At 52.1% G+C, this 140612-nt stretch overlaps 4 protein-coding genes across 10 annotated transcripts; 2 read left to right on the top strand and 2 right to left on the bottom strand.

Moving 5' to 3' along the window:
• The first annotated feature begins 9934 nt into the window (after positions 1 to 9934).
• LOC101944933 (serine/threonine-protein kinase 10-like) lies at positions 9935 to 53600 on the top strand. The gene is made up of 18 exons (XM_005279265.3): positions 9935 to 10230; positions 20667 to 20831; positions 22133 to 22181; positions 23501 to 23650; positions 24975 to 25047; positions 25936 to 26130; positions 26784 to 26865; positions 27142 to 27258; positions 28136 to 30697; positions 36534 to 36664; positions 37562 to 37685; positions 39257 to 39436; positions 40792 to 40921; positions 47894 to 48018; positions 48643 to 48828; positions 50505 to 50630; positions 50999 to 51112; positions 51701 to 53600. The coding sequence occupies exons 1-18, from the start codon at positions 10084 to 10086 to the stop codon at positions 51806 to 51808; spliced, it is 4764 nt and encodes a 1587-aa protein (XP_005279322.2). The 5' UTR covers positions 9935 to 10083; the 3' UTR covers positions 51809 to 53600.
• A 2215-nt stretch (positions 53601 to 55815) lies between these two features.
• On the bottom strand, positions 55816 to 79068 carry NCAPH (non-SMC condensin I complex subunit H). 7 transcript variants are annotated; one of them, XR_010598587.1, is made up of 18 exons: positions 78621 to 79068; positions 77522 to 77762; positions 77182 to 77275; positions 72680 to 72772; positions 68672 to 68810; positions 66838 to 66959; positions 66260 to 66449; positions 65582 to 65673; positions 64502 to 64707; positions 62748 to 62896; positions 62046 to 62292; positions 61123 to 61245; positions 60660 to 60767; positions 59636 to 59800; positions 58848 to 58964; positions 58233 to 58318; positions 57400 to 57475; positions 55816 to 56441 (listed from the first exon to the last, which is right to left on the bottom strand). XR_010598587.1 is itself a non-coding variant. In XM_024110477.3 (18 exons), exons 2-18 carry the CDS (start codon positions 77755 to 77757, stop codon positions 56382 to 56384), a joined length of 2166 nt encoding a protein of 721 aa, XP_023966245.2. In that variant the 5' UTR covers positions 77758 to 77762; positions 78621 to 78908; the 3' UTR covers positions 55816 to 56381. The 7 variants fall into 7 exon arrangements, 6 of the variants coding, with proteins under 6 accessions (XP_023966245.2, XP_005279287.2, XP_065440399.1 ...); XM_024110477.3 differs by having other exon boundaries at positions 58233 to 58321; positions 62046 to 62152; positions 78621 to 78908; XM_005279230.4 differs by having other exon boundaries at positions 62046 to 62152; positions 78621 to 78906.
• Positions 79069 to 82546: 3478 nt separating this feature from the next.
• On the bottom strand, positions 82547 to 86326 carry ITPRIPL1 (ITPRIP like 1). The gene has a single exon (XM_005279264.4). It carries the CDS (start codon positions 85645 to 85647, stop codon positions 83980 to 83982), a length of 1668 nt encoding a protein of 555 aa, XP_005279321.2. The 5' UTR covers positions 85648 to 86326; the 3' UTR covers positions 82547 to 83979.
• Positions 86327 to 113958: 27632 nt separating this feature from the next.
• LOC101944397 (pituitary homeobox 2-like) lies at positions 113959 to 127606 on the top strand. The gene is made up of 3 exons (XM_005279263.4): positions 113959 to 114375; positions 125002 to 125216; positions 126364 to 127606. Exons 1-3 carry the CDS (start codon positions 114327 to 114329, stop codon positions 126862 to 126864), a joined length of 765 nt encoding a protein of 254 aa, XP_005279320.2. The 5' UTR covers positions 113959 to 114326; the 3' UTR covers positions 126865 to 127606.
• The last annotated feature ends 13006 nt before the right edge of the window (positions 127607 to 140612 follow it).

The following is a 140612-nucleotide window of genomic DNA, read 5'->3' on the forward strand; positions in this document are numbered from 1 at the left end:
TCTCGATTTCATCGCTTTCACAAGCCGAGTTCATCAGATCGTCTATGATAATCATATTTACTTTATTAGTAGGAAACAAACTGTCATCGTCAAAAGCATCAGGCAGACCCTCCACAAAATTGATAAAGGGATATTTACAAAGCAGTTCTTTATACAGAGGTTGCCAACAACTGTAACACCACACGATATTCTCAGGCATAACAGACAGTGTGTGTTTGGCATTATCCAACACGTTTTTTATAAAGTAACTTTTCCTGCAGTTGCTAGGCCCCGCGAGAATTGCAGAAAAGGGGTGTTTCCACCTCGTATCCATTTTTTCAAAAACCGTAGGGCAGGGTTTTAAAACCTTCTCCTAGGACCCTCTTGTTGTAAACCACTTTGTGTCTTTTTAAGGGTTTTTGTCTCTATTTGCCACTGGTTTTTGTTTCTTATGATAGAGGGCTGCTGCACCTCTATCTTTTTTGAGGTTTTTCTTGCAGACCCGCGCAATAGTCCAAGACTAGATCTTTCAAACTGTCGAAGTTGATCTTTTCGCAGTTTGCTACATTTAGGGTAATACCTTTGACTTTCATACAGGCCTTTCCACCCGACAGCTTACACCCATAGGTTTTCGGGCCTGCCGACACAAACTCTGATGTGTTGATCTGGCGGGATCTCGCTCGTAAGGTCCCCTAAATAATCCCCCAGAGGGGGATTCCAGTCACCCTCCCTTTTCACAAATATCACCGAGTCAGTGTCGTGGTACAGGCACTGCTCTTGCAAACCATCTAGGAGGCTGTATAATTCTAAGCGGGCATAAGCGGTGGTGAAACAGGCTATGAAAACATTGGTATTGCCAGAGACTGAGTACCGTTCTTTTGCATGCTTCCACGACACACATGCTGTTTCATCATCGATAAACTCGCAGGATGAAGCCTCATAATTGGGGGAGAACAGGTACTGCAAGAGTTCGTCAGGGTCTCTCACGATGCTGGTGTTGGGTAGATTGGATCTTTGGCCGAATTTACCCCACAGAGAATTTAAAAACAGTTTAGCGATTTGGCGTTTAGCAGGGTTTGATCTGATCTCGTGTTGGCATAAATGCACACCTTCTTTCTGGTAGAAATCGCTAACGTACTTATTTTGTTTTTCCTCGTCTGTGCACCAACTGGGATACCCTGAAGCCTCTTGTTTCTGACGGAGGTGTAATTTTATGTACTCTGAAAAGAGCTTATCAGATTTTTCATTAAAATACCAGATTTCATAGATCTTAGCCACCGCGTACCCCTTCGCTATGGCCGCGTTCAATTCCACCGTGCACCAAGTCCCCAGGATGGCCCGCTCCTCGCCAGTATGGGTGCATGTCTCCCGCTGCTCAGTTCCCGCACAGGTTTGGCATAGCGGGAACATAAGCTTGCCACCCACTCTGACAGGTAACAATGGGAAAAAGAGGCCTCGTGGGGGTACACTTTAACTTTTGCAATTCCAAAATAATTTGCAAGGGGTCCAAATTTGTCATAGACTATATCGGGGTGTCAGATAGGGTATTCTTTGGTTTTGTTTACGAAGGGGTACAGGCTGGTAAAATCATAATAGTGGATTTCTTCCCCGGGGTTAGGCTTGTAATATAGGCGGATAGCGTTTGTCCTCCCCCGAAAAAGAGCATCCCTAGGCACGAGTGGCTGGGGTAACTGGGCTCGGTTTAAAAAGTCTGCAAGCTCCCTGTCTGTTTCTTTCATCACCTCCCACTCGTGCTCCCAAAGAGTCCTCACTACAAAACCAAGTCGTTTCAAATAGTCGGTCTTGAGCTGCGTCTTGTAATAAAGAAACCCAAAAGATGTCCCCGTCATAGGATTTTGTGCTTTTTCACAACAACAGGTGACACAACCGTGGAAAAAACACCCGTTAAACTCAAAGGCTGTGCGTACCCCATCAACATCGGCATAACCGTCTAAAAAGTAGGGGCCTACCTGTAGTTCCCCACCCTGTAAAGCGTGCTGTATTTGTATATTTTCTTTGTGAGAGATATACAACAGCCACTGAATAGATGGGGTCGAATATCTCTTTTTCTGCCTGTGATAGCTGTCTGGAGGGAAAAGAGCTACCGTGTTAGGCTCCAAAAACATAAACCTGTACATAGCCATGCAGACAGATGCCAGTGTTATGTACTGGAATGGATCTATACACAGTTTTATCTCAGTGAATTTACCAGGTTCTTTCTCTACTACATCTCCCTTCTCCGTCATTTTCATAATCTCTTTTCTGTATAGGATACAGGCCTGTCTCAAAATTTACACATCCTGCTGACAGTAATACGCGAGCTCTTTCTGCAAGTCAAACGCCTCAGAGCTGTGATCCCAATTCCAGTCGAGAAACTCTGCTTTTTCTCTGGGCATCATGCTTTCTTCACCATAGTGCTCCAACACCGGACATAGGCCCCACGTAATTTTGATTTTCTAACGTGTTAAAAAAGTGTGGAAAATACCCTTTGCACCCTTCAAACCTCATCGCCTGCGGTAGCTTGCTAAGCTTCATGGGCAAGAAGTTTAAAGAGTTCCTGGTTTAAAGTTACTGGTTCCATGCTAAACAGATCACACTGCAATAAACATAGGCACCATTATTTACTAAGACAGCATGGGCAAAGAGTGGCCTTATATAATATATAGTTTCAGAGTTAAAGACAGCAAGTCTTACCTCTTTTTGCAGTCCAGCAGCTATCCAAGAAAGTTTTCTGTTGAAAAGGACAAACTGCAGCATACCTGAGGTTTTTATACCCTCTTAGCCCATTGTTTCAAACATAGTTGCTAACAGGTTAATTTAATCACCCCTCCCATAGCATTCCCTTTTGTGATCTGGGTAGTGAAACCATTTTGTCTGTGTGTGTGTGGTTAAAACCCCATTCGGTTCAACAGACTAAGGATAACTCAGTGGTTTAAGCATTGGTCTGTTAAGTCCAGGTTTGTGAGCTCAAGCCTTGAGAGGGCCACTTAGGGCTCTGGGGCAAAATCAATATTTGGCCCTGCTAGTAAAGGCAGTTCTATGAGATAAGTATATCTCTATTGTACTCAGACACATGTCTGAACTAGCCTTGTTTGTTTTATTGTAAGCACATTTTTAGGATTCCCCCCCACAATAGACATTTCAGCTTTTTGCTATACACACACGAAAAAAAAAACCACAAGAGCTAATTCTCACAAACAATTAATTTTTTTATTTTAAAAAACATACAGCTCCTTGAAAACAAACCAAGATGCTTCATTAAAACTTTTTAGCTCACTTAAGGGCCAAAGGCCTTCTAACAAAACATAGATAGTCACAAACCCCACCTTTTAAAAAAAATGTACAGCTACCAAGTTTTATATCGCATGTTTGTCCCCTCACCATTCTCTAACTTAATCCTTTTAGATTTCTTACAAATAGTTTTTTTCTTAAGCTGGGTTCTGTAACTCTTTGTGCGGACTAGACGGTCAATATAACGCTCTAAGCAGGCATCTTCCGGTTTGGTCATTTTCTTTAGAACACGGTCAGGGTCTGCACTGAATTGCACAGCATTTATCAAGGTCACCCCTTGCGCTAAATGTTCTTGGGTTAGGCACAGACATTGCATACCATAACCTATGGCAACAACAGTGTTTAATAAGCTTTCCAAACACAGCTCAGCACACAGGCCCCGGAGCTTGCAGTTTATATCCACTGAAGTCCAAGTCACACAGTCATGGTGCCTTTGACCTGGCGCATCTATGACACAGCCCTCACAATCTTCAAAAAGCTTTTCCCTAAGGCAGTGTTTAAGGATAGCATAAACAGCAACGCATACAATAGTCCGCATGACTTTTTTACGCTCACGACGTGGCACTGGCTCAGTTAGTTCTATGCCAAGCCGCCTCCTAAACTCCTCATAGCCATCATCCTCAGAGTCCTCTTCAACAACTTGTATTGGCGTTGAGCAAAAACATGGTGGGGCAGTTCATCTTCGCTGCTTGATGCAACGCTGTCCGGGTCCTCTAGAAAGGCATCGTCGAGCTGTTGAGAAATTTTCAGAAAAGAAAACGTGTAAGCACCCCTCACTGCTTGTTTTTTTCTAATTTACGCAACCCCCCAGTTCCTAACCCATTACCCACCCCTCCTCGACCGCCGCTTCTTACCTGAGCACCGTCTTTTCCATTCGCGTTGTCCGCCGGTGCCTCCCCCGAGCCGCAATCGCCTTCCACCTCTGAGGGGGTGGACAAAGAGAGGCCGTCACATTCATCGGGCTGTCTCATGAGAGTTTCGGGGTCGGGTTCCGACGTATCCAGCAACGGCTGGGCCAAAGGGCTCCCCTCGGTCGCTCCTTCCTCCTCCTCGGAACTGTCGCTGATGTAGCGCTTTCTCCGCGGATGGTCAAAGACCCTCGGGCCTAAAACAAAGTCCGAAGTTCTCACGGGGGTGGTGAAGGAGTCCATGTTTCCTCTCAGCAGCCTTTCCGCGCTTTCGAAAACACGTGTCCTTGGTAAGAGATGGCCGCCTCCTCTGTCTGGCGCTGGGACTTATGGGGTAATGGTGCTGCACTCTGATTGGCGGAAGGCCTTGGGAGGAGTTCTTAGTGGGGTCACACGACCCACTTCCAGACGGGTCACCCCCACCCCGGAAGTCACCCTGATTGGTCAAAATCTCCTCTCGGAGCGGTCCTTTTGGCACAAAACCCGTCCTGATTGGTAGAGGGTAGTGGGGGGAGTTCTTAGAGGGGTCACACGACCCACTTCCGGGCGGTTCACATCCCCCCCCCGGAAGTCACCCTGATTGGTCAAAATCTCCTCTTGGGGCGGTCCTTTTGGCACGAAACCCCTCCTGATTGGTAGAGGGTGGTGGGGGGAGTTCTTAGAGGGGTCACATGACACACCTTGCTTCCGGTCAGGTGGCACCTTGACCCTGGAAGTAATACCCCCATGGGGCGGGACTTCCGGTGACAGGTGGGAGGGACCATTGGGTCAATGGGCGGGGCTTAAGGGGTCAATGGGCGGGGTTAGGGTTTGATTGACGGTAGGGCCCTTATACTACTTGCAGCAAAGCTGCTTGAGGCCATCCCACTTTCTAACGACACAGGAAGTAGGAAAATTGAAGAGCTTTCAAATGATGTAAAATGCCAACTAACTGAAAGGCTCCGTACATGTGAACAGTTTGCAATTCAGCTTCATGAGACAACTGATGATGGTAATGCAGCACAATTATACGTTTTTAGTTGTTATGTTCCACTGGGGGAAATTTTGGAAGAGTTTCTTTTTTTTTTTTTGTCAGGAGTTATCAGAATGAACAACAGGTCAGGAAATGTTCAAATGATCATGAAAGCTGAATTGCTGAATCGGGAGAAGTGTGTTGCTGTTTGCACGGATGGTGCTGCCGCTGTGACAGGCAATAGGAGTGGTGTTGTAGGGAGAATACAAGCCATAAACCCACAGGTAATTGTAACACACGCATCGCCACGTTCTTACATCAAAGAGAATGGAACCCGAATTACATGATGTGCTACATGTGGCTGTGACAGTTGTGAATTTTGTAAAGTCCTGGCCTTCGAATTCCTGCTTTTTCTGCAAAGCTGGGTTTAGAACCAGGTGCAGGACATGACAAGTTGTTTCATACAGAGGTGAATTGGCTATCTCACTGCAGAGTGTGGGAAAGAGTTTTTGAGTTTTGCAAAGAGCGGCTGGGTTTTCTTTCTGTGCACAACCTGTGTGATCCCCGCACACTTTTCTGACCCGAGATGGATCATACAGCTTGAACCTCTCCATACAAGGGGGCGACACAACCATACCTGTGGTGACTGACAAGAGCGCATCATTTCAGAAGAAAGTGGAGATTTGGAAAACTAGCCCGAGCAGTGGAATGGCAGATCTGTTTCCGTGACTGATAGACTTTGTGGATCCTAACAGCAGGAAAATGGACTGTGTGAGAGACAGCATCGCGGCTCACCTTTCAACATTGCCAGAGCGCTTCAGTGCTTACTTTACAAATATAAACATGGAGGAATATGACTGGGTCTGGGATCCAGTCTCAACTCCTGCTATGTCATCTTGCTTGAGTGGAAAAGCAGAACAGGACGATCACACAGACAGTGAAAATGAAGTTTCAGAAACAGACACCTTGCCAGTTTTGGCCAACTGTTGCTGCCGAGTACCCGGCTTTAGTTCCAGAAGCAATGGAAGTGTTTCTACCTTACCCAATCATATATATATGTGAAGCATCATTCTCTGCCATGCCATCTAGGAAGACAAAGTTCAGGTCCCGACTGGAAGTGGAGAATAATTTACGCTTGTCAACCCTCACACCAAGAACAGACAGATTCTGCAGTAAGAAGCAGGCACACCAATCTCACTGATATCTGGAAGTACTCAGATACCCTTGGTCTTAAAGCATTATTAGCAGGATACACGGGCCGATTTTCATTTTTCCAGGTGGGTACTCCACCCCCACTCTGTCCCGAGGCCCTGCCCCTACTCTGCCCCTTCCCCCAGGCCCCGCCCTTGCTCCGCCTCTTCCCGCCCCCTCCCCTAGTGCCTCCTGCCCGCTACCAAACAGCTGATCGGTGGGGGCCCCTGAACAGCTAATCGGTGGGTGGCTGGTGGGTGCTGAGCACCCACTATTTTTTTCCCAGGGGTGCTCCAGCCCCAGAGCATCCCCAGAGTTGGTGCCTGTGGCAGTCCATGTTTGTATGCAGTACACACATGCTTTTGTCAATCAGTGTCTCAGTCGGGGGCCTGGGTTTAATATTGCATTTGAAAAGCAGTCTGTCAACAAAAAAATGTGAGAACCTCTGCTCTAGACAATGGGACCAGCCCAGAGACACGGTGAAAAAGCGTGTGTGCAGGGATGTTAACAAATTAGCTTCGACCCTCGGGTGGGAGGAAGCTTTGGTTTGCATTGTGGGTGAAGATTCAGGGTGGGCGCATGAGTCAATTATCTGCTCAGCTCACCCAATTACTGCTGTGAAAACCTTGTGTGAAGGCTGATCCCCCACTCTGGCACTTCAAGTGCAGAAGATGGGGGCCTGCAAGGATTTTAAAAATTAATACTGGCCACTCCAGGCTGGTATTAAACTCCCAAGGTCACAGCTTCTCTCTGACCTGGGATGGATAGATGCTGCCACCACCCAAGTGCAAAAAACTCCCCCTTTTGAGAACCCAGGAAGGAGCACTTGGGAATTCCTTCCTGTGGGGTACCCTCAAGCCCTTTCACCCCCCCATCCCGGGAACAGCTGGGGCCGGCTCCAGGCACCAAACGAGAAAGCACGTGCCTGGGGCGACACATTGTAAGGGGCGGCATTCTGGCCAATCTTTGGGCGGCACATTCTGGCTGCCCTGCCTTGGTTCTTGGTTCTTTTTTTTTGCTTTGGCAGCCCATCCCTGCAGGGGCATGGACCCCAGCCCGGGGGGGCAGGAACTAGTGATCCCCGCTGCTCACCGTGCTGCCAGGCTCCCCAGGACGCGCCACTCCTCGCCGCCTGCACTGGCCTCCGCCTCCCGCGCCGCTCTGAGCCCGGCCCAGCCAAGCCGCCTTTAAAGGAGCGGCTGAGCCAGCACCTCCTGCAGCCCCCAGAGGCTCCGCCTGCCTGGCCGGGAGAGACACTCCAAGACCGGAGGGGGGAGCCCCTCTCGCCTGGTTGCGAGATGCCACCCTTCACCCCCCTGCGAGCCACCTTGATCGTCCTCCACGCGCTCCCTGCGGCTGCTGTTTTTTTTTTTTTGTTGCTTGTGGCGGCAAAAAAGTTAGAGCTCGCCCTGATTAAACAACACATGCACAAACCTCTTAGGGACACAAAAATCCAATCCTGATCTTAAAAAAGGTAAATTTTATTAAACCCCAAAAGAAAGTAAATACATTTGGAACTTAGGTTTTTGCTAGATCTTAAAAGAAACAATTACAAAAATTAAGCATCAAGATAGCTCTCTTGAGGTTCAGCTTAAAGTTTGCAAGCAAAACAAAAGCATCTGGGGTTAGCACAGAGGGGCCACAATCCAATAACAAATAAAAGAATTCACCCTAATCGCGTCTTCCTAGACATTCCCTGATTACTTACATATATGGGGTTTCAGATGAGTAGGGTTGAGGTATGATTTGATGCTTTTTCATATCTGGTTTTAAAGCTTTTCACAGCATAGCTGCAGCCCTGTCCTGCTCTGTCCCCTCTCTCTGGAGAACAACAACAGACAAAGAGAAGTTTTTTTCCCAATTTTAAAAAGTTCTAGCCCTCCCATTGGCTCTTTTGGTCAAGTGCCCACTCCCTTACTTTTACCTAGCCAGGGAGACTTTTTAACCTTTTACAGGTAAAGCAAGCAGAGATCAGCCACCAAGAGGGACTTTATAGCTAACTGGCTGGCTGGGTGTCCATAAAAGGGAGCTACTCCCCACCCCCTTCATTTATCACACCTTGTCATAGACCAGAGATGGGCAAACTTTTTGGCCCGAAGGCCACATCTGAATATGGAAATTTTATGGCGGACAATGAATGCTCATGAAATTGGGGTTGGGGTTCAGGAGGGGATGAGGGCTCCGGGGTGGGGCCAAAAAAGCGGGAAGGTGCTCTGGGCTGGGGCAGAGGGTTGGGGTGCAGGTTCTGGGGTTGGGCTGGGGATGAGGGGTTGGGGTTGCAGGAGGGGGCTCCGGGCTGGGACGGAGGGGTTTGGAGGGCAGGAGGGGGATCAGGGCTAGGGCAGGGGGTTGGGGCATGGGAAGGGGTCGGGGTGCAGGCTCTTGGCGGCGCTTAGCTCAAGCAGCTCCTGGAAGCAGCGGCATGTCCCTCCTCTGACTCCGGCGCGGCCAGGTGGCTCTGCGCACTCCCCCATCTGCAGGTGCCGCCCCTGCAGCTCCCATTGGCTGCAGTTCCCAGCCAATGGCAGCTGCGGGGGTGGTGCCTGCACATGGGGCAGCGCACGGAGCCCCCTGGCTGTCCCTAAATGTACGAGCTGGAGTGGGGACATGCCGCTGCTTCCGGGAGCTGTAGTGCAGCCCCCAACCCCACTCCCCGGCTGGAGCGCCAGAGCGGGGCAAACCCCAGACCCCACTCCCCAGCGTGAGATCGAGGGCTGGATTAAATCGGCTGGCGGGCTGGATGTGGCCTGCGGCCCGTAGTTTGCCCACCCCTGTCATAGCCACTGGCAGGGAAGGGTGTGTGCACTCACATGAGCACAGCATGAGGTTTTGTCTTGTGCACATAAGAGGATAAAAACTTACCACAGTTTTCAGCGAAGGGAGCTTCCTTTGACGTGGGTACTAGAGACTCATGCGTTTAATAATGCTTTCAACCTCCCCGAATGACCGTGCTGGTCTGTGGGGACCTAAGGCAGGGATTCTCCAGAGCCACATCCAGCCAGTCGGAGGGAATCACGAAGGAGGCTTGTGAGCTGGGAGCAGTTTCCGTGCTGGGGTGGGGGAGAGGAGATCCCAAGACGTGGTTCATAGACACCAGGGCCAGAAGGGATGGGTAGAGGCATCCAGTCTCAGCTGGTCCCTACCTGCCATTTTGTAGCCACCTCCCTGGTGACACAGCCGTCCCTTAGGCCAATCCACAGCACACTCTCACGCCGCAGGATATATTTACCCACAGGCTCTGCACATCCTGTGAGAACCGTTAGGCTCTGCGCAGCATGCTCTCTCGCTCTCGGTTCAACCTGTTTCCTGCACTAGCATTTCTGTGAGCAAACGCAGGGAGGAAGCGTGAGGGAGCTCCAGACGTCTCCTGCCTGGCCCTGGCCCTTGGCGTCAATTCCTGAGAGAGAGAGGTCGCTGGAGCCACAGGTGTCTAGTTTGGTATCTTGGTGGCCCCACGGCTGGAAGGGATTCTCGGCACTACAGAGGAGCAGGAATTTGAGAGGAAAAACGACGTCAGTATTTCTGCCTTCAGCCTCCTGCTCCCTCCCACATCTGCTGTCATCCTCCCCAGCGCTCTGGCACTCCTTTGCCCCAGAGATTTCTGTCTAGGGATCCCTCAAACAAACACACAGGTTATGTAGTGACGACGTCTCTGCTGGTTACTCCTGTCTCCCCAAGGGCTCTGAATGGGGGTCTCCTCTGGTCCTCACCGTTCCTCCCCAGGCTGAGCCAAGGGGGACCTGTCCCGCCAGGCCCAGGGCCATGGCCTTCCTCCTCAAGTTCTTCCGTTTCGGCGCGGAGAAGAAGAAGGCGAAACACTACGAGAATGTGAAGCGCGACGTCAACCCAGAGGACATCTGGACAGTGCTGGGGGAGCTGGGGGATGGCGCCTTTGGAAAAGTCTTCAAGGTAAGTGGGGGGGAAGGGCTGGGGTAGGCCCAATTGCTCGGCCGATCTGCTCGGAAGGAAGCCGAGCTCAGTGCTGCTCCCAAGCGAGCTATCAGCCCAGCCGGGCACAGAGCTGGTCCCGTAGCTCGGGGCCATGTGTTTAGAACTGTCTCAGGCGCATCATCCATCGCTGAGGCCATAGATGCGGTGAAGGGGTTTATCCCATTGTCTCTGGTTAGGGTGGCCCAGGAAGGAAGAGACACATGAGGAGAAATGTCCTATATCACTTCCCGGACTCCTGTGGCCTTTGGTGGGTGGGCTATAGACTGTCACCCCCACGTTTGGAGGAGGGGGATACAAATGGATGACAGGATGGATCCCTGAGCGTAACACTGTACCTCTGGGCATGGTGTTAAGAAGGGACTCCTGATTGTGGGTGCCCAGCTGAGCCACCATAAAGGGCCCTGATTTTCAGCAAGTGCTGCAACCCCCCATCATAGCCCTCCCCCCAAAAAATCAGGCCCCTTGAAGGAAGCTCAGGGGCAGCACCCACAATCACTAGTCACTTTTGGAAATCTGGGCTCGGATATTTCCTTCTTACTGTGCTCATACCCTGTACTCTTCCCTTAATAATGTGCAATGAGCCACTTCCCGAATTCTCTTTAGTGAGCTGATATTCATAACAAAGTCTCATAACTGAGCTCTTCCACTGCTCTCCATAATCCTTCACTAATCCGCACGAAGCCCTGTTAAGTAGCGGCATATTAACGCCTTTATACAGATAGGGAAACTGAGGCACGGAGGTGCAAACTCCCTGGTGCTGTCAGTTGTAGTGCTGGGAACTCGGTGCTTCTGGAGACCAGGGCCAACCTTTCCAAACTTGGGAGCGTAAAGCTGGGAGCTGGATGTAGTTAGTTGTCAGGATTGCTCGCAGGCCAGAGGGAGCTGTGGGGTTCAGAGCACTTGTTTACGAGCCTCGATATGGCTTCCGCCCTCCCGGTTTGAACATGTTGGTCCACATAGGGTCAGGCCGCGAGCGCCGGTGCCTGCCTCCCCTTGTCCACGCTGAGGGGAGAAAGTATTTCCACTGGAGACATGGCAGTGGGCCAAGCGTGGAGGTGGAGGCTGGCGGGCAGGTGAATCTGACCCACAAACGTACATCGGTGGGTAGTGACTATCATGTAGTGGGAAGGGAGCAGCTTGTCTGGCTCCTCAGGACAGGACTGGGCCTTGCTGTGTTTTGGAAGGAGCTAAGTGAGGGCCTGACCTTGGCCCCTTTATAAGCTCTTGGTTGTGCTAGTGAACTTGGGGGGAGGAGGGGTCTATGTGCAGTGAAACCGCAGTGCAGAGCATGAGCGCTGAACAGGAAACTGCCGGTAGTGCTGCTGCTCCGCTCCGTGCCCTCGCTGCATTCAGGCCTGGCATATGCGCCAGCAAAGGGCTCAGCAAGGCTACCGGGCCGGTGGCTACGAGAGCTCGGCACGAAACTGGGCTTCCCCAGGGGCAGGATGCCCAGGACAGCGCATGGGAGGACCGGGGAGCTAGAGGCAAGAGCCCCAGGGCAGGATGCTGGAGCTGGAGTCAGGGTGGTGTTTGGAGCCCTCAAGTGTGTGTCTGGAAAAGGAAATGGCTCTGCTGGGGGAGGTTTGCACCGATGCTGTCAGAAGCGGCTTCTGATTTTGGGAGACTCGCCCCCACTCCCTCCGTCCAGGGCCCAGTGCCCTGGCCTGTCCCCTACCCTGACGACTGGTGCAAATGCGTCTTCCCCTCCCCAGGGCCGGGTTTCTTGGCTGGCACCCACAATGGCTGGAAGGCGGGACCAGGCTGGTCGGGGGAGTCCTACCTGCTCCCTGGTAGCCAGTCTGATCTGCGCTGTGATGGCCACTCCAGCCCCTCTGCAAGGTCCTGCTCCTGCCTACGTGAGAGTGGTGGGGGTGGAAAACATGGTGGGGACAAAGATTCCCCCCCCCAATATTTCCATTGCAAGGGCTCCATCCCCTCCCGCTGCCCCTGCTCCGCCCCTCTGAAATGCAGCCCCAGGGTGTCTCTAGGCTTGGGCACCCACCCCCAGAAGCTGGCCTAAGGCACTAGGCAGAGTGCGGCTGCGGGTGGTTCCCAACTAGCAGCACAGAGGCCTTCGGAAGGTTTTAATTGACAAGTTGCTGTCCCAGGGACTCCCCTGGCTTTAGCCTTGCTGGCATGCCCCATGCCTGACTTCTGCCTCCCTCCCCCTGCCCCATGCAACACGATAGAGAAGGCAGAACACCCCCATCTCTAGGTTCGAATGCAAGAGAGCCAGGCATAGCAGGAACAGCAGCTGGCATAGAGGCCATCAGTGTGGGCACACGCCCTTGGATGTGTCCTCTTGCCCCTGGGGAGGTTGCTAGATAGTAGGGAGTGCGCCGAGGGTAATGGGGCCTGATTCCGCACTGGACTGTGGCAGGTTCCTGGCAGTAGCGCGCCATTGGGTTGGAGTGAACTGGCCTGGCCTAGGACCAGAACGCTGCACTGGGGAACCAGGGCCAAGAGAGGTACAAACGGAAGCATTAAGAACCATATGGGAAATTCCACGTTGCCTGGAAGCTAACACGCTGCAGGCAGGACATTACACAGTGTGGGAACAGTAGGACCTCAAGGTCTTGAGGCAAAGAGGACTAAGAGCCATGCTCTGTCGGGGTAAAGCAGCCACGCCTCTCCTGCCAGGCTTGCTGAGTGCCTTCTTGAAAACACCTTGCAGAGCCAAGGGGCTGCATCCCCAGCTGGTGCTGCTTCACTGACTTCATGCCTTCTCCGGCAGTCTGCACCACCTGAGGATGTGGCTCCTGGGACCATGCTGATTGTCTCTGGGCTTGGTGGGCACTGTGGTTTCTCAGCCAGTTGCTTACCATTGCTCTACCATAAGCATGGCTCTGCTAGCAAGGGTGGCAGCACTGGGGTGGTCAGGCCACTGGCATCGTAAGCACCAGTTAGAGCTAATGGAAGGCACAAAGATGTTCTCTAGGAATGAGGCCCATGAACAAGTGAAATCCATCCATCCTCTCTCAGTTGCACAGAGGAGGGTGGAGATGTTTGGCTGGTGAGTCTTGCCCACATGCTCAGGGTTTAGCTGATCGCCATATTTGGGGTCGGGAAGGAATTTTCCTCCAGGGCAGATTGGCAGAGACCCTGGGGGTTTTTCACCTTCCTCTGCAGCGTGGGGCACGGGTCACTTGCACCTTGAAGTCTTTAAACCACTAGGTGAGGACTTCAATAGCTCAGACATAGGTCAGGGGTTTGTTACAGGAGTGGGTGGATGAGATTCTGTGGCCTGCGTTGTGCAGGTCAGACTAGAAGATCATAATGGTCCCTTCTGACCTTAAAGTCTATGAGTCTATGTTGCTGGACTCTGAGACTCCTTCCTAAATGTGTTCTGCACTTAGACACCAAGTTGCAGGCACCTTGGTGGACATTCCAGGGAGAGGTGTATTATCCCTGTCTAATTTGTCTGGCGGGACACCCGCCGCCCCTCGAACGCCGGCTGCAGTTCTGGGCACCTCACTCCCAGAAGGATGTTGCCAAATCGGAGGAACTTCTGAGCAGAGCAACAAAACCAGGGTGTAGCTACAAAGGTGTGATCCGTGCCAGGGCCCACGAGGTAATGAGGATCTAGCCAGAGCAGCCCCTGGGGAAAGCAGGGCCCACTAGTCCCCCAGGGCCAGGGGGCGGCTGGGATGGTGGCACCTTTGGCTAGGCCAATCCTGGGTGTAAGCAGCCAGAGAGGCTGTGTGGAAAAGGTGTGGGGGTTCGCAGCACCCGGGGATGTATGGGGGGGCAGAGACACGGCCCTGGTAAAGATGGAGCGCAAGGTCAACGCATTAGCTGCTTTGCATGGGAAGGGGAGGGGGAGGATGTAAAGGGGGGAAGAGAAGGGGAAAGTTGAGGGCTAGATCAGAGCTGGAGGGGACCAAGGCAGGGAGCTGGCGGAAGGCCCGAGGTGGGGTTGGGGAGATGGATCAGAGAGCTAAAAGGACCTGGAGGAGTGATTGGATCGGGGCTGGGGGAGCTGAGGTCTCGACTGAAGGAAGCTGGAGCAGGGTTGAGGGAGAGCTGGGGGCTGGATCAGAACTATAGGGGAAGGAGGGTCGTCGGGGAGCTGGGGATGGGATAGCAGTTGGGGCTGTGGGGTAGCTGGAGAGGAGCTAGGTGTGGGTTGGGGGGCTGGAGAGGAGCTAGGTGGGGCTGGGGGGCTGGAGAGGGGCTAGGTGGGGCTGGGGGGCTGGAGTGGGGCTGGGGGGGGTGGAGAGGAGCTAGGTGGGGCTGGGGGGCTGGAGAGGGGCTAGGTGGGGCTGGGGGGCTGGAGTGGGGCTGGGGGGGGGGCTGGAGAGGAGCTAGGTGGGGCTGGGGGACTGGAGTGGGGCGGGGGGGGCTGAACAGAGTGGATTTCAGACTCAGAAAGGGAGCCCCTAACTGATTCTTGCCCCAGGGCCCGCTGGTGTCTCGTTTGGCCACTGAACAAAACTGAGCCGGGGCTGGAGGGCGGTGGCTGTGTGGGAAGACGACAAGGCCGGCCCGGCCCCCGGGGAGAGGTGTATCACACCCGTGTGGCAGGGGAGAGGAAATGGTCACGGGTGTCCACGCTAGGAGGTACGAGCTGTTTGCGAGCAAAGGAGGTTCAGATCCCGGGCAATGGTTCCTTGGCCCGTGGTACACCAGGGCTGGTTCAGTGACAGGCCTTTGCTGGCTGCGAGGCGCTGGCTGAGGTGCTGGCCTGTGTGACCCAGGAGGTCAGCCTGGATGATCAAAACGGACCCTTTTGGCCTTAAATCGAGGGGGGCAGCTCCTCAGTGGGTGTGACCTGCAGCTAGGCCGCTTCCACCAGCTGGGGCTCTGGCCCGATGGCTCTAGATTGTAGGACAGCCCCCGCGGATCTGGTCAGGTCACACAGAGACAGTGTGTTCTAGCGGGTTGGTAACAGCGCGGGAGTAGGACCCCTGGGTTCTGGGCCTTGCCGGCTAAGCTTTGGTAGGTCACTCCCCCTGTGGCAAACAGGGATACAGCTTTCCTGTGGGACATGCTGTTAGGCTGGACAAAGCGCTGGGGGGACCGACCCTGGGCCAGCCCCGCTCGGCAGCATATTGATGGGAGCTGAGACCCGGGGACCTGCCACCTCCGATGGTGCAAACCAGGCGCGGTGCAGTCACTTCCCTGCAGGAAGCTGCTCAGGAGGCACCAGTGATGGGCCGGTGGAAGCAGGGACTCTCTGGAATCACTACCTAGTGTGGGGGGTTTTTGTCAGCCCCAGTGTGTGGAGAGAGCCGTTACCATAGCAGCGCCCCTGCCAGCAGCTAGCCGGGCGTCTAGCAGAGCAAGAATTGCTGGTAATTAAGAAACCACAATGACTTCCGCTGGGCTGTGAACATGCACCAGAGTGCACATGTCTCGGCTCCTCCGCCGCGCTCTGTGCTGAGGGAAGGGAGGGGAAGGAACAGGGCTGCCCCAAAACAGGCGTCCACAGGCAGTCCCACGCTGCCCTGTTCAGCCCGGCTGTGAGGTTTAACTCTGGCGCCTCTGCCCGCTACACCCAGCCTTCCCAGAGCACTGATCTCGCAGAGGCATGAGCTCCAGCGAGGAGAACGCCAGCCGGCAAATCCAGCAAACTGCAGCTGCACAGCAGGGAGCTGCTGGCAAGAGCTCAGGTGCCCAGAATAGTTTGAGAGTGTGTCTGACGTTCCAGTCAGCAGCTCTCCACCCTCTGCGTGTGTCAGTCACAGCTGCTGACTCTTGGGCCTAATAATTCTTTGCTGCTTTCACTCCTCCTAGCCCTGCCGGGCCAGCCCTGCTCTGGGAGAGGGAGCCAAAGCTAGGCAAAATCCAGGCTTGATTCCTTCCTCTACACCTCCGGGCCTCTCCCCTCAAGCACGTCCTGAAAGGCGAGTTCTCCTCATTCCCAGATACTAGAGTTAAGGTTAAGACCAACTCACTGTGTAAAACTTGACTCTTCTGCGTGCTCTCAGGTTGCTTTGAAATTCGGGGTGCCTCATGGAGCCCCAAGTTTTGGTCAGTGATCTTAATTTGGGGCCACTTGCCCATGTGATTTCTGAGATACAGCGTCCCCAAAAAACAGCTGTTCTTAAAGTTGACATGTTTTGGCAACTTTTTTTGCACAGATAGAGATCAAACCAGGGCTGAGCCTGAGATGGTTGTACCAGTGTCCCAGATGCTTGAGGGCTACCCCAACAGAGAACACACCAACAGAGAACACCCCAACAGAGAACAGCTGTTCCCGCCCCCCACTGGCTCTGGGAGGAAACCAAGTTACAGTGTTATTACAAAAAGAGTTTGGGTCTCCACAGGCAGTTCTGGCTCATGTGCCAATTGGAGGACGTGAACGATGTGCAGAGAGAGACATTAAGGGAATGTGAGCTCTGCCTTACAGGCCCTGAATAGCTCAAGGGGGACTGTTCTACCTGCTAAACCTGTGTGTTGCTTGCTCATTGTGAGTTCAAATCCCTTACTAATCTAAAATGCAAAAAACTCACTTACTTACCAGATAGTGGTCAGGGTCACCAGTATGCATAGATGTTTAGCTGCATGTGTGCTGCCCCAGACCTGCACAGACAGCTCACACAGCAGACCCCTCATGTGAACCCCCCAATGACCACAAGATCTGTTAAGGGACAAAGGCACCCAGCCAGGTTTATTGTTGACAAAGCACAGTACTAGTATCCCACAGACTCTGCCCGACCACTAATACATGTATGCCTGTAACAATGGACCAGCTCAGTGAACGGCAGGACTTTCCATTCCTCACTAGGCTAGACAAAGATACTTTCTCTGAAATACATCTTTATATCCCAATACAAACAAGCTAGTACTACCCCTCTGACATAGTTAGTTATTGCCCCCTGACATGGCGAGTTATCACCCATCTCCTTGTACATGTTGGTTTGATTAAAACATCTTTATTACGTACTGTCATCCTGACCTTATCTTTAGGAGGGGTCAGCGTGTTCCTGTTATCCTCAGGGACCATTCTTGATCTCAGGATGGTCTAGTTCCACTTGATATTGGGATGTGTTTGCGTGAGAGCTCTGTGCCTAGCACTTCTTAGGAATGTGTGTTTCTGCAATATCAGCCCTGTCCTTGCCAGATTCTGTGAGCAGGTCCAGCCTCATACCAGGCCTCTATAGGGTGACCAGATGTCCCGATTTTATAGGGACAGTCCCGATTTTGGGGTCTTTTTCTTATATAGGCTCCTATTACCCCCCCATCCCCGTCCCGATTTTTCACACTTGCTGTCTGGTCACCCTAGGCCTCTAATACAAGGGCTTGAGTCTCAGGCTCTCTTCCTACTACAGGATCTAAATTAGCTGTTACCCAGCAAAAAAGAGATCTTGGAGTCATTGTGGAGAGTTCTCTAAAAACATCTGCTCAATGTGCAGCGGCAGACAAAAAAGCTACCAATCTGTCGCACCGTATATGTAATGTAACACAACTTACTACCAACTTTTTATATATATATATACCAACTTGCTTGGCAACTCAGGTATTTTCCGTCTGGGTTTAGGAGGGCTGGTCTTTCATGCCTTTGTGTCGCACCAAGTCTTGTGTATAACTTGCAGGCAGTTTGATGTTGGAGCTAGTGCAAATCCTTCTTGTGATGACAGGAGAAGCCTTGCACGTGGCTGTTGTTGGGTGTAGTCTTTTGAGGGTCTATTTTGATCTCCACAGTCAGGTCATTGGCTTGTGTTCCTTCCCTGTCCTGCTGATCAAATCTCAGCAACGAGCGTGTTGCACCATCTGTCACATCTGTTGATCTCTTGTGTTCATTGTGGGTGTACAGATTTGTGGTTTCAGTGCAATATCTCCTCAGCCAGTGCTGAATTATATGAACAAGGAGCCATCTGTTCAACACATGGAGCTTGCTTCCAAGTGCATGTTTGTCCTGAGGAAATGGTCTGATCCTGACAGGATCTCCCACTTGTAGTACTGGGAGGTCTTCAGCTTGTTAGTCATAGTCAGCTTTAGCCTTTGCATGTCTCTCTCCTTTTGTCTGTTACTCCTTCTAACCCTGCCAGCTATAGTAATGCTGGGGCTGTGGGCGCCAAGGTGCACGTGCCTCTTGACATCAAGCCTTGTGCCAGGCTGCTGCTGATTCCTTCTTCCGCCAAGGAACGGCTTGCCGTACCCTTCCTTTGTTTGGTGAGTTTTAGCAAGTTTCACTGTCAATTCAGCTTTTCCATGTGCCTATCTGTGGGTGATGCTGTGATGGGACTGAATTCCCATTGCTGGGAAAATTGCACAAACTCACTGCAAGTAAACTGGGTCCGTGGTCTGAAACGACACAGTTTGGGGTCCCATGCTCACTGAAGTGCTTCATTGTTGTGTCTGTGATGGTCCCTGTGATAGTTTCTGACAGTTCATCTCATTCCCAGGAGTCTGAACAGCAGTCTACAACAATGAGGTCGTCTGTGTGATTTGCCGTGAAAAGATCCATCCCTACTTTGCTCCAAGCTCTATGGGGAAGTTGTACATTTTCACTGTGTATTTTTGTTGCTTGACCTGCATTTCTCTACCTGTCACAACTGCTCACCAGGTCTCTGATATCCTTGGTCATATTTGGCCAGGATACAGCATCTCTGGCTTTCCCAAGACAGGCTTTGATTATAAAATGGCTCTGATGTATTCTTCAGACACCTTCTTGTCAACTGTTGCAAATGGACCATCCTGATTATCACTACAAACGTTTTTTTTCTTCTGCTGATAATAGCCCACCTTAACTGATTAGTCTCGTTATAGTTGGTATGGCAACACCCATTTTTTCATGTTCTCTGTGTATATATATCTCGTTATTGTATTTTCCACTGCAATCATCCGATGAAGTGGGTTTTAGCCCAAGAAATCTTATGCCCAAATAAATTTGTTAGTTTCTAAGGTGCCACAAGTACTCCTGTTCTTTTATGTTCTCAGTGTTATGATTCGACTCCCTTTATATATGATGCTGTCTTGTACACTCATATCACCTCAGTAGTTTGAATATTCTTGAGAGGCAGGTGCAGCTTCTCGCCTGGCGTCTGGCCATCCTGACAGAATGACGGACATGAGCCCTGGTAAATCTGTATAGTTTGTTCTCAGATTCTTTCCAGCTTCTGCCTTGAAACTGGCAGATAAGTGTGTCTCTCTGTCTCACATTCTGGTTCAGTGGCTGTCGTTTCCTGTTGCAGGGCTGTTCTGGATAAACAGCCAGCTGCGTCCATCTCAGTCCGTTCCTTGTAGTGTACAGCTAAGCTATACTTGCAGTTTCAGTAGCATGTGCTGAAGGCGTTCTGGGGCCGCTAGAAGTGGCTTTTAAAAAATGCTCTCTGGTGGTGTAGGGTCACTGTTTACTCAAAAGGTTTTCCATCCTTGAACACACATGGGAACGGTATTGCAAGACATGTCTTTTCAGTGTGGAAGTGTCTTTGGTCCATTGATGATAGTCACCTAAAAACTACGAGCAGTCCCTTTGGTAGGAGTGATGCCCCAAACCTGTCTCACTGGCCTTACGTTGCATGGCTGCCTCTTCACATTTCAGGATGCTCCTTGAGATGTGTGATTAAGCACTTCCTGAACGTCCCTAGATGTTACTCTAGATGTGAGCATGTCCTCACGCTGTAACGGCCCCTGCTGGGGAGCTATCTATCCCAGCACTGAGCCGCAGCAAGAGAATTGTTCGCTAAGCTGCAGTGGCATGAGGGGGTGGCACCAATGGGGCTGAGCGTAGGATGTGACCTGCAGGAGCTTTCTTATTGGTGAGGATGCGCAAGAAGGAAGAGCCCAGCTTGACTCTCAGATCCTGGACAGCATTTGCAGGGGCAGCTGTTAGGGAAAATGGCTTTTTACTTGTAAGCTGAGCAGATTTGATCTGGAGACATCGTATATATGGAGCCTTCTGTGGTTCCTCTTCGAGCCTTCAACAATTGCCTCCTCCTCCACTGACAAGTTGTGTGGCTGCTTACAGAGCCTTAGCTGTCACTCAGCTCCCTGGAGGAGAGAGCCAGATTCGCTTACAGGAGCTGGGAATCGAGGGTTCACAGCTCAGTGGGGAAGAAATTGACCCTTTCGTTTTTACAGCTTGATCGATACTTTGCACGCCGTGCGTGCACCTTTGAGAGAGTTACCTTAGCAATCAAATTGCTCTGTGTGAGAGTTTGGGTTTGCCTGTTTGCTAGATTTCCCCTCTCCCTACAGTTGTGCTGTGCACTAGTTGGCTGCCAGTTTCCACTCCAGAAGTGGCTGTATTTCAGTGACACTGCGAGTATAACATTTGGGAAGTGCTTTGAGATCCTCATGTGGAAAGTGCTAAGTAATGTGAACTGAGGGTGCTGGGAGACTCCAGTGCTGACCCTCAGCTTCTGGCTGTTCCCAAGGTGGCTGGGCAGGGCTTTTGGTTGATTCATAACTGCGTTGCTTTGTACGTGTTAAATCTGTCTCAACAGGCACAGAACAAAGTGACAGGGGTTCTGGCTGCTGCAAAGGTGATTGACACTCAGAGTGAGGAGGAGCTGGAAGATTACGTGGTGGAGATAGACATCCTTGCCTGCTGCAATCACCCAAACATTGTCAAGCTGCTGGATGCACTGTACTGGGACAGCAGGCTGTGGGTGAGCTGTGGGGGCAGGCGGGCTGGCCTTACCTCCCAGTGTGGGTGATCTCAGAGCCAGGCGTGCCCCAGGCCACGTTCCCTGGTGAGCCTTAGGATGAAAGCTAGAGGGGGAGGCAAAGCCCTGGACAGAGCTAACTGACCCCGCCCACAGTCAGCTGCATGAGCGTTTGAGCAGGAGAGCGTTCCCACAGTTCCTTCGCAGGTAACGAAGGAACAGCTACTCCCAGCAACGAGTGGTGTCAGCCTCACTCTTGTTGCTGGCCAAGCACACTTCCTACCTCCATAACTTTTCTCTCGTGTGCTGCTCTGGGCACGCCCTTTCCCAGGCCTCGGCAGGGAGCGTTCCCAGCAATGCAGCAGCAAAGCTGAAACTGCCACTAAAGAGGTAGCAGGGTAGGTGTGGACAGAGAAGGGGAGGAGGGGTGGGCCAGAGCATGTGTGGTGCTCTGCTCAAAAGACCCTTGAAACATCCACAGGGGAGCAGAGAGACCCCACAAAGGTAACCCCAGGGCACGAGATTTAACAGGAGCTTTAACACAGAATAGATTTTTTTTTAAATTGGTCAGTTTAATAAATAATCAGGCTCCTGGAATGAACAGCAGCATGCAGCTCCATGCTCAGGAATCCCCCAGCCTCCCCCTTCCACAGTCTCTGTGCCCAAGAAGCTCCATCGCTCTGCTTCCTCTCAGGGTCACTCACAGAACTCTTCCCTCACACACGCCGGCTGCACCCAGTCTCCTAGCCCCTGCATTTCCAATTGTTCTGGTTGGGCTGGAAATTTCTCGCAGGAACCCAGCATCATCCAACCGAAATGTTTCAGAGAAAGACTTTTCATTCAACATTTCTTATGGGGACAATGGTGGTTTTGCCACCAGCTCTAGTAGCAATCCAGAGGCAGCAATGAATATTTCTACCAGCCAGCCTCTAAGAAGGGTGGGTGCAGGAATAGGTGAGTGTGTGTGTGTCGGGGGAGGGTTGTGGGAATCAGTCTTTTGACATGACTAAAAGCAGAGATGTAGGAGGGAAGTCTAGGGAAGCTTGGCCTTTGCTTGGTCACTGGCACCACAATGCAATCAGAGCTGAGCAGCAAAGGGGAATGGTTGAGGCTGTGATGGCGATGAAGGAGAGACTAGCAGGTAGGTGAAGCTCTCTGGGTGGGAAGAACAGGGACTCCCCCTGGGTGGAGTATACAAGCCAGTGCCCTCTGCTGATGCTGCCCCGCCCCACCCCTGGCATGCTGAGACTGGAAGCTGTGCTGTTAATGTGGCTCTCTGCTCTGACACACTGCTCTCTCCTCAGATCCTGATTGAGTTTTGCCCAGGAGGAGCAGTGGATGCAGCCATCCTGGGTAAGTAGAGGGTGACCATATTTCCCTATGCTGAATACGAGACACCTGGGAAAATTGCTCATATTCAAGCAAGTTCAACGGCAATCAATCAGAATTATGCAGGACAAATTAACGTCGAGTTGACTGAGCCTGCGTTAAAAAGAAATACCACGTAGCTGGATTCTTTTTATTTACCTTCTTATCTTTAAGGTTTTAGGGTTCACACGGGGAGGGATGACAGCCTCCCATCCCCCCTCCACACACACGCGGGGAGAGGTGACACACACACACCTGTACACCTCTCTCACACAAGGGGGGGTGACTGATCGACCCGACCCTCCCTGGCACTCTCCACCCTCCATGCCTGGCTGGATCCCCAGGATTTTGTCAAACCACCTAGGCTTGTACTAGATGGGGCTGTATCTGCACTAGCTGGGCTATATTGACGTAAATCTCTAGGACACTAGCAATAACTGTGCCAAGTTCATGTCCTCAACAGGAAACTTGAGAGCAACTGGTTTGATCCATGGCCTGACTTTGGTTCACAGCCTCTGGTTCCGGCCTCAGCTCTTGTCCCAGGCCCAGTGCTCCAGGCCCTCTCAAGGGGCTGTAGGGAACTTCTAGGGCATGGCAGCAGGGTCCACACAGACACGTAGTACATGGCAGGCCAGCAGAGGGCAGATTTACACCCCAGCTTGCCGCCAATTCAATGCTTGTATAGACAAGCCCCTAAATTCCCTTTCCCCCTCCAGTGTCATATTCATCCCCAGCCACATCCCCCAGCCATTGACTCCTAGGATTTGTGTCACGAAACCCCAGACAGGGCGAAAATGCAAGTGTGCTTGGCACTAATTAGAGCCCTTTTCACCCCCAATCTTCCTGCTCCTTACAACATCTCACAACAGCCCTGGAGCACCCTTCCCATTTGACAGATGGGCAAACTAAGGCACAGAGACAAGAAGGGCTTGTGGTTGAGGCTGGGACAGCCACGTGGGCTCTATGGCTGAAATTCCTGTCTCGCTGCAGCTCATTGTGACCTTGGGCGAGTTGCATTGTGCCTCAGTTCCCCCGCCCCATGTCTGGCTGTCTATTGAGAGCGCAGGTTCTTTGGGGCAGGGCCTGGCTTTGGCTCTGTGGCTGTGCAGTGCCCATAGAATGGGGCCCTGATCCCAGCTGAAGTCCCCATCCCTGGTGAAGTACTACCTTAGTGCCTGTACTAATTGGGCCAACTGTAACCCCAGACCTGAACCTGTCTCTGTGTCTCCTGCCGTGCCCCATGCCCAGAGCACTGTGGGGCTTTAGCTACTACACTAACTCCCCAGGGGTGTCTCTGATTGCAGAGCTGGAGAAGGGTCTGACAGAGGAGCAGATCCAAGTAGCCTGTAAGCAGATCCTGCTGGCCCTGCAATATCTCCACAGCTGCAAGATCATCCACAGGGATCTGAAGGCTGGGAATGTCTTGCTGACCTTGGAAGGAGATGTCAAGCTGGGTGAGACTGTGGGGAAGAGACATGGGCGGGCTGAGCGTGGGGTGTGTCATGTGTTCTGTAGCAGTACAACACCCCAGTATCCTGCTCTAGGAGGGTGACTGGCTGGAGTGCAGGGAGCTGCCTGTGCCATCTTTCCCCAGTGCTTCTGAAATATACAGGCAATAGGTTCAGTTCCTGTTCTCCTCACAGTAAGTGCCTGAGGTTGGTCAGCCTTAACTTGTGTTTGGTGTAAACCCATTGGGGTGTGTGATGCAGCCTGCGCTCTTCCACTCCGGAACTTTTTGGCAGGTTTTCTGGCCCATCGAGAGAAAAGTGGGGCCCTGGACCATTACGTTTGCTGCCCCAGCCTTGCCCATTTCACTTCATTTACACAGACATTACAGATGTTTTGGGGAGCCCCCTGAGCTCAGGACCCCAGTACACTGGTTCCCCCATCCTCCTCCCCCATCAGCCATTGGTGTTTCAGCTATTAACCTGGTCATTATGAGCAGCAGCCCAAGGGGAGTGGGGAAGAGGGGAGTGGATTCTGTGTCCACTGTAAGGAGGTTTGCAAGGCTGGTTTAATAGCACAGCCCAAATATTCAGGAGGGAGGAGATCTTCATAGGCGAGGAGGGGAATCTAGACACAGCTCTGGGCAGGAACCCAATCGCTGCTGACCATCTCTGCCTGTACACGTTGCTTTGTAAGCGCGGTGCGGGGGTGGGGGAGAGGCAGAAAATTAGGCCTGATTGCCCTTAATAGTTTTGCCAAAGGAGCTGTATCGGTTAGGAGTGTGAAAAAATCCACTCCCAACCAACATAGCCGTGCCAGCAAAAGCCCCAAGGTAGACACAGTTATGCTGGCAAAACTGTCCTTTTGCCGTCTGGCATAGCCTATTTCCTTTGGGGACCTGGTATAAGCTATGCCAGCAAAAGGACTCTGGCTGGCACAGAGGGGTTGCCAGTGTAGCTTTCCTGGTAGAGGCTCCTCTCTAGGGTAGACAAGGCCTTAGTGTAACTAGAAGATGTTAAGAGCCTTCGGGTTCTACTGTATGACGCATTCCACTGAAATTTTATCAGCAGGCGATATAGGACACAGCCAGCCAGGTGCACCGTATTCCCAGAGTGGCTGTAGCAGGGGTGTGTGCGAACTCGGGGTCACACTCTTGCTGGGCCGCACGCTCGGCTGACGTAGCTCCACCGGCAGCAGTGAAGTGACTGAAGTCAGCAGAGTCGTGCCATGCCCCTGTGTTATGGAGTTATGCCCACAGAGAGTTCGGCCCTGGAGACAGTAAAACCGCCCACGCATAGTCATTGATCGTCTTCTCTTCTCTTTATGACGTAGCTGATTTTGGAGTCTCTGCCAAAAACGCCCAAACCCTGCAGCGACGGGCATCCTTCCTTGGGACACCATATTGGTATGTGCAGGCACTGCCTGGGAACAGCAGGGCATTGTGGGTAATGGACTTGGGAACAAAGTTGTTTTCTACTGGCCTTTGGAGCCTGTGGACACGGTGGCAGATCGGAAATGTTCTGTTCTGTCCCTCCAGCTGTAGGCTGAGCTCTAGGGAGTTGAAAGAGGGGACACTGGTTTCCACTGACATAATTTCAGCAAAAAGTGGCTTTTTGTTGAAAAGGAAAATGTAGCAGAAAAAAGGGTTCTGGATGAAAAATCAGCAGCTGAAAACATTTTGGTAAAAATTGTTGGCTTTTGGTAAAAACTTGCTTGTTAATTTTGAAAAACGCTTTGTTTAAAAACTGAAAATGGTTTTCAGAAAACAATTTTTGTCTGTTTCTGAGTCTGGCTTTTCCTTGAAAAATGTGAAAAGTTTCATGGGCAATTTTGACAAAACAGAAACAACGATTTTTTCCCCATAATAAATTGACCAGCTCTGGCAGGTGCAGGATGTGGTGAATTCTGGCTGCCCGAAGAGATTGGGATAGCATCTGCAGCCTTGGCGTGAGCTCAGAACGAGCATGGCTTGTGGCCCTGAGCACAGAAATGGGGCACCCTGCAAGGAACCACCTCCCCTTGGCAGATGCCCCTGTCCCCACTTGCCTCACTTTAGGAGACCCCTGGCACCCACTCGTGCACAGGTACTGTCCCCCAGCTGGGCAGGGCTGGATGGGATCCATGCAGAACACATCCTCATTTCTGTGCCACTCTCAAGACAGTCTGACATTCTTGTTGTTTGCTGCTCTAATGGGGCTGGTGACAGCAAATGCTCAGGGAGATGCTGATGGGGAAACCCACATGTGCACCGGGGCAGAGGTCATTGTGAGCTCATCTCTCTCCCTGGGCGCAGGATGGCTCCAGAAGTGGTGCAGTGTGAGACCTCGAAGGAGAACCCCTATAACTACAAGGCTGACATCTGGTCCCTGGGGATCACCCTGATTGAGATGGCCGAGATGGAGCCCCCCTACCACGAGCTGAACCCCATGAGAGTGCTGCTGAAAATCTCCAAGTCCCAGCCACCCACCTTGCGCTGTCCCAAGAGATGGTGAGTCCATTGACCAGGGAACCCCGACACATGTAGTGCTGGGAACCCACCTCCAGGGTCACGACAGTGATTTACAAGTGTGCTCACCTCCAGCGATTCCCAAACTGCATAGACATGCAGCACCTCTGGGTGGGCACCAGCAGGCAAGTGGGAGGAAGGAAAAGGTTGGCCACCAAAACTGGCGTGAACCTGGACTCTTACTAAAAATGCCTGGAGGCTTTTGCTGTCCATTCACAGCAGTCAGGGCTCCGTTCACAAGGCCCTTAAATAGCAGGGGATCCAGCTGTCCACCTGGGAAGGACAAATGGCTGAGCCCCCCCCCCCGTCTGGAGCTTTGAACCCATAGCTCCAGGGAGCAGAAGTATGGCAAACCACAGCCTGGGGCTTGGTACATCATTGCTGGGGCACAGAGCCAAAACAAGTGCAAGGGATGTGGCCAAGGTCATGCAGTGAATCAGTGGCAGAGCTGGGACTAGACCCTAGGAGTTCCAGCTTCCGGGCCACTTCTTAGCCACAAGCTGGGCCTTCTACCCACCACCTGTCAAGGCTTAAAGGGGGGTCCTGGGCCGGGAGCACAGAGCTAGAAGCAGAGCTCAGGGGCTTAGCAGCACGGAGGAGTTTTCGCCTATTCAATCCATCGTTGTGTCCTGCAGGTCTGAGGAGTTTAAAGACTTTCTGAGAAAATCGCTGGAGAGGAATCCAGAGATCCGGTGGTCAGCCAGCCAGCTCCTGCAGGTGGGACATCCCCCCGCGGCCACGTCCTCACTGGGCAGGGACAGGGACAGGGACTTGGGGGAGGCAGGGGAGGGGAGTTTCCCGTGTTACCTTGTGCGCTCTTGTGCCCCAAAACCCCTCACTTCCCTCAGCAGCGAAACTCAGGTTCCCGCCTGCACGTGCGGAGCTCCCACCAAGAGGTGCAGGCAGGACGGCTGGGCGCCGGCCCCCCAGCCTGGCACCCAGAGACTGTCTCTGTGGAGATCTGCACCTTACGGGTCCCTTGCTTCCCCTCAGCACCCCTTCGTGGCAGAGGTGACAGAGAAGCGGCCCCTGCGGGAGCTGATCGCAGAGGCCAGGGCAGAGGTGATGGAAGAGGTAGAAGAGGAGGAGGAGGAAGGACATGTCTCATCAGTAAGCAGCAACCAAAGCTCATTGTCGTTTCCTAGAGGCCAGGCTGGCTCCCCCCAGGGGGGCTGCGCAGGAAGGGGAACATGTGGCCTGGGGCATGAGGCCGCCTGCCCCTCAAACAATCCCTGCTGGGCCTGGTGTGACATGGAAGCAGGGGCGGGGCCAGGCATGCTGGGGGGGTGATGGTGGGTGGGGCCAGGCATGTTGGGGGGGTGATGGTGGGTGGGGCCAGGCATGTTGGGGGGGCGATGGTGGGTGGGGCCAGGCATGCAGCGGGGGCAATAGCGGGGGTGGGGCCAGGCATGCTGGAGGGGCAAAGGTGGGGGCAGGGCCAGGCATGCTGGGGGGGCGATGGTGGGTGGCACCAGGCATGCTGGGGGGGACGACGGTGGGAGGGGGCAGGCATGCTGGGGGGGGAGAGTGGGCGGGCCCGGGCGTGTGGGGGGCGAGAGTGGGTGGGACCGGACATGCTGAGGGGGAGAGTGGGCAGGACCGGGCGTGCTCGGAGTGGGAGTGGGCAGGATTGGGTATGCGGGGCGGGGCGATAGCAGGCGGAGGGTTGGGCCTCAGCTCTCCCTGTGCTTGACTGTTATCTGCCTCAGCAGGGGGAACGTTCCATAGGCTGCGCTGCATGGACAGTGCTCAGGCGTTTCCTGCCTCCCTGCCTGGCCATTCTGGATCAGGTGACGCTCTGAGCCAGGTCCTTGGTGGTGTCAACTGGAACAGCTCCATTGATTTCATTGGCACCAGCTGGGGATCTGCCCCCAGGGCTCCTCCGGGTTAGACAAGGGTGGGTTTCATAAGGTCGCCGTTTAGATTTGGGTGTTCGACAAGAGGCTGCAGCTATCGCTAAACCTTTCTCCTCCTCTTGATCCAACAGCCACACCATGACCACAAAGGCTCCTTCTACAAGGCCTCCACCAGCAGCCACCGCGAGCAGGAAACACCGCCCCAGGCCAGTCAGAGCCTGGTTGGGAGGGAAGTGCAATCAGGAGCAGGCATGGAGATGGACATGATGGCTCAGCCAGCCAGCCAGCCTCTTCTGCCAGCAGAGGAGAGCAAACGGGAAGAGCAAACGGGGTCGCCAAAGAATCAGATGGGGAGCCCGCTCCCTGCTGGCCAGCCTGAGCTCCAAGGACCTGGGGTCAACACCAGTGTCCAGGGGGACTCCGTCCCCTATGGTCCCCAGATGAGGGCAAAAAAACCATCCGACTTCCTGAAACAAATGAGGCGAAAGTCCGCGCCCATGTTTGCAGCTTCCCGGGAGCTGCGCGGCTCCATGAGGCTCCCCTCCCGGAGGCCCTCCGACGTCCTGAAGCTGATGAGACGCAGGTCGTTCTTTGGTGGATTGAAGTCACAAGAAAATGCCAGGGAACAAGGTGGGATCAATGGAGAGCCAGTGGCGCAAACAGCCAGTGGGAAAGATCACGGCGAGGAGCAGTTACCTTCATGTCCTGAGCCTCAGCCGTGTGTGGGGCTGCCAGGCACGCTGGAGGAGACAGCGCCAGATCCCTTCCGAGCAGCAGCACTCGAACCAGAAGCAGAGAACGACTTTAAAGGGAACCATGAAAAGGAGACCAGCCCTCTAGAGAGCCCAGCCCAAGCAAGAGAACTTTGTACTGGGCCAAATCATTTAGCACCATCTAAAGATCCAACGGAAGGGCAAGAGGTGGAAACAGAAGAAGTAGAAACTGCTGATGATCAGGCCAAGCCTGTATTGGAAGAAACTCAGGCAGGTTTTGAACTCCCTGATTCAAACATAACAGACAGAGTTCCCTCCACAGAAGCAGAAAGTCAACAGGCAGCTGTAGGCCTGGAGGACAGAACCCAGACATGCCCCACTTTGCTCTCAGTGAGTAACATGGCAAACCTATCAAATAGCGATTCTACCAGTAATTTATTGGCTCTGCAGGAATGCACAGGAGCAACTAAGTGGGACTTGTCTGAAGGCTCAGCTGGGATGGGAGAAGGGCAGACCGTGGATGAGACTCCTCCCTCCAGTTCCAGGAAATGGAGGATTCAGGGTGAAAGGACAGAGGAAATACGAAGTCTAGCAAAGAAACATTACCTGGATTGTGCATCTGTGAGCAGCCCTCTTGCAAACCTGGACGTGAGCGAGGGTACACGACTATTAGCAGCTCTAGATCTTTGTCAGACTAGTACTAAAGTTCTGAGCATCAAAGAATCCTTGAGACAGCTCCAGCCCAAAGGTGCTGGAGTGTGTCTAGGTAAGGAAGTGAGAGGGGTTAGATTACAGACTGAAAATTACTCAAATGCAGCAGGAGCACAAGAAGGTGGAAGCCCAGAGACTTCTGGGGAGCTAGCAGAGCAGATACACTGTGAAACTGAGAATGAAAGACTCCCCAAGGAATTAGAGCAGAGTGGTGAGAATTGGCAGCAGGCAGAAACCTTCTCAGTAAAGAATGAAGCCGAAGGAGACATGGAGAACGCAGATGAAAACACAAAGGTGGCATCAGCAACCCTAGAAGAGCTGTGTTGTATGGGACAGATTGCAGTGACTGAGAATGGAGAGAACAATACAGCGGTCGCTAGCTCTGCTAAGGAGACAGTGGTTCCAGCCAACGAGGAAACAGGGAAGAATGAGGAAGAAACTATAGACAACAATATAAGGGGTCATTTAAATGAAGATCAACATTCAGGAGTGGACACCTCCCCCAAGGAGATAATGGGGCCAGCGCATGAGGAGTCAGAAGGAGATATTGTAAACAAGGTTGTAGAGGAGCATTTAAAGGGAGACCAAAATTCAGTGGTGGACATATCCAGTCAGGAGATACTGGTACCAGCAAGAGAGGAAGCCCAGGAAGGCAGCATAGAAAATATAACACTTGGTCATTTAAATTTAGAGGATCAAAACCCAGTGGTGGATACCTCCCCCAAGGAGAACCTAGTGCCAGCTAAGGCACACACAGGGGAGAAAGTGGAAGACACTGCAGACAGCCCTAGGGGTGACCCGTTAAATGTTGTTGAGGACAAAGACCATGAAGCTAGGGGAGATGGAAATGGTAGAGAAACAGAGAAGGAAGAGAGACACCCACCCAGAGAAGGTCTGGCAGAGGCGGTTCTGTGTCCAGAAGGGGCCTTGGGGGATGGAGCTGGAAGAGAAGAGAGAAGTGCCCCCCTGGGGAGCGAAGCAGGGCTAGAGCCCCAGGGGGAACCTATTGAGCACCCAAAGTTAAGGAAGAGCGTGAGCTTTGCTGAGGCACCCCTGGGATGCCCCGCCTCCCTGAAACAGGCAGCTAATGGAGGAGCAATGAGAGATGGAAAAGATCCCAGTGGTGAGGGAGATTCGACCTTAAACGATGGTTTAATACACAACCGAGAAGAGACGCTGACTTCACCAGGCAATACAGAGTCTGACACGGACCTCCACCTTCCTTCGGCAAGGCTGCGGACCCCGCACTGCGCGCAAGACATCACACAGGTAGGCTGGCACGACACATGAGACTAGAATGCTTTGAATGGGGGGCGGGATGCCAGGGTCTGGGGCGTGGGGCCTTTCGTCTCTAGGGCTTTCTCTGGGCCTGGCTGGGAGGCTCTTAGTCCTGTAGCCATACCCAAAAAACCCTCCTACCCACCTGGCCCCACACAGACCGGCTCCCTGGAATGGAGAAGAACTGATCTGACTGAATCCTGGAGGGAGGTCCCTTTAGATCAGGGCTGAGGCAGAGCCATGGGGAAAGGGGAAGATACTTTTGCTGCCAGGCCTACAAACAGGACTTCATCTTTCCGGGCTCTCCCCCTGGCAACTCTGAGGAGCGCCAACTCCATTTTGAGCCCCGAGGCTGTATACAATCCATGCTTTATGGATGGGCCGTGCGGCTGGTGCAGGCAGGCAGTGCAGAATGGACCAGGAGCATAGTGCTGTATGGTTTGTCTCACATTCATGGTTAACTGCTACTTTGTCTGGAGGATGTAACAAACCAGAGAAACCACAGACTGTTTCAAGCAGAAACAGATTAAATTACTAGCACCGAATCCTGCAGCCTTTCTCTGTCTGTGCTCCATGGGACAGATCCTCAGCTGCTGTCGTGCGATGAAGGGCCAAGGACAATTTACACCGGCTGAGGATCTGTTCCAGCATCTGTGGCTGGCTTCACTTGGGGCTTTGCCTGAGCAAGGGCTGAGCACAGACTTGGGGAATTAGCCCAGTGACCAGTGACCCAGTTGGAATGAGGCCCTCCAGATCTGGTCCATAAGAAAATGACAATTATGCAAATACATTATCCAGGGAACTGCTGTGTTGGGGTCTCTAGTGCCAGGCTCTGCACTGGTGGTTTGTCATGGTAGCTGTTAATCGACAGCTCTTCCTCACCCCGTGCCAGCTGTGAGGAACAAGGCCTGCTCAGAGCAGGATAGTCTCACTAAGGTTTGGTCCAGGTTCCCTTTTCCTTTGCCAGGAGATGTCAGTTCCACCCTTTCTGGGCAGAGGTCCTGTCCTGATGCCCATTTTCTAGGCCCTTCTGAAAATAGTCAGCAACATCCACACACGTGCCGATTGCTCTGTTTGCCAACCAGACACTTTAACTGATCTCCCCACTACAATTCGTTGCTCCTTGCTTTCATGCTTGGTCCTATTCAGAGTGAATAGGCAAACCTTCCAGAGAGCCAAACCCTGACGTCCTTACAGAGCAGGAGTAGGAGCGGAGGCTATCACAGCTACAGAGGCAGCAGTAGTAGTGACCCAAGAAATGGAAGAGACAATGAAGATGACTGGATGGGGAAGCTGCGGGATGTACATTATCCTGGAGCAGGTACCAGAAAAGAGCTTTGTTTGTGTGAAGTGCTGCTGATAGATGGGATGGAAGAGAAGATCCAAGGTTTGGAGATGCAGGTAGAAACTATGGTTGAATTTTCAAAGGGGATTTGAATGGATGAAGAAGGGAAGGCAAGAGGAAGGAGGCTGAAGGGAAAACTCAAGACTTGGAGATGCAAGCTGGACTGGAGAACTGTGAGGGTAAAAGGGCCAGTGGAAGCATGTGACTATGAGAACAAGCTGAGGAAACAACTGGTGAGTGAAGGAGAAATAGAGCTGAGGAAGAGGTTTGCTGAGTTGGAAAGTGAAGGGGCATAGCAGAGAGGGCGAGAGGGCCAGGAAGAAGAGAAGAGCAGCTAGTCTTACAAGAAGAGGGGAAAAGTCAATGGAGATACCTGGATTTCTGAGCCCCAGGAGGACAGAGGATGATTTGCAGAACATTGCAAGTGAGAACAAAGGACAAAAGGCAGCCTGAAAGAACAGAAGGCTGGAGAATCTCACCAACACCAGGAAGAGGAAGGTCTATTCAATTGGGGACTCCCTACTAAGAAGAACAGACAGGCCTGTCACCAGAGTTGATCCAGAGAACAGAAGGGTGCACTGTCTGATGGAAGCTAAGATACAGGATGTGGACCTGAGGCCAAAGAGGATCCTAATGTGAACAGGAAAGAATCCACTGACTGTCCTTCATGTGGGAACAAATGACACAGACACTTAAGGAAATGGAGGCTTAGATGATCTTCAGTGGGATTGTACCTGTCCCCAGAAGAGGAAAGTGAAGGTGAGACAAGATGATGATCAACAGATGCTCAGGCATCTGGAGGGCTTTGGGATGTTTGACCGTTGGGAGGCATTCACTGACAGAGGACTGTTCTCCTGGGATGGACTCCACCTGAGTAGGGAGGAAAATAGACTTCTGGGATGGAGGTTGACACAACTGATTAAAAGAGCTTTAAACTAGGAATTTGGGGGAGATGGTTGGGAGATGCTCATGTAATCTCAACACCTGATTCTAATATTGAGCGGGAGGAAAATCAAGTAAGAGGATATAGCAATGGAGAAAGGAACAACAGAGGGCAAGAGAGTGGACATCAAGAGGAAAGACAGTGTTGATATCAATGGCACTAAATCTGGTAGGTGATATTGGCGATGATCTGGTGAGGAATTTGGACGAAGCTGAGCAGAAACAACTCAGATAACTGTACACCAATGCAAGGAGCCTGGGTAACAAAATAGAGGAAGTAGAGCTACTGGTGCAGGAAGATTAAACCAGACGTGAGCGGGATAACGGAAACATGGTGGAATAGTAGTCATGAGTGGAGCACAGGTATTGAAGGGTACCTGCTATTCAGGAAAGACAGAAATAAAGGTAGAGGCGGTGGAGTAGCATTGTATATTAATGACAAGGTAGACTGTAAAGAAATTAGAAGTGATGAAATGGATAAAACAGAATCTGTTTAGGTAAAAACACTTTGGGGAAAAGAGGTACCAGAGGCTCCACTGGGATAATGCTTGTGGTATGCTACAGACCCCCAGGATCCAATCTGGATATGGATAGAAATCGCTTTTATTTTGAATGAAATACATACTACTGGGAATTGTGTGATTATGGGAGACTTTAACTTCCCAGATATAGATTGGAGGAGAAGTGCTGCTAATAACAGTAGGGCCTAGGTTTTCCTGGATGTGACAGCTGACAGATTCTTCACCCAATAATCACCGAACCTACGAGAGGCGATGCCATTTTAAATTTGATATTGGTGAGTAGTGAGGACCTCACTGAAGAGTTGGTTATAGGGGACAACCTTGGTTCGAGTGATCATGAGCAAATTCAGTTTAAACTAAATGGAAGGATAAACACAAATCGATCTGCAACTAGGGGCCTTGATTTCCAAAGGGCAAATTTGAAAACATGAAGGGAATTAGTTAGAGAAGCGGGCTGGACTGAAGAACTCAAGGATCTGAATGTGGAGGAGGCTTGGAATTACTTGAAGTCCAAGTTGCAGAAGCTATCTGAAGCCTGCATCCCAAGCAAGGGGAAACAATTCACAGCGAAGGGTTACAGACCAAGCTGGCTGAACAAGCATCTCAAACAGGCGATTGAGAGAAAGCAGAGAGCCTACAAGGAATGGAAGAAAGGATGGATCAGCAAGGAAAGCTACCGCTCAGAGGTCAGAAACTGTAGAGGTAAAGTGAGAACTGCCAAAAGCCAAGCAGAGTTGGACCTAGCAAAGGGAATTAAAACCAACAGTGAAAGGTTCTATAGCCATATAAATAAAAAGAAAACAAGGAAAGAAGTGGGACCGCTGAGCACTGAGGATGGGGTGAAAATTAAAGATAATCTAGGCCAGGACACAAGACCTACACAAATACTTTGTCTCAGTTTTTAATAAGGATAATGAGGATCTTAGGGGTAGTGGCAGGGTAGCTAATGGAAATGAGGATATGGAAGTAGAAATTACCACATGCAAGGTAGAAGTCAAACTCAAACAGCTTAACAGGATCAAATTGGGGGTCCCGGATAATCTCCATCCAAGAATATTAAAGGAACCAGCACATGAAATTACAAGCCCAATAGCAAGGATTTTTAATGAACCTGTAGACTCGGGAGGTCGTACTCTATGACTGGAGAATGGCTAATATAGTGCCTATATTTAAGAAATGGGGGGAAGTATTCCAGAAAACTATAAACCTGTTAGTTTGACCTCAGTTGCCTGCAAGGTCTTAGAACAAATTTTGAAAGAGAAAGAAAGTAGTTAAGGACACAAGGGTAAATGGTAATTGGGATAAAATACAACATGGTTTTACAAAAGGTAGAGAGTTCCAGACCAACCTGATCTCCTTTTTTGAGATGGTAACTGATTTTTTAGCCAAAGGAAATGCAGTAGATCTAATCTGTCTGGATTTCAGTAAGGCATGTGATACAGTTCCACATAGGAAATTATTAGTTAAATTGAAGAAGATGGGGATTAATACAAGAGCTGAAAGGTGGGTAAGGAACTGTTTAAAGGGGAGACTACAGTGGGTCATGCTGAAAGGTGAACTGTCAGGCTTGAGGGAGGTTCCTCAGGGATTGGTCTTGAGGCTAATCTTATTTAACATTTTCATTCATGAATTTAGCACAAAAAGTGGGAGTGTGCTAATAAAATTTGTGGATGACACAAAGGTGGGAGGTATTGCCAATCCAGAAGAGGACCAGAATATCATACAAGAAGATCTGGATGACCAAGAAAACTGACATAATAGAAATGGATGAAATTTAATAGTGCACAGTGAAAGGGCCATGCACTTAGGGACTAACAACAAGAATTTTTGCTATAAACTGGGGACGTATCAGTTGGAAGTGACAGAGGAGAAAGACCTGGGTCTATTGGTCGATCACAGGATGACTGTGAGTTGCCAATGTGATGTGATTATGACAGACTAATTCAATCCTAGGTTGCATCAGGTGAGGTATTTCCTGTAGAGACTGGGAAGTGTTAGTACTGTTATACAAGGCACTGGTGAGACCTCATCTGGAATATTGTGTGCAATTCTGGTCTCCCATGTTTAAGAAAGATGAATTCAAACTGAAACAGGTACAGAGAAGGGCTACTAAGGTTTTTCATTCCTCAGATCATCCATCTTATGAGAGGGAACTCAAAGAGCTTGGTTTGTTCAGCCTAACCAAATGTAGGCTGAGGGGAGATATGATTGCTCTCCATAAATACATCCGAGGGATAAATACCAGTGCAGGAGAGGTGTTATTTAAGTTAAGGGCCAATGTTGGCACAAGAACAAATGGCTATAAACTGGCCATCAACAAGTGTAGGCTTGAAATTAGATGAAGGTTTCTAACCATCAGAGGAGTGAAGTTCTGGAACAGCAGTTCTGGGGAGCAGTGCAGGGCAAAAAACCTAACTGGCTTCAAGACTGCGCTTGATAAGTGTATGGAGGGGATGGAATGGTGTTACTGCCTACAATGGGATGTAGCCAATCTGCAACTTTTAGCAGCAAATATCTCCAAAGGCCGGAGATGGGACACTAAATGAGGAGGCTCTGAGTTACTACAAAAAATTCTTTTCCAGGTATCTGCTGGATTGATCCTGCCCACATGTTCAGGGTCTAACTGGTCACAATATTTGGGGTCAGGAAGGAATTTTCCTTCAAGTCAGATTGGCAGAGACCCTGGAGTTTTTTCACCTTCCTCTGCAGCGTGGAGCACGGGTCACTTGCAGGTTTAAACTAGTGTAAATGGTGAATTCTCTGTACCTTGAAGCCTCTAAAGTGTGATTTGAGGACGTCAGTAACTCAGCCAGAGGTTGCTCAGGCTGTGATTTGGCTTCTCTGGGAGTTCCCCTGAGTAAGAACAGAGCATCTCCCTGGTCTGAGTGATACATAAGCAAGTGGAATTATGTGGTGGAGGTTCAAGCTGCCTCCACATCAGCTGTTTTGTTGGGTTTGTCTCTTTGAATGAGTGGATTCTAGGCTTGTTGTGAACATAACCCCCTGTTTCTGGTCTCAGGAGGCTGTCTCCCTAAGAAGAACAGTGAAGAAAACCAGGAAGTTTGTTGTGGATGGGAAGGAGGTCAGCGTGACAACCTCAAAGACCATCAGCGAGGTGGATACAAAGGGCGAGAAGATGCGCTCAGCTCGGTAAGGGGCACTTGGCCGACTGGGAGGGGATATAGCCGAATGATGACAGCAGGGGCTCTCAGGGTGGGGGCTGAGAGCATCCTGCCCTTCCCATATTGTTAAATAGGAGATGGGAAGGGCAAGTCATGATGCGGAAAAGGGAACATCACCTGGGCAGGGTGAGATGCATGGGGGTTAGAGCATGAGAGGGGAGGGTTAGATTCTGCTCACAGCTCTGCCACTGAGCAAGTCACCTTCTGTTTTAGAGCACCCCAGTGTGTGCTGGTGTGTGGTCTCAGAGGGACGTCTGCAGACAGTGTGTGCTGGCATGTGGGAGGCTGTCTGCAGACAGCGCGCGCTGGGGTCTGGGAGGGACATCTGTACAAATGTTGGACCTTGTTGTGGGCAGTAGCTCATCATAAGTAAAGGAGAGTGTGTGCAGGAACGTTTCTAATCCCCATGCATGTTCGCAGTTATTGCATTCCAGTTACTGAGGACGCTGGTGTTACTCCAGGAATGAATTTGGCCTAAAGGTTTCAAACCTTTTTCTATAGCCACATTTACACTCAGGGTGGCAGCTGCCCTGCCAATCTGCGGCTCCAGTGGGAAGAGGCAGGAAACCGTCCAAACACGGGGGAGTTCTATATCTGCACAGGGCTAGATTCTCTAGTGGCGCCACTCCATTGAAGTCAGTGGAGTTTGCAAACTTGTGGTAAAACTCAAGAGCAGGCTTCCCTGTGAAATTGTCAGTGTGGCTAGAGCCAGAGCTGGGCCAGTCTCACCTCAGGAGACAAATAAAAAACCGTTTGGGGTCGAGTTTGGTTCTGAAAATGGCTGAAGTTTCAGGAGGTTGCTTATTGCTTGCCAATGCATCTCCCCACCATTGCCTTGTCTGTGGGTCTGTCTCCCGGTTGCCAGGCGCCAGGAGCTGCATGAACTCCGCCTTCTCCAGAAGGAAGAGCAGCGAGCCCAGAGCCAGCTGGAGCAGAAGCTCCATCAGCAGCGGGAGCAGATGTTCCGCCACATTGAGCAGGAAATGACGGTAACCACCTTAGCGGCTATCAGCCGGGCCCTGCGAGCGGCGCTGCCAGGCTGGGCAGGCTCACGGCCCCTGAGGCAGGGTGCGACTGCTCTCATCTCCATGGCGTAGTCGTATGCCATTCAGAGCTTGAGGAGCTTGGGGAACTTGGGGGAGGGATAGCTCAGTGGTTTGAGCATTGGCCTGCTAAATCCAGGGTTGTGAGTTCAATCCTTGAGGGGGCCATTTAGGGATCTGGGGCAAAAATCTGTCTGGGGATTGGTCCTGCTTTGAGCAGGGGGTGGGACTAGATGACCTCCTGAGGTACCTTCCAACCCTGATATTCTACAATTCTATGAACTGAAAATCATCACAGGTCTCAATCCCTCCTATTCCCAGCTCCCAATCCAGCACTGCTCCAGATGGGACATGCTTAGGGTGACTGTATTTCCCAAAGGGAAAACAGGACAGTGCATGGGGCTAGCGCAAGGTCCCCTCCCCCTGGTGCAGGGCTAACCTGAGCTGCTCACCCAAGCCTCCCTCCCCATGCAGGGTTGGTGTTGCTGCTCACCTGAGTCCCTCTCCCTCCCTGGCCTGAGCCCTGCCCCCCTTCCCTGCACTGCTCACTTGAGCCCTGCTTGTTCCCCACCTGAGCTCTGCCTCCCCCCTATGCGGGGCTGGCATCACCCTTCCCCCGCCCTGCACATTCCTCCCCACCCCACTTTTTTGATGAAGGTAGGTATTTGCTCTTGTTTGATCCAGTTGGCAAGAGCAAACGGGACAAATGCCCCCTTTTGCCACAAACGTCAGGCTGGCCAGCACAGGGCTTAAAAAAGGGACTGTCCTGGCCAAAACAGGACGTATGATCACCCTCGACATGCTTCGTGACAGCTGCCTGAGGCCTAGGCCCCAGCTTTCAAAGCCGTCCGGGGTTGGAGGGGCCTTCATTTCTCGGTGTCTGGCTTGAGATGCCCTGAATCTGATTTCCAGAAGGGCTGAGGGTCACTGAAATCCTTTGGCGCTGCAGGCACTCAGCCCACCTGCAAATCAGGATCCCAGCAGTGTCCCAAGCTGGGCACACAAATCAGTGGCCACGTCGCAGACTGTGAGCCGTGGCTGGTGCTATCTGGTGTTTGTTCACATGCTGTCACTGAGCGGGGGCTTGTTTCCACATCTCCAGACACGTCCTAGGTCACGTCCCGTGTTCTGTGGCTGTAAGCAGCCAGGACTGGGGCTCCTAGGCACTCTGGTGAGACAAATAAACCATCAGTTTCAGTGGGCTCTGCCCACATCCGCCCTTCCCGAGCTCCCGGCGCAGGGCCTGTGCTCTGCACAGAGCTCAGCATCCCGCTGGAGACGTGCACCGGCTCGTGTCCCCCGCGTTGGGTGGCTGCGCTTCCCAGCGCCTCGAGGGACACCCAGTGCGGCAGGAGCCCAGAGGTGTGGAGCCAGGCGCTTGCCTAGGAACTGCAATCCCTGCAGTTCAGAGAGGCCGACGCTGTCTGGGGCTCGGCCCCTCTTATGTCCCCTGATATTATTTGATTCGGTGAGTGGGAGGAACACGCATGTAAGCTCCCTGCTCTGCACACACACAGAGTAAGAAGCACTATTATGACCATGAGGTGGAGAGCCTGGAGCGGCACCATCGGCAGGCCCGGGAGCGCCAGGAGCACGAGTTCACCACCAGGCTACGCGATGAGGCCAAGCGGCTGAAAGCCCTGCAGGAGAAGGACTATGGCAAGAAGCTGTCGGCCTTCAGGGGCAACAGGCGAGAGGTACCCCACGTGCGGAGACCCAGACCACAGAACCTACTGCCCCCGTGCCAGTGGGACCTTGATCTCCCCCCCACCCCTCGCCAACGGGAACTAGGGATCCTCCCCTCCCCTGAGCCAATGGGAACTAGGGATCCTCCCCCAAGCCAATGGGAACTAGGGATCCTCCTCCAAGCCAATGGGAACTAGCGATCTTCCCCCTCCCGTAAGCCAATGGGAACTAGGGATCCTCCCCCTCCTCCAAGCCAATGGGACCTCAGGATCCTTGTCCCCTGAGCCAAGGGGATCTAGGGGTAAGTGACAGACCCCCCAGAATCTGATTTGGAGACAGATAGAGACCTCTTTAATATTTTTAATTAAATAAATACTAACGAGCCAATGGGGACCTAGAGATCTTTCTCTCCTCCCCTTCCCCTTCCCCTCCCCCCTGAGCCAATGGGAACTACGGGTCTTTTTTCTGAAGCGATTACATTCAAGAATCCTGCTACTTGTATTCTAAGCATCCTTCTTACTTAGCCAATCACATCTATGCATCCCCTTCCGTGTAGCTGGATCTAAGGATCCCTCACTTAGCCAATAGGAGCCAAGGATCCCTTTCCCAGACTATAAAAATCCTGGTCACTGAGCCTATGACATCTCAGCTCAGGCGGCAAGTTTTCCCTGTGCCTACCGCTGGGGTTATTTTCATGCTGTGGGTAGCTCTGGGTCCCATGTTGGTCCTTGTATTGCTGTTTCAGCACAAAGGCAGGATTTATAACGACTGGAGCCCAGAGGGCAGAGATCCCAGCCTCGGTCTGTGCTGGTCCATGCACTGGTCTAGTTTAGCTGCAAAGCTGGGATTTTCCATAGGGCGGAAGGGGGGGGATTGCAGCTCCTTTGGGCCCATGGAAAAGCCCAAGCCTCAGGGAATGAGCTCCATTGCATAGACACTATAACAGCAAACGTGAGCTGGCCTCCTGCCGAATGTTCTAATGTCAGTGTCCACATCCAGATGCCAGCTAGCCAGGAGCGTGTGGAACACCATCCCTCGTTGGGTTTGCTGCAGGAATTGCTGTGTGAAATTCCTTGCCCTGCTGACGCGGGCGGTCAGAGCAGATGAGCAGGAATGGCCCCACTAGCCCTATGGGTACTGACCACAGGCATTCAAGATAAGCAGGCTGACAAACGGGGGCAGGGCAGCCTAGATGCATAGCCACTGACCGTGACAGGTCCCAGCTGATGGAGCTGGCACATGGCAGCAGCTCCCCACAGCAGCTGAACTGGGGAATCTGCACTAGCCAGCTGATGAGCTAATGGGCTACGATAGTTTTGAGAATTTGGCTGCTCTGGGGCCAAACCCATATGTTTCCCTCTGGCAGGAGCAGAGATTTCTGCAGCAGCAGCAGGAGGAGCTCAACCTGGCCTTGCAGAAAGTCGTCCAGGAGCACAAGAAGAAAGTGACCTCTATCGAGTGGGAGTGCGTCAGCAAGATCCACAGCCTCAGGAGAGGTAGAGCTGAGCTCTGGGAGGGATAAGGGCTGAGATGCAGAGATAAGAGAAATGTCTGGCTTGGAAGGGACCTTAGGAAGTCATCAAGTCCAGGCAGGACTTGTGTCGGGGAAGGACCAAGTAAACCTAGACCAGGGGTCGGCAACCTTCGGCACACGGCCCATCAGGGTAATCCACTGGCAGGCCGTGAGACATTTTGTTTACGTTGACCATCCGCGGGCACGGCCACCCACAGCTCCCAGTGGCTGAAGTTCGCTGTTCCCGGCCAATGGGAGCTGCGGGAAGAGGCGGTCAGCACGTCCCTGTGGCCTGCACCTCTTCCCACGTTATTCCTAAAGTGCAGCACCCAAAATTGTACACAGTACTCCAGCTGAGGCCTCACCAATGGCAAGTAGGGCAGGACAATTACCTCCCATGTCTTACATACGATGCTCCTGTTAATACACCCCAGAATGATAGTAGCCTTTTTCACAGCTACATCACGTTGTTGACCTATATTGGATTTGTGATCCACGACAACCCCCTAAGATCCTTTTCAGCACTAGGACGGCCTAGCCAGTTAGTGCCCATTTTGTAGTTGTGCATTTGATTTTTCCTTCCTCTGTGTATTTTGCCCTTGACTGTATTGAATTTCATCTTGTTGATTTCAGACCAATTCTCCAATTTGTCAAAGGTCATTTTGAATTCTAATCCTGTCCTCCAAAGTGCCAGCAACCCCTCTCAGCTTGGTGCCATCTGCAATTTTTATAAGCATACTCTCCTCTCCATTAGCCAAGTCATTAATGAAGATATTGAATAGTGCCGGACCCAGGACTGACTCCTGCAGGACCCCACTAGATACATAAGAACATAAGAGTGGCCAGACTGGGGCAGACCAAAGGTCCATCTAGTCCAGTATTCTGTCTTCTGACAGCAGCCACTGCCAGGTGCCCCAGAGGGAATGAACAGAACAGGCAATAAACAAGTGATCCATCCCCTGTCGCCCATTCCCAGCTTCTGGAAAACAGAGGCTAGGGACACCATCCCTGCCCTGCTAATAGTCATTGATTCATAGATTCATAGACTCTAGGACTGGAAGGGACCTCGAGAGGTCATCGAGTCTAGTCCCCTGCCTTCATGGCAGGACCAAATACTGTCTAGACCTATGGACCTATCCTCCATGAACTTATCTAGTTCTTTTTTGAACCCTGTTATAGTTTTGGCCTTCACAACATCCTCTGGCAAAGAGTTCCACAGGTTGACTGTGTGTTGTGTGGAAAAATATTTCCTTCTGTTTGTTTTAAACCTGCTGCCTATTAATTTCATTTGGTGACCCATAGTTCTTGTGTTATGAGAAGGAGTAAATAATACTTCCTTATTTACTTTCTCACATCAGTTATGATTTTATAGGCCTCAATCATATCCCACCAGTCATCTCTTTTCCAAGCTGAAAAGTCCCTGTATTATTAATCTCTCCTCATACTGAAGCCGTTCCATACCCCTAATAATTGTTGTTGCCCTTTTCTGAAACTTTTCCAATTCCAATATATCTTTTTTGAGATGGGGCAACCACATCTGCACTCAGTATTCCAGATGTGGGCATACCATGGATTTATATAGAGGCAATATAATATTTTCTGTTTTATTATCTATCCCTTTCTTAAAGATTCCCAACATTCTGTTCGCTTTTTTTACTGCCACTGTACATTGAGTGGATGTTTTCAGAGAACTATCCATGACTCCAAGATCTTTCTTGAGTTTAACAGCTAATTTAGACCCCATCATTTTATATGTATAGTTGGGTTTATGTTTTCCAATGTGCATTACTTTACATTTATCTACATTGAATTTCATCTGCCATTTTGTTGCCCAGTCACCCAGTTTTGCGAGATCCTTTTGTAGCTATTCGCAGTCTACCCGGGGTTCAACTATCTTGAGTAGTTTTGTATCATCTGCAAATTTTGGCACCTCACTGTTTACCCCTTATTCCAGATCATTTATGAATATGTTGAATAGGACTGGGCCCAGTTCAGACCCCCGGGGAACACCACTATTTACCTCTCTCCATTCTGAAACCTGACCATTTATTCCTACCCTTTTTTCCCTATCTTGTAACCAGTTACCAATCCATGAGAGGACCTTCTCTCTTATCCATGACTGCTTACTTTACTTAAGAGCCTTTGGTGAGGGACCTTGTCAAAGGCTTCCTGAAAATCTAAGCACACTATATCCACTGGATTCCCCCTTGTCCACATGCTTGTTGACCCCCTCAAAGAATTCTAGTAGATTGGTGAGGCATGATTTCCCTTTACTAAAATCATGTTGACTCTTCCCCAACAAATTATATTCATCTATGTGTCTGACCATTTTGTTCTTCACTATCGTTTCAACCAGTTTGCCCAGTACTAAAGTCAGGCTTACCGGCCCGTAATTGCTGGGATCACCTCTGGAGCCCTTTTTAAAAATTGGCTTCACATTAGCTCTCCTCCAGTCATTTAGTACAGAATCTGATTTAAATGATAGGTTACAGACTACAGTTATTAGTTCTGCAATTTCACATTTGAGTTCCTTCAGAACTCGGGTGATACCATCTGGTCCTGGTGACATATTACTGTTTAGTTTATCAGTTTGTTCCAAAACCTCCTCTAATGACACCTCAGTCTGGGACAGTTCCTCAGATGTCACCTAAAAAGAATGGCTCAGGTTTGGGAATCACTCTTACATCCTCAGCCATGAAGACTGATGCAAAGAATTCATTTAGTTTCTCTGCAACGGCCTTTTTGTCCTTGCGTGATCCTTTAGCATCTTGATCGTCGAGTGGCCCCACTGGTTATTTAGCAGGCCTCCAGCTTCTGATGTACTTTTAAAATGCTTGCTATTATTTTTTGAGTCTTTGGCTAGCTGTTCTTCAAATTCTTTTTTGGTCTTCATAATTGTATTTTTACATTTCATTTGCTAGAGTTTATGCTCCTTTCTATTTTCCTCACTAGGATTTAACTTTCACTTTTTAAAGGATGCCTTTTTGCCTCTCTCTGCTTCTTTTACTTTGTTGTTTAGCCATGGTGGCACTTTTTTGGTTCTCTTACTATGTTTTTTAATTTGGGGTATTCATTTAAGCCTCTATTATGGTGTCTTTAAAAAGTTTCCATGCAGCTTGCAGAGATTTTACTTTTGGTGCTGTACCTTTTAATTTCTGTTTCACTAACTTCCTCATTTTTGTGTAGTTCCCCTTTCTGAAATTAAATGCTACAGTGTGGGGCTGCTGTGGTGTTTTCCCCGCCACAGGGATGTTAAATTTAATTATATTATGGTCACTATTACCAAGCGGTTCAGCTATATTTATCTCTTGGACCAGATCCTGTGACCACTTAGGACTAAATCAAGCATTGCCTCTCCTCTTGTGGATTCCAGGACTAGCCAATCCAAGAAGCAGTTATTTAAGGTGTCAAGAAACTTTATCTCTGCATCCCGTCCTGAGGTGACATGTACCCAGTCAGTATGGGGATAGTTGAAATCCCCCATTATTATTGAATTTTTTATTTTTATAGCCTCTCTAATCTCCCTGAGCATTTCACAGTCATTATCACCATCCTGGTTGGTAATATATCCCTACTGCTATATTCTGCTTATTCAAGCATGGAATTACTATCCACAGAGATTCTATGGTACAGTTTGGTTCATTTAAGATTTTTTACTTCATTTGATTCTACACTTTCTGTCACATATAGTGCCCCTTCCCCACCAGCACGACCTGTTCTGTCCTTCTGATATATTTTGTACCCTGGTATTACTGTGTCCCATTGAGTATCCTCATTCCACCAAGTTTCTGTGATGCCTATTACATCAATATCCTCATTTAATACAAGGCACTCTAGTTCACCCATCTTATTATTTAGACTTCTAGCATTGGTATATAAGTACTTTAAAAACTTGTCACTTTTTAGCTGTCTGCCATTACATGATCTAATTGAATGGGACTTTTTTCATTTGACTGTTTCTCATCGGATCTTACCTGTATTTCATCATCTTCCATCCTCTCCTCCTTACTAGGACATAGAGAATTTCCATTAACAGATCCTCCCCTATGGGGTGTCCCTGTCCGAACCACATGCTCTTCTGCACCTGTCGGCTTTCCCCCAGCCCTTAGTTTAAAAACTGCTCTACGACCTTTTTAATGTTAAGTGCCAGCAATCTGGTTCCATTTTGGTTTAGGTGGAGCCCATCCTTCCTGTATAGGCTCCCCATTTCCCAAAAGTTTCCCCAGTTCCTAATAAATCTAAACCCCTCCTCCCTACACCATCGTCTCGTCCACGCATTGAGACCCTGCAGTTCTGCCTGTCTAACTGGCCCTGCGCATGGAACAGGGAGCATCTCGGAGAATGCAGCCATGGAGGTCCTGACATCAATCTCTTACCTAGCAGCCTAAATTGGGCCTCCAGAACCTCTTTCCTACTTTTCCCTATGTCATTGGTACCTACATGTACCACGACCACCGGCTCCTCCCCAGCTACACATACGTCTGTCTAGATGTCTCGAGAGATCCGCAACCTTTGCACCAGGCAGGCAAGTCACCATGCGATTCTCCCGGTCATCACAAACCCAGCTCTCTATGTTTCTAATGATTGAATTGCCCATTACTAACACCTGCCTTTTCCTAATAACTGGAGTTCCCTCCCCTGGAGGGGTATCCTCAGTGCGAGAGGATATCACGACATTATCTGGGAGGAGGGTCCCAACTATGGGATCATTTCCCTCTGCTCCAGTTAGATGTTCTCCTTCCCTGAGACTTTCATCCTCCTCAACAGCACAGAGGTTGTCAAACCAGGAGTGGGACCATTCTATTGTGTCCCGGAAAGTCTCATCTGTGTACCTCTCTGTCTCCCTTAGCTCCTCCAGTTCAGCCACTCTGGTCTACGAAGCCTATACATGGTCTGTGAGTGCCAGGAGCTCCTTGCACCAAATGCACACATACACCGTCTGCCCATAGGGCAGGTAATCTTACATGCTGCATTGGATGCAATAAACTGGGTAGCCCCCCTCTGTTGCTGGATGTCTGCCTGCATTCTCTTTATACGCCTGCAGCTTGTTCCTTTGTTGATGTCTTGTTTTTGGTTTTAAGTTTAAAGAATGTTAAGTGTAACTAGCCCCTCCACACAATCCCCCTCTAAAGCAAACACACCACAAACACAAACACACACACTACAGACAACAAACTTACCCCAAGGGTCACGTAATTGCTCCTCCTTCACCTGGAGAACTCACAAAACTCCCCTGTGAGCCGCTCCTGGTCACTAGCTCCTCTGGTCACTTAGGAGCGGGTTTTTTTAAGTCCTGGTCTTCCTGAGTAGCCCAGCCCCCTGGTTAAGGGTCGATGGGTGCTAAAGGGCTTAGGGATCAAAGCCTCGTTAAGAAGCTCTCAGCCTTGCCTAGCAGACCGCTAGGCTCAGCCCACCCCAAACAAACAGACCATGTGGTATATTTCAATCAAGCAGCAAGCACACCATGCCCTCCATAGAACCCTGTTATCCTCCAGGTGCTGACAGATTATTTAATAATTTGTTCCAGTATCTTTCCAGGTTTCAAATTTAGGCTGAGTGGTCTATAATTCCTTGGGGCCTTTTTGTTCCCCTTTCTGGTGTTTGCCTCTCTCCAGTCTTCTAGGACCTCACCCCGTCCTCCATGCGTTCTTGAAGAGAGTTACTAGTGGTTCCGAGGTTGCTTCAGCTAGTTCCTTAAGAACCCCAGGATAAATTTCATCAGACCCTGTCCACTTGAGTACATCTAACTTATCGAACTATTCTTTAACCTGTTCTTTCCCTATTTTGGCTTGTATTCCTTCCCCCTGGTTGTTAGTAATTAATATTATTGAGTAGCTGGTCACCCTTCACCTTTTTACTGAAGCCTGAAACAAAACAGGCATTACACACCTCAGCTTCCTTGCTGTCCTCACTGAATAGCTCTCCTTCCCCACTAAGAGGAGGACTTGCACTTTTCTTCATCTTTCCCTTGCTCCTAGTTCAGGGGTGAGCAAAGTTGATGATTTAGTTGGGGATTGGTCCTGCTTTGAGCAGGGGGTTGGACTAGATGACCTCCTGAGGTCCCTTCCAACCCTGATATTCTATGATTCTATGATCCAGCCCGTCAGGACTTTCAATTTAGCCCGCGGGATTGCCAGCCCCATGGCGCAGTGGGGCTAAGGCAGGCTTCCTGCCTGCCCTGACCCTGTGCCACTCCTGGAAGCGGCCGGCACCACGTCCCTGTGGCCCCTGGGGAGCAGGGAGACAGAGGACTCCGTGCGCTGCCCTCGCCTGCAGGCACCGCTCCCCCCCCCTCCCCCCCCCCCGCTGCTCCCATTGGCCAGGAACAGGGAACCGCGGCCAATGGGAGCTTCGGGAGTGGTACCCACAGGCGAGGGCAGCGCATGGTGGAGCCGCCTGCCCCACCCCACCCCCAGGAGCCACTGCCAGACACGCTGGCCACTTCCAGGAGCAGTGTGGGGCCAGGACAGGCAGGGAGCCTGCCTTAGTCCCACTGCCACTCTGGAGCTGCTCGAGGTAAGCAGCGCTGAGCAGAGCCTCCACCTCGAACCGCTCCTGCACACCGCGTCCCAACCCCCTGCCCTGAGCCCCCTCCTGCACACCGCACCCCCTCCCACAGCCTGTACTCCCTCCCGTACCCAACCTCCTGCCCCAGCCCTACATTCATGGCCCTGCATACAATTTCCCCACCCAAATGTTGTGTATTTAAAGACCCTCGTCTTCATGCTGGTGTAGAGGAAGAAGGCACATCAGGGCTGTACGGCTCTGGGGAGTCAGCTACACGTAGGAGTCGTGTGGCTATTCACTGCCCAGGGCAAAACCCACCAGACATGCCGGCCGCTGAGGGAGGGCCAGGGGACTGCTGAGGGCTCGGTAGGGGATGGGGGCTAGGTGGGACTCTGACGAAAGAAGGGATGAGACCAGGGACCTGAGGGCACTTCTCTGCCCTCCCCAGCCCGGGAGGCCGTGGTGTGGAGCGTGGAGCAAGGCCACCTGCAGGAGAAGTATCATCTCTTCAAGCAGCAGGTGAAGGAGCAGTACTCGCTCCAGCGGCAGCAGCTCAGCAAGCGGCACGAGAAGGTGAGTGCGGGGCTGGCTGCTATGTGGTCGGCAGCACAAACGCGGCCCCCTCCACGGGAACGTGAGGCCGGGCGAGGCCTTGGGGCACCCATCAGCATTGCAGCTGAACCATGCTGGGACCATGGAACCAACAGAGGCTGGACCAGTGGGATTCTGGGGTGGTCGGCATCAACAAGGAAGGACTAGAGCCACCTGGGCCAGTGGGACACAGGAGCCCTGGGCAGGCAGCATGCTCAGCCCCAGAGCAGCGCTCTCCCTCCCCACACAGCCTTCTCCCTCGGCTGCCCTGCCCCTGCCCTCTCCCTCCTCCAGGGCTCCGGTCCTAACCCAGGCTGGGCTCCTGTCTGGGGCTCTGGGCTAGGGATGAAAGAGGGTCCTGTGGTGGGGCAGGCGGGAGCCCAGCAGCCAAGCTCTCCTCTCAGCTCAGCTCCAGTCCGCGGCTTCCCGTCCAGGCCTGGCAGAGGGGGAGCCAGCCTGGGAGGGGAGAATTCTGCTACCCCCTGCTTGGAGCCATGCGAAGGCGGCAAGCAGGAGGAAGGGGTAACAGTGGGTCACGTTCTAAGCACCCGGGCCTGTCCCATCCCGGTGGTCGGCCCCTGACGCCTGTGCACGCCTCTCTGCTAGGAAACCGAGCGGATGAGCCGCTTCCACCTCCTCTTGCTGGACGAGCTGAGGAACCAGCAGGCGCAGCAGCACGCTCAGCTGCTGAAAACCCAGCGTGGGGACGCCAAGCTCCGCCTAGCCATGTTCAAGGAGAGTCTGAAGATCCAGGAGGTGACGGGCGCTGAGCAGAAGGACAGGACCAAGCAGGTACTGACCCCCAGCAGTCCCCACGCCTGCCAAGCGCCTTCTCCAGAGGGGGCGGCAGGCCCCAGCATGGCCAAAGGCTGCTGCCAGCGCAGAGCCCACGTCACCAGGGCACTGGGGAGATGCCTGGGAGCCAGGGAGAGGATGACGCCTTCTTGGCTGTGGGCCCAGGGACAGAGCCACTGCACAGCTCCCGGCCCAGAGCCGAGTGACCCCCGTGGCTGGAGTATGTCCCCTCTGCTAGGAGGGAAGGACAAGAGAGTCCATGGGATGGTGTCACCAGCAGCTGGCCTGCTGCTGAACCCCACAGCACATGCGGGACCGGGGCTGTGCAGGCTCCTGGAGCTCCACTTCCCTCCTGGCTCTGCGCTGAATGGCCTCGCTGAGGCTGCCAGCCAGGCCTTGGGCATCCTGCAGGGGATGCAGCATCAGGCCAGCAGCAGTCGTGTCCCAGCTGTGTGTAAGCGGGGGAATGGGCCTGCTATTGGGGAAACTTTCCTGGGTTACACATGACCCCAGTGAAGGGGGCTAGTGAAAGGATCTGAGTCCTCGCTCCCACTCCCTTTACCCAGAGCCCTGCCTGACCTCGAGGGCTCCCCTTCCATCTCTTGGGTGGCAGAGTCCTCGTAACCCTGACGAGGCTGGGCCCAGGGTTCCTGGGGGGCTCAATCCCCAACCTTGTCGTGGTCATTTAGGACAGGGGCTGGGGTGTCCCCACTCCGGGGTGCTCTCTCTGCACAAGGCACCTCCCTGACCCACTGATCATTACATACAGTTCAAAGCAAATACGATTTATTTAACAGCAACCAATTAAAAATTAAAGAAAAATGGGAAAGATGAAAGGAAAACCCGTCACCCTGCTCTGCAGCCTGGGGACGTCACAACCAGCGTCTCGGGGTTGTCAGGGAAGTTCAGTCTGTTCCCCACACGTCCCAGGCCCCTGCCCAGGCCCTGGCTGTGCTGCAGGGATGCTGTGGGTTGGACACTTGCTCTGGTGGTGGCCACACACCCTCAGGTGCTAGGTGGCAGGGCCCTTCTTCCCAGCGTCACCCCTGCCCCGTCGGAGTTACGATCCGTCTCCAAGTCTGGCCTGTAGGGCCTCTGGGCTGGGGGCATCTCCCTGCTCTGGGCCTGCTGCCCAGGGTCCCCCTCGCTCTGCCCAGCTGCTCACCCGGCTCCGGACGGCTCCAGCCCCAGCCCCGCTGCTGCTCTGCCTCCAGCCCCCGGGGCTGCTTTTTCTGGCCCCTTTGGGTGCTGCAGCTCTGCTCCCAGCACAGGTCTGCTCTCTGGGCTGCTTCTGTGGCTCTGCTCCCAGCACTGACCTGCTTCCTGGGCTGCTTCTCTGGCTGGCACAGCTCTGCTCCCCAGCTCAGCTCGGGCCCCTACTCTCTCCTTAGCTGGGGCCCACTCTGCCACCTCCCACGTAGGACGCCCCTCCCGGCCTTCTGACTCCCTCATTAGCCTGCCCGCCCTGCCAATCAGGCTGACCTCTCCCCATTGCTCCTGGGGACCGAGGGCTGTGCTGAGCAGGGCGAGGAGTACAGAAGCTGCCAGGAAGAGCCCCAGGTCTCAGGCAGGCAGAACTCGGAGTGGTTCCCCAAGCCCTGGGGCCCTGGCCGGGACTGTGACCCCTTTGCCGCGGCTGAGTGTAACGCAGGGCGCCGACCTGCTCCCCGCAGTTCCTGCAGCAGGAGGAGGGGCGCCAACGGGCAGAGGTGCAGCTACAGCAGCAGCAGCACAAGGAGCAGATGCAGGACCTGCAGCAGCATCTGGCTGAGAACCTGAGTGAGCTGGAGCAGTTGCAGGTGAGTTCGAGCAGCGTCCGGGCAGCTCGCCGTCCTGCTCCCGTCCCCCTTCACCGGTCGCAGGGGGTGCATGTGTGCCTGGGGCTCTGCCCTCCTTCCCCCCAGCCCAGACGGCTGGTGTTGGGCAGAGCCCTGCAATGCAGCCGCCTCTGAAGCAGGACCATCCAAATGGCCCTTGCAGGTGTTGGCATCACTTGCCTGTCAGCGTTTGCAGGCCTGGCGGCTGTGCCAAGGGCCCCGGGGCCTGGCGTGGATTTGATCTGCGTCCCGATCCCAGGCCCTGGCAGGGCCATTCCTGGTCACGGCCAGTCTCTGCTCATTGCCTGAGTTCATGGTGTGTAATTGCTCTCGCCTCGCGTGTCTCCCAGACCGAGAAGCTCCGCCTGCTGGTCGAACAGGAGAAGAAGCAGCTGAAGGGGCTGGATGACGAACACACCCTGGAGCTGAGCGAGTGGAAACAGCGGCTCGCTACCCGCAAAGAAGTGAGCCTCCCGAGCGCCTCCAGCCTGAGCCAGGGCGATCGCCTCACCGGGGGTGGCAGCAAAGGGGGATGGGTTCTGTGCCACAGACCCTGTGGGATCTCACCCAAGGTCCTTCCCCTGCTGTGTCGCAGCGTCTCCAGCTGCACTGAGGGGGGACAGACCCTGACCTGCCGGGCAGGGGCTGGTGCTTGGGAGCTGCTTCGATGCTGCAGAGACGGGGGGACCATGAAAGTACCTCAGCAGAGCTCTCGAGCCTGCTCCCTACCTTCACACACAACACGTTCCCACTAGCTTCGGCACAATCCAATCCTTGAATGAAACCTGCTTAGAGCAGGTTCTCCTCTCCTGGCTTCAGGCACCCAGCGCTAGGCCCAGCCCGGCCTTAGCTGGTGGCTGTGGAGACTCCCTCGTTTATCTGCCAACTGCTGCTTTGAACCCAGAATCTCCCTGCTGGGGCGGGGAAAGGGCCTTCGCTGTCAGACTGGCCCAACAGGCTTCACTGCTCAGCAGCCACAGGGGTCCCAGTGGTGCAGGTCCCCGGCCTGCCCAGGGGCTCCAAACTGCGCTTTGTTCCCATGTCTGCTCTAGATGCTTGAGGAGGAGCTGGCTCACTTGAACCCGCTGCAGCAGAAGGAGCTACGCCGTGGCAGTGAACCAGGCAGCAGGATATCCCGGTTCTTCCACTTCCCTTCCTGACAGCCCGCGTGGGATCCCAGTGGGGACGGCCAGCACGGGTCCTAAGCTCCTTCTCCCCATGACCTGCAGAACAGCTCGGCCTGAGAGCCGGAGCAGAGACGGTGCCTGCGAGCAGCCAGGAGAAAATCCCTCCTGTACCTGTATTCATGGGGTTTGATCAAGGTGCCATTCAACCAGAAAGACCACACGTGACAGCACCAAGGAGCCCTGCAGCAGAAGTAGCTCTGGGTGGGCTGCTCTCTGCGGTGCGACACTGCCAGGGGGATCCACAGGCCTAGAGCTCTGCAGTCAGTAAGTCAAGACAAGCAGAGACACGTGGCATGTAGTGGTGGGCAGAGGAGAAGACGAGTGCATCTCAGACAGTTGGACACGGAGCCTGTAGGGATCTGGGACAACCCATTAATACGATCTGCTGAAGGGGAAGATTGAGCACTAGCCTAAGCCCTCACCCAGCTGAGTACATTCCGCTCCTGAAGCTGCGAGACTGAACTCCTCACGCCCTCCGTGCTGGGGGTGGGGCTGTTGTAGCTTACGGCAGGGGCAGACCATTATTTGTTCTCAACGTCCAAATGTCTTGGTCAAGAATTAGTCAAGGTCCAGACTCCAGAAAAAATCATTTAAAAAGCCCAATGATAATAAGTAAATAAGATTTCAGGGTCTGTTCCAAAGCATCTGGCGGTCTGGATTTGGCCCGCGGTCCGCCTGTTGACTACCCCTGCCTTACTGAAACCCATGATGACAAAGCCAGGCCTTGGAGCAGCCCAGCAAGAGGAGCACTACACCCGCCGTTTTTAATTCAAGGTGCTGAGTGTCTGTGCAGGCCATTGACCACAAGTGGGTTTATTAGTGCGCTGAAATCTGGCCAGTGGCACTTAGGCACATGAGTGTACAGGCAGAATTGTAGGGACCACCCCTGAGGCGCCAACTTAATGAGCTAGTGTGCTGAACCAAACCACCATCAACACTGAGCTGAACCAAAACACCATCAACACTTTTTTTATTGGGAATAAAACCAAACCCCCAACTCCAAACCTTGCCTGTCCCTAATTTAAGGAGAAACCTGTGTTTACACTGGTCTGAGGGGAGAGATGGTGGGCCTTGGCAAAGCAGCTGTAACGACACTGGTTCTCCAATGCGGGGCTGGTGTGTTTCCCCCAGCTCGTGAGGAAGGTGTAGTAAGATGAGGTCCTGAAACACAAGTCCTTGTATCAGAGGCCTGGTATGAGGCCTAAGGCCTGAGCTAAAGTAATGGTCAAGACTTTGCTGATATAAAACAAAAAGCTGTGAGCCAGAGGCAGGCCCTACTCACAGAATCTGGCGAGAACACGTCTGATGCTGCAAAAACACACATACTTAAAAGGTACTGGGCACAAGTGATGGAAACACATGCCAGGATGGTACCAGAACACTCCAGCACAGGCACATTCCACATAGATAACGAGAAACAGGCGGACCCACCCTAAAGAGAGGGTCAAAATAGTAATATGGTGGATAGAGTTGTTTTGCTCGAACCAACATGTGCAAGGTGAGAGGCGGCACCTTGCTATGTAGAGGGGTTGTACCTCAATACGTCAGGAGTGAGGTGTAACTTGTTTGTACCTGTGTATAAAAATGGACCTCTGAGGGGTTGTCTTTATCTGGCCTAGGGGGCAGTGGTAAATCCCACAACTGACTGAGCCGGTCCATTGTCAGGGAGCAGATATGTACTAGCAGAACGGTAGACATCTGATCTGGGGAGCTAGAGACTGTGTTTCATGTGGTAATAAACCTGGCCAGGTGCCCTCGTACCTTATCGGAGTCTGTGGTCATTGAGGGTTCTCTTGGGGTCTGCTAAGCCAGCGATCTGCAGAGCCGGGGCAGCGCACAGAGGGAACACACATGCAGCCAACGGTTATCAACATTGGACAGAGCAGAGCATCACACCAGTGATGTCTGACGACAGAAGGTACACGGGTTACTCAGGCAAACTTTACTCCTAGCACGTGCCAAAGAAAAGTGTGATATTAAAGCAGCTGAGACGTACATGTGTGGGGAGAGTAAGGATTTTCCTTCTTTTGTGCCTTGGCCCGTAAGTTTTCCTAATGACCTCGCCAGGCTGCCTTCGAAAGATCAACGACTAGGGGTAACATTTCCAAAAGTACACAAGCAAGTAAAGAGTTTAAGGCCCAATGAACAAGCTGCAGCTCCTCCCACAATCTGCAGTAGTCCTGTTACAATCCATGCAGCACCTGATGTTCTGCATCAGCTGGAGCTGGCGTGGGGAGTCCTTATGCTGAATTCCACTTGCTTAAAGGCTAGTGACTGTTGCTACTCATAGCCGCAGCTACTGCAACGTTGGGGAAGAGAATTGAAGCGGATTGTAGGGTTGCCAGGTGTCAGTTTTCGATCAAAAAGGGACCCTGGCGGCTCCGGTCAGCATCACCGACTGGGCTGTTAAAAGTCCGGTCAGTGGGGCTAGGGCAGGCTAGTCCCTACCTGTCCTGGCACCACGCTGCACCCCGGAAGCGGCCAGCAGGTCCGGCTCCTAGGTGGGGGGGCCACAGGGCTCCGCGAGCTGCCCCCACTCGAAGCACCAGTTCCACACTCCCATTGGCCAGGAACCACAGCCAATGGGAGCTGGGAGGGCGGTGCCTACCAGTGAAACCAGCATACCTCCCACCTAGGAGCCGGACCTGCTGGATGCTTCCAGGGCACAGCACAGAGCCAGGACAGGCAGGGAGCCTGCCTTAGCCCCGCTGCACCGCTGACTGGGAGCCGCCCAAGGTAAGTCTGCACCCCAACCCCCTGCGCCTCCCCACACCCCTCATTCCCAGCTGCACCCAAGCCCACACCCCCAGTGCATACCCCCTCCCACACTGCAACTCCCTGTCTCAACCCACAGCCCCCTCCCGCACTCTGAATTTCTCAGCTCCACTCCCCAGCCCGTAGCCCCCTCCTGCACTGCAAACCCCTCATCCCCTGCCCCACCCGAGCCTGCACCCCCAGCCAGAGTCCTCACCCCCTCCAGCACCCCAACTCCCTGCCCCAGCCCAGAGCCCCCTCCCACACCCTGAACCCCTCATTTCTGGCCCCATGCTGGCCCAAAACTGGACACACTACTCCAGATGTGGCCTCACCAGTGCCGAATAGAGGGGAATGATCACGTCCCTCAATCTGCTGGCAATGCTCCTACTAATGCAGCCCAATATGCCATTGGCCTTCTTGGCAATAAGGGTACACTGATCTCCTAGCAGTGCCCCATTCCTCTGTCTGCACTGAGTTCAACTAGTGATGGACAAGGCCCTGCTTACTGCCAGACACCGCTCCTCTAGGAGTCTAAAAGCCCTGGGCACTGCTAGCTCCACTGAGAATAGCACCCGCTGGTGAGGGCCAGGGTTGCTCAGACTTCTCTGCCTGATTTAGTTCAATAGACGTGAAGGTGTTTCTCGTGTTCCTACATTGCACAACCAGCAGCGTGAACAGATGCATGCTCTCCTGGGATCGCATGTGGGGCTCAGCCCAGCAGCCTTGAATATTGCTGCTCAGAGGAGCTGGTCTTGTGTATGCAGATGTGCCTGGATATGCACAGCCCGGAAGTACATTGGACTGGGTCTACATACAGCTTGCAACTACATTTCCTGATGGGGAGAGCCGAAGCCTTAGTTCAGTGGAGCACTAGCGAGTTCATAGCTCAGGTGACGGCTATGCATATGCCAGGACTATGCGCCCCAGAACTCTGCAGCACACCTGTATGGTGGCATCACTTGTTGTTTACTCCAGTTAGGAGAATGGACAGAGGCAGCTGATGCTAAGTCTGCCAATGCAACCTCTTCAGGCACCCAGATGCCTGTTTCCAGAGGTTCAGGAGGGAATTCAGTCCGATGCGGCACCTTTCGCATTGTTTTACTCTCCTCTGCTTCACCGCCTCCCAGCACCGTGAATTCTGAAACTCTGAGGGAGATGCAGCGGGGTTTGTTCTACCCCTGGGAAACCCACTCTCCCCCCAACAAAGCCGAGCCCCCAAAATCTGAACCAATATTGCAGTTTATTTTATTTTTTTTTTAAAAAAAGCTCTGTACAAAATAGGTAAAAATCATTTCAGAGAGATCCTAATAATGTGTAAAGTGATGAGACAATACAGTTAAGGGGGTAAAAACCCACTAATTACAACCGGTCCTATGTACAGAAAGTGAGAGCTGTGTTAAAACAGACAGGTAGGGATATGCTGGAGAGTTCTTTGCTCTAGCAGTGGCTACGGCAAGAAGCAGCATGAATCTGTGGGTCATTGTTACCATCTAAAAAGGCAAGGGAGACAGTTTGACGGTTCAAAGAAGGCTCCAGTTTCCATGGAAGCACAAGAGTAGCAATCCCCATCTGCCTGAGTCACCCTAAGAGCCCAGGTTTGGAGAGGCAGGTGTCCATGATTCACACACGGTGTTCTGAGAAATCCCATTGTTGTCGCTGGCAGGGGAGAGAAAGCTACCAGTGATGAGAGACCCAGACTCGCTGAAACGAATGGCTAGTCTCATGGTGGGACGAAGAGCTCCTGTCCTATCAGAGCAGCCAGAGCGCCCTGCTCCGCCCACGTGGCACGTCAATCTCCTTGCTTCACAAGGACGTCAGACAGGTCCTCTACCCCCTCCAGCGTCAGATTCTGAAAAGGAGAGGAAACCAATTAGTTCTACAAGCCAGACTCTTCCCAGTGGAGACCACCATAGCCAGCCCACAGGAAAGCTGTTACCAACAGGTCACAACGGCACAGTCAAACTAGTCATGAGCCTAGTCTGCCCGGACTTCCAGCTTTGTACCTAGAACCGTCCCTAGGGTGGAACCATCTTAGAGTCACTGCCAAAGAGCCAACTTGCTTATTTCTTATCAGTGCATGGGAAACTGAATTAAAAACCCACAGCACAGAAGTGATGTTCAAAGCAAAGTGCAGGGTCTGAGCTAAGCCACCAGAAGACAGGGTGAAAGGCCAAATTCAAGCCATAAATCAAGACCAATGTGTTCGTTTCTGGATTAATAACCATCTCAAAGAGGATGCAGGAGTAAGCAGAGAGCCTCCAACAAGGACTTGAAGACGGGATTGATCAGCAAAGAAAGCTACAGCTTGGAAGTCAGAAAGCATAGGCATGAAAAGACAATTGCAAAATTCAAGCTGAATTAGACCTTGCAAAGGAAATTAAAGCAGTAAAAAAGTTCTTTGGTCATAAATAAAAAACCCAAGAAGAAAGGTGGGGTTGCTATGAAGCATCAGAGGAATGAAGTTCTGGAACAGCTTTCCAAGGGGAGCAGTGGGGGCAAAAAACCAAACTGGCTTCAAGACTGAGCTTGATAAGTTTATGGAGGGGATGGCTTGATGGGGCTGCCTACAATGGCACGTAGCCAATCTGTGACTCCTAGCAGCAAATATCCCCAGCGGACAGTGATAGGACACTAGACGGGGAGGGCTCTGAGCTACTGCAGAGAATTCTTTCCCGGGTGTCTGGCTGTTGGCCTTACCCACATGGAACTTTTGGGCCCAGCACCCCACCTCTTTCACTGACTGCTCCCTGCAGGCCCAGTGGGATTCATCGGAGTTGCTCAGCATTACACGCAGACACCATACTCACCTTTTCATTTGCCAAGTGTAAGAGGCAGGCAAACGCCAGGGGCACAGAGAGGTTCTGTGCCATCGCAGAAGGCAGTCTGCAAAACAGCCAAAGGGAGGGAGGTGGTTACATAGATAGCGGGAGCCTACACATTAGACACCAGTGATAGGGCATACTGGGGAGCCAGTGGGGGCTGGTTAAGTGAGTGACAGATCCTTCACCACTCTCGAGCTTTTCCTGTTTCTCACTAAGGAGACCAAAACCTCTCCCCCCGGGGGCCTCACCTCAGGCCTGCAGCTTCTTCACACCCAGCTCCGCAAACCCAGCCAGGAAGGACTCTGGGCCGAGAGGTGAGCAGACTCTGATCGACATTCAGCAACCCGAGCTGGAGATCAAGCTATCTCCACGCACAGCAGATGGGAGAGCTTCACACTGCGGCCAAGACATTCAGGGGATGCTACACCGCCATGAAGCACCCGCAGCTGGCCCATGGCTCAGCCTCAGGGGCTATAAAATGACAGTGTAGACCTTTGGGCTCAGCCCAAGCTCTGAGATCTGGGCAGAGGGAGGCTCCCAGAACCCAGCTTCCAGCCGGAGTCCGTCAGCTGACCTGGGGCAGCTGCAGGTGTTGCATTGCAGTGTACATATACCCTCTTCGGAGGCCAGTCCCTGTTCAGACTGACACCCCCTCGGTGTAAAAACCAAGCGCGACATTATCCCACCAGGGGGCAGATGGGGAGTTGGTAGGGAACACCCAGGATTCATCCAGAGGCTTGCAGCAGCACGTCTGATTCAGCGGCTTGCAGCCCTGGCACTGCAGGCCCTCTCTAGGAAGGGTCTCTATCCCCACGTACCTGTGAAGCAGATCTTTTGTGATGCCACTGAAGACCTTCTTGCCTGCTAGTGTTACAGAGTCAGTCTCCTTCTCTGCAACTTCATTCTGCTTCAGCAAGGGGAGGAAAGGCAGATAGTCAGAAACACGCAGGTCAGGGTGTTCACCCCAGGATTCCAGGTCTTTGCTTTCCCAGATATGAGCAAGCCAAAGATGCATCATGGAGGAGTCTCACACAGCTCCTTCTGAAAGGTGCCATCTTCTCTCCAGGGACAGTCTGGCCCCTTGAGGAGCCACGTGCATAGATCTGAAGCCCTCCCCAGGCCACATCAGCATGAGAGAAAGGGACTGGAGCGGAGAGCCTGGCCTTGGAGCTCCTACACTGAACACGACATTCTTGCCAGTGCGGGCAGGGTCGCGCTGAATGGGCTGCTTTACCCAACATTCAGGATCCCCCAGGGCTTGGTAAGGTGCTTGCTAGTAGCACCACAGAGATGCCTTGACTGGGAATCCAGTGGAATCAGCCAGCCACGTCACTACAGTGCAGAGGGAGGCCTGAGAAGGGGCTGTCAAGCTGGTACGCACATGGGTGGGTGGCCAGCCAGGGATGGCTGCTTTGGGATCTCCTTGCACTCACCTCTGCCCCCACCTGGTCCTTCTGCCCATCAGTCAGGAGGTCCCACATGGTCCGTTTTAGCCTCTTCATGTCCATCTTTTTGGCCGTCTTTGCATAATGAATTTCTATCTTATTCACCTGAAGGTACACATGCAGGGTGAGAAGGTGGTGAGAAAGCAGGGGGAGGGATAGTTCAGTGGTTTGAGCATTGGCCTGCTAAACCCAGGGTTGTGAGTTCAATCCTTGAGGGGGCCATTTAGGGATCTAGGGCAAAAAATCTGTCAGGGGCAGTACTTGGTCCTGCTAGTGAAGGCAGGGGACTGGACTCGATGACCTTTCAAGGTCCCTTCCAGCTCTATGAGATAGATAGGTATATCTCCATATTAAAAAGCAGCAGTGTCCTCAGACAAGCAGAAGTCTGTCAAGCTGACCAGAGAGCTGAGTCCAGCAGGATCCCCTCTCTGGGTGGTTTGGAGAGCATTATGCTACCGGATGGAGCACGGCAACCAGTTAGTCCCTGCGCCTCAGCATGCAGGCCTGTTCCGAACACAGCCCAAAGGCCTAGGCAGCGCAGCCTGACGGAAGTCTGCTCCATCCCACAGAGAGCTTTCCTTCCATGGGCCTCCTGCAGCTGGAGCCTCAGACTAGCTCCCCCACTCCCCTGCACTGGCCAGCAGCTTGCTACGGGAGCACACAGGGGGCTTCACTGCTCTCCAGGGCCGCAATCCACCCCGCAAGCTCAGAACTAACCCCGATAGTGCTCGGCCACATACCAGCTGGGGCCGCACAGGCAGCAGGCCAGTTCTTACCTTCTGTGGCTCAGCAACAAGGTTGGACTCGCCATATGTCGTGATGTCAACCCCAAGGGCCCTGCTGAGCTCACCAAACTGATCTGTCCCCCTCACGGTCAGTTCAAAGGGCCCACCCTGGCCCATGAAGCCAACGGGGTCGGGGTCGTCGTCACTATCAGCAGCCTGAGCAGATATTGGGGGGAAAAGAGAGATGCCTCATGCAGATGCCGTAGTCCGTGTCCTCCTTGCAAATCCCAACAGGAACATGCAGGTTTCCACACCCCCCACCACAGCTCAAATATCTACATCTATATCCACACACACACACACCGATGAACCATCTGCACCACATCACCAAAGCAGTACATGAGTACATGTTTTCCAGAGCTGGGAAATGCAAAGGGATGCCCGAGCTCACCCACCACAGGGGGCGTGACTGAATCGGCACAGGGTCTGTGAGGGCACTGAAGCAAGTCCACTGCATTTTTGAAGAGCCAAGGCAGAGAACTTGGAACAGGATCCTGAAACAGCTGGGAAGCCACTGGAGGCCTTGGAGGATGTGACAATTGTGTCGTGAGATGAGGGTCTGCACATATGGGAGAGGCCACAGGAGGGGCGGTGGCGGCCCGGCCTGGGGTTTCAGCAGATGGAGAGAGGCACATTTGCAAACATGGGAGCTGGCTAGTTCGGAGTCAGCGCAATTCCAAGTTTAGCGAGTGTGGAGGGATGAGGAGGCTCCTGCTGCCCAGAGAACGGTTACAACTGTGTCACCGGCAAGAGTCAGCTGCCGTTTCACTAGTGAAATCCGGTAAGCCTGGGGCTTTGTTAGCGCCTGGTTCAGCTCCCTCACAAGCAAGCAGGTGCCAAAGCCTGTCCAGGCAGTTCCACTCGTGGCACTGCAGGGACCACATTTGGATCGGTGAGAGCAGGCAGGCCTGTGTGGTGCTGGAGGCCGCTCTCCCAGGCGGATCTTTCCAGCTGGAGAGAGAGAGTATTTTCCACCAGACAGTACACAGCCAAGTGACACCCCCGCCCCACCTACCTTCAGTGCAGGACAGAAGTTGGAGGTGTCATTGGGGTTGTTGTAATCATACTCTCCAATCTCATCCTCTTGGTCAGACAAGCTGCTCTGCAGAGCCTTCCTCCACAGCTGCAGAGACAAGGCCAAGGGGGAGAAAAGGACACAGAGATCCTGAGCGCTGCCCAGACTAGCATCCAGACAGCCATATTCCCTTTCTCCTAGGCCCATGGCACGCCTCTTCCTCCCCAGGTCCATCCCAGCCCTCCTCCATTTATGCCTCTGCCCTCCCCTCCTCCTTGTGCACAGGGTGGGGAGCCCAGCACGCCTGGTATCAACAAGGCGGCAGGTTTAACCAGATGAGCTGAACACCTCCTTAGCGGACTGTCTCCTGCTGGAGGAGCGTTCGGTGCACCATGGGAGTCCCGCAGCCCACGGCACAGCGGGCAGGGCGGAAGAACCCAGTGGGGTTGGGAAGGGACTGTACCTTGATGGCTGGTTTGAGGGAGAGCCGGATGATGTTGTCAGGGTCATAGTGGAAGTCTTCAGGGAGTGTGGTGCTCTTCTTGTTCTGGTTGTCAAGAGTTGATTTGGACAGAGTTGTCGCTGCCTGTTTAAAGTCAACACCATATTACACCAGAGTCCCTGCCTCTCCTAGCCCAAGTACGTCCAGCCTATACACCAGGGAGCCATTTCAAAGAACTCCCTTGCTTGCCAGGGCATGGGAGCTCCGAGTTCCACACAGCACTGGAGCAAGCACACAAAGAGTTTGGAAGTGGGTCCTTGAAGCTCCATGTTCCAGAGAAGAGAATGGGGGATATTCAAGAGGACGCTCAATGCACCAGCAGAGAGCAAATGGGAAGACAACCAGCCTGGGGCTGGCACTATGGTGCCTTGATAGGCTCGAGCTGTGGGTCTCATCTGACAAGTAACTATGGGAAAAGGCACCTTTTCACTCAACATACCTGCCCTCCGTTATTCAGTCAGACCTGTTCACTTTAGTAACCACAATAAGCTTCTAATCCAGATTATTCTTGGGAGTCTCAAAAAGCGAACAGCTCTGGGATAGCAAGCTGGAATCTATGCTGGTGCCCCCACTGTACAGATCAGTTAGCCGTGTGCCACTGGCAGCTCTGCACACTGCCTTCGCTGACCCCTGGGCAGCTCCCTGCCTGCAGCGGCATAAGCCAGGAAGAATCCAGCATGACTTCCAGGATACAGGGCTAGCAGAGAAAGTCTCTACTGTCATTTGATCTGGAGTGAGGAACACCCCCAGGGCTGACTTTAGAGTCTAGTTCACAGCAGAACCCCATTTTAAAAATTTGCTAATGGCTTGTACTAAAGAGACTCCCCGTGTCGCAGAGGAGGGAGCAGAAAACAGCCAGGCGCCCGTGGCAACCCAGTACATACCCTAGTCTTACGGAAACGCATTGTGAAGTCAATATCCTCATCAAAGTCGAGTTCGAAGACTTTCTTTGTGTTCCTCTTCCTGCCCCCCTTCTCAGCGCCTGTGTCCACTGCAGAAAGGGAGGCTATAGTCAATGCTCAGCACTTTGGGGGAGGAGAATCAAGTGCTGCTACCTTTACTTCTCAGACAGTGTTCCTAGCCTTCTGAGGACCTTTCCAAGCAGATCACCCACACCCAGATATTCTGGAGCTAAAGGAAAGGAAGATGGTATATGCTCCGCTTTGTCAGTGGAGCTTTTCTGTGAACTAACAGAGGCACTGGAGTTTTCATTCTAGATTTAGTATTTTAAAGGGCTGTTTGTCTTTCTAAAGAAGCACAAGCAGAAAATGCAGTTGAGCTTTGTTGTGTTGGAGGGAGGTTGCAGGCTAAACTGGGGTAGATATTTAAACTGGTATCCCCTATGGCTGCACTAGGACAGGACCTAGGTAGTATGCTATTACCCCTCACCCCATACCAAGCTAGTCTTCCCCCTAGACAGAGAGCGCTCCTCCTAAACTGGCTGGAAGAGTGACTGGAGAGCAGCGCACAGTGGTCTCTACCCTGATAGATGGCTTTCTAGCCATTGAGTAGTGACTGTCTCTAGACACACCAAAAGTTTATGATAATTAGATCCACTTTCTGAACTGCATCCTATAAATACATACGTTTATGATGAGGCTTAAAGCGCCAGTGCTCTGGGCCGGCCCACATCAACATGGTGCGGGGGCTGAAGTAGGAATACTCTCCAGGTTTCACAGAGAGATGGAGGCACATGGTCCCGATGTCTCCTTCCGCAAGGGGAATTACGTCCTTACTGAAAGAGCACCCCCCCAAATCGGTTATAATCCATGCAAAAAACCACCACCACACACTACAGTAGCCCAGGAGCTAGCCAGTACGTGCATGCATCACTGTCGGATGGCATCAGTCCTGTTCAGATATGGGTCATTTCCCCCTCCGGTGGCTAGTACAGTATAAAAGCCTTAACACAGACAACCCTTGAGATCGAGCAGGTGGGGAGCAGTGGCTTCTAATCCCTACACCTCTTACTCACTGTCTTGCTGTTGGTTGTAGAGGCACACCCAAAAATAATACAAGTTAGCTGACTTGCCAACAGGGGTTCTGGGATTTGGGGAGCAGATGGCGATTTGCCATGTTGCTCCCTAAGGAGGTACAGGATTAGCAGCTGAATAAGGGTGATTTCCCTAGCTTCATTCCCTTTCATCTCATTCCATCCCATCCCAATAGATGCCCACCACAGATGGTGGAAAGGGGTTTTTACTTTCCTCCTTCTGAAGTCCGCAGGGGGTAAGGACAGATGTTTTGGCTCTAGCCAAGGGAACGGTCTGGACATGTTGCAGTCCCTGCCGCACATGTTTGGGGCTGTCAACTCCCAGCTACAAAAACCATCTCCGGACATGGCAGTCAGATTGTTGATGTAGGGAAGGATGCCTCTCCCTTTCGAGGTGCTTTGCACAAGATCAGGGACTGGTGGCCAACAGACTGAAGTGACTTGAATTGAAGTAACAAATACTCTGGTGTGACATACAGCCAAATTCTAACCTTCATTAACAAAGCTCAACCACCTGAATACCTTCAGCACCGATGGTTCTGGTGATTCACAGCAGGGAGGGTTGGGGTGGGGGACCGGGAGAAAGTTAAAACCATTTTAATTGCATTTGACCTTTAAAAACAGTGCTGGGAGACCCTTTAGAGAACTGTGCCGCTTACTTTTAACCTGGAGAACATACTGGATGGATGCTGGCCTGGTTGGATCATTAACTGGGATCCTAGTTTTCCATGATGATAAAAAAAATCTCTAATAAAAAAACCGAAACAAAAACTATACAAAGCCGTGTCTTTCCGCAAATAAAATGAAAGACTGAACTTTCGTTTCCCTAGCTACATTATATAGAGGTATCAGTTCAACACAATATTTTAGAACCCCGTTTATCCAAACCTCTGTTATCCAGCTGTCTGTATTAACCAAACCACCAGCCGCCTGAGCCCCACCACTGTCGGTTCGGTTAATACGGAGAGCCGGTCAATGAAGGCGCGGATAAACGGGGTTCTACTGTGTTTTTATTTTTTCATTTTTACTTGAAAGATTCTCTGTAAAAGCGCAAATTTCGTGTTTTTCTGTGGCGAACGGATTTCTAGGATCCCTGGTCACCAAGTCCCATTTCTGTCTCTCGGTGGGGGAAAGAAAAGATTAGAGCTAGAGTCCTATAACGAGAAGATAGGCCATTAGTCTACTTGGTTCACAGATACCACCTGCACAGTAAGCAAGCTCTGCTTGTAAACTTCATTGCCTCAGGAAACCTATCATCAAAACACTGTTGTCCGACATGGCAATCCTGAACTGGAGGCTGTGGCTAGGTGGCAAACCCCAGCTGCAGACCAAAGCAATACCACGTACCTCATGCTCTCACGCACCATCCTGCAGGCCTCCAGCTTGTCTGAAAAGTCCCCAACATCCCCTGCTACCGTCCTATCTGGCATGTCTGCATCAAAGTCATCCTCCTCTAGGGCATCAGCACAGTCTGCAGGGTCATAATCCACCTCTGCGTTGATATCATAGACTTGGTCGCTTTTCTTAAATTTATCCAGCAGAGCGGACACTGACTGCAGAACAGAAAGAGCAGGTCACTCACTCACAGAAAGGATTCAATACCAAACCCTGGGCCTCCAAGGCAAAATAGGACACCTATCACAGGGCTTAACACATTTACTCCAGAATATAAACCCTACTCTGGGCCTAGTACTCGGAGAGAATGGACTAATTAAAAACCTGAAGGGGATTGGTTATCCAGAGAACGGTCGCTTCAGAGAATCCCAGACCCAGGTAACCTGCTCATCCTTGGAGCCTTAGTCCTGTAGATTAAATGCTATAGGATGTCAGCCTCAGGGAATAGAGAGGGGAAAGAAATTGTTAAGAAACTGAAGAACTAAACTGAGGTGATGCCTCCTGAATGGAACATATCCTCAGGCACACACAGACCATTTGAGCCCAGAGTACATCACCTTCCTCCCAATCTAGAAGGACAAGAATTGATCCCATCTTGTACTCAGTATGTGTTTTCTCAGTACCTCAAGATGCAAGAGGAATCAACCTCTCTGCTCCACACCAATGGGTGCGGATTACAATAATCCTAGGGAATCCTTTGGCAAAGGCGAGGGCCTTAATAAGATGCCTGAATGGCGTGTATTTCTCCAGAGACATCCCTTCAAATAGTTTCAAACCCTCTTTTCTGTTTAAAAGTAGGTCAGATGCTTGAGTGAGTCCCAGAATTCTAGTTGCTAAGATGCACCACAGGGAAATACTGCATACCACTTCCCTGTCCGGTTCCGGCAGAATAGCACCAACCCACAAAGCAAGTCTCCCTTTCCTTTCCAGCCTGCAGAGAGATCTTTGACAGAGGAAGCTGAGCACACTGGGAACAACTCCCATATCATGCTCTGCACTGACCTAATATGAGCAGCTTGCTAACAGACCTACCTCATTATGGGAGTCACTGTCCCAGTGAGAAAGCTGGAAGCCACTCAATGTAGGGCAGATGGGGCGCTGTTCGATGCACTGCAGCAGGATAGCTAGAGACCACGAAAGCAGTAAGGAGATATTATGAACAGGGTTAATGATCAGTAATTAACCTAAACAACCAACATCAAATAACCTGGATTTATACTACTGCTGTGGTGACCGTACCTCAAATATGGATGAGCATTTCAGAACACACACATGGGAGTTGAAGGTTGGAGAAGAAACCTATTGCCCCACCGCTGAGTGATTAACCCAGGAAATAAATGCCTGAAGCCACACTATGTTTATTTTCACCTACACTGGCTCTGATTTTACGGTTTAAGCCTAAAAAGCAGCAGGAATAAAGAAACCTACCCTAAAATCCACACCATGCATCAAATGTAGGAACATCTCCCCCTAAGCAATACATGCATGACAGCATCAAAGGGTTAACCAGGCGGGGGGGCAGAATTAGATAACCGAAGCAAGAATGAAGTCAGCTGAGACCAAAATGTTAACAGATGATCCAACCAGCGAAGGGAACATAGTGCCTGTTGCACTGCGAGATAACGAGCATAAGAACTTTATTAGGGGGTTACGTGGGATGAAACGGGAGCCTGGAGGAGTCCAGAGTTCACAGTTATTACTTCCACCTACACTTCAGGTCTGCCACTTTCACAGGAGTAGAGCTCGGGGACTCCAATGTCTCAGAAGATGGGAGCGGCGTGACCTTGGAATCCAACAGGAGCTCACAGCGATAGCTGTGGGTGTGCAGGGTGCTGAGAAAGATGCCAACCGTGCTGCACTCATCGAAGGAGGCTGCTGTCTTCTGGAACATGGGATCGACCTGCACATGGACACAAAGCAAGAAGAATCAAGGAACAGAGGTGGAGGGAAAACAGATGATGGATGGACACAAGACCCCATCACAGAGAAGCTCTAAATAGAGACATGAGCTTCACACTCACACTTGGGTTAACTAGTGCAGAGTTGTCTTGCTGTCGAATTTGAAGCACACCAGTACGGGAGGGACAGGGTGGAGACAGATGAGAGACTTGCTATGACAGTAGAGTGCAGAGATAGGCAAGAGGAAAGCATATGAATGCTACAGCCTGACACAAGACTGCCATGTTGAGAAGAGGAGTTACATGGGGGTGAGGAAGGAGAAGTGTCTATCTGGCGCAGGGTTGAGTAGAACAATTGCTACATGAAGACTCCAGGGCAGTATTCCCCACCTCACTTCTGCAATCTGCCTCAGAGATGTTTATGTTATTCAGGTTCTGTTCGATTGTTTTGTACGAGTGCTTCTTCTTTGTCTGGAGCTTCTTGGCAGCTTCAGTACCGGCAGCAGCTCCATCTATAAAAAGGAGAATTACTGCAGAGGCTGTCTCTAGAGCAATGTAGCTACCAATGGTGAGAGTTTGACTCTTCTTGGAAAGTGGTGGGTTGAGAGTACATCAAACATAGACCCGACCCACTCATGCCTTTCTAAATCTCTGCCTCCTCTTCTATTACCTCAAGCCTTAGACTAAGAGGGGTTGTGTGTGTTTGGGTTTTACCAGGAGTTACCACAAAAATCAGGGAGCAGGTTCAAGAGTTTTGAAAAATCTCCTCAGAATTACTACAAAAATAATTCTAGGTTTATTTAAAAATCTGATAGCAAAAGGCAGTACTCAAACCCACTGGGCAGGCGCCGCAGAGATGCAGATAAGAAAATTTCCTTTGATGCACAGAATCCAGCTCCATCCTCCATAAAATCTCTTCCCATTTAGATTAGTTTGTGAGAATTAACACACTTCTTCTTGCACGCACTGGTGAGAATATCATCTCTGATTTCACATGGTGCAACCCCACATCAGCTGACAGTGTAGGAACTAAGTGACATGAGTCCCTGGGCTCAGCTGAAGCTGCTTCGGTGTAACAGACAGCATTTTGTCTGTACAACTTGTAGCTCCTGATCTCCCTGCTCACCCAGACCAACACAAGGAGAAGACAAGTTCTAAACTTCACTAGCCATTACTGACTAGGGAACACAGGCCTAGACAAGTCAGAAACCAAAGTCCCTTCAACTGATCAAATTAACCCCAAAATAGCCATATAGTACCTACTCATAGCAAAGCCTTCACTACACTAAACGAAAGCAGGGAGCACAAACCAGACTGGATCAGCACTAGACATTTGGGGAAATCCTTTAAATTATTTCTTATTCAACTGCATTTAGATGCCTAAACTAACAGGGAACCAGAAACCCATGTCATTCGGCCCATCCCCTACTGCCTGTGTAATGGGAAGCTGAAAAAGACATTGCACAAACATGCTAGAGCAATCTGGATTCATCCAGCTTGCTTAGAAAGACAGGTCTACCATAAATAGATCAGACCATTAGTCCATATGGCTCAATAAGCTACTTCCATCTGTGGCCAATACCTGCACACAAAACTGTCCCATAATGCACCTGACCAGTGATACGATGCTGATGATCACAGAGGGCGTGGGAAATCCGGGGCAGTGAATGTATCCTAAGGATTAGATTCCATTATTTTTATTTTAGCTTTTATGACTACAAAAGTTACTGGGCATAAAATTATCCATATTGGGTATGTCTGGATTCCCAGCAAAGGGAAGTTATATAAAATAATTAAAGGCTGTGTTTCCTTTTGTTGACTAATCTGTCTCTCAACAGGACATTCTGCTTTTGTAGCACAAGACAGGATGAAGACAAGGGGGTGCTTCCTCTTATGATTTTGAATCTCTCAGTCAGACCACTCTGCCAGAATAAGTAACCCCAGTACTCACACTCAGCTCAGAGCAGAGAGAAAGGTCTAGCAGGCTGAACACAGGACTTGGGAGTCAGGAGATTTGGGTTCTAATCCCACCTCTGTCACTGATTTACTGTGTGAATTTTTAGTCACTTCCCTCCATTTTCCCATCCCTAAAAAGGGCCTGGAAGTCTACAGATGCTGCGTAAGCATAAGATTGTTATGTGGGGGCCCTGCACCAGTATTTGGAGTTATGACTGTTCCAACTCCCTTGATTAGTACATCAAAATAAAAGCAGCAAGCAGCACACCTGCCCCCTGGCCGTCCACATCCTTTGTAGGTGCTGAGTCTTTTCCCAACCCTCCAAGGACCTTGTATACATCTGCATGGACAGCATCCACTCTCACCGCATAGATCTTTGTGCTGGCATCCAGGGTGCCGGCTGCTATCTGTGAAACAGACCGAACAGAACACACAATCAGAAAGGATCTAATCTCATGGGAATAAATTGCTTTCAGAGAAAGCAAACAAAATGTGAGTTGCAGAACTGAAATTTTGGTGAGAACATCTATTTTTATATTCCCAATGTGGCTGGAGACCAGCAAAAAGCGAAAGTAGAATGTGCCAAGCTGAAACGTACAAGAGTGGCCATGCGGCCGGACAAAGTCCATGTTCCATTCCATCAGCACGACCGGAGATGGATTCCTTTTGTAAAAAGGAGACATTATGAGCATGAATCACCGCAGTGCATTTCTGTTCAGCCACACTGGGCTCTTCCATCCCTTTTCCTTCCCCAAAACACAGCTCTTCAGTAATGTTGCTGTGGATCCTACGGAATTTGTTTCTCACCCACCCTATGCGCTACTGCTGTGACCCATTCTATGGAATCGAATGTCACAGTCCTCTCTGTCAGCATGAGCTTCATACATGGAGGTCAAACTTAGTTACAGTCAGGCCACCATTACCCTATGACTCAGGCACACCGGAACTCTGCATTTGGTGCTGTTCTCCCACCTGTCTTGCACACCTCATTTTAGCTAAAAGTTACAGAAGTCAAATGATCGCTCTTATTCCCCCCACTTTCAAAACAGAAAGTTATAGCTCCATCTCCTGCCAGTGCCAGCGGGTCCAGCTCAGCTTTGCTTTGAGGATTCTCAGTGACGACGTATCTTTGTAGTGTCTATCTGCAACTGAGTCCAACTTTATTGTATGTTGTTGCTGAAAGTTTCATTAATTAACTGCTTCTCCTTGTCCCTCTCCCGCCCGTTACAATTTCACCCCATGCTACCAGAGACAGTGTCACTTGTACTTCTGCTGTACTGAATTCTACCCAGATTTTTTACCCTGTAGTGCCCTTCAGCAAATACCATCTCTTACCCTAAGCCCAGCTCCCTAAGCCCACCTGATGCTTCGTAAAGATTGGGGAGATGTGGGGGGTTGATGCTTCCCAGGATGCGTAGGACAGTGAGACACCTCTACCGCCTGCCCTTAGCACAAGGAACTAGGGCTTTGGAGCGGAGCCCGGAGCTGGAGCGAGGAGCAGCTCCGGAGCAGTGGAGCTGCAGTTTTTTGCCTGGAGCTGGAGCGGAGCCAGAGCACAGCTCCAAAGCCCTGCAAGGAACCCTTGCCAGTACCTGCTATGGGTCAGTTCCTCAACACCACCAGCCTCTGGCAACATAAGACCAGCCATACTGGGTCAGACCAAAGGTCCAACTAGCCCAGTATCCTGTCTTCTGACAGTGGCCAAGGCCAGGTGCTTCAGAGGGAATGAACAGAACAGGGCAAGTATCAAACAGAGGCATCTCCTGTCGCCCAGTCCCAGCTTCTGGCACTCCAAGAGCATGGAGTTGTGTCTCCTACCATCTTGGCAAATAGTCATTGATGGACCTATCCTCCATGAACTTATCTAGGTTTTTTTTTAACCCTGTTATCCTCTTGGCCTTCACAGCATCTCCTGACAACACGTTTCACAGGTTGATTGTGAGTTGTGTGAAGAAATACTTCCTTTTGTTTGTTTTAAACCTGCTGCCTATTAATTTCATCTGGCAACCCCTGGTTCTCGTCTTATGTAACAGTTAGTCAATTTTTCCATACCACTCATGATTTTATAGACCTTTATCATATCCCCCTTAGTCATGTTTTTTCCAATCTCAGCAGTCCCAGTCTTTTTAAACTCTCCTTATACAGAAGCTGTTCCATACCCCTAATCATTTTTGTTGCCCTTCTCTGTACCTTTCCCTAATTCCAATACATCTTTTTTGAGATGGGGCAACCGGAACTGCAGGGAGTACCCTGGATTTATACAGTGGCATGAGGATATTTACCATTTTATTATCTATCCCTTTCCTAGCGGTACCTAACATTGTTAGCTTTTTTGACCACCACTACCGATTAAGCGGACGTATTCAGAGAACTGTCCACAATGACTCCAAGCTTTCTTGAGTGGTAAGAGCTAATTTAAACCCCATCATTTTGTATGTATAGTTGGGATTATATTTTCCAATGTGCATTACTTTGCACTTATCAACATGGAATTTCATCTGCCATTTTGTTGCCCAGTCACCCACTTTCGTAAGATCCCTTTGTAACTCTCTGCAGTCCAACAGGTAAATAAGTGTCTCCTGCCTGATTATGACCACTAGTGTGACACAAGGTTTGAGTCAACATCTTACATGACACCCCATGGCGAACGAGTAAGTAGACACCAGATTGAGGGGATCCCTGTAACCCTTGGTAAATTGCTCTGCAATTTGGTACAGGGCATGTTTTTGACAGGAATTCCTCCTTGGCTGAAGTGGAATTGTAATCTCTCCTGTGCAGGCTCTTCCTTCCCCAAGTCTAGCAGAGTCCTCAGAAAAGGAGCAGTGCAGAGAAAACCACCAGAGAGGCATTTACTGAAGCCTTCTTTATAATCTGTGTTTTGCTTCCAGAACACTCGTGCAGACTCCCATCAACATGGCTTGTGGAGTCTGACATCTGCCCTGACAGGCAAGTATCTTACTGTTACCAGCAAGCAGCAATGCCCACTGGAAAGCACAACGCCCACCTCCAGATCTGGACTCTGTTCTGCCAGTGACTTGCCATGTGTCCCTAGACAAATCACTGCCCCAGTTACTCAGGCTCGCCCTGCACAGTGGGGTTAAGATCATCTGCCCACCCCTACAAAGTACCTGGAGATCAGAGGAAGAAAAGCACTCAAGATACAAAGTACTATTCTCAGGGTCACCAGACCCCCTGCTATTTAAATCATGACTGAGAATCCCCTACCCACACCTTGCCCAAGTGAATATTCTGCTGGGCTTCCTCTAAAGAAAACTGTTCCTCCTTTTGTCTCCTCCCATCATATCCCTGGTTTCCTCCCTGCTGTCCATCTACTCCAGTCTAATTCACTCCGCCTTCAAGTCTCAGACCAAACTCCTTTCGGTATGGCCTTACCACTGGCCTCTAATGTCAAAATAAGGACTTCAGGAAACCTTGCAAGCCTTTCCCTGATAAATTAACCCTGGTTTCTGTGGGCTTAATTCTGCTCGATTATAACAGTGCAGAAATCTCACTGATTTCACTGGTGTAACAGAAGAGAATTTGGCCCTATCGAATTCTATTAGGAGTTACTGTCCAGTCATTTCCATCACCTGTCCTAACCAGGAACAGCAGAGGGGTTCCCATCCAGTCTTCCCTCTTATTTTTTACATCCATGTGCAGAATGAATTTTGTTACGTGCACCAATATGGAGGTGATGTGTGGCAGGAGTGGGGCCAAGGGGTTTGGAGTCTGAAAGGGGGCTCAGGGCTGGGGCAGAGGGTTGGAGTCCAGGGGGTGAGGCCGGGGATGAGGGGTTTGGGGTGCGGGAGGGGGCTCAGGGCTAGGATTGGGGTGTGAGAGGGTGAGGGCTCTGGTTGGGGGTGCAAGCTCTGGGATGGGGCCAGGGATGAGAGATTTGGGGTGTGGGAGGGGGCTCAGGGCTGGGGATTGGGGTGCGGGGGGATGAGGGCTCTGGCTATAGGTGTGGGCTCTGGGGTGGGGCCGGGGAGGAGGGGTTTGGGGTGCAGGCTGCCCCAGGGCTGTGACGGGGAGAGAGGACTCCCCCCAGCCCTCTCTTGACGCAGCAGCTCCGGGCGAGGTGAGAGGCGCCTCTCCCAACCTGCACCGCCCTTGATAGCCTGCTGCGCAGCCATGCAGCTTACAGGGAACTTAGTTCCCATCTGCCTGCATTATGCCCATTTGAGGTTCAGGCAGGAATTAACAAGAGGTCTCTCTGTTCCAGGAGGGAGCAAGAGACAGAGTACTGCACCAAGCTGGCAGCAGCCATCCCCCTCACCTTGAAGTTGGTCAGTTCGGAGTCCTTCTGTTTGAGTATCTCTGCCATGTAGTCTATAAGGTGCAGGCCAAACGCATTCTTCGTGGTGATTCTCTGAAACACAGCACATAAGCAGCTTCTATTATTGAAAAATCATGTCCTTCAATCCACAGTGACATGAGCAACTCTTGGTGGGGAATCTCATCAACAGGGGTCTTTGGAAATCATTCTAGGCCCGACACTGTTCACCATTGTCATCAATGATCAAAAAATAAATATAAAATCACAGCTAATAAAAATCGGTGGATGACACAAAGATTGGCAGAGGTAAATAAGGAGGATGATAGGGCAGTCACACCGTGATCTGTATCCCTTGGGAGGCTGGGCCTATTCAAACAAACTGTGTCTTAATGCAGATCCATTCCAGCAGCCAGTTATTCTCCATTTTCTAGTTGTGCATTTGATTTTTCCTTCCTACATGCAGTACTTTGCTCATCTTTCTTGAATTTCATCTGGTTGATTTCAGCCCAAATCAGCAAGGTCATTTTGAATTCTAGCCCTGACCTCCATCCTGCAAGTATGGCTGACATTTTTTGTTCCTAGATATATGACCTTCCATTTGGCCACACTGAAGTGTTTGTTTGCTTTTACCCAGCAATCCAAATCACTCTGCAGTGAGCTGTCCTGTTCATTATTTGCCAGTCCCCCAATCTTTGAATTATCTGCAAACTATCAGTAATGATTTTATTTCTTTCAGGACACTAATAAAACATGTTAAATAGTGTATGGCCAAGAACCGATCCCAGCAGAACCTCACTAGAATCACCCTCACTCGATGATGATTCCCCATTTACAATTACATTGAGACCTATTAGTTAACCAGTTTTTAAACCATTTAGTATGTGCCAAGTTGATTCTCTATCATTCTAGATTTTTAATCAAAGTGTCATGCGGTAATCAAGTCAAATGCCTTACAGAAGGCTATTACAGCAACACTACCCCCTTTATCAGCTAAACTTGTCCTCTTCTCAAAAGACAGATCTTGTCAAACTAACTTCATTTTCCATAAACCTCTTGATTGGCTTTAGTTACGTTACACTTCAACATAACTAATTCTTTATTAATCTAGTCCACATTAGACTCCAAAGTGGCAGACTGTATCCTAGAAAGAAGTGACTGAAAAGGATTTAGGAGTCTATTGGACAAGCAACTAAACACAAAGTCCCAGCGCAACAAGCCTGTGGCCGAAAGGGCTAATGAGATGTTTGGATTTATAACCAGAGGAGTAGGAGTAGAGATGATTTTTACCTCTGTGTACCACATTGGTGGAGCAGATACTGGAATACTGCATCCAGTTCTGGTGTCCACATTTTAGACAAGATGTTGAATAACTGGAAAGGGTGCAGAAGAGAACCACAAAACAGCCAGAGAAAAAGCCTCACAGGTAGAAACAAAGAGCTGTCTGTTTAGCTGATGAGAAAGGAGATTGAGAGGTGAATTGATCACTTACAGGGAAAAAAATACTGGGTGTGATACTGCACCCCTTATTCATCATAGAGTTATTATGATATGATTATGGCATAATTATGATGCATTTTATACAGGATGGGTCATGTAAGGGGTCATTGGAAAAGTTATGATTTGCTGAATATGATTATCCTATTTGTATGCATGTATCATTTTTGTATCTGAAGGTATGAATATTGACTGTGCATCTGTATTTCAAATGTGCTGTCTCTGGGTGACACGCACAGTTAGCCTTTCAGGTACAACAATGAAGAAGCTACACAGTGCTGATGGCCCGTCAGCAAAGACAATGGGCTAATGAAGAGTTTAGCCAGCCCGTAAGTAATGGCTGTTATGACTCAGCAAGGGCATGTGGCCAGACCACATGATACTGAACTCCGTTTTGGGTACCTGTATTTTTCCATAAACTGGGCTGGAAACTGTTTTTGGAAAAAAGGATTCCCACCATATCTTAAAGCTATATAAGGTGGGGTGTGACATCATCTAGTAGTCTCACTTCCCACACAAGAAAACTCCTGGAAACACTTGTGGAAGAAAGACTAAACTGGGGGAAGTGCTGGTCCCATGCTCAAGGGATTTCTAGCCTGTGCATGGAAACCTGGTGGACTGCTTGTATCATCAGCCAGGGTGAGAAATTGCTAATTCATATCCAATCTATCTAGTACGTTACGCTTAGTTTGTGGTTTTGTTTATTTATAAGTGATAGCAAACAGATCAAAGCAGATTACCTAGTAATCTATCTTTTGTAGTTAATAAACTTGTTTTTTGCTTTATCTAAATCAGTGTGCTTTTGAGTGAAGTGTCTGGCGAAAAATCTCAGCTTTGTGTACAAAGGCTGTTGCATATTCCTCTCCACATCGAGGGAGAGGGGAACTGGGTAATAAATTCATACTGGTCAGAGTTTTGATCAGAGCAGGACAGTACAGCTCTGGGGTCTTAGGCTGGGGATTATTTTGGCTGTAGCCTCTCTATTGTTGGTTCATGCAGTGGCTGGCCAGAGCCTGCATGTAACTGCAGCTGGGTGTTACTCTGCCTGTGTGAATGCTGGTGGGAGTGTAGGACTGAGAACAGTCTGCAGCTTGTCACAGAAGCACAGTTTGAGAGGGAACCCAGGCTGGTGAGTCAGAGGGCTCAGTGCTACCCCAGTTCCAGGTGGCACCCTGGGGGGAACGTGTCACATTGGGTAGTAATGGGCTCTTTAGTCTAATGGAGAAAGGCAGAACAAGGACCAACGGCTGGAAGCTGAAACCAACCAAATTCAAATTAGAAACACAGGACACATTTTTAGCACTAAGGGTGATGATTACCAAGGGAAGTGGTGGATTCTCCATCTCAGAGTCTTTACATCAAGACTGGATGCTTTTCTGGAATACATGCTGGAGACGATGATAGAGCTGTGTGGGTGGGGTTGTGTTTTCTGTACCTCATATGTACTTCCGTTTACCTGTTTGATATGATCCTGCCTGATTGCACAGAATCAAATCAAAGGAGGCTGTTAGAGATGAAGGAAAGAGGAAACAAAATAATAAGAGATAAGGCTCCTTAAGGGAACAGTGAGGGGAGCTATTAACTGGGAATTGCCTGGTAATATTTACTCTTCCCAGACCAGAACCTAGGAAGATGGGGAATTGAATACTGGCTAGGAAAGATGGGAGGGATTGAGCAGGTTATCAGCAGCAAGTGGAGATGCTCCTCTGACGGACACAGAAACTGCAGCAAGCATGCTGTCTCTCTCAACCCAGAGATGGAGATAATGAATGTCACACATGCTTTAGCCAAGTTATTTTCCTCAATATAGTGGGAACTTGGTGAAACATAACAGCCTGTGATAATCTAGATCTTAAGATGGTTACAGAAAACTTTGTTTGATAGCATTCTGTCTGGCGAGAAATCACTTATCAGTAGTTGTGGCTGTGAAATCCTCATTTCTTTATTCTTTTATCTTTATGGTCCCCACATCTCTATTGTTTGTCTGTATGGTCTCTGTCTGGTTCTTCAATTGTTTCTGTCTGTTACATAATTAATTTTCTTAGGTGTAAATTAACTAAGGTGGTGGGGTATGATTGGTTAGAGAATTTTATTACAATATGTTAGGATTGGTTAGTAAAATTTTAGTAAAAATGATTGGTTATGGTGTACCTAAGCAGGACTCAAGTTTCACTATATAAACTGGGATCCAAAAGGAAGTTCTTTGGGAACCAACTCCAGGACACAGCCCCAAAGAGCTGCCAGACCTCACCACTCTGCTAATGACACTGTGCAGAAACTGGAGTCCCCCAGATGACCTGATCCTGACTGGCTAGCAAGAAAAGTTCGCCTGTCTTATTGGGAGTGGTGAGCATTGTATGTGTAGCCTGTGCATTCCATTTTGGCGATTGTTAATAAATAGAAGTAGGATATTACTGTGTAAGGCTCTTTCACTCGTAAAAGACCCCATCTTCTGGATGCAAAAGATTAAGCCCTGCATCAAGAGGGAATGGGTGTTTGCCCGGAGCCTATGGAGGAGTAGAGTTAGAGTGCCTAAATTAAGAGGGTTATGTCTGAGCCCTAGGAACAGGGTAAAGTTGGGTGCCCTAGAGCGTGCAAGTGACAGTGAATTTTGTGCAGGTAACACAGGGGCTTTCCACTAGTTTATTTGTATTGTTATAGCACCTAGGAGCTCTAGCCATGGGTCAGGGCTCCGTTGTGTTAGAAGATACACAAAAAGACAGTCCCGGCTTTGAAGCTTACAACTTTGGGCTTACAACTGAAGGCTGCATTCTTCACTTCCAGGCTCAAACTTGGGAGTTATTGAGTCTGTTGCTAAACATCCCAGAAACGACAGCCTTGAGCATATGCCTAAGAGTCCCAAACTTCACCACCCCCAGCAGGCTACACTATGTCCTTCTTTGGGTTGTGTTTGGGTGTGATCTGCATGTGTAAAGTTGCCCCACTTGAAGAACTGGCTTTCTTCAAAGTTGGCTTATTGCGCTACATGCAGAACTACTTTCACTTACGTTCTCTGTTGACAGCTTGATGCAGGTGGAGTAGTGATCTGAAATCTGGGTGTTTGTCAGTTTCGGGATCACGGGTAGGGAGGTTTCTGCCAGCCTAAAGAAACAAGCAAGAACGTCTGCTTTAGAGAGCACGGCCCGACGAGAGCTCCCGCCTGGGTAGCAATGCATGAGAAAGCAGCTGTAACTTAGAAACGCCTCCTCACCCCGAGTCCCTGGCCTTTCGCACAACTCCACCTGTATATTTACTCAGCCCCACCGAGTCTGGTACTAACACAGCCCAGGGCATTTCCTGCAGGCAATAATCAAACCTGGATAGAGCTGCTTCATAAGTCACTCTGACCTGCTGGAAGGGGACTGCACAGAGAGGGGCGAGTCAGTGCTGCTGAGCTGCAGATCGATGACCCTGGAGCGTCGGCGCTGCTTCCGTTCCTGTTCGTCGTCGTTCCCCGGGAAGCTGGCTAGCACCGGGGTGTTCGAGGTGCTGACATGCTGCCGCTTGGTGCTTGGGGACACGAACACGCCATCGGAGGAGGCGCTCTGGCTGCGACCAGTGGTGTGGGGCGCTGACGTGCTCATCTTCACTGCAGGGGAGAGCAGAGAAATACAGAGAAGGCAGGTGATGAGCTAAAGAGACATTAACCTCAGCTCTCCGGCCAGCGCCCCACTAACCGCCCTGGGACAGCTCCTCCCCCCCTCCTGGGAGCCCCCCCAGCGCCCCACCTCCCTCAGCCCCCCACTAACTGCCCCGGGACAGCTCCTCCCCCCTCCTGGGAGCCTCCTCAGCGCCCCACTTCCCTCAGCCCCCCACTAACCGCCCCGGGACAGCTCCTACCCCCCACTCCTGGGAGCCCCCTCAGCGCCCCACCTCCCTCAGCCCCCCACTAACCGCCCCGGGACAGCTCCTCCCCCATCCTGGGAGCCCCCTCAGCGCCCCACTTCCCTCAGCCCCCCACTAACCGCCCCGGGACAGCTCCTCCCCCATCCTGGGAGCCCCCTCAGCGCCCCACTTCCCTCAGCCCCCCACTAACCGCCCCGGGACAGCTCCTCCCCCATCCTGGGAGCCCCCTCAGCGCCCCACCTCCCTCAGCCCCCCACTAACCGCCCTGGGACAGCTCCTCCCCCCCTCCTGGGAGCCCCCTCAGCCCCCCACCTCCCTCAGCCCCCCACTAACCGCCCCGAGACAGCTCCTACCCCCCACTCCTGGGAGCCCCCTCAGCCCCCCACCTCCCTCAGCCCCCCACTAACCGCCCCGAGACAGCTCCTCCCCCCCCAGCTCCCTTCCGCCAAGCCAGCGGGAGTGACTCGGATGGGGGGGGGGGGGTGGTGGCCGTCACCCCCCCGCCGGCAGGACCCGGCTGCTCCGAACCGCGCTCACTGGGGGCGGGGCCTCCACCCGTTCGCTGCCGCGCGCGCCCGGCCCGGCCCGGCCCGTCACTCACCGGCCCAGCCGCTTTCCTCCGCTTCCCGGTTTGAATCGGCCCGCGCGGACACTGCGCAGGCGCGGTTCGGGTGACGTCGCAGCGACGGGGGCCGAGAGGCGGCGCGGGGCTGGGGGCCCCTCCCGAGTGCCTGAGCCTGGGCGGCCCCGGGCCTGGCCGCTGCGTCCGGCAGCCGGCAGCGCGGGGGAAGGCGGGGCTGCGGGTCGGGAGCGCGGAGCTCTGGGTGTGGGAGGTTTATACCGCATCTGCCCGCGCCTGGCTCACCCCGGCCAGCGTCACCGGCCGGGTCCCCGTCCCCGTCCCCAGGGCAGCCTCTGCGATCGCCCCGCCCCGCCCCGCCCCGGTCTGGCAGCAGTGTGATAAATCGGGAGCGTAACAAACACTTTCCTCCTGGGTTGTGTTTTCTAACCAGACAACCAACCTCAGCCTCCATTACTGAGGGACAAGCTCCGCTCCTTGATCTATTTTGCTTTCCACAACCAAATCTTTGCACAGCTTTTCGTGAGCGATGGACCCGAGTCCTCGGAGTCTAATATCTAAACTGTATTGTTACATCTCTCCACCTAGGCTTGGGTTGTTGCTGACTGTGTACTCTATGGAGCATATGACTTTAAAAACAAACTTTGTATTTGTGGATAATCTAAGCCTTATGCCGAGATGCTCTTTTCCCAACCTATATATTAGGTAACTTTTTTAACATCAGCTTTAATACAATTTTACATTAGTCCCAGGAGGAACATAGCCCCAGTTTGGGACTGTTTAGGGTTGGCAAATAGCCAGTTATTCTAGCTGGCTTCTCGTACCTCCCTCGCCGTGTTATAGTTTCCTGTACCTAGTGGGAGGTAAGGAAGGTTGGGATTTTCCAAGGAGGTGTTGGGAGATGGACAGTGAACTCCCTTGGGCTCCTCTGAAAAGGCGGCCTGAATGCCGGAGGTGGGAGTGAGAGGAGAGAAAATGGCCCATGACTGGGAGGGAAGCTGGGTGGGCTGGATAGGTGCCCACTCCGTGGAGCACCCAGGGGAAAAAATTAGCAGGTGCTTAGCACCCACCTGCTATAGAGCTGCAGCTCCACCCAGGGCTCAGTAGTTCCCAGGCAGCCCTGCCCCCACTGATCAGTTTGTAGATGGCTGAGTTAATTGCCTATGAGCTGTTCAACTTTTGTAGCCCCTGGGCTTGCTGCAGTAGAGGCTGACCCAGCCCTGGTCCAGCAGCCTCGGGAGCTGCTCCAGCCAGGGTTAGGGGTGAGTGAGGGGGGAGCGCAGGGATCCCTCTCAGGGGCAGGGGGTATAGTAGGCAAGGGGAGGCTGTGCCCCCACCCCTTGGCTAGCGTGGCTCCTGGAGGGGTTCAGGGCTGGTGGGGCGGCTGGGGACACGTGAGCACCGGGATGGGGGTGCAGTGACTGCGCTGCCAGGCCTCCTGAGCACCAGGACTCTGGGACTGCGCTGCCCAGACACCAGGGGCTGGGGGTGCTGTGGCTGCAGCACACCAGGGCTGGGGCCTTGCACCACCTCCCCTGGCCCTCCGGCACTGGGGCCAGGGGGCCGCAGTGGGGGTTCTTTGGTGTCCTGCAAGGGAGGGGGAGGTAGAAGGAGAGGGAAAGGGGGCAGGGCCTGGGGCAGAAGGGGAGGGTCTGGGGGTTAGCCTCCCCGGGCAGCTGGGTCACTGCCCACCTATGCTCCCTCTGCTCTGCCCAAGCCCAGCCTGATCAGCAGCGGAGAGACCCACCTGCTACCTAGATCTCCTGGGCAAGCTCCAGCTCCCAGCTGGCTCCAACTGCAGGCAGCACTGGGTGAGTCCTGTTTCAGGCAGAGGGAGCCTGGCTAGGGAGGCCCACTGCAGTGTTGGGAGAGCAGGAGGGGAGTCCACCCTGGGTGCAGTTTGGGGTGGGGGAGCCTGCAAAGTCACTGTCGCTGCCTTCCCCCATTTCTGCCAGTGCCGAGCTGCTCTGCTCTGCCTAGGTGGGAAAGTGTCTGTCCTCAGGGGTGCTGTTTCCTGGGGGGGGAAAACTGTCCTGGCCCCTCCCAGGATAGTGAAAAACTGGGGACAAATTTGTCTCTCTCATCCCTCCTGTGCACCCAGCATCCTTTATCCAAAATACTCATTTGGCACTGAAGTTAAATAGGTGTTAACAAAATCAGACAAAACAGAGGTTTCAAAGTGTGATTTAAAATCCCTTCCCCTCTCCTTTGCTCAATTTTCTGTCTCTTGACTCATGTGAATGATATCATTTCACTAGTTCTCCTGGTATCATAGGCTTTGTCTGGACTAGCATTTGTATTCCTGTAGTAATTGATTGCCAATTGCTTGTTAAGTGACTGTGGATGCTAATCTAGACACAAACATTTGCAAAGTATCAGGACATGGTGGCTCAGCCTCAAGCAAACCACAAAACTTGTGCCCCAGAACAAACATTTGGGCAGGGAGGGATAGCTCAGTGTTTTGAGCATTGGCCTGATAAACCCAGGGTTGTGAGTTTGATCCTTGAGGGGACCATTTAGGGAACTGGGATAAAAATCTGTCAGGGGATTGGTCCTGCTTTGAGCAGGGGGTTGGACTAGATGATCTCCTGAGGTCCCATCCAACCCTAATATTCTATTCTAAGAGCCTCAGTTATCAACACAATTAGCATTTACAATCAGGTTTCAAAGTAGCAGCCGTGTTAGTCTGTATCCGCAAAAAGAACAGGAGTACATGTGGCACCTTAGAGACTAACAAATTTGTTAGTCTCTAAGGTGCCACAAATACTCCTGTTCTTTTTGCATTTATGATCAATTAACTTGAATGGTTGATTGAAGGGAAGGCTTTGAGCCGGGCCACCTACTTGGAGCCAGCACCCTTATCAAAAGCTTTGGGCTTTGTGAACCGAGGACAGGCAAACAGAGAGAGTTTGCACACAGTGTTTTTGCCTTTCACACTTCTGTGAGCAGTACATACAACATCTGAGGAGCCTCTTAGAAGGAAGACATGGATGTTTGTCTTTCTCCCAGAGGACAGAAACGACTGCCTCTGTACGAAGTGCAAGCTGGTCTCCATATTGGAAGAGAAGGTTAAAGGACTACAGAACCAAGTATCAACCCTGCGCTGCATCAGAGAACGTGAAGACTTTCTGGATAGAAGTCAGCGTTTGGTATTGCAGGCACAGCATGCTGAAGAATCAGAGAGGGCAGTGCAGAATGGGGAAGAAAATTGGCAGTATGTAACCTCCAGAGGAAGAAAGAGGAGAACCTACGAACCCCCGATACAGATAGAGGTAAGAAACCATTTTCAGGCTCTCTGTATAGGTACTACTGCAGAGAAGGATTTGGAAGAGCCATCTGAGGGAAGGGATCAGAAGGAGACCCCATTGGCCAGAAGGCATGGGATGCATTGTCTTAGGGATGGGGGTTCCATGACCACCACTCCCAAGAGGAGGAGATGGGTGGTGGTGGTCAGGGACTCCCTCCCAGAATTGGTGAATTGAAACTAATTGGTGGACAAACTAATGAACTTGACGGGCTACTCCCCCCAGCACTCCCTTTGTGGGGCCTTATAGAGACTTTGGGGAGAAAAATTCACTCCTGGAGTGAGCTTCATCAGCATAGTTGCCATCCCCACCATCTCCTGGGACCATGGGACATCGTCATCCTGATCTTGAGCGATGTCCTGACCAGACGGGGCCAGAGAGAGGGACCCAGACAACATCACCACTCCGCCGGCTCCTGCTAAATCCCAACCCCTACCTGGGATGTGAAACTTTGTCTCTCTCTCTCCAGCCCACGTGTCCTTTTCTTTCCCTCCCTTTGTTCTTCTCTGTGCTAGCCCTCTCCTTTTTCCTTCTGCCTAACAAGAATCTGGCTTAGCCAGGATATTTTGTAGCACTGCTGTAAACCTGTGACCAGAGAGGCAGCTAAAAGCAATGTGCTAACCAGCCCAATGCTGGTCCGAGTTTGCCAGGCCTTGAAGTGGCTGATCAGACCGTGTGCTGGGCTGTGCTTTTCAGCAGGGAGGTTGCAAGTGAGAGTCACACCAGAGACAGAAGCTGCATTTTCTACGTGTGCTGGTTTTTTTTTTCTCCCCCCTTTTGTGCGTTTGTCGTCTTAGGAAACAGGATCAGACTTTAAAAGCAGCAGCAAGGACAGCTCCAGCTCCACTAGCTTCTCCTCTTTTCCCCAAAAGGACAGTTGTGAGCGCCCAGGCCTTACCTTACTTAATACTTTGCATTTCAAAGGCTTTAACTGATTTTTCCGTCTTTTCTGTATCTTTAGTAAATGGTTAAAATGTTTCCAGGTGAGCAGGGCCGGCTCTAGGCACCAGCAAAACAAGCTGGTGCTTGGGGCGGCATTCTGGCGCGGGCCATGCTGCCCCTAAAAATGTGCCCCGGCTGCCCTAACTCACCTCCGCTGCTGCCGCTTGCGCGTCGCTGCTCGCCCTCCCTCCCAGGCTCTCAAACCCAGGAGGGAGGGGGAGATCCCGAGCGGCCGCGGCGCGCGAAACAGCTGATTCGTGCGCCGCGGCCACTCGGGATCTCCCCCTCCCTCCCGGATTTGAGAGCCTGGGAGGGAGGGGGAGCAGCAGCGCGCGAATCAGCTGTTTCGTGCGCCGCGGACCGCTGGGGATCTCCCCCTCCCTCCCGGGTTTGAAACCCTGGGAGGGAGGGGGAGACCCTGAGTGGCCGTGGCGCACGTGCTGCTTCTCCCTCTCCCTTCCTCCCTCCTAGGCTTGAGAGCCTGGGGGGAGGAGGCAGGGCTGGGGATTTGGGGAAGGGGCGGAGTTGAGGCGGGGCCGGGGGGGAGGGGGCGGCCAAAACTGTTTTCGCTTGGGGCGGCAAAAATGCTAGAGCCGGCCCTGCAGGTGAGTTTGCCTGGTATGGAGCAGACTGAGGTCTCTGCAAACAAAACCTGTTGGTCCTTGGACAGTGACTGGGTTATGTTAACACCTTTGGCCCATAGTCCATCCAGATTCCTACAACAGACTCCGCATGCTTGGGGAGTCAGTGGAATACATATGGAGGGAGGGGGTCGTTTCAGCAGAGATTCAGTCCCTTGGCCCAGAAGTGATGGGGTCAGGTGTTTAACAATGGAGATTTGCCAAAGCTTTTATTTGAACCAGTAGAGCAAAGCCCTTGAGAACAGACGTACACTCGTAGAAAAATACTGGAGCATTTCTGGGACCAGGAAGTTCATCTGACTTGGCTTTAAATGTACAGCACCTTCTGCATGCCCTCTGTCCCCAGGTCTCTCCATGCCCAGGGCACACAGAGTGGCATTTCCGGCAAGCCCTGGTGGCCCTGCCCCGGCTCAGCGACGCTGTTCTGGCTCCGTTCCGATATCCGTGGCATGGTCTGACTCCCACTAGTGATTCTGTGCTGTGGATGATGGGCTAGGCTATCAGGCCCACAGCATAATGGGCTGCTCGGTGCTGCGGACCACATCCTGTCTTGCTGCGCTGTGGGAGTAGAGCCCTCACTTGCTCCATCATTTCCAGGAACTCGCTCGTTGCCTGGGCATGAGCGGCAGGCTCCAGTGCCAGGTGCTGGAAGAGGTTGAGGGGCTTGGCGTTCAGGAAGGCTTTGAGGACAGGGATCTGGCTGGACAGGGTGCTGTTTCCGATCAGGAAGTGGTAGAGGAGTTTCTCCTCCAGGCCATGGCACAGGTACAAGAGGATGTCCTGCAGCCTCTGAGCTAGCTGCTCCGGGCCCCATTCCGACCGCGGCAGGAGGAGCAGGAGGTGCATCAGGACGGTTTTGAAGTGGTAGGTGGTGAGGATCCTGTTCTCCAGGGTGGGCAGCCTGCATTCCTTGAGGTGGATGAGGATCTGGAGGCATTTCAGGTGGCAGCTGTCCTGTGGGGCGTACCTGCTCACCATCTGGAAGAACAGCATTTCCTGGACAGCGAAGGTCTCTAGCCAGACTGTGCTGCTCGGGTGGCCCGTCTCAGCCCCGTGGCTGGCCAGGAAGACCTGAGAGTCTCCCCGTTGCACCCCGAGTATGATCTCGATGGAGAGGGCCTTCCCAGACTCGAAAGCCAGCCTGAGTTTGCAGGAGGAGGCGGAGGGCTGGGCTGTGAGCTGGAAGCTGTAGTTGTGAGCCAGGAGCGCCCAGGCCTTGCCTACCAAACTGTGGAACCAGAGGATGGTTTTTCCCACGTCCAGGTGGGAGCTAGTGCACAAGAGGTGCATGCGGAAGGGCCCCTGCTTGTTGTCACTTAGGTCTTCCTCGGAGTGGTGCAGCAGGCAGAGCACGTCCCCCAACAGCCTCTCCCTTTTGCACGTGCACTCCAGCTCCACCAGGATGTGGCCATGCTTCTCCAGGGTGCCCTCAGCGTTCTCCATCTCCAGGCAGAAGGAGTGCCCCTTGGGCGGCAACAGGGGCACGAGCACCTGGTAGGCCTTGGGGTCTCTATGGGGGCACCAGCCTTCAAAAGTGCTGGCCACACCAATGCAGTTCTCCAGCTGTGGGAGGAAGGTCTCGTAGGTGAGGACTCGGCAGACCTCCAGCAGGTTGTTCACCAGGCCTGCCACGAACTCGCAGGTGCTGGCCAGGTCCTTGGACACTCCCTGGAGGTGCTGTTCGTAAAAGTGCTCCAGGGCCTCTCTGTCGGGGAAGTTGGGATGCCAGGTGCAGGAGCCCCTGGGTGCTGCTTTGGCGTCGTCCTCCTCCTCCTCGCTGCTGGCATCCTCGCTGCTGGAGTCGTAGCTGGACTCCAGCTCCAGACTGGGCATGCAGATAATGAGCAGGATAATGGCTAGCGCTCCATAGTGCCACCTATCCCAAGCCATGTCGTTGGGCCCCTGCTCGGCCACCTCCCTCAGTGCCGTGGCCCCCTCCTCCCCCTGGCTCTGGTTTGGACCCAGGCTCTGGCGTGGGCCCGGCCTCTCCTCTTCGTTCCTCTTCTCAAACTCCAACTGCAGGCGCGTCATCTCCAGGGCCAGCCGCTGCTCCTGCTGCTGTACCCTCTGTACTGTTGCTGGGTCCTGCTTGTCGCTGACCATCAGGGGATGGTGCACGATGGCCAGCACCACCATGAAGAGCAGGCTGCCCACAGCCATGGCCTGGAGAAGGGAAGAGAAAACCACTCAGGGGGTGGAGGAGGGAAAGCACCCTCAGGTGCCTGGCTGGGTGCTGCAGGAGCTGTACTGGGAGAGCACACGGCCTCCACCACGAGGCACTGCAGGCCCGGAGCCAGCATTTCACACACCCCGGCCCAGGTGATGGGTGATTTGGGGAGTGGGTGAGCCTGGGGTCTCTGAAGGAAGGAGAGAGGGATTTGGTGTCTAGGGGGCAGGAAGCTGTGAAGTAAGTGGGGTTTGGGCCCCTTGGATGGGGCAGAAGGATGGATGGGGGGTGGGGTATCTGGGGTCTAGACCTGGGGCTTGGGGGAAGGCTGCTTGTGCTGCTGGGGTCGTGGGAGAATGTGGGGGTCAAATTCTAGGTGCATCAGGCATGCTGGCTCTGAGTCCTGGATGGGATTTTCTTTCCCGTTTAGTCCTGAATCTGAACATTTGTTTGATACCAGCCTGAGTCTGACCGCGGGTCTCTGCCCAGACGCATCTTAGTGCTATATCGTTTGATAGCTAATTGCGGGCGAATTAGGAAGGTCGGACTAGTCCACTAGAGTCAACGGGATCGCGATCTAAACAACTCCCTGATGTGGGGAAGGTTTGGAGTCCCCCCCCCAACCCCCACAGCCCTGAGTCTCATGTAGCCCCACAGGAGCTGGAAGTTGAGTGCTGTCTCATTGCCTTGAGGGGCTGCGTTCTGCCAATTTCCTCTCTCTGGAACCACAGGGCCATGGTCAGCTGGGTACAAACGGTTCAGCTCATCCCGCCTCTCCCTTAGAGTGTGGGTCAGTGACCCCAGCTCCAAAGCCAACTGCTTTCAAAGACAATTGGTCCCTTAGTTGAAGGGCTGGAATTTATAGGGGAGCCAAAGAAATCCAAATTGCTGATAGGCAGCATCTGGGCCACTTGCAGTTAAATAATTCTGTCTCCCCCCAAGCTTAGGAAAGGCTAGTTACGAACTAGCCATTAAGGCCACTGATTGGGGGGGCTTCATTTCTGAGCATGTGGCCTGATGTCCAGAAGTGCGGAGCATCCACTACTCCAGTTTGCAGCCGCTCAGCACACCTGAAACTCAGGCCTGTTTGTCTCAAGCTGGGCACTTCAAATTCATGACAGCTCTTGGCAATTTGGTCCAATGCTTCTTAAATGCTGAGGACTCTCTTAAGGAATACGTGCTCCAGCAGTCACGAGGCTTCTCCAAGTCCATGTTCGCTGCTCCGAGCTTTGCCTCGGGGGTCCCCCTCCTCCATCTGCCTCCACCCAGCCTCTCCATACTCACTCTGTGGAGGCGTCAAACTCTCCAAGAGAGGGTGCAGCTTAAGCCAGGGTTGGCCCATGCTACAACCTTGCCAAGAGCAGCCCTCCAGGACGTTCCACTCGCATTGCGCTGGCTGGCCCACCTTCCCCAGCCCTTCCGGCCCGCTGACACCACCCACCTGCCATTATTACCCACTCTCTGTGAAGTCACACCGGCCAGCATCCCTTTAAAGGGGCGGCACACAAAGCTCCACGTGTGCCCTGCAATGTCAGGCCCTGCCCTGCCCTGCCCAGCTTTGGGAGATCCCAGCAGTGAGGTGTGATGGATGGATGGGAACTGGAGCAGGGCAAAGCTGGTGGGATGACTTGTGACCAGCCTGAAGCTGCGCTAGGCTCATCAGTGCAATGTTTACCCCAGTCTGAGCAGCACTGAGCAAAGCTAGCCAGAGTCGTGGCAGGAGCTGGATTTTGAGCAAGTCTGGATGGGATGATCGTACCAGCTGGAAACCTGGCAGAAGCCCATGATTTTTTGGTCCTTCTGTAGCAGTTTCAGATGAGTTATGCTGGGGGAAGAAAGGGGGGCTGGCATAGTTGGGGCCCAGTATCCAGTAGAGGGCTGTCTGGTCTCTGTCTTTGATTTTCGCTCTGCTCTGTCACTGGCTTCCCCTGGTTTCTGCCCTATCTCTTCTCAGTCTCTCCTAAGCAGGACACAAATCCAATAACAGCTAGGGATTGCTGATCGCCACTGGCAGTGTAACGACCCCAGCCATTGGCCAGTAGCGGGCTTTGAGCCCAGCACCTAACCCTAGACCTCTGCCGCAAGAGCTACTGGAACAGCCCCGTTAGTCGGCGGTAGCAATCTGCTCTGTGAACTAGCCCCTGAGAGAGGCACGAGAGACGCTCTCCCAGGGCCTTACAGCAGAAACCCCTCTGGGTGCTTTCCGCTGGGTTATTCGCAGTAGCTGTAAGGAACTTGGCAGCTGGTGATCGCACGGATGATGCAGGAGGCAGAACAGAATCCAGCTCACTCTGTATTGGCTGCACTCATACCAACCCATAACATCTCCCAGGCACTTTAAACAGGAACTAACCCCTTCTCACCACCTCTTCTGTGTCAGAGCCTGACTCCCAGTCCTGGCCTTTAACCCCCACACACCCACCTCCTCAGGCCTCTTGTGCCTCTGTCTTTATGATGATTGACGTATGTATAGCACAGCAGCACCTAGAGGCCAAGGTCCCCCCGTGCTAGGCCCTGTACACACACATCATAGAGACAGTCCTTGTCTCAAAGAGCTCTCAATCTAGATCCATGAGGGCCTGGATCTTCCCCCTTTGCTGATTTGGGGCTTGCTGTTCTGCCAGATCTCTCCTAGTCTGTAGGCCTCTGCTCCACCTGTGCAGGCCAAGGGCATCTGGCCCACCCTGGCTACGCAGCACCAAGCAGCTCTCACAGGGAAGACGCTCTGTGTCTCCCACTGCCCCCCATTTCTCTCCCAGTGGCCTGGCTCTCTCCCTAGAAAGCCCAGCCGCACTGCAGAACGCACACGGCACCTGCAGACAGTGAGCGTTGCAGGGGGCTGCGGGTTTGGGAAATCTGGCCTGAATCAGGGAGGCTAAATGGGAGCCAGGCTCTTTGGTGTACGCACCTCTGTACAGTGTCTCTATTACCACCTGCACCCCTGGGCTGGGAACACGGAGCGCTTGCCTCGGAAATCCCAAGGGCTTGGGAAGTGGCACTAGGGATTCATTAGGTGGCTCTTTTCCCTCTGTGTCGGAGCAGAACCCAAACCCCCATTGGGTGCAAGGGGCACTTCTGTGTAACTTAGGGTTGCCAGCTTTCTCATCGCACAAAACCAAATGCCCTAGCCCCGCCCCTTCCCCGAGGCCCTGCCCCTTCCCTGAGGCCCCGCCCCCACTCACTGCATCCCCCCTCCCTCGGGGACTTGCTCTCCCCCACCCTCACTCACTTTCACAGGGCTAGGGCAGGGGGCTGGGAGGGGGTGAGGGCTCTAACTGCGTGTTTGGGGTCTGGGGTGGCGCTGGGGATGAGGGGTTTTGGCTGTAGGCGGGGGCTCCAGGCTGGAGGGTGGGACCGAGGGATTTGGAATGAGGCAGGGGGTGCAGGCTCTGGGGTGGGGCTGGGGATGAGGGGTTTGGGGTACAGGAGGGGGCTCCAGGCTGGGGGGTGGGGCCGAGGGATTTGGAGTACAGGAGTGGGGCTGCAGGTTGAGGCAGGAAGTTGGGGTGTGGGAGGGCGAGAGTGCTCTGGGCTGGGGGGTGCTGGCTCTGGGGTGGGGCTGGGGATGAGGATTTTGGGGTGCGGGAGGGGGGTCCTAGTTTGGGGGGGCTCAGGGTTGGGGGTGTAGGCTTACCTCTGGCAGCTCCCGGTCAGCGGCGCAGCAGGACTAAGACAGGCTAGTCCCTACCTGTCCTGGCACTGCGCTGCGCCCTGGAAGTGGCCAGTAGGTCTGGCTCCTAGGCGGGGGGGCCAGGAGGCTCCGGGCGATGCTCTCACCTGCAGGCTCCCATTGGCCGGGGTTCCCAGCCAATGGTAGTGCGGAGCCGGTGTTGGGGCGGGGGCAGCGCACAAGCCCCATGGCCCCCCTGCCTAGGAGCCAGACCTGCTGGCCGCTTCCGGGGTGCAGCACAGTGCCAGGACAGGTAGGGACTAGCCTGCCTTAGCCGGGCAGCACCGCCGACTGGACTTCTAATGGCCCGGTCGGCAGTGCTGACCTGAGTCAGCAGGGTCCCTTTTTGACCAGGCGTTGCACTCGAAAGGCAGACACCTGGCAACCCTAGGTAACCAGAGGTGCTGTCTTTCAGGTGAGATGTCAGTCCAAAATCCTGATTGCTTGGAATCATCACAGATCCCAGGCCACTAGGCCTAGCAATGACAAGTGTGACACTTCCCAGGGTACGAGGAGCGCTGCCAGTTTTTCTGCCGCCCTAGGCGGCAGAAGGTCCTGCCCCGAAATGCCACTCCCCACAGAGGCGGCGGAAGGTCCCGCCACCAAAATACCACCGCGGTCACCCCCCCCCCCAAATTGTAGCACCCTGGGAGACCGCCTAGGTTGCCTAATGGGTTGCGCCGGCCCTGCAGGGTACCTGCAGGGCTATGAGGCACCTCATTACCACCTGCCCTTAGCATAAGGAAGCGTCTTTTTTGCCTGCCAGAGGTCAGCTCCCCGACTCCACCGGGCCTGCCCCTCTAGGCCTACGCAGGCCCTGCTGCCAGTCTGTAGGTTAGCAGCTGTCACACACCAGCCCTGGAGTCCTCTGAGCCTCCCCCTGGAGGGTCCAGCCGCTGGACACTCACAGATTCGCTGCTTCCAAAGGAGCAGGACAACCCAGCTTACCAGCTCCACCGCAGGTCACCGCTGTGCTGAGCACAGCACACGCCGATTTGGTTATGGTGAACTCAAGCGCAAGGTTATTTAACAAAGCCCAGGTAACAGCAAGAAATATTGGAAACAAATGGTTACGTATCAAATAAAATCATAACATGCATAGAATCATAGAATATCAGGGTTGGAAGAGACCTCAGGAGGTCATCTAGTCCCATCCCCTGTTCAAAGCATCCTACAGCCTAGACTCAGTTAACTAGATACGCATGTCTAATAAAGTATTACTCATCCCAAATCCATGCTGTGCTTTGCAGCCTGGCTGGCTGTGACCCTCCTTTCAGGAGATGCGCACACTGTCCGTTTACCTCCTAGGACCTAGGTGAAGGATTCCATGTGTCTCTTTGCACCAGGCCAATCCTTTTTCTCTGTTCCTAAACAGGTCACTCCCTGCTGTAGATTCTGCAATGTCTCAGTTCACACCTGGCTCAGTGTACAAACAGGCCTACTACAATATGAGGCATACAATACACGGAACACAAACGGCCAGACAGGGAGATAGATGTCTGTTGCCTCCTGCCTGAAAGGGACATCTCCAAGGTGTGTTGCTCCTGGGGACCTTAACTCACAGACCTTAAGAATATCATTTGCAGTATAGATACAGAACATCTTAACTATGAGCCGTACATACATTTCACAAGGATTATGCTGACCAGTGGACAACTGGCTCTCCATAGAGACCTCACATTCCTCCCTTTGGTGAGCTATTATGCAGATATCTGACCCCAGAAACCCTTTACAACCCTATGCAGCCCTCTGCCAGTTGACCCCTGGCTCACGGGGTGAGCAGTTCTATCAGATAAGTCTCACTTTTTCATTTGATCCTGTTTTGCCCCATCGTCTATTTTCAGACAAAGTTGGTGAGTTGCAGTGATTCTTCTCTCGGTCACACTGGAGCAACGTCCGTGGAGTTCCTCCTCATTTCCCTGTGTGAGCTAAAGGGGAATCGGGTTCCAGCTCTGCTAGAGTTTGGGGCTTTTCTCTCTTGCCAGGACACAACTGGAGCATGCAGCTGTCTGGTGCTGGCTTTGCTACCTCACTTTGTTCACATCTGTCTGAGTGCAGATACTCTGGGTTCCCTGTTGGGCGAGCGCAGACCCGGTATGTTCCCATTGTTGATCACTGCTGACTCGGGCGTTGCATCATAAAGGTGCAAACTTCGGTCCTGGGGCTCCCTGCTTGGCAGGAAGAGGTTTGCTGGTTAGAGCTGATGACGTTTGGCAGATAAATGCTTTATTCACTGAAAACTGCAGTTGTGATCAACCGAAACTTTGTGAATTTGACCCAATTAGTTTTATCTAGAAAAACTTCTTCTGGGTCAGCAACAGCAAACTCCCTCTCTGTGCTAGTGCACATGCTGGAATGGGGGAGACCCAGGTTTTGAATTCCCATGATAGGGGCAGGGACTTGAAGTCAGATCTCCACCTGTAGGAGCTGGATTTTATAATGTACTATGATAATTAATGTATGATTTAATTTCATCCTGTCAGCCACCCCTTTTGAATAGCAGAAAGGAATGACAGACCAGAACAATCCTTATGAGTGATTATGGTCACCCTTTTGTTTTAGAATAAGTTATAAAGCTACTATAATAAAGATATCCCATCTCCTAGAAATGGAAGGGACCCTTCACTAACAGGACCAAATACTGATTTTGCCCCAGATCCCCAAGTGGCTCCCTCAAGGATTAAACTCACAACCCTGGGTTTAGCAGGCCAATGCTTAAACCACTGAGCTATCCCTCCTCCTAGGGTTTCCTATATGTATTACAAATTAGGAAGTAAGAGACAGGATTCTCTATTGTATCTATGTTAAGAAGATTAGAGGAATGTTGAGGGCCTGAAGCCCCAGTGTGAATTGTTTTAGTTATAAGATTTAGCAAAGCTTGATTTACAATGTATTCTGCTGAATATACAATACTGCTGTCTGTATACCTTTGAAGCTTTCTGTAAGAGATTGTTTGTGTGAATGAGGAATGCATGCATCAGGAAAAGATAAGGTGTGAAAGCCATCACAAATGTCCAGTTGGTCAAGAAGAAGTGACAGGTTTCAGAGTAGCAGCCATGTTAGTCTGTATCCGCAAAAAGAACAGGAATACTTGTGGCACCTTAGAGACTAACAAATTTATTAGAGCATAAGCTTTCGTGGGCTACAGCCCACTTCTTCGGATGCATCCGAAGAAGTGGGCTGTAGCCCACGGAAGCTTATGCTCTAATACATTTGTTAGTCTCTAAGAAGAAGTGAGAGACTTGGAAAGACCAGGAGACAATCAGAAAACATCCATTGTATCAGATGTTAAAATATGTTAGCAGCATTGACGACCTCAGCGGTGAGGCAGGCACCCCCGAAGGCGAGACAACAAATAAGAGATAACGATGGGAAGCCCAACAATAGCCATCAAATGATAACACCACTTAAGGACTAATGATTACAGGATGACATTGCAAAATGCATGGACTCAAATGGGAATTTACAACTATAAAGCTGGGGTGTTTTGCCATGGAACTCTGGGTTCATTCCTGCACAGCCTCGGAGCATCGGATCGCGACTGACAGAACCCAGCTCCACACTCGTGCTCTATCTAACTGGCCATTAGATGCCGAGTCCCTTTGAATCGTTCCCCTGCGATCTTCAGCCCCAACACCGGCTCCTCACAGAATTCCAGCTCCTCTGCCCCCAAAGGAGCAGGGTAGCCCAGTTAACTAATTTGACCTTAAAACACTGCTCCTGTACAACACCCAGCCCTTGTGAGCTCTTCTAATAAAACAAAAGTAGGTTTATTTGATGTGTCCTGGTCTGTGGGGAGCTTGCTTCTGAGGATGAGCTGGGAGAGGTTGGGGGGGGGGGTATTTAAAGGCCAGAAAAGGGGGTTAAGGAATGATGTATTTCAGGATGGGGTCCCCATCAAGTATGTCTCTATTCACAGACAGGGCAATTCTCTGCCTATTGTATGTCCCTTTTTCACCTCCAAGTGGTTTTGATTGTTTGCAGTTCTCTCTGATGGTTTCCATTGCTAGTCTTGGGATGGAGCAAGGCTAGATAACTGAATCTGGCATTACAGCTAACCCAGGAGGGGTACAGCTCCCACCTGCTTGAATGGGCTATCTCTGATATATATTCCTGGGTGATTAACTTTTACTCCAAGTCCATAAAGCAGACTGTCAGTATAGTTCCATTATTTCTTAAATATTACCTGTAAATACATTTTGCAATGATTATGAATCTTTATAAGTTACCTGCTTTTTGTAGATCCCTTACATGTTATCCTTTACAGATAAATATCCTGCAAGACATCCTTGTAGTGAGGTTGTCAGGTTTGAGGTGAGAATTCTTTGCAAAAAACAGTGAACCCTTTGCCAATGGGTCTTAAAAAATTTCTTATTGTCTTTAACTCTGCTGGTCATAGATTTCCCATTGTATCCTTTGCTTCCCTTATCAATTTTCTACAGTTCCTAGCTTCTGAATTATATTCATTACTACCAACTTCCCCTTTCTTCTATTTGTTATATATAATTTTTTAATTGTTTATAGCTGCCTTCAGTTTCCCTCTAACCAGGTAGGGTTTTTAACCAATATTGCCTTCTTCCCTAATTGTGTCTTTCTGGGTATCTAGTAAAGTGTTCATAAAGAATTCCCAATTATCATTCAGACTAAAGAATTTCTTCTCCTCATGTCCCTTTGTTCCCTGATTAACTTTGTTCTCAACATCTCAGTTGTGTGCTGAGTGCTCATAACTTCCCTCTTTTTACTCTCCTGTTTTGTTATTAGTTTAATGCCCTCCTGACTACTCTAGCCAGCCTGTCCCTGAGGAGATTGTTCCCCTTTCTACTGAGGTGGAGGCCATCCAAACTATACAGCTCCCTTTCCCCTTAGAAGGTGGCCAATGTTCCACAAAACCCAAACCCTCCTCCACTTTACCTCGCCAGTGGTTCACTTGCAGAATCTTCTGCATTCTGTCTTCCTTTACTCAGGGGACAGGATCACTTGCATGTTTTTCTTCTTCAGCACACTTCTGAGTTCCCTGAAGTCGTCTATCCCACAATCCCTTGTCCCGAGTGCTGATATGAACCATCCCCAATGGATCCTTTCCAGTCGACGTCAGAAGCCCATCCAATCTTAGAGCGACATGTCATGCCTTGGCTCAGGAAAGAGAGCACACTGTCCTGTTGTCCGTTTGTCCCAGGCAAATGTTCACCCCTCTCTACCCATCAGGCTGCAGGCTATTCTGGAGTGGGCTGCTCTCAATCCGTCCTGCTGACGCTGTCCCATTTTGGATAAATACTAAATAGTCACTGGCCAAAGAGCGAGAGTGATTCTTTAGCCTGGTGATTAAGGCATTTATCTGGGAGATGGGGAAAGGATTTAGACTTCTTCTATTCAGGCAGCTAACTCCTAGTGTAGACATGATTTGAACTGGTGAAATTTGTGTTCACACCACCCCAGATCCAGGTAGATTGGCCCAGGAACAGCTTCCGGGCTGGGCTGCTCCCCTGGAAAGGCGGGGTTTGGGGTTCATGTTCCCAGGCAGGCACCCCAACGCACGCACCAGGCTTTCTGAAGCTGACTGTTAACCTGACCACAACAGACTTTTCGGGTTTGTTGACAAATTCCGAACCCTTTTAGAACGGAACCAATAATTTCCCTCGTTTTTCAGTTGCTGACCAAACCCAGCTCTAGGGCGGACCAGCATCCCCTGCAGCGGCAGTACACCGTGGCATGCTTCCTTGGGACCTGGCTCTTCTTACCACACTGGTGTAACGCCATTGATCCCAGTGGACGGTGCCTGAGCTGCACTGGTATGCGCCAAAGGGGACTCAGCCCTGCCACGGAGGGGGCTGCAGGGCAGGAGTGAGTATTGTGACTACTGACTCTGCCAGGCCAAGTTCATCCCTGCAACGAGCGCAGTGGAATTGTGCAAAGGATGGAGATGGCCCTTCCGCAACGGGCTTCAGGCTCTTTCACGCTGAACAATGCTGCGGAAACACAGGCAAACAGTACACGCAAACCTCCACCTAACCACTCACCTAGAGCGCTGAATTCCAGGGGCCAGACCAGCAGCTCTTTGACATGTCTAAGGCCTTGTCTGCACTGGGGACCAAACCTTCCCCTGGTGTAAATCCAGTATCACTCTCTTGACTTCACTGGAACCAGGCCAAGTTACATCTGCTGTGAGGCTGGTTGGGGGTCTCAGTCACTGGAGTAGCTGCAGTGGTGTGAACACAAGTTTCACTAGTTCAAATCATGTCTACACTAGGAGTTAGCTGTCTGAATAGAACAGGTCTAAATCCTTTCCAGAGACTGCAAAGCTACAGAGAGGTTTTTTTACAGGTCTCTGAGGCCAGTTGGACTCAGTGACTAAATACAAAGTGCCTGCCAACTCCCTGAACAGCTCAGAGCCACAGGTCCTGGGTCCCGTTACCTTTGTGTCTTCCCACCGGCCCAGCCGGCAGTTGGTTCCCATAACTCTGAGATAAAAGTGGGAGGGAGCGAAGGTGTCAGGGAGATTAAAGCTGTCAGGGGGGAGTCTGGAGTCAGGACAAGTCACCTTGGGGTGTCAAGGGGACAGCTCTCCACAGGAGAGATTAACCCAGTTGTGTAACACCTTCCCCGGGGAAGGAGGGGGCCTGCCTCTGAGGTGGCAGCCTGTCACAGGGAGCCGTAGAGAAATGAACCATGTGGGGAGGGGCTGGAGGGAAGGACAGAAGAAGGGGACAAAGGCAGCACCTATTGACCAGGCTGGAAGGCCCCAGACTCAGTGCTGAGTAGGGTTGCCAGATGTCTGGTTTTCGACTGGAACGCCCGGGCAAAGAGGGACCCTGGCGGCTCCAGTCAGCATCGCCAACCAGGCCGTTAAAAGTCCGGTCGGTGGGGCTAGGACAGGCTAGTCCCGACCTGTCCTGGCACCGCACTGCGCCCCAGAAGCAGCCAGAAACAGGTCCGGCACCATGGGGCTCCGCACACTGCCTCTGCCCCAACACCGGCTCCGCACTCCCATTGCTGGGAACCACGGCCAATGAGAGCTGCATAGGCAGTGCCTGCAGGTGAGAGCAGCGCCCCCCCCCCCCCGCCTAGGAGTCGGACCTGCTGCTAGCCACTTCTGGGGTGCAGCGCAGTGCCAGGACAGGTAGGGACTAGCCGTTGACGGGGAGCTGCCTGAGGTAAGCCTATACCCCAACCCTGAGCCCCAACGCCCTGCCCCAGCCCTGAGCCCCCCCAAATATGGAGCCCTCTCCTGCACTCCAAACCCCTCATCCCCAGCCCCACCCCAGAGCCAGCACCCCAGCCCAGAGCACTCACACCCTCCCACACCCCAACCCCCTGCCTCAACCTGCAGCCACACTCCTGCACTCCAAATCCCTCGGCTCCACCCCCCAGTCTGGAGCCCCCTCCTGTATCCCAAACCCCTCATCTCCAGCCCAACCCCAGAACCTGCACCCCAGCCCAGAGCCCTCACCCCCCACGCTCCAACCCACTACCCCAGCCCAGAGCCCTCTCCCGCACCCTGAACTCCTCATTTATGGCCCCACCCTGGAACTTGCACCCCCTCCCACACCCCAACCCCCTGCCCTAGCCCAGAGCCCCCTCCTGCATCCCAAACCCCTCATCCCTGGCCCCACCCCAGAGTCTGCATCCCCAGCCAGAGCCCTCACCCCTTCCCACATCCCAGCTCTCTGCCCCAGCCTGGAGCCCCCTTCTGCACCCTGAACCCCTCATTTCTGGCCCCACCTTGGAGTCTGTGCCCCCAGTTGGAACCATCACCCTGTCTCGCACCCCAAACCCCTGCCCCAGCCCAGTGAAAGTGAGTGAGGGTGGGGGAGAGCGAGCCACCAAGGGAGGGGGAATGTAGTGAGCTGCGGGCGGAGCCACGGGGAAGGGGCGGGGCCTTGGGAAAGGGGCAGAGCTAGGGCTTTTGGTTTTGTGCAATTAGAAAGTTGGCAACCCTATGCTCAGGGCTGACTCAGGGCCCAAGCAAGAGGGACCATGCCCATGCCATGACTCAGAGTCACATCTGCCTCCCAGGTCCCTCTGAGGATGGCCCCAGGACTGGAGGAGCACTCACCCCCCGCCACAGCCTCCCGGGGGGAGGGAGGGGAACAGAGCTTCTCTGGTCTTGGGGCTGCGGGGATGGGGGGAGGCAGAAAGGAGCAAATGGGTTATGGGGCCGCAATGGGGGGGGGTGGAATGGGGCGGGACCGTGGGTGAAACAGGGGTGAGGGGAAGGGGCAGAGCGGGGCAGGGCTGTGGCGCGACCGCGGGTGGAAGAGGGAAACGGGGGAGGGACCACCGACAGAAGGGATGGGGAGGGCCCCCGACTTGCTCTGGCCCAGGGCTCCACGAAACCTTAATCCGCCGCTGACTGTGCCTTTCCCAGCCCTGCAGAAGAGCTGTGAGTGGCTGGAAACTTGCCTCTCTCCCCAGCAGACATTGGGCCAATACAAGATATGACCTCACCCCCCCCTTGTCAAGCTGTTATGGAGACATTTTTCCTTAGAAAAGTAGCATTTGCAAGGGCACTGTCTGGAGGTTGGGACGCCCTAGTTTTAGTCCTGCTCTGGGCAGGCAGGTGAGTCTAGCAGTGAGAACAGGGAGGGAGAATGGGGACTCTGTTCCTGGCTCCAGGAGGGGAGTGGGCTCTAGTGGTTAGAGCAGAGCAGACTGGGTGTTCGGATTCCGGGGGTCTCTTTCCATCTGTCAGTGCTTGGGTCTGGTGGCTCAGGGGAGCCATTGTGGCCTGGTGTTCAGAGATGCTGGCACATAAGGCACTGAAGCAGGGGAGCTGTAGCGGTGACCTCTCTGTGCCTTCCCCGGCTGTAGACTGGGACTCACCCTCTGGAGGGCGTGATGTTTATTTGTGTTAAGGCCTGAACCTCTTTCCCCATGGCAGGTGAAGGGTTAAGTGCCCTGCCAGCCTGCTCTGGTAAATAGCATTCAGGGTAAGGAAACCCAAAGAACCCTTCTCTGGCTGCACAACCCCGAAAGCATCGCATCGTCTCTGATCATCCATTAGCCCCCCCGCAGTGCATGTGCCCTCAGGCCAAGGAAAGCACTGAGGATACAGCCTGGGGCAGAACTGGTGTAAATCTGGAGCGACTATGGATTTACACCGGTGTTAGAGCAGAGCCCAGCCCCGATGGGGCACAGGGACTGTCAAACTGCGGCTATCTCTGGGTGCCAGCGGGGCTGTCGACGTGTAGCCAGGGAGGAGGGGGCACATACATTCAGCACTCACATGTCGTCCATAGCATAGCTGCCAGTGCCATCACAGACCGCAGCCCTGCCCTGTGGGCGTCACCTCCTGGACAGAGAGAGTGGGGCAAGCTTCCCCATTACAGCCCACCCTGGACGGGGTGGAGGGGACTGTCCATTCTTGGGGGGAGAGGGGAACGCGTGTGACGTTCATTCAGCCCCAGCACTGGACAATCCTCAGACAGCTCTGGCCTGGGACGTCTCCACCCCTGCTGTCTTCCTCACCCTGGCATCCTTGCCTGGCATGGACCCTGACCTCGTCCTGGGCCCGTTCTGTCCTGGCATGAGGGGTGAATTCCGTCTTCAGGTTCTTCTAGGGTTCGTTAGCCCCCACCGCGAGACCCCAGCTTTGTCTGACTCGGGTGGGATTGAGTCTCCACATCCCCCTGAGCCCATTGTGTTCCTCGCTCCAATCCCACTCCCCCCCAGCAGACCCCGAGCTCTGTCCTGAGGGGACCGCCCCACCTCAGGGGGCCCCATCTCCTTGATGCGCAGACGGTGCCGAGGGAGGGGGGATGCGTGGAGTAACGTGACAGTGGCTGGTATATTTACAGCCTGGGGGAGGGCACGGTTAGAGCCCAGCATGGCCCGGAGCTGCTGAGTAACCTTCACTGGTTTGTTTATGCTGAGGCCAACGCTCGGCCTTCCCGCTGTGCCAGGCAGTGCCCAGGCTTCGAAGCACACAGATCCCCTCATAAATCAAGCCAGTGGAGGGGGTCAAGTTACCAGGGTCTGTCGGTAACGACAGCCAGCTAATCCACCCTCCTTATCTGGGATTACTGCCCACGGCAATTCATTACCGTCCGGGCCAATCAGCGCCGGGCGGGCACAGGGGCCTGGCAGGGGCGCTCCTGCACCGGAGCTTCTTGCTGCCCCCGAGGCCTGTCATCACAGCTATAAATAAGGCGACTTGTTTGCAGAAGAACAAATTTAGCCCAGACAGAAGGTCAGGGTGGCAGTGAATAACCTTCCATTAAAATGGTTCTCATTCCTGAGACTCACTTGGCAGGGCGGGGGATGCAGTGATGGCTGAGGGAGGTGGGGGTAGGGTCTTGTCCCCTTCCCCAAAGCCTGCTCTCTGCTTGGCTTTGCCGCTGCAGGGAGAAGCAGGAATAGATCCCCAGTGGGTCAGCGGAGCTGTGGGGCCGTGGCAGGCAGGCTATCGTCAGGTGGCAGCCCAGCACCTCAGCAGCACTGAGATCACACCACAGCCCCAGAGCTCTGCCAGTCACACCAGTGAAGGAGCTGGCTCTCTGAAGCCAAACCCCAGCAGGGCTTGGGGCAAGTCTGGCCCCGGATCCTGCTCACAGCACCACGACTGAGGCTGACCCAGCGGCCGTGGAAGCTCGCTTTGAATGAGGGCTGCAGCACAAAGGGAGGTTGGGCCGCGCCTGGGGCTCTGGCAGCAGCATGGGTATGGAAGGGCATGGGGCAGGCACTTGCCCTGGGCTCGAAGATGCATAGCAGACTGAGGAAGCGATGGAGTCGGGGTGGCTGCGGTGGCATGGTGCCCCCCCCCCACATTCCACTCCCTGGGCACTCACAGCAGCCACTCGTCACACACCTCGCCGCCCCACTGCTGGTTTCTCCAAAATGACGTGACCGTTCCTGGCCACCCCTTCTTCAGCCCCTGCCTCCTGACACCCTCTTCTCCTGGTGCCCAGGGAGCTAGGCCAGAGGAGGGGCAGGACCCAGGCTGCCCATGCAGTCTGGCCCAAGTGCAGGATCAATTCCCATTGCCTCCTCCCTGCCACTGCCAGTTCTGCTGCCTCTGGGCTGGTCCTGGGACACAGGCTCCATTCCCTGAGCTGTGGGGACATTAGAGGCCAGAGCCAGCTGTGGGTCTGGACCTGGTGCTACAAGAATTTCAAACTCAGAGCCAAACTTCCCAGCTCAGGCCCAGTTCTGCATTGAAACAGAATGTCGCTCTGGTTCTCAGCCCCAGGGAAAGCACAGGCAGTGCGGGGGACCACGTATCCCAGGATGCTTCTGGGCCTTGTCTTTGGCATTCCCAGCTGAAGGTAGGCGTTTGCTCAAGCTGGGACAGGAGGCCTTGGCCTATCTGCTTTCCCCCATCCTGAGGCTCAGGGTCTCATCTCGATGGCTTGAGCTACCCCTTCCCCTCAATTCACTTTTTGTTAAAGGCCTGGTGAGTCCATGGCATCACGTAGTGCAGCCTGTGTTACCAAGGCTCTTGGGTGTGATGAGTTATAAGGACTCAGCTTTGCCTCAGTGGGTGGTTGGCTAAATCCAGAAACTGTTGCCCCTCCAGTGTGAATATAACCTCTCAGCCACAGCTGCTCAGCAGCACACGCATATGAATCTACATAAACACACAGGTACACAAACACACACATAGGAACACACACACCGCATCCTTGTCACATACAGACACAAAGGAACGCTCAAAAACACAGCTACAGTGAGCTGTATCTATACAGGCGCACCCAGCTCAGACACACAGCTAGCGAAAAAGGTCTCACATAGCTTTTTGCCTTTCAGGCTTCCGTGAGCAGTAAACACACAGCTGTTGTGACCTGCACAGGATGTGCCATGTTTGTCTTTCTCCCAGAGGATAGAAGCGACTTCTCGGTATGAAGTGCAAGCTGGTTTCCATATTGGAAGAGAAGATTAAAGGACTAGGTTCAAGTATCAACCCTGCGCTGCATCAGAGGACATGAAGACTTTCTGAATAGAAGTCAGCGTTTGGTATTGCAGGCACAGCATGCTGAAGAATCAGAGAGGGCAGTGCAGAATGGGGAAGAAAATTGGCAGCATGTGACCTTCAGAAGAAGAAAGAGGAGAACCCACGTACCTCCAGTGCAGATAGAGGTAAGAAACTGTTTTCAGGCTCTCTGCACAGGTGCTACAGCAGAGAATGGTTTGGAAGAGTCATCTGAGGGAAGGGATCAGAAGGAGACCCCATCGGCCAGAAGGCATGGGGATGCATTGTCTTAGGGATGGGGTTCCACGACCACCACTCCCAAGAGGAGGAGATGGGTGGTGGTGGTTGGGGACTCCCTTCTAAGAGGGATGTAGTCATCCATCTGCCGTCCAGACCGGGAAACTCGAGAAGTGTACTGCTGGCCAGGAGCTAGGATTCAGGATGTGACAGAGAGACTGCCAAGACTGAGCAAGCCCTTGGACGCTACCCCTTCCTACTTCTCCACGTGGGCACCAATGATACTGCCAAGAATGACCTTGAGCAGGTCATTGCAGACTACGTAGCTCTGGGAAGAAGGATAAAGGAGTTTGAGGCGCAAGTGGTGTTCTCGTCCATCCTCGCTGTGGAAGGAAAAGGCCCAGGTAGGGCCCATCGAATTGTGGAGGTAAATACGTGGTTACGCAGGTGGTGTCAGAGAGAGGGCTTTGGATTCTTCGCGTAGGTCCAGACTACCCGTCGGATTGGCTGGACGCGATTGATCTATCAAGAATCAATATATCGATATAGACGCGATCTATCGATCCCCGAACACGCTCCCGTCAACTCCGGAACTCCACCAGGGCGAGCGGCGGTAGCGGAGTCGATGGGGGAGCCGCGGCCGTCGATCCCGTGCCGTGAGGACGGGAGGTAAATCGAAATAAGATACGTCAACTTCAGCTACGCTATTCCCGTAGCTGAAGTTGCGTATCTTACATCGACCCCCCCACCCCAGTATAGACCAGGCCTTCGACCATGGGATGTTGTTCCAGGCAGAAGGATTGCTCGGAAGAGATGGGATCCACCTAATGAAGAGAGGGAAGAGCATCTTTGCAGACAGGCTGGCTAACCTAGTGAGGTGGGCTTTACACTAGGTTCACCGGGGGATGGAGACCTAAGCCCGGAGGTAAGTGGGGGAGAGGGATACCGGGAGGAAACACAAGGAGGAGGGTACAACAGGGGAGCCTCCTGATTCATACTGAGAAAGTAGGGCAATCGGCTAGATAACTTTGTGATGGGTTTGGTCACAGAGACCCCCTTGGGACTGTCACATGATGTGCTGAAATGACCTCTGTGCCCGTTTTCCCTGCCAGCTTGGGACTTCCATAACCCTGCCTTGTTGAGCCAGACACGCTAGCCTGCTACAACACACACCCAGATCTGGTCCACGCCCCCCAGAGCTACAGACTTAACTGAAAATAGCTCAGCAAGTACTCCAGTCTCCAGCACCCAGATACCCAGCTCCCAATGGGATCCAGACCCCAAATAAATCCGTTTTACTCTGTATAAAGTGGTTGGTGGGTTAATATCGGGGGCGGGGCAGTGGGTGGGTAATGTCGGGGCGGAAGGAGGGTGGGTTAATGTCGGGGGCAGGGCGGTGGGTGGGTTAATGTCTGGGGAGGGGCGGTGGGTGGGTTAATGTCGGGGGAGGGGCATTGGGAGAAGGCACTGTGGGGGTTTTGGTGATGGGGAGGTTGGGCAAACGTCTGAAAGTTGCTGCATCCCACGTCTCCTGCTCTGCTGTCCCAGGGACTGGGCCCCCTCCTGGCCTGCTGGGCCATCTGCCAGCCCCACTCCATGTCCCTGTGCCTGCGGGGCTGTGGTTCTGCAGAGGTATAAGAGTCTTCATGGCATGAGCACACTTATGGGGCAAGAAGAGCCAGTATGTGGAGGAAATGGTGTCCAGTCTCTAAAGCAAGGGGCTAGGAGCCAGGAATCCTGCGTGCTGTCCCTGACCTACTGTGTAACCCCAGGCAAGTCACTTCACTTCCCTGTGCTTCCATTTCCCCATCTAAAATAGAGTCATAGACTCTAAGGCCAGAAGGGACTCTAAGGCTCTGACCCCCCCGTAGAGCACAGGCCAGAGACCTGCCCCACAGTCATTCCTAGAGCAGATCTGCTAGACAAATATCCAATCTGGATTTAAAAATGGTCAGTGATGGAGAATCCAATGATTAATTACATTCACTGTTGAAACTTTACTCCTTCTTTCCAGTCTGAATTTGTCTAGCTTCAACTTCCAGCCATTAGATCATGTTAGACCTTCCTGTGTTCGACTGAAGAGCCCAGTATGAAATATTTGTTCCCCGTGTAGGTTCTGACAGACTGTAACCCCTTAACCTTCTTTTTGTTAAAATGAATAGATGGAGCGCCTTGTGTCTCTCACTAGAAGGCAGGTTTTCTATTACTTTAATCAGTCTCATGGCTCTTCTCTGAACCTTCTCCAATTTATCAATAACCTTCCTGAATTGTGGACACCAGAACTGGACACAGGATTCCAGCAGGCTCAGCATCGGTCGCACCAGTGCTAAATACAGAGGTAAAATAACCTCTCTACTCCTACTCAAGATTCCCCGTTCATGCATCCAAGGAGCGCATTAGCTCTTTTCGCCACAGCAGCATACTGGGAGCTTGTGTTCAGCTGATTATCTACCACGACGCCCAAATCTTTTTCAGAGTCACTGCTTCCCAGGGTAGTGTCCCCCAGCCTGTAAGTATGGCCAACATTCTTTGTTTCCAGATGTATATATTTACATAAAAACACATATTCTTTGCTTACATCCAGTTTACCAAGCGATATAGAATCAGAGACTCCTAGGACTGGAAGGGCCCTTGAGAGGTCATCTAGTCCAGTCCCCTGCACTCAAGGCAGGACCAAGCATTATCTAGACTATCCCTGACAGGTGTCTGTCCAACCTACTCTTAAGAATCTCCAATGACGGAGATTCCACAACCTCTCTAGACAATTTATTCCAGTGCTTAACCCCCCTCACAGTTAGGAAGTTTTTCCTAATATCCAACCTAAACCACCCTTGCAGTTGCGCTGAATCAGTGATCTGTCATCTTCACTATTTATCACTCCCCCAATTTTTGTGTCATCTGCAAACTTTATCAAATTTTATGTTTTCTTCCAGGTCTTTGATAAAGATGTTAAATAGCGTAGGGCCAAGAACTGATTCCTGCAGGAGCCTACTGGAAACACACCTGCTTGATGATGATTCTTTGTTTAAAGTAACATTTCGAGAACGATCAGTTAGCTAGTTTTTAATCCATTTAATGTGTGCTGTGTTAATTTTATAGAGACAAGGTGGGTGATGTAATATCTTTTATTGGACCAACTTCTGTTGCTGAAAAAGACAAGCTTTCGAGCTGCACAGAACAATAAAATAAGTTGGTTCAACAAAAGATACTACTATTACTCACCCACCTTGTCTCTAATATCCTGTAGACAACACGGCTACAACAACTATGTTAATTTTATAGCGTTCTAGTTTCTTAATCAAAATGTTGTGCAACACCAAGAGACATGGTGGTTGTGGCACCAAGTCACATACCTTACAGAAGTTTAACTATGTTATATCACACTATCACCTCTGTCAACCAAACTTGCAATCTACTCAAAACAAGATATCCAGTTAGATTGACTGGATTTATTTTCCAGAAACCCATGTTGATTTGCATTAATTATATCACCCTCCTTTAGTTCACTATTAATTGAGTCTCTTACCAGCCACTCCATTATCTTGAAATTCGCCCCCTCCCTCAATGTGGAAGAGGGATGTGCACCATTTCTCGCTCCCGTGTTAGAAATCACATACACTGGGGTGTGGATAGGGGTCGGGGCAGTCAGGGAGCAGGGGGGTTGGATAGGGGGTGGGGTCCCAAGGGGGCAGTTAGGGGTGGGGGGTCCCAGGAGGGGTGGTCAGGGGACAAGGAGTAGGGGCGTTTGGATGGGTCGGGAGTTCTGAGGGGGGCAGTCAGGGGGCGGAAAATGGGACAGGGCGGATAGGGTTAGGGTTTGGGGTGGCACAGCCTTCCCTACCCAGCCCTCTATATAGTTTTGGAACCCTATGTGGCTCTCAGGACAAAAAGTTTGCCCACCCCTGGTCTAGATCCATCCTCTTTGGAACCCCCTTTCAGGTAGTTGAAAGCAGCTATCAAATCCCCCCTCACTCTTCTCTTCTGCAGACTAAATAATCCCAGTTCCCTTAGCCTCTCCTCATAAGTCATGTGCTCCAGCCCCCCTAATAATTTTTGTAGCCCTCCGCTGGACTCTTTCCAATTTTTCCACATCCTTCTTGTAGTGTGGGGCCCAAAACTGGACACAGTACTCCAGATGAGGCCTCACCGATGTTGAATAGAGGGGAATGATCACATCCCTCGATCTGCTGGCAATGCCCCTACTTATACAGCCAAAATGCCATTAGCCTTCTTGGCAACAAGGGCACACTGTTAACTCATATCCAGCTTCTCATCCACTGTAACCCCTAGGTCCTTTTCTGCAGAACTGCTGCCTAGCCACTCGGTCACTAGTCTGTAGCAGAGCTTGGGATTTCTCCGTCCTTGTTGAACCTCATCAGATATCTTTTGGCCCAATCCTCTAATTTGTCTAGGTCCCTCTGTATCCTATCCCTACCCTCCAGTGTATCTACCATTCCTCCCAGTTTAGTGTCATCTGCAAACTTGCTGAGGGTGCAGTCCACGCCATCCTCCAGATCATTAATGAAGATATTGAACAAAACCAGCCCCAGGACCAACCCTTGGGGCACTCCGCTTGATACCAGCTGCCAACTAGACATGGAGCCATTGATCACTACCCGTTGAGCCTGATTATCTAGCCAGCTTTCTATCCACCTTGTAGTCCATTCATCCAACCTATACTTCTTTAACTTGCTGGCAAGAATACTGTGGGAGACCATATCAAAAGCTTTGCTAAAGTCAAGGAATAACATGTCCACTGCTTTCCCCTCATCCACAGAGCCAGTTATCTCCTCATAGAAGGCAATTAGGTTAGTCAGGCATGACTTGTCCTTGGTGAATCCATGATCACTTTCCTCTCCTCTAAGTGCTTTAGAATGGATTCTTTGAGGACCTGCTCCATGATTTTTCCAGGGACTGAGATGAGACTGACTGGCTTGTAGTTCCCTGGATCCTCTTTCTTTCCCTTTTTAAAGATGGGCACTACATTAGCCTTTTTCCACTCGTCCGGGACCTTCCCTGATCACCATGAGTTTTCAAAGATAATGGCTAATGGCTCTGCAATCACATCCACCAACTTCTTTAGCACTTTCGGATGCAGCGCTGTAACGATGCTGGTTCTGGCGGGACTCAACTGAGAGTGCCAATTCAGGACAAATTGCTTAAAACAGGGCAGTTACAGCCCAAGGCTGGGGTTTTTCCACCTCAAAGGCAAACCAAACCAGCCAGACAAAGAGAACTTTAGTCTCACCCCACTGGCTAACCACAAGTCACACCAGCAATTCCCTTAGACACTCCGGTTTCCCAGTATCACCACCAGTGCCACTCATTATGGAGACAAATGGTTATGAAAACCAATACCCCAGTAAAAGAAAAATGGTTCTCTCAATCCAAAAGGACCAAGCCCCAGACACAGGTCAATATACAGATCAGCTCTTACCCACAAATCTCGCTGTTGCCAATCCTTTAGAATCTAAAATCTAAAGGTTTATTCATAAAAGGAAAAAGATAGAGATGAGAGCTAGAATTGGTTAAATGGAATCAATTCCATACAGTAATGGCAAAGTCTTGGTTCAGGCTTGTAGCAGTGATAGAATAAACTGCAGGTTCAAATCAAGTCTCTCAAATTTAACTTCTGTGCCAGGGAAGATAATGGAGCAAGTAATTAAGGAAATCATCTGCAAACACTTGGAAGGTGGTAAGGTGATAGGGAATAGCCAGCATGGATTTGTAAAGAACAAATCATGTCAAACCAATCTGATAGCTTTCTTTGATAGGATAACGAGTTTTGTGGATAAGGGAGAAGCTGTGGATGTGGTATACCTAGACTTTAGTAAGGCATTTGATATGGTCTCACATGATATTCTTATCGATAAACTAGGCAAATACAATTTAGATGGGGCTACTATAAGGTGGGTGGATAACTGGCTCGATAACCGTACTCAGAGAGTTGTTGTTAATGGTTCCCAATCCTGCTGGAAAGGCATAACAAGTGGGGTTCCGCAGGGGTCTGTTTTGGGACCGGCTCTGTTCAATATCTTCATTAACTACTTAGATATTGGCATAGAAAGTACACTTATTAAGTTTGCAGATGATACCAAACTGGGAGGGATTGCAACTGCTTTGGAGGACAGGGTCATAATTCAAAATGATCTGGACAAATTGGAGAAATTGTCTAAGGTAAACAGGATGAAGTTTAACAAAGACAAATGCAAAGTGCTCCACTTAGGAAGGAAAAATCAGTTTCACACATACAGAATGGGAAGAGACTGTCTAGGAAGGAGTACAGCAGAAAGGGATCTAGGGGTTATAGTGGACCACAAGCTAAATATGAGTCAATAGTGTGATGCTGTTTCAAAAAAAGCAAACATGATTCTGGGATGTATTAACAGGTGTGTTGTGAGCAAGACAAGAGAAGTCATTCTTCCGCTCTACTCTGCGCTGGTTAGGCCTCAACTGGAGTATTGTGTCCAGTTCTGGGCACCGCATTTCAAGAAAGATGTGGAGAAATTGGAGAGGGTCCAGAGAAGAACAACAAGAATGATTAAAAGTCTTGAGAACATGACCTATGAAGGAAGGCTGAAAGAATTGGGTTTGTTTAGTTTGGAAAAGAGAAGACTGAGAGGGGACATGATAGCAGTTTTCAGGTGTCTAAAAGGATGTCATAAGGAGGACGGAGAAAACTTGTTCACCTTAGCCTTTAAGGATAGAACAAGAAGCAATGGGCTTAAACTGCAGCAAGGGAGGTTTAGGTTGGACATTAGGAAAAAGTTCCTAACTGTCAGGGTGGTTAAACACTGGAATAAATTGCCTAGGGAGGTTGTGGAATCTCCATCTCTGGAAATATTTAAGAGTAGGTTAGATACTTTCTAGACCATCCCTGTTAGACATTTATTTGGTCCTGCCATGAGGGCAGGGGACTGGACTCAATGACCTCTCGATGTCCCTTCCAGTCCTAGAATCTATGAATCTATAAGTACATCCTCAGCTGGAATGGATCATCAGTCCTTTGTGTAGAGTTTCCATTTGTAGCAAAGTCCCTCCAGAGGTAAGAAGCAGGATTGAAAAACAAATGGAGGAGAGGCATCAGCCTTTTATAGTCTTTTCCAGGTGTAAGAACACCTCTTTGTTCTTACTGTGGAAAATTACAGCAAAATGGAGTCTGGAGTCACGTGGGCCAGTTCCTGCATACTTTGCTGAGTTACAAGGCGTATCTGCCTTCTCTCCATGGGTCAGTTGTATAGCTGATAGTGCTTAATGGGCCATCAAGCAGGCTAGGCAGAGCTAACACCAACTTGTCTGAGAAGTGTCCCAGAAGCATAGCATAAGTTTGAAATACAGACAGTATAGAGCCAATATTCGTAACTTCAACTACAACATTGATACACACATATAGACAGCATAATCATAACCAGCAAACCATAACCTTGTCTTAGACATCTCATTTGACCCCTTTCATACAAGATTTGGTGCCACTACAGGACCTTGGTTGCAACCATGTTCTATACGGTCCCAGTTCAAGTCAATAACGTGACAAGCGCATCCGGCCCCATGGACTTGTGCTCATCCAGCTTTTCTAAATAGCCCCGAACCACTTCTTTCTCCACAGAGAGCTGCTCACCTCCTCCCCATGCTGTGCTGCCCAGTGCAGCAGTCTGGGAGCTGACCTTGTTCGTGAAGACAGAGGCAAAAAAAGCATTGAGTACATTAGCTTTTTCCACATCCTCTGTCACTCGGTTGGCTCCCTCATTCAGTAAGGGGACCACATTTTCCTTGACTTTCTTCTTGTCGCTGACATACCTGAAGAAACCCTTCTTGTTACTCTTAACATCTCTTGCTAGCTGCAACTCCAAGTGTGATTTGGCCTTCCTGATTACACCCTTGCATGCCTGAGAATATTTTTGTACTCCTCCCTGGTCATTTGTCCAGTCTTCCACTTCTTGTAAGCTTCTTTTTTGTGTTTAAGATCAGCAAGGATTTCACTGTTAAGCCAAGCTGGTCGCCTGCCATATTTACTATTCTTTCTACATATCAGGATGGTTTGTTCCTGCAACCTCAATAATTCTTCTTTAAAATACAGCCAGTTCTCTTGGACTCCTTTCCCCCTCATGTTATTCTCCCAGGGGATCCTGCCCATCAGTTCCCTGAGGGAGTCAAAATCTGCTTTTCTGAAGTCCGGGGTCCGTATTCTGCTGCTCTCCTTTCTTCCTTGTGTCAGGATCCTGAACTCAACCATCTCATGGACACTGCCTCCCAGGTTCCCATCCACTTTTGCTTCCCCTACTAATTCTTCCCTGTTTGTGAGCAGCAGGTCAAGAAGAGCTCTGCCCCTAGTTGGTTTCTCCAGCACTTGTACCAGGAAATTGCCCCCTAACACTTTCCAAAAACTTCCTGGATTGTTTATTCCAGTTATCCTGTTCCCTAGTGGGATTTGGCGGTTGGTAGCTTGTGCTTTACCAATTAGGACATTGATCCATAAGCATTCAAGTTCATTTTCCCCCAGCTTATCGGTGACTCAGAAACAGGTCATGCCATTGGATACTGTCGGGGAACCTGTGCAGCTGTGTTCATGAACATTTGTGCCCTGCTTCGGGACCCTCGGATTGAAGTGCATTGAGTTATTATTTGATTGTTAATACTTAGCCCTCACCCTTGCCCCCCACCCCAAGTTTTACCCTTCCCCTCCCCCCTCCTGTCACGCCCCTCCATTTGCCAAGTGTCCACAGGATATCAATGATGTCCTGACACCCCCACAGACGTCTCGGAGCCTCCCACCCCAGCAGCTGTGCCGAGGCAGACTCAGAGCTGGAATCTACAGACAGCTGCAACCTGCTGGGAACCCGCCACCAAACAGGCTCCAGGGCCGGAGCTCTAAAGATGGCCGTTCCCACCAGCTCCTCTGTGGAGACAAGACATGAAGGAGCCCGTGTCTCAGACTGTGTGGGTGTGGGTGACTGAGTGGGGTCTGTAGCTGACTGGCGGCCAGGGCCCGTGAACCGCCCCAGGCTTAGCGCAGTCCCCGGGGACCCTGCAGGATTGTCCTCCAGAGCTTTGCCCAGCCTGGCAGGCGATTCCACAGTCAAACTGATCTCACTGGCCCTGAGTGCCACCTCAATGTTCCCTGTGTAAGGCCCCCCTGCTGCCAACCCCCTCAATAATCCCTTCTGGTGCCCCCATGTGAGGCACTCACAGGCTGTTTGCCTGCCCCCACTCCCACCCTCACGCCAGTCCCCCAGCCAAACTGGGCTGGTTGGTCCCTCAGACCCTGCTCATTTGTGCCGCTCCTCCCTGAGCTGCCCCCGCTCCTCAGAGTCTCTCTCTATAGCTGTGCCCCTAGGGTTGCCAGGCGTTCAGCGGGAGCCCGGGGCAAAGGCAGGCTCCCTACCTACTCTAGCTCTGCGCAGCTCCCAGAAGCAGCCACCAGGTCCTCGCGGCCCCTAGGCGTATGGGTGGCCAGGGAGGCTCCCCGCACTGTCCCCACCCCAAGAGCTGGCTGCACAGCTCCCATTGGCTGGGAACCGTGACCAATGTGAGCTGTGGTGGCGGCGCCTGCAGACAGCGTGCAGAGTCTCCCTGGCCACCCATGTACCTAGGGGCTGCAGGGCCCTGGTGGCCGCTTCCTGGGACCCACGTGACCCTGCACCCCTAACCCCCTCCTGCACCCCAACCCCCCTGCCCCAGCCCAGAGTCCCCTCCCACACCCAAACTCCCTCCTGGAGCCCGCACCACGCCCACACCCCAACTCCCTGCCCCAGCCCTGAGCCCCCTTCTGCACCCCAGACCTCTCATCCCTGGCCCTATCCCAGAGCCCACACCCCCAGCCGAAGCCCACAACCCCTCCCACACCCCAACCCCCTGACACAGGGATGGGGGAGTCCAGCCAAGCTCCTCTGCACATCCCTAGCCCCCGGCTACACAGAGCCAGTCAGTGCACTAAGTGGGGTGCAGCCTGTGCCCCCAGGACTTGGAGGGGACAGCAGGGAATCTGCAAGGGGCTCCTTCATCTTCTGGGTCGGTTTCAGGGATTTCCCTACAGGGTTCCAAGGTTTTTTCCCTGGTCCTAGCCTGACAGCTGGGGGTGACATCCTCCAGCTCCCCACCAAGCAGGCACTGCCCCCCCCCCACCAGTGTTCTCCAGCGCAGGAACCCACGGGGAGCAAGGGGACCCATCAGTCCTCGTCCTGCCTGCTGAGGGAAGAGCCAGGGCCAGGTGTGGGGGTTGGGTGCTGACCTGGACCCTTGCCCATTAGACACAGGACCGAGACCCAGCGAGCTCATTTCACAGCAGCCAGCCATGCCTGGCTAAGCCTTTCAGCCACCCCCAACCACTGTGGGCCTGAAACCATTGCCCTGCCTTTATTCCAGCCAAACCCTTCTAGTAACTGAGTGCCTCACACCCATGGTGCGGATGGGAGCTGAGGCCTGTCTGCACAGCCAGAAAAGGGGTGATCTTACCTGGGTTAGAATAGCAGGTGGCCCCAGCAGCTTGGCTCTTACCTCAGCTCAGAACACCACTTTCTGCAGTGCAGACAGACCCTCGGAAGTTGCCCAAGGAAGGCTGAGTCCTGTGCTGCACCTGGGGTGTCCCAAGGCCCAGGCTCGTGCCCAGACCACTGCACCCTCCTTTGCAAACACTCTTGAGGGCATGGTCAATCCCCCAAGAGCTGGGCAATTCCTGCAGCCTCCAGAACAGAATGGTCAGTCACTAGGCGCAGCGAAGAGACCAGACCCTTTCTGGACCTGCTGGGATTCTCCTGCAGAATGCCAGGGGCTCTCTGCAGCCAATGTGGGGATGTCCAGGAGGGTCCATGCTGGAGAAGCAGCAATTTGCCAGTTTATTCCCATAAACCCACCTTTGGGACAAGCAACCTTCCTGCTTCACCCTCAATGGAATGGGCCTTGTTCATGAATATCAAGAGCCCCAGAGCTCCACCTCCAGGGACCCCACAATCCATCATCTGCAATGTCTCCATTCCTAGAACCTCCTGCCCTGAGTTTTCATGGCGCTTTGCAGATTCTCTCCCCCAGCATCTGTGAAATGTAGCCACCTCTTGGGTGGAGCAGCAGCCAGATAGAACATAGCATGTCGAACAGCAGTGCAGGGAAGCCCATAAAACAAGGTGCCAAGGGATGTCCTAGCAGAGCAGGTAGGATTTGGAGGGTCTGCATGTGATCTTCCCCATCTAAGCTCTCCCTACACCCCCGGGTGACATCTCGGCCCATTGGGGGCAGGTCTGAATCCCTGGGAGCAAATGGGGCAGGTTCTGTTCATCCCTCAAGGGAGACCCAGCCTTGGGGCTGCTGCAGAGATCCATGGGACATCAGGCTGAGCTCTACGGGGGTGGGCAAGCTGCCCTGGGTGCTCAGGCTGTGGGTGTCCCCGAAATGGACTGATAACCCCGGGGAGGGACATAGTGTTGGCTAATAGACGCTGGCTAGCATACATATAGTATGCTGATAATACTGCCCGAAGTATAGGTACTCCATGTGTTTAAGCGTGTATATTATGAAGTATTAGCATAGCAGTTCTATAGCCCAGATTGGCCTGTACCTTTGTTATAACCCTGCGCGCTTATGGCAAGTCTTCCAGAACTCCTTGCTGTAGCTGCTAGTCAGCCTTGGCCTGTCCGTAACAGAACAGGTGATTTTATTTCCTCAGGGCAGCAAGCAAGCAGCTGCCCACAGAAACCGAGGCGAGGCCTGCATGCCCCTTAGTCCCTGGCATGCATGTCTCAGAACACAGGTAAGGGGGCATCATGACCTGCATGCATACTGGATTCAGAGCTAGAGAGAAAGGGGCGCCCTCAGTACTAGAAACAGACAAGGTACAAAGATGATTAATTACGTTCCATTTCAAACGACGTACCAGGGACCTTTTCTGGGTGAACCGGGAGGGTATAAAGGGCTGGCTTGCGAGGTGTCTGCAGAAGGCGAATGGAACAGCACTGCGTGCCAGTGCATGGAACTGCTCTTCGGAGTCTGGGATTGTACAGAACCTCTGGGGCAGATTGATAAACCTGACTGACATGGGGCATTTGGTCTCTGGAGTATATTTCATAACAAAATAATGAACCAAAGTGCTGTCAAGCAACCGACTATCCAGTTTATCAACACAGCAGGTAAATGCTGGAGGGAGCAAATCTGACTTCTGGCTGGAGCAGCAGCCGCACAGATCAGACGAGGGGCCTGGTCCTGCCCAGGGCTGGACACGCTCCGCTCTCACTACAGCCAAAGGGATTTGAGGGTGCTCCGAGGTGTGCCCCTGGCTCCCACACCAGCAGTAAAGGCAGGGGACGTTCCCCTTGTTGGTGAATTTCTGCCCCGTCGCACCACAGGGCTAAGTGCTGGCAAGGAGCCAACTCCCAGCTGCTGTCCGTCCTCATGTCCCACTTCCCCGGCATGCCAAGACCCTCCCTGATTGGCACCTGGTTCGCTTGCCCTCAGCTGTCCCTGACACCCGACACACCTCCCCATCCCGCCTCCTTCCCAGGCGCTCCGGCTCGCCTGGGAAATCATTGGGTACGGGGGGGTGCAGGCTAAATTGCCAGGCCAGGGGAGCCAGATACCTTCTAACAAGCCGCACGTGGCATTGGGGGGCGCGTGGGGTCAGGAAACCCGATCCCTCTGGCCAGTGGCTGGCGACACTCGGTTTATTTATTTGCTGGAGAGGGGCAGTTCTGTCTGTCAGATAACTGGCGGGCGTGGAGGGATCCCTGTGGATGGCTCACACCACCCGTGCCATGTCAGTCGTCTGCTAATCCCCTCCCCCCGGCACATCAGCTCAGCGCCTGAGGCCCTCCTGGACTGGATTCCTCTTCCAGGCTCTGGGCGTTCCGTGAGGGCACTGCCCCGGACCGGGGAGCATGTCGGTGCTGCTGCCCTCGGAGGGGCTCCCCGGCACTGAGCGTGGAGGTAAGGAGCAGCAGGGTGAACCAAGGGACGTGCTCAGGGCTGGGGGACTGGGGCTGGGAGAGAGCTCCTGGGGATGGGGGTGCTGTCTCCAAGCTGGAGGAGCAGTGCGGGCGGGGAGGGGGACATCGACGGGAGTCGTACATGTTTCAGTGCAGTGAATGCTTGTCCCCACCCCCCTGCAGGGAGGTCAAGTCACCAGCATGCTCCTTGCTGGGCTGAATTCCCTCCTGCCGGTAACATGGAGTGTTTGGTTTGCACCGCAGAGCTCCTGCTGCCTTCCCTTGGCCGGAACCCGGCGGGTCGTCTCAAAAGCCCCAACCCCACCCCAAGAGAAGCCCAACCCCTCTGGGTTTCATTTAATACTGATGAGGCAGGCAAGGGGGCAAAGGAAACCTGCGAAACTGCAGGTTCGCTGCACGGCTTGGGCCAATCAGCGTCCCTCCATTTACACCAGCTGAAGCTCTGGCCCCTGAGGCTGAGATTTCAATGGCGCCGTTAGGACTGTGCAGACACAAAATCTGTATGGCTGTGAGGACACCCAACTCCTAGTGCGCACTGTTAGCAAGGGGTTATGCTGGGAGACTCGTTCCTCTACATGGAGGGTGGGGGACGGCACCGTAGGCCAGGATAACTGTGCCCACATCAGGGGCTGTACAGGTACCTACAGCCCTATAAAATCCCGTCCCTAATGGAAATTCAGTTTGGTACAAGCAAGCAGAATGGTAAAGGCAAAGGCTCCCCCCGGCCGCACTTTGCCTTTGAGCCCAAGGGCTGCGGGTGCAGTATGAACCCCCCGTCTTGGTGCTGCTGTGATGGGCTGTGAAGAGACCGGCCACGCTGAGCAGTGCTCCGGCTGCAGTCGGTCGGGAGAAGAGGCACAGGGTTCATGTCGCTCCCCCGGGAAAGCCAGGCGTTATTATTAGAGCGGCTTAAACATGTTCCTTCAACATTGCTTTCTGGCTGAAAACGAGTCCCTTTTCTAAATGACATTCGTCGTGGAACATTTTAGTTCTGAGAATTTTTTAAAAATCTAGGAACATATTTGGGAACAAAATGTTTTTCATTCTTTTGCTCATTTTGCAGAAAATACACAGCCAGCAGTCCTAGCGATTAGTAATAGTTCTAATAGAGAAATAGCAGAACACAAACTCCTTGGGAAGTTCACCCTAAGGCCCTGATCTCTGCACATTTTTTCTGATCTCTGCACATTTTTTACTTTTCTTTTCAAAGCGAGGTCTGGAAAAGGCAGGCTTTTCCTGCAGATGCCCTCCCCGAAGGCAGGTGTGCTGCATACACCCAGAGTTCCCTTAGCAGCTGCTGGGATGCTTTCATTCTGGTTTAAACAACGTTTCCCCCCTCTCTAAGTCCATCATAACCCAAGCAGACAGCATGCAGATAAAAAGGCTCCATTCCTCCCAGGGTCAGGAGTGGTGTGATGCTTCCCGGGGTGTCCAGGGTTGTGGGGCATCTTGCTGTTGTTAGTTGTTGTTCTCTCTGCGTGCTGCACTGGCTCTGGCCAGATAGCCCAGACAGCAGGCTCCAAACACACTGCCCAATAAGACCACAAGACTTGGTTTTGCAGTGAAGGCACCTGGCCAGGTTTGTTGTCAACTACGCATGGTCCTAGCTCCCCAGATCAACGTCTGCAGTTACACTAGTGCATGTGTGCTTGTTGCAATGGACACAGCTCTGTGAATGGCGGGATTTTCCATTCCCCTCTCGGCTGGCCGAAGACTCCCTCCTTTTTATACCCTGACACAAACAAGTTATGTGTTGCCCCTCTGACATGGTTAGTTACCACCCTTTACCTTGTACATGTTGGTTTGATCAAAACATCTCCATCCATCACGCTGACCTGGGGCAGAGGGTCAGTGTGTCCTTATATCATCTTCATGGAATGTGTTTACACCATAACCCTGTATCGGGGTGTTCTGGTACCACCCTTCTGGAATGTGTTTGCATGAGTGTCCTGTGCCTAGCATGTCTCAGGAACGTGTGTGTGTTTGCAGTGCCAGCCCTGTGCTTGCCAGGTTCTGTGAGCCAGACTCCTGCTCACAGCCTGACTTTTACTAACTTTGCTTTATATTAGCAGGACTTGACCACTACTTTAGTTCAGGCCTCACACTGGGCCTCTGATACAAGACCTCATGTCTCAGGCTCTCTTTCTACTATATTTCATAGAATCATAGAATATCAGGGTTGGAAGGGACCTCAGGAGGTCATCTAGTCCGACCCCCTGCTCAAAGCAGGACCAATCCCCAGACAGACTTTTGCCCCAGATCTCTAAATGGCCCCCTCAAGGATTGAACTCACAAACCTGGGTTTAGCAGACCAATGCTCCAACCACTGAGCTATCCCTTCCCCCACCTTTTGTCTTTTCATGGGGAGGATGTTTGCCCATCATCCCAGAAAAGCATAACACATGGCCTGAAGATGACCCAGTGGGCTAAATCCTGTTATGTGGTCACCTTACTTTACCATCCACATGTGCATGCCCCATCTGTCTCTTAGGCTACATCTACACTACAGGGGGGAGTCGATTTAAGATACGCAAATTCAGCTACGTGAATAGCGTAGCTGAATTCGACGTATCGCAGCCGACTTACCCCGCTGTGAGGACGGTGGCAAAATCGACTTCTGCGGCTTCCCATCGACGGCACTTACTCCCACCTCCGCTGGTGGAGTAAGAGCGTCGATTCGGGGATCGATTGTCGCGTCCCAATGGGACGCGATAAATCTATCCCCGGGAGGTCGATTTCTACCTGCCGATTCAGGCGGGTAGTGTAGACCCAGCCTCAGTCTGCACATTCCCTCTTACGACTGGTGAACAGATTTTATTTTCCAATTGTTTTTAGTCCCTTATGGTAGGCCTGAGAATGTTAGGTCTGGGACTTTGATTGAGGAATGTAGTTTTATGATTAAGCCTTGGAGGCACTCCCAGATAATATATATGGACATGGTATCTATGTGCAGTGTATAAGGGTGTAATGTGTATGCATACATATGACACCACCTCATATTTAAGCATCACAATCCATTTCCAAGCTGGTGTTGTAGTCTGGCCCTTTTACTTTGGTGCTGCAGATAGCAACACACTCCTAATAGGAGTTTCCTCACCAGCTGTGAGCAGACGTCAGGTTCAGCGCCTGTCCCCATCAGCCTCCAGCAGCACAAGTACAGCCTCCCAGGCCTCCCGCTCTCTGTACAGGTAACAGTAGACACATCACAAACCCCGAGTCCCTTGAGCATCTCTCCAAAGTGCCCAGGCCCTGAGCCACTGCAGAACTCTCAGATCCACTCTTCCCAAAGGAACAGCACACCCCAGCTTGCAAGACTCAGCTCAGGACCCCAACTCTGCTTAACATACAGCACCGAAAGCCAGGTTTAGTGAAACCACAAATAAATGTATTAGCAAAGAGCAGAGATTCAAGTGGTTGTGAGTAAGAATGTGGGAAACATAGAACACAAAATCATCACATGCTTTCTAGGGCCTAATCTTAACTAACAAGACATTCCCCTGACTCCTACAGGATAGTTTACCCCAAGTCCTTTCCCCAGCATTTTCAACCACTTTGGCTGAGATCCCCCTTCATAAGACAAGCTTGTCCTCCCAGATGAAAGGTACACGCAGTGATACCCTCAAATGTTCATTGTCCTTCTCAATCGGACTCTCCTCTGCTGGTTCACTTTTTCCTTAAATCTCTCTTTGCAAATTGCACAAGCCTTCGTTAGCCCCAGCGTAGACTGCCAAAGGAGGCCAGTTCTGAGCCACACAACACTGGATTTACATGTGAACAGACAGATAGAGAAACATTTCTTGCCTGACAGAAAACCTGCTTTACATCTTTCTGGTGACCAGTCCCTAGTCACAGATTTGAAGAACACAATTTTCAGGTATATCCATAACTCCTTACACGACATCCATACGTACATCCTACAGTGAGGATGATGACCGGCGTGACGCAGGCTTTCTGTGGAGACCTTACATGTCATTCTTTTGGTGAACCTAGGGATCCCTGTCCCCCCCTAAAAACAATGAGGAGTCCGGCGGCACCTTAAAGACTAACAGATTTATTTGGGCATAAGCTTTGCATCTGAAGAAGTGGGTTTTTAACCACGAAAGCTTATGCCCAAATAAATCTGTTAGTCTTTAAGGTGCCACCGGACTCCTCGTTGTTTTTGTGGCTACAGACTAACACGGCTACCCCCTGATACTTGTCCTGCCATGTACTCCTGTGCCCATTGGCATCAAGAGGTCCTTGGGGCACAGCCCGATCCTGGTAGATCTTCTCAGAGACTGTTACACCAACTGGGAGCGTCTCCACCTGTGGGGGTTACCGGTGGTAGCATGTGTTCTCCTTGGTGGTACGAGCAAGCAGGACCACGCCCTAGAAATGGAGCCTGGAACCAGCTGGGTATTAACAGAGACTGTATTGTTAATTGGCACAATCCTGACATCTCCCTTTGTGTGGAATCCTCTCCTGGAGTCAGTGACTGGTTGGCTGGAGTGAAGGTTTCAGAACTGGGACCAGTAACACTAATTGTTAGAAACTCCAGAGGCAAGTCCCTTGGGATAAGCCAACAAACAGGCCGATGCCGCCCCACTCTCCCTTTTCTTCTTTCTCTTGGGCCCTGACCCTCACTGTAATTCTCCCTGAGGATACCTGGCTAGGCCTCCTGCTGCCGATAAGCCCTACCGCAGCCCCTTAGACACAGGCAAGCAAACTCTGTAGGGTCGCTCCTCTGAACAACCCTAGCAAAGATGCTGCCCTTTGCAATGCCAAGTACCAGTGTTCTCGCCTGCCCGGATGGTGGTGGGAGATCCGCTCGCTAGCTGATCAGAGCATAGGTGCCAAGCTAATGTGGGTTCCCCTGGCTTCCCACTCCTCCCTGCTCTTGCCACCCACCACCCAATGCCTGCTCAGCGACATGGCCTGAGCCCTGCAGAGCCAGCCCAGGAGATGGGGGCAGCTGCACAAGGTGCGGGAGAAGTGTTGCAGCGCCACAGGGTGAAAGGAGCCATGGAGAGGGGAGCCCAACACAGCCTTGTGCTGAGACCCTGCGTGGTGAGATGGAGTGTCACCGCTCTGGAGCCAGTGGGGTTGCACCTGTTGACGGCAAGGCTGGTATAAGAGAAGACACTCTGTTTGCCCTGAGACATGGCCAAGGGGCCCCCAGCAGGGGCTGGGTGGACACTTCAAGCAGTGCTCTGCCCATCTCCATCCCAGCCCTCTCATCTGGGGATCCCAAAGCACTCAAGCCCTCCCAGCCGCCCACAGATAGGTTCATTCTACACTGGCCTGGGAGGTAGGGGCATCATTAGGGTTCCACCTCGTCCTTGCTGGGCTGAAAGATTCCCTATAGTTTGCAAGCCCCCCAACTTGGGCTAAATTGTGAGCAAACCCACCCCCTTGCTAGGCTCCTGGGAGGGGGACACCTTTCTGCAGGGGGCAACTCTGCCATGTTTGCTTTGAGGATCATTTGAGCCCTAGATTTGGGATGGGAGAGTAACAAATCCCACAAAGAACGCCACAGACAATCCAAGCCCTGAGCTTTGCTGGATTATTATCAGCCATTTCATAACTGGGGAAATGGAGGCACTGAGAAGGGCTGGGACATGCCTGAGGTCACGGAGTGAGGCAGCAGCAGAACTGCACACAGAACCCAGGAATTCTGAATCACGGCCTGCTGAGGTGGGCCTACAATCCTGATTCCCAGGACCCTGCTCCCACGAGAAAATCCGGCCTCCCTAAGTGTCATGCTCCTGTACCAGATGTGGACTGGCTACAGAGCTCGCTTATACACCCCACCTGTGTTCATCGTAAGATCCTTTGGTTCTCTGAATTCACATGAATCTGCAGCTAGGCTTTTCAAAGTCTCTCTGGTAGAGATGTCTGTACACTGGATAGTACAGGTCTGTCGCATCTTACGCTGGGGTTACATTCCGCAGTCAGCGCGTAAAGCGAAAATCGCATATAGTCAAAATTACATTGAGTGTAATGGCGGGCGGAATCACCCGCACTACAGGTACAGTATTAAAGTTGTTATTTTTCTCTCTTTTTTTGTTTTTGCCGACCGCGTAAAGCTGAAATCGCGCATGTTAAATGCGCGTAAGATGTGCCAGACCTGTACAGCGTTGTCTCTTAAGTTGATTCGTACTGGATCTCCTTTCAAAAGTCCAATATCATGAAATCCTCTGTCAAGTTCTTCCACTTTTCTCACTAGGCCCAGCATGGTGTCCATGCTGTGGCTGAGAAGGCTATTGGTCTGTGGTCCTTTGATCACAGACACACTGAATGCATAGCTTTGTAGGTTGTTTCTGTGATCAACTGGCCCATGCAATTCAGAATCCCTCCAGGGCTAGTCAGGTCCAGGAGCGCCACCAGCTTTTCCGCCACCCTAGGCGGCGGAAGGTCCCGCCCCGAAATGCCACCCCCCACAGAGGCGGCGGAAGGTCCCGCCATGGAAATACCGCCGCAGATGCCACCCCCCAAATTGCAGTGCCCTAGGCAACCACCTAGGTCGCCTAATGGTTTGCGCCGGTGCTGGTCAGGTCTGTGTCAGGTGACTTCAGCTCTGGGAGCTGACTGTAACATCAGCTCCTGAATCAGTTTTAAAGTCAATAGTCATGCCATCATTATTCAATTTCACTCTCCAGGCAGGCTCTATGTTATTACCAGGGACAAACCCCAGAAATAATGGCTCTTGATTGTCTGTAATATGAGTCAACTCCCTGACTGCTTTCACGCAGGAAACAACTACAAAATGTCCATGTTTCATGTATTTATTACACTGTTTGCCTCTGGTTGAACATGCATTATCTCTTGGGATATGACTTTTTCCACACCTTGTGGATGTAGACTGGAATTGGTCCCCCTTAGCCTGGAAGTTCTCCCTCCTTGCCTCAGGGGTTTTATGATCTTCACTTTTAACATTCAAGTGTCTGTTTGTAGTTTCTCAGCTAGTTTCAGATTTTCCAAGTTGCTCCTGCCCTTTGTTCTGTTTGACTAATTCTGACTGCTTTGCTACCTGCATAGCTGTATGTAGGGTTAAAACTTTCTTCAACTGTAACTGCTGTGAAAGGTTTTTATCTGTTAACGCAATACCCAGCCTGTCACCAATATTTTCATATTTTGCATTCCCAGAATCACAGTTTTCAGCCAATGTATGCAGAGCTCTTATAAAACATTCAACATTTCCCCCTCATTCTTGAATTCTCTGGTGAAAACATGTGCTTTCACACACCCTAGTTATCTGAGGTATAAATTATGCATCAAACATAGCCAAAACCCTTTCACAGTCATCTTTGTGACTTGTGTCTTCAGTAAAGTCAAACCATTTAAAGATAGGCTCTGCCTGCTTCCCCATAGCATATATTAAAGATGATACCTCTATATACAGTTTCTTTGTGGAGTTGAATAGCAATGCTAAATCTTGCAAAATATTGTTTCCAGTCTGTCCCTTCTGAAGGTTTGTTGAAGCTGATGTTCTTGGGGGCATTGAAGAGGGGTGTTGAAGGCATGCTGATGAGATCCTGCAACCTTTGTTGCTTTGTTCCTTCTGTTTGCAACCTTTGTTGCTGTTTTCCTGCTATTTCTGTTCTTAGTTTACTCCTGACACCATGTCATAGTCCTGTACCAGATATGGACTGGCTACAGAGCTCGCTTGTACACACCACATGTGTTCATCATAAGATCCTTTAATGCTTTGCCAGACACGTCTGAGGTTCATTTAAATGAGGTCTTTTACACACTTTGCCACCTAGTGGTTGAACAGTATAACACAGTTTAGCATTCCACTACACTAGGAGCCTTTGCACATGTGGGCATCCTGCCTGCAGGACTGCTGGCTCACCTGCCCTGTCACTCAGCCGGAGAAGGGCCGCTCAATGGCTACAAACCACCCTCATCCTGGAGGAAGGAAATGATCAGTCTGTGGAGCATGTGGGGAAGCCTGTAGGTTGAGAGTTGGAGAAACTCCCTGCAAAGCTAGATCCATCCATTCTATTGGCTGGGAATCTCCCTCTCTGTCTAGATTAATAGTATTTAAGGCCAGCAGGTGCAGTGACCCGGCTAGGTTCGGCTGTGCTAACGGGGAGGCGAGGCAGAGGCAAACCAAGACAAAAGGGGTGATTTTAAAGTTTTCGAACTTTATAAGGGAAAACCCCCAAATTGTACCAGGAGGATAAATAATGTAGAACATTCCCAACGACTTACTACATAAAATAATAAACTCTAGGTTACCAACTCAGTAACCTTTGTGAGCGTGTACACACTGAGCAGCTAGTGCCAAACACACTGTTACTAACAAGAACAAGAGATTACTCAACAGAATAGACGGTATCACTTCAGAGAAGAATCAGCTTTTCCTCTCCTGGGCTGTAGCTCCAGCGCCACTCTTGCCGTCCTGCTCTTTGCTTCTCTTCGCCTTGACGTGCTCCTTAGATTCGAGGGTCCTGGGGTTGTACCTCTTTGCAGTGAGTTCATCCATGAGCAGGGCTTTGTCATCTAGTGCACGCTCGTTTGTCCACTAGGCACCTTTGGTCTGTCAGTAGCTGTTCAAACGGTCATTCTCTCTGTTCACAGACTTAGGTCCTCTGTGGGTGGGCATCTCTTTGACTGGTTTTAGGACCTGTTTATATCTAACAGCTTTTTGATCAATTTCCTTTTTCACCAGTTTCAGGGTTTTTCCTGGATACTCTTTCTGGTGCGTCTGTAGATTTTATTTCCTTCTACTTCCTTTCTCTAACCGTGTCTGCTCACATGCCCCGGTCTGGTTTTTTCCGCTTCTCCTGACCTGAAACTTTTCCTATTTACCTTCTTTCCTCCGTCTCACTTCCCAGGCCTTACTCTAGTCTCCTGGTCATCTTTTATTTGATCACCTCACCTCCAATCCACACTCTGGTTCATCCACTAGCTCACCAGCTTGATTCTTTGCCCCCTCTTCAGCTCGAGCTGCCCTCACTGGCCATCTCTCTCCCCAGGACAGCACGCTGGTGCTGCTGCATCACCGCTGCAGCAGGTGCCAGTGCCAGGGTGAAGCGTGCTACAAAGGGACCATTAAATCATCCAGTGTCCCCCATATAGCACAGGCCAGAGAACGTCGCCCTGGTACCCCTACACTCAGCCCAATGACATGTGTTTGACTGACGCATCTTGCAGAAAGGCAGCCAGGCTTCCATAGGAGCTGGAGTTCACTCCCCCTCACTGTTAACAATTGGTGCCTTTTCTAATTGGAATGTGTCTGGCTTCAGCTTCCACCCATTGGGTCTTGCTCTGCCTTTCTCAGCTCGACGAAAGAGCCTTTTAGTGCCTGGTATTTCCCCCCATCTACATATACACTGTAATCAAGTCACCTCTCAATCTTCTTTTTGATACGAGTCTTCCATCCCTCCAGTGCCTGATTTCGAAGCTGCTGGCTTCCAAGCCCTCCTGCCCTGTGTCCTCTGTGCGTTAGAGAGCTGGCCACGGGGTTGTGGTTATAACTAGGACTGTCAAACGATTTTAAAAAGGAATCCCAATTAATTGCTAACTTAAAAAAATAGTCACAGTTAATCGCAGTTTTAATCGTGCTGTTAAACAATAATAGAACATCAATTCCAATTCAGCATAGAAGCACGTCCTCTGGAATGGGGGTCGAAGCATGACAGGGCATACAAATGTTTAGCATATCTGGCTCGTAAATACCTTGCAACAAGGGCTATAACAGTGCCATGCGAAGGCCTGTTCTGACTTTCAGGTGACACTGTAAATAAGAAGTGGGCAGCATTATCTCCCAAAAATGTAAACAAACTAGTTTGTCTTAGTGATTGGCTGAACAAGAAGTAGGACTGAGTGGACTTGCAGGCTCTAAAGTTTTAAGTTGTTTTGTTTTTGAGTGCAGCTATGTAAAAAAATAATAATTCTACATTTGTAAGTTGCAGGTTCATGATAAAGAGATTACACTACAGTACTTGCATGAGGTGAATTGAAAAATACTGGTTCTTTTTTTACTATGCAAATATTTATAATTAATATAAAGTGAGCACTGTACACTTTGCATCCTGTGTTGTAACTGAAATCAATATATTTGAAAACGTAGAAAAATATCCAAAAATATTAATAATCCATTTCAATTGGAGTCCTATTATTGTTTAACAGTGCGATGAAAACCGCGATTAATCGCAACTATGTTTTTAATCTAGTTAATTGGTTTTGTGTTAATTGCTTGAGGTAACTGTGATTATTTGACAGACCTGGCTATAACTTCTTTGTGTGTGTATCTGTGTGTGTGTGTGTGTGTGCGCGCGCGCGCCTATCCCAGCCTCTGGGAGCGGGAGGTTGACCCAGGAGAAGGCTCAACCCAGCTCTCACACTCATTCCATAACCACAAGCCTCTCCCTCTTCTCCGAAGCCTGTGCTGGCCTGAGTGACCCCTGCTGTCTTGGCAGAGAAGGACACTCCAGTGCCGCTAACGGAACCCAGGGATGCGTGACACATCCCCCGTGGGCCAATCCCTAGGGGCCTGGGGTCTGTGACAGCATCCCTGGCTCCTTGGCTCACGCTGCAGAGCCTCCTGTGTTTAGCTTTGGGCTGGCCCACATGGTGATTCTCCCACTGACCCCCTCCTCCCCCTGGCTTTCTGCAGCAGAGAATGGGGAGAACTCGCGGTACAAGTCGTCCGGCTCCAGTGGCGAAGAGGAGCTGAACCTGGGCAAGAAGAAGCTGCGGAGGCAAAGGACTCACTTCACCAGCCAGCAGCTGCAGGAGCTGGAGGCCACCTTCCAGCGCAACCGCTACCCTGACATGAGCACCAGGGAGGAGATCGCAGGCTGGACCAACCTGGCGGAACCCAGGATCAGGGTAAGCAGGAGCCTCCTCAGACACTCCATTAGGGGGCAGTCTCTACTGGAGTGGGCCCCAGGCCTGACGGGCTACAGTGGCTCAGCCCGCGGTCTGCCTTCCCCTCCAACTGTAGCTTTTACTGAGTGGGGCCTTCAGATGAGTGGGGTTTGTGTGAGAGCCTCCAGAGGAGCGCTGCAGCACAGAATTCCACTCATACACTGAAGGAGTCGCTCCATTAGCTGGTAGCAGTAGCAGTAGTAGACCATTGTCCTCTGGCAGGTCATCCACTACAGAAGCATACAATGCACACTGTGCCAGTATGTTACAAGTGCCGACGGCAGGGCCAGGAACCCTTTGCTGTACAGGCCTGGTAACGGTGGGAAGAGGACGTCTCTCAGCATTGCAACTCCTGTCAAGTCAATAAGCAATTCCTATCCACGGCTCCTGGGGCTCGAGTGGAATGGAGGGGCAGCCCTTTGACTCCTGCCGTGCTGCCGTAGTGCCTCTGGTGCCACAGAGCTTGGGCTTTCCCTGCCCTGTCTGCAGCTTGGAGGGCTTGCACTGGCAGAGACCGGCAAAAGCTCATCACAGGGCTGAGTGAGTCTGTGGGGTCGGGACAGGCCCCCGGACTGGGGCACAGGAATTCATCACAGAGGGAGACAAAATTGCCAGGGTCATTCCAGGTGCTGGGGCGACTAGGGCTGCTGTTTGGGCCAGATTCAGACCTGGTGTGGGCAGGCGCAGCTCAGGAAGTTGGTACCAGGTTGCACGGGGCCACGTAGTGCTGCGAAGATGCCAGCTTGGCATCCCTAGAGCCTTAGTCACCAAGCAGGGACCATGTCTGCAATGCCCAGGCAAGCCCCAGGCTTGTACCGGAGACGAGGGGGGGGGCGGCTTCAGCCTCCAGGGGTCATTCAGTCCCTGGCCCCTCTGCCAACTGGGGATGGGGGGGTGCTTTGAGGGATGTGTGTTCACCTGCTAGCAGCTGGGCTGAGCCCCACCAAACGGTCCCCAGCTGGGGATGCCCGTGAGTCTCTCCTGGCTGAGACAGGGATGGCACAAGCTGCTGAGAAGTGGGAGGCAGGTTGATTAGCTGCAATGCTGGCTGCTGCGCCATTGAGCTCAAAGCAGGCTTTTCTCCCCTCCCCGCTCTCTCTCTCTGAAGGTCTGGTTTAAGAACCGCAGAGCCAAGTGGCGGAAGAAGGAACGGCACCTGCAGACCGAGCTGTGCAAGGGGGGCTTTGGCCCCCAGCTGAACGGTCTGCCCAGGGGCCCGTATGAAGACCTCTACCGCAGCTACTCCTACAACAGCTGGGCCCCCAAGGGCTTCCAGGCCAGCTCCCTCCCCGGCAAAAGCTTCCAGCTCTTCAATACTGTGGATCTCAATTCCTTCTCCCAACAAGCCATGTTCCCAGGGGTGGCAACAGCCTCCATGCCCAGGGTCCCGGCCCTGGAGAACTTCAACAACCTGGCCGGCCCCGCCAGGTCTCCCGCCCCCACCTACGGACCCGAAGCTTCGCCTTATATGTACAGGGACTCCTGCAATGCAAGCCTGGCAGGGCTGAGACTCTGGGCAAAGCAGCCCCAGCCCCTTGGCCTCGAGGTCCTTCCAAGCCCAGCCGCGAGCCCCAGCTCCTGCCAGTACACACTGGACAGGCCCGTGTGAAGGGGACCCCAGAGCACCGATACCAGCCCCCCTCGCCAGACTGTATAGAGGGGCGGGGGGTTCTCTCACCAAGGACAGTGTGGAAGGAGGGGGGTTCCCCAGTCCTGGGACAGTGCTGCCCTCAAAGCCCATGCACCCCACCTCCCTCTGCCAGTGCCTAGCTCAGGGAGCCCAGGGGGTGCCAAAGGCCATGAGTAGCCCAAAAGATTGTGGCTTAGCCCAAGACCAGTAGATCTAGCCCCCGACAAAGCTCACTGCAGGCAAAGTGCAGCACTTTGGGTTAAATTTAGCGGAAAACGCCATCTAAGATATCAAACAAGTAACAGACTCTTGGGAGGAGACAAATGCCCCCTGTGAGGGGAGTGGAGGAGGGGAGACCTGGAGAGGTCTGGACACAGGGCTCTGGGACTAGCCTGCTCAGCAGGCACAGGGAAGGGTGTGAAGCTGTTCTGAGTTCTGCACTTGGTGGCATTATTATCTCCAGCTCTTGCCAACGAAACAGAGACTCCGGAGCTCAGGCTGTGGCTAGAGCAGGGAGCTTGGAGAATTCCATTCCCCGCGCTGGAAGGGAGTGCCAGAGGGTGAGCCGAGGGGCAGGGACGGTGTGTCTGGACTCCAGCGGATAGATCAGGAGCCCTGGAGTCTATTTCCAACGCTAGCATTTCCTCACCATGTGACAGTGGGCAAGTCCTGTCCCCTCCCTGTGCCTCAGTTTCCTTGTCTGTAAAATGTTGGTAACAGTGCTGACCGGCCTCACCAGAGGACTGATTCATACTTGTAACATGCTTTGGGCTCCTTGGGAGGAAGGTGTAATAATGTCGGTGCAGATGACATCAGAACCGGGGGAGGGGTAAATAACACTGAGGACAGTCACTGATACAGGGTGTTCTGGATCGCTTGGTAAGCTGGGTGTGAGCAAACCATGTGCAGGGAAGTTCTCTGGCCTGTGTTATGCAGGCGGACAAGCAGACTCACTAGATGCTCACAGCAGTCCCTTCTCACCTTAAAATCTCTGAATTTAGGTGCAAACTATTCTTTGACCTTGTAAAGTCGGTGCAGGCCTGCTTTCGGATCTTAGCCAGAGTTTGTGCAGGATCTGGGCACATCACCATTATGATATCAATCCATGTCCCAGTCTCCTGAGGACGGAACAGACTGGTCTGGCTTTTCCAATTCCAACTCCCAGGAGACCCCCCGGGACTCCTTGGTGCACGGCTCACCATAGCTGAATTCCTCTCATTTCAGGGCTTACTGCCATGGGATTTGGGGCGTGCTCAAATAGTTCCCCTGTATCCCCCCCTCCCTCAAAAGCCCATACACGCAGCAGTACCCCCTCCAGAGCTCATGAGCCCTACCTTGTGAGTGGCCAAGTGACAGGGTGCTCTCCAGCAATGGCTGTAGGAAACAGGGGTGGAACTTCGAACACACCCTGCTCGCCCTGCCTGGGGCCCTGGCTAGCCAGCTTTCACCTCATTTCTCTGGAAAGGGGTGGGGGAAAGTGTTTAAGACCCAGGGCTGGGAATTGAGGGTACAGCTACACTGCAAAAACAGAGCGGCAACAATCAGAGCCTGGGTCTACAGACTGGGACTCACACTTGGCGCTGAAAATAGTGGGTAGAGGTTACTGTTTGGGCTCTGAAACCTGGCCGGAGGGAGTTGTCAGACCCCAGGCACCAGCCTGAGTGGGAATGTTTACACGGCTCGTGTTAAAAAAGGCTCCAGAGGAGATCCTGGCAATTACAGGCAGGTAAGCCTGACTTCACTACTGGGCAAAGTGGTTGAAGAGAATTATCAGACACGTAACTGAACACGATTTGAGGGGCAAGAGCCAACATGTTTTTTGTAAAGGGAAATCATGCCTCACCAATCTACTAGAATTCTTTGAGGGGGTCAAGAAGCATGTGGACAAGGGGGATCAAGTGGACATAGTGTACTTAGATTTTCAGAAAGCCCTTGACAAGGTCCCTCTCAAAGGCTCTTAAACAAAGTAAGGTGTCAAGGGATAAGAAGGAAGGTTCTCTCATGGATCAGTAACTGGTTAAAAGACGGGAAACAAAGGGTAGGAATAAATGGTCAGTTTTCAGAATGGAGAGAGGTAAATAGTGGTGTCCCTTAGGGATCTGTACTGGGACCAGTCCTATTCAACATATTGATAAATGATCTGAAAAAAGGAGTAAACAGTGAGGTGGCAACATTTTCAGATGATACAAAACTACTCAAGATAGGTAAGTCCAAAGCAGACTGCGAAGAGCTACAAAGGGATCTCACAAAACTGGGTGATGGGGCACCAAAATGGCAGATGAAATTCAATGTTGATAAATGCAGAGTGATGCACATTGGAAAAATAATCCCAACAATATACACGTAAAATGATGGAGTCTAAATTAGCTGTTACCACTCAAGAAAGAGATCCTGGAGTCATTCTGAAAACATCCACTCAATGTGCAGCAGCAGTCAAAAAAGCAAACAGAATGTTGTTGAATCATTAAGAAAGGGATAAATAATAAAACAGAAAATATCATATTGCCTCTATATAAATCCATGCTAGGGTGACCAAACAGCAAGTGTGAAAAATCGGGACAGGGTGTGTGTGTGGGGGGGTAATAGGAGCCTATATAAGGCAAAGCCCCAAATATCAGGACTGTCCCTATAAAATTGGGACATCTGGTCACCCTAATCCATGCTACGCCCACACCTTGAAGACTACGCACAGGTCTGATCACCCTATCTTGAAAAAGATATATTGGAATTGGAAAGGGTACAGAAAAGCACAACAAAAATGACTGATGTGGAGAAAGTAAATATGGATGTGTTATTTACTCCTTCTCATAACACAAGAACTAGGGGTCACCAAATGAAATTAAGAGGCAGCTGGTTTAAAACAAACATAAGGAAGTCTTCTTCTCCCAACGCACAGTCAACCTGTGGAACTCTGCCAGAGGAGGTTGTGAAGGCCAAGACTATAACAGGATTAAAAAAGAACTAGATAAATTCATGGAGGATAGGTCCATCAATGGCTACTAGCCAGGATGGGCAGGGATGGTGTCCCTAGCCTCTGTTTGCCAGAAGCTGGGAATGGCAACAAGGGATGGATCACTTGATGATTACCTGTTCTGTCCATTCCCTCTGGCACCTGGCATTGTTCTTATGTTATGTTCTTACGTTAACCCCATGAGCTTGAGTCTGTAAACCCAGGCTCCGAGCCTCGCTACTGCAGGGTGGTGTTTGCAGGGTAGATGTATGCTGACTCTGGGGTTCCACTAGCCATGTGGATCTTGGCTGATTTGCTTCTCTGTGCCTCGGTTTCCACGTCTGTAAAATAGCATAGTAGTGACCAGCGCCGGCTTTAGGAAGGGCGGGGCCCAATTTGAACATTTTTGGCGGGGCCCCGGCAGGGATGACTAACAAAAAAAATAATGGGAAAAAAAGCCTTTAATTTCTTCCATGTATTATTTACTTTCCATAACTATATAAAAAATAAAATTATATATTATGTACATTGCATCATATATGCTCTTGATTGGTTATTAATGAGCTCCGTTTCACGTGTGTGGGTCCGCGCCACTCCCTGGGGGTGTGCTAGGGTGACCAGATGTCCTGATTTTATAGGGACAGTCCCGATTTTTGGGTCTTTTTCTTATAGGATCCGATTATCCCCCACCCCCTGTCCCGATTTTTCACACTTGCTGTCTGGTCACCCTAGTGGTGTGCACATGTGTGGGTCCCAGCTGCTCCCTGCCCCCCTCATTGAAGCAGGTGTGCAGGGTTACTGCCCTGGGAACTGCAGGGCACCAGTGGACATGGGGCTGGCTGGAGGCAGGGCAGGGGCTCACTGGAGGTAGGGTCTGGCTGCAGGCAGGGCAAGGGGTGCGGGGCTGGCTGGAGACAGGGGTGTGTGGGGCTGGCTGGCTTTGGGCAGGGCCGCAGGGGGATGCGGCAGGGGTTGCCTGGAGACAGGGCAGGGGGTGCGGCAGAGGCTGGCTGTGGGCAGGGGGTGCAGGGCTGGCTGCAGGCAGGGCAGGGGGGCAGGGCTGGTGCGGGCAGAACAGGGGGGGCGGGGCTGGAGGTAGGGCAGGGGTGCAGCAGGGGCTGGCTGCGGACAGGGGGTGCAGGGCTGGCTGGAGACGGGGCTGGCTGCGGGCAGGGCAGGCGGTGCGGGGCTGGTGCGGGGACGGGGTGCAGCAGAGGCAGCTGGAGCCCCGGCCCTTTAAATAGCCCCCGAGCCCCCCGCTATCCTAGGGCTCTGGGGGCTATTTAAAGGGCCCAGGGCTCCCCTGCTTCTACCGCCCCGGCCCTTTAAATAGCCGCGGGAGCTCTGGGGAAGCAGCGGGGCTCCAGTGGCTATTTAAAGGGCCGGGTTGGTAGAGGCAGCGGGAGCCCCGGACTTTTTAAATAGCCCCCAGAGCCCCGCAGCCCTACCCCAGGGCTCCAGCAGTGGGGGGCTGGTGGCAACTTAAAGGGCCTGGGGCTCCGGCCCCTGCTGGGAGCCCTAGGTCCTTTAAATTGCCCCCTGGGGAAGCCGAGCCACCCTGGTACAGTGCACCGGCTCTTGCCGGTACACCGTACCGGGGCTTGGGCCCGGGGCCCGATTCAGGGGAATTGGTTGAATTGGCCTAAAGCCGGCCCTGGTGGGGGTATGGCCACAGCGCCGCAGGGAGGGGAACCCTGAGGTGTGGGAGCTGGGTGGGTACTGGGAGTTCCTCCTGAAGGGACGGGGGTTGGCCAAGGTCACTCAGCCCCGGGGTGTGGGAGGGGGACTGGCTGAGGGCACTCAGAGCCCCAGGAAGTGGGGGGGGGGGGCTGAGGGGAGGGACTGGCCAGGGGCACTCAGAGCTCTGGGGGGGGGCTGTCCGGGGGGGCACTCACAGCCCCAGGAGGTGGGTGGGGGAGGGGCGCACAGGATTTCCGGAATTCCCTGGCAGTGAAGAGCTGCTGGCGGCAGGGAGGAGCCAGCCGTGACAATCCCCACTTGGGATCCCTGGCTGGGCTAGTGGCTATGGGGGCCCGTGGCCAAGCTGCAGTGGAAGGTGACCTGAAGGAAATGCCTCGGCCTCCAGCTAGGAAGGGCCTGGGCCAGCAATGACCCACCGTGCAGTGTCCCAGCTCCCTGCCCCACACCTGTGGGGCACGGCCCCTCCTCTGTAGGGAGCTTGGCATGTACCTTAGTGCTGCTTCCTCCATCCCCAAAGGCCTCTCCCAGCCAGTCTCTGGCAACCCCTGCCGTTCAGTACGCATAGGGTTACCATATTTTGTGCCTCCAAATGGAGGACACTCCACGGCCCCCGGCCCCGCCCCCACCCCCGCCCAACCCCACCCCCTCCCCAGAGTCTCCGCCCCCTCCCCTGCTTCCCGCGAATATTTGATTCGCGGGAAGCCTGAAGCAGGTAAGGGGGGTGTGGGGGGAGGAGGCGCGGCCCAGGCTGGCCCCCCCGGCGTTTCCAGCCTGGGTTGGCTCGGGCCCTGGGGTGCCGGCCCCGGCCGACCAACTCCGGCCCGCCCAACACTGCCGGCCGGCCCCCGGCGGCCCGGCGCACCCCCCGGCTCCCGGCCCCGCGGGCCCGGCTCCCAGCGGGCCCGGCTCCCCGCCGGCCCGGCTGACCGGCTCCCCGCCGGCCCGGCTCCCCGCCGGCCCGGCCGGCCCAGCTCCCCACCGGCCCGGCTCCCTGCGGGCCCGGCTGACCCAGCTCCCCGCCGGCCTGGCTCCCCGCGGGCCCGGCTGACCCGGCTCCCCGCCGGCCCGGCTCCCCGCGGGCCCGGCTGACCCGGCTCCCCGCGGGCCCGGCTGACCCGGCTGACCGGCTCCCCGCGGGCCCGGCTGACCTCCCGATTTTCCCGGACATGCCCGGCTTTTGGGGATTTCCCCCCGGACGGGGATTTGAGCCCCCAAAAGCCGGACATGTCCGGGAAAATCCGGACGTATGGTAACCCTAAGTACACACATTACCCTGCTGTGACATACCGGGGGGGGGAACCCCTCGGGGATGGGGGGGCTGTCACACAGCTGGGCAATTTAACCCGGCTGGGCAGGAGTGACTGTCTCCCTGGAGCTGGGGTCTCTGCTCCTCTGAGTCTCAGCCCAGGTGTCTCTCTGCCCTTCCCCCCAGTCACCCCCGGGCGAGGTGGGAGAGCCCCACGTTAGGTTCCAGCCCCGCATTCATACCCACAAGTGCTGGTGGGTTCCAATCCCAGCTGAACACGCCCACCCGGCCCTAGTGTGGAGCAGAAGGGCCCAGAGCTGCCCCACAGACCCTCTGGCTCTCCGAGCCCGCTCTTACCTATCACCGCAGCACGTCTGGCCCAGGCTGAACGCTGCTGCTCTGTGCAGAGAGGCTGGCACTTCTCGCTCCTGCCGTACGAGGGGCAGGTGCTGCTACCGACTCCTCCCCCTAACCCCCGCCCTTCTGCGCTCTGGGGATGTTGCCCTGCTGTGGAGCTCTCAGGTGTCTTGAACTGGAATTTGTTTGGAGAGAAACTGCTAAGAAGCCCTATCAGCCCCGAGCAGAGAATACCTGGGAGCCTGCCTGGGTCGGGCGGGTCTGGTACAGCCTCCCGCCAGATAAGGCTCTTCCCTGGACCTGCCACTCATTGGAATCTGGAATGATTCCCTCCGAGGTAACACCAGGGGCAGCCAGGGCAGGGCAGGGCACGGCCTGCTCCCCGGGAGCGTTAGGGCTTTCAGGAGTCAGAGGTGCCAGCGGAGCAGGTTGTACGTTAAAGCAGCGAAGGCAGTTGGGGGGGGGCAGAGGAATTGGGTGCTTTGCCATTGCACTTGATCAGCTCAATTTGAAACTTCTTTCAAAGGAAATCCAGATGTATACATCTGACTGGGGTACATGTACACAATACACACGCACACTCACATGTGCACACACTCATGTGCACATACACGTACACACATACATACGCACATGTACACATACATATATATACAGACGTACACATACACGCACATACGCTGTCCCTGGAGCGCCCCAGGATGCGACTGATGGGGTGGCTGGCTATTATGGAGGCAGAAGTGGGTTGGGAGAAAATAATCAAGAAGAACTTTTGATGAAAATGCAAACCTAAGCTGGAAATCTGTGCAGGGCTGGGTCAGCGAAAATGATCTTTTGAGCTGTTCTTATTATTAACCGTGGTCCTGTACTTCCTGGTTTGCGTCGGACCCAGGCAGGAGACTGGGCTGCTCTGAGCTGTAGAAGCCATTGGAATGAGCCAGGTCGGAATGAGCCAGGCCCTCAGAGCCTTCTGCCACCAATCGCCCCAGCACTCACTGATCCACACCAAACCACGTCCTTCCAGTCAGGCAGTTTCATATGCACACGTCAAACCCTTGGTTTGCCACTCAGACACCACGGTGATGGGCACAGTAAGGACCGAGAGACGCTAAACAGGCAGACAGACAAGGAAATAGTGGCCCTGCCTACAGGTGTGTGTGTGGTGCAAACGGATGAACACCAATTGCTGGCTGAAGGCACAACCTTAATTCCCGCATCTCCTGTCTGTCAGCTGTCAGCTATCGTTCGCTTGGCAGCCTGAGCTCCGATTTCTAACGCAGCGTTTTGCTCTGGCCTATTGTGGTTCTCATGTCCGGGGGCGCCTTGGCCCCTGGTATCAGGAGCGGTGCTAAGGAGGCTGTTTTTCAAAGGTCCTTAAGTAGGGTTGCCAACTTTCTACTTGCACAAAACCAAACGCCCTTGATCCAACCCCTTTCATGCCCTTCTCTACGGCCCCACCCCCACTCACTCCAGCCCAGCCCACCTCTCTCAGTCGCTCACTCTCACACCCTCACTCACTTTCACTGGGCTGGAGCTGGGGGTTGGAGTGCAGGGAGGGGTGAGGGCTCCGGTGGGGATGCGGGCTCTGGGATTGGGCTGGAGATTAGGGGGTTGGGGTGCCAGAGGGGGATCCGGGCTGGGGCAGAGGGTTGGGGTGCAGAGTTTGGGAGGGAGTTTGGGTGCGGGAGGGGGCTCAGGGCTCGGATAGGGGATTGGGGTGGGGGTGTGGGGTCTGGGCGGGATTAGGGTACAGGAGGGGGTTCCGACCTGGGGCAGGGGGTTGGGGTGCCGGGTGTGAGGTCTGGGAGGGAATTTGGGTGTGGGAGGGGGTTCCGACCTGGGGCAGGGCTTCTGGGTGCGAGCTCCGGCCAGGCGGCGCTTACCTCAGCCAGCTCTTGGTCAATGGCAGGCTCCTGACCCCTGGTCTCCCTCCGCTGGCAGGCTCTGAGCAAGGCTTGCCCAGAGAACATGGATGACGAGCTCTCGATCCTGCTGACAGCACCCCCCAGCACAGACAAACTCCAGCACATCTTGGAGGTGAGCAGAATGGGGAGGGGCCGCAGGGGTTTTACCTTAGCCCTGGGGACTCCTAGAAAGAAGAGACTGGAAAATCCATGTTTCTTTTGGATCCTTCCGAGTATGCATTTGTGATATAAACTCACTGGGTGACCTTGGGGTAACTCACTTCCCCCTTACGGCATCAGTCTTCTCCACTATCAAATCTACACTGGGGAAGAAGGACAGAAGCCCCGACAATCACCTTCACCTCTGGGTGTCTGGTCCTGGGAGCCGAAACCAACTGGACTATCTGCCCCATCTCCTAAACTGCCCTGTCTTTCCCTCCTAGGGCCTTGTCCTTAGTGCTCAGCCTGGCCCCTTCCCAGTTTGTCCCTGACCTTTAAAGGATGCTCCAAGCCCCTCCCATGCCTCCTTCCCTTGGGGTCTCTCTCCTGGCTGAGCACAGGCTGCCCTTCTATCTCTCAGCAGGCCTGGGTCCTAGTCACAGGCTGCTTCTTGTCACGTGACCCCAACACTTCTTCCCTTCGCCCTAGGGAGCTGCATCACCTGGGCTAGGTGCAGTTGAGCTCCAACCCCTTTCCTGGCCATCTCACCCAGGGACAGGTGGAAACTGGAAACCTGTGGGTAACAGTAACTGGTTGCTCCCAAAGGTGCTGAAGACACAATGGAAGAGGAAATCCTTTGGCCTGGATTGAAATTATTCCGACTGAAAGTGAATGAGAGAAAATAGGTCCAGAGTTCTCTTCCTAGCAGCAGAAAATGTAGCGATTGATAGAGGTTCAGGTCAGAAAGGACCATTATGTGCATCTAGTCGCCCCTCCTGTATAACTCAGGGCTAGAATGTGACCAAGTGGTTCCTTCAGCCAACCATAGCATGGGACTGAGCCAGAGCACGTCTTTTGGAACGACATCCACATGCAGGAGAGCCAGCTGGCTACCAGAAAATCTCTCTTCTGCAGTGACGTGGGGTTAAGGGACACGGGGGAAAAGACATGGCGGCTGTGACTAAACTTAGAGCAGCAAGGCCAGGAAAACCAGGGTTAGGTCCCAGGCCTGGCTATCAGATCTGCTGTTTTCTATTCCTGGCTTTGGGACCATGAGCGAGTCTCTGCACCGCTGGGTGCCTCGGTTTCCCCAGCTATCAAATGGAGCTAATCAAGGTTTTGTTTCTTCTCCCCATTTTACAGGGTGGGAAACCGAGACACAGTTGGGACCTGTCTACACTACAGGTCTGTCGTGCGTTTGTAATCTGCTGACCCCCACATGTTGTTCAGAGCCTATGTAACACAGCTCCTAAAGGTACCTTTGTTCTGTGCTTAACCCCTATGTACCAGCAGGGCTGGACAGCATTTCTCACTGTGATGTGGGGAGCAGGTCCTGGGTACTAAGGGTCTGAAGAAGCTCTCAAGGACTAATTTTTTAAAATAATTGTTATCAATGAATTGGGAGAAAACATAGAATCACTGCGGATAAGATTGGGGGGTGACAAAATACAGGCAGAGTGGTAATTCCTGATGGCGAGAGGGCAGTGATACAGAGCGATCTGGCTCATTCGGCCAGCTGGACCCATTCAAAGAAAACAAGTTTGAGCAGAGCCCAATGCAAGGTCCTATATGTGGCAACAAGGCACGCCGGCCACACCTCCAGAATGGGGACGTGTATCCAGGAAAGCAGTGACTCTGAAAAGGATTTAGGGGCCAGAGTGGAGAAGCCACTCAACATGAGCTCCCAGTGTGATGCTGTGCTGAACAGGGCTAAAGCCATCATTAGACGTAGGAGCAGAGCCGTGAGTAGGATAGGGAGGTGACACAGCAGCAGTGAGACTGCTATTGGAATACTGCCTCCAGTCTTGGTGTCCTCCTTTGAAAAAGATGGTCCTAGAAATTGGAGCTGGGGCAGCAAAGAGCCATCAAATGTTCTGAGGGCTGGAGAAAAATGCCTTCTAGTGAGCTATTGAAAGAGCTTAACCTGTTTAGCTTATCAAAAGAAGATTGAAGGGGACTTCATTGAAGTGTTGAAGTGCCTTAATGGAGAGAAAATACTGGGTATTAAAGGGCTCTTTAATCGAGCAGAGAAAGGCAGAACAAGACCCAATGGCTGGAAGGTGAAAAGAGACAAATTCCTATGACAAATAAGGCACAAATATTCAACAGCGAGGATGATTGAACACAGGAAGAAGCTACCAAGGAAAGTGGTGGATTCTCCATCTCTTGATGTCATTAATAAAGACTAGATGCCTTTCCGGAATGTGTTTGCCCCAAAAATAGCTATTGTGGTAGACAGGAGGCCTGTGATATGCAAGGGGTCAGATTAGACGCTCTAACTGTCTCCTCCGGCCATAAAGTCTACTCATTTCAGAGAAACCGAGTGTAGCATTGGGAGCAGCCTCTGATGTTTTACTGTCTAGCCGGCTTGCTTCCTAGAATGAACACTCATTGAGCGGGGTGATCCACAGGGAGTAGCTCAAACCTCCAAAGGGTCTGGCCTGCGGCAGGACATTAACACTGCAGGGGAGGGGTGGGTGTGGCAGTGACATCACAAAGGCCTTTTGCAGGACCTCAGCCTATTGGCCAAAGGTGCAGGGGAGGTGGTGACCTCACAGAGGGATGCTGACATCAGCCAGGCAGGACAGGGGCGCAGGGCCAGGGAAACCTCAGAGACCCCTGTGGCTTTGCTTCAGCAAGTCTCCTTCTCGAGGTCTCTCTTTGAGGTCTGAGAGAGTATTTGGGTTCACGTACGTGAGCACCAGGAGGAACCTCTTTTGAGTTTTCTCCTTTCTTTTTCCTGATTTCACTAGAAAAGAGACGTCCCTGTTTAGAAGGTAAGAGCCTCCGAGAGGTTTGGAACCTGTTCAGTCTGATGCATCTGGCGCCAGCTGAATTTTAGGCATGGAAAACACTAGCTTAAGGTGGCCGAATTTTATTCCCCACCTGGGATTTTGTCCCTTAAAATCACTGGGGACATTAGGGTTTGTCCTTTTTCTTTTACCTTTTCCTCCATCCCTCCCTCCTTTCTCTTCATCTCTTACTTCTTTTGTCCTTTCCCCGTTCCCCTCCCACCACCAGGAGGGGGTGTGTGTGTGTTGTGGGGGGTGCTCTACAACTCCCATTGTGGGAGGTCCACCGAAAAATGTGGCGTTGAAATAGTGCTCAGACAGTGATCCCCAGCGGTGACCTGGGCCATCCTTTGGGCTCTCTGGTGAGAATCCTCATCCTCCCGCCCCTCGGTCGCTACCCTGATTGGCTGAGCAGGGGGTTATTGACAGGGAGGAGACTCAGGTCCCTGTTGTTTTCTTTTAAGACCAAGTAAATAGTCATAACCAGTCATATGTTCGACAAATTTTGCTGCTTCTCTGCAGTTCATTATTTTCTCTACCATTCCAGTTCTCCTAAAATACTTGCTGAATAATTACTATGAACTCTTGCTGGTCTGGAACTCACTTGAGAACACTTTATTCAGGTCATTCAATGTCTGAAATTCAAGATCCGATGGTTAGTTTGAAAATCAGGGCTCTTGGGTCCTATTCCCAACTCTGCCACGGACTGGCTGTGTGACCTAAGACAAGTCAATTCTCCTTTCTCAGCCTTAGCTTCTCCCTCTTTCAAGTAGGGATAACAATCCGCTCCTACCTACCTCCCGACAGGTGGAGGATGGGGATCTATTGGAGAGTGTCACTAGGAGCAGTGCATAAGATGAGGTGTCCTATCATGTTTACTCAGATCAGATTAGGACATAATAGAATGGCTGAAATAGTCTATTTTATTTGTATTTTATTATGTTGCAATTGTTAAGAGCAGCAACTACTTAGCTCAGACTGAAACATCTTATCTAATTTTTGAGATCTAAGTGTCTCCTCTTTGTGTGCAACGAGACAAACACGTACTCCTGTTCTTTTTGTGACACAGAAGATGCTTTTGTTTTGCAACAAAATATTTTTGCAAAGAATTTTCATGCCACTTGATATGATTTCAAGAAACAAACTGGTTTAGTTTGAATGGGATTTTCGGACAGAAACGGTTTCAATGAAATTTCCCCACCATCTCGATTTCTGGGCTCTATCCCTGTCTTTGGGGGGGTTGCTGTCTGTTAGAACAGGAGTCTGATTTGGATAGGGATAGAGACCTCTTTAATGTTTTTAATGAAGTAAATACTAATGGGAATTGTGTGATCATGGGAGACTTTAACTTCCCAGATATAGACTGGAGGACAAGTGCTAGTAATATAATAGGGCTCAGATTTTCCTAGCTGTGATAGCTGATGGATTCCTTCACCAAGTAGTTGAAGAACCAACAGGAGGGGATTGCATTTTAGATTTGGTGTGGGTAGTGAGGATCTCTTAGAAGAAATGGTTGTAGGGGACAGCCTTGGTTTGAGCGATCATGAGCTAATTCAGTTTAAACTAAATGGAAGGGTAAACAAAAATAGATCTGTGACTAGGGTTTTTGATTTCAAAAGGGCTAACTTTAAAAAATTAAGGAAATTAGATAGGGAAGTGGATTGGACTGAAGAACTTGTGGATCTAAAGGTGGAGAAGGCCTGGAATTACTTCAAGTCAAAGTTGCAGAAACTATCAGAAGCCTGCATCCCAAGAAAGGGGGGAAAATTCATAGGCAGGAGTTGTAGACCAAGTTGGATGAGCAAGCATCTCAGAGAGATGATTAAGAAAAAGCAGAAAGCCTACAAGGTGTGGAAGATGGGAGTGATCAGCAAGGAAAGCTACCTTACTGAGGTCAGAAAATGTAGGGACAAAGTGAGAAAGGCCGAAAGCCATGTAGAGTTGGACCTTGCAAAGGGAATTCAAACCAATAGTAAAAGGTGTGACAGGTTCTATAGCCATATAAATAAGAAGAAAACAAAGAAAGAAGTGGGACCGCTAAACACTGAGGATGGAGTGGAGGTTAAGGATAATCTAGGCATGGCCCAATATCTAAACAAATACTTTGCCTCAGTCTTTAAGAGGCTAATGAGGAGCTTAGAGATAATGGTAGGATGACAAATGGGAATGAGGATATGGAGGTAGATATTACCACATCTGAGTTAGAAGCCAAACTCGAACAGTTTAATGGGACTAAATCGGGGGTCCCAGATAATCTTCATCCAAGAATATTAAAGGAACTGGCATATGAAATTGCAAGCCCATTAGCAAAAAATGTTAATGAATCAGTAAACTCAGGGGTTGTTCCGTATGACTGGAGAATTGCTAACATAGTTCCTAGCTTTAAGAAAGGGGAAAAAAGTGATCCGGGTAACTACAGGCCTGTTAGTTTGACATCTGTAGTATGCAAGGTCTCAGAAAATGTTTTGAAGGAGAAAGTAGTTAAGGACATTGAGGTCAATGGTAATTGGGACATAATACAACATGGCTTTACAAAAGGTAGAGCGTGCCAAACCAACCTGATCTCCTTCTTTGAGAAGGTCACAGATTTTTTAGACAAAGGAAACGCAGTGGATCTA

The sequence above is a fragment of the Chrysemys picta genome, chromosome 2, assembly GCF_011386835.1.
Source record: "Chrysemys picta bellii isolate R12L10 chromosome 2, ASM1138683v2, whole genome shotgun sequence".
NCBI lineage: Eukaryota > Metazoa > Chordata > Testudines > Emydidae > Chrysemys > Chrysemys picta.

Bases quoted from the DNA above. Each gene is read 5' to 3' on its own strand.
- LOC101944933 (XM_005279265.3), top strand. From the start codon at position 10,084: ATGGCCTTCCTCCTCAAGTTCTTCCGTTTCGGCGCGGAGAAGAAGAAG. The intron at 10,231-20,666 runs GTAAGTGGGGGG...CTGTCTCAACAG, and splicing joins CCTTTGGAAAAGTCTTCAAG to GCACAGAACAAAGTGACAGG. The intron at 26,866-27,141 runs GTGGGACATCCC...GCTTCCCCTCAG, and splicing joins CAGCCAGCCAGCTCCTGCAG to CACCCCTTCGTGGCAGAGGT.
- ITPRIPL1 (XM_005279264.4), bottom strand. From the start codon at position 85,647: ATGGCTGTGGGCAGCCTGCTCTTCATGGTGGTGCTGGCCATCGTGCAC.
- NCAPH (XM_065584326.1), bottom strand. The intron at 62,897-64,501 runs GTACGTGGTATT...GTGCTCTTTCAG, and splicing joins ATGGTGCGTGAGAGCATGAG to TAAGGACGTAATTCCCCTTG. The intron at 58,965-59,635 runs GTAAGAACTGGC...GTGTACCTTCAG, and splicing joins TTGTTGCTGAGCCACAGAAG to GTGAATAAGATAGAAATTCA.
- LOC101944397 (XM_005279263.4), top strand. From the start codon at position 114,327: ATGTCGGTGCTGCTGCCCTCGGAGGGGCTCCCCGGCACTGAGCGTGGA. The intron at 114,376-125,001 runs GTAAGGAGCAGC...GGCTTTCTGCAG, and splicing joins CCCCGGCACTGAGCGTGGAG to CAGAGAATGGGGAGAACTCG. The intron at 125,217-126,363 runs GTAAGCAGGAGC...CTCTCTCTGAAG, and splicing joins TGGCGGAACCCAGGATCAGG to GTCTGGTTTAAGAACCGCAG.